The sequence below is a fragment of the Brachionichthys hirsutus genome, chromosome 20 (genome assembly GCF_040956055.1).
Source record: "Brachionichthys hirsutus isolate HB-005 chromosome 20, CSIRO-AGI_Bhir_v1, whole genome shotgun sequence".
NCBI classification, from domain to species: Eukaryota; Metazoa; Chordata; class Actinopteri; order Lophiiformes; family Brachionichthyidae; genus Brachionichthys; species Brachionichthys hirsutus.
Genome location: NC_090916.1, coordinates 2,175,720 through 2,318,715, shown reverse-complemented (window position 1 = coordinate 2,318,715; position 142,996 = coordinate 2,175,720). Strand labels below are relative to the sequence as shown.

Sequence of the window (142,996 nt, the reverse complement as noted above, 5' to 3'; positions counted from 1 at the left end):
TTCTGAAGTAATTATTTTTTTCTTCTTCTAGTATTTTAGGAAAATCCACAGGGAAGTTTTGTTTAATCCTGCAATTAAACGCTTGAAAACACCTTCTGGCAAACAGATAAGGGTGAACACGTCACGTCCTTGTACCGCCACTCATTCCAACCCACTCAGGAGTGCTGTTGATGTGGTTACTAGCCTTCGGCTGCTACATGTTAGCCACTTCACTTTATTTCTTTAAAATCTTGGTCTTCATATGTCATTTTGTTTTTCTCTTCACTTGCTAGTTGAGGCCATCTCCTGGTCTTCAGGAGGAAGAAAATGTTTCTCGTTCAGAGTTAGTTGCTTCTTTTCCCTTTTCTTTTCCATCTCATCGGTGGATTTTATTTATTATCCATAGAATCTGCTCTGGTGTGCCGGCATATTGTGGCGCTCTGATGTCACGGAGGTGAAGACTGTTCACTTTGCATCTGGGTCTGAAGGGTTGCTGATCTGCTGAATAAAGCCCTTTTCAGAAGGCAGGGGACAACGTGTCATTGAGTGTCTGCATAAATGGGAAACTGCAACGTCCACGATGTCCACACTCCAGACAAATGTTGTCCAAGCTAAGGCTAAACTCATTTAGCATTATTTTTTATTTATTAGCACTCAGTGGTGTTTTGTCGGCAGACTGTGTGCAAATAAAGAACAGGAAAAGGCTGTCAGCGATTCTCGTTGTGACTCGTCCATCTAATCGCTTCGTAAAACTACGAGGGATTGTTTTTCAGCAACTGATTCTTTTCACTTTCAGTGTTTCCTGCTGTTTAGGCTACAAAATGCAGCTTTAACTGTTTTAAAAGCTCACCTGCATTTGGGAAGAACAGAGAATAAGGAATCTTCCAGTCCTTCGCTCACTCATCCTCATGAAATTCAGTTGAAAACCACATCTGGTCTTTTGCACTTCTCCTCCCCACAGGCCTCTGTATTCCAGTAAACCTTCGAGTTGGATAATGAAGATACTGGCACGTGTGGCAGAGAGAGAGAGAAAGTGACAGAACAACAGCGACAACATAAAGAGGTTTTGTCCTGAAATTATCCAATTAAAACAGACGTAGCGATTTGGAAGGCCAGAGGTTAACTTCCATTTCCTGGTTTAGGACACGAGCAACGATGGCGTACAACTATTCCCTCTGAGACATCAGCGTAGTGTACGGTAGGTTTGTGGCCACACATTAGTAACGTGCACCAACACAATGGAAACACACACAAACACACACACGCCCACAGTACTGGCCCGGTTAGTGCTGGTCTCCTCATGCGGAGTCTAGACAGGAAGCTCCTCCATGCCAGATGAAGGATTTTCTCCCTCACACACATCACACACACACAAACCGTTACACAATTTCTCTCAGTATGTCCGAATGTATCGTGTGCTTGGGTGTATGTCAGACGGTGCGAGAGAGAGAGAGAGAGAGAGAGAGGCGGTAAATAGTTGGTGACGGGGCCTGTGCACACACAGATTTTTCCCAAAATTACAACTCGCTGAATTGATGCGTTTGAGGCGCAGTGTGAAAAGTTCAACTCGTCCTTCTCGGGTACGGCGGCGCGCTGCATCCTGTAGTGCTCGGCGAAATTAAATCGAGCCCCTACTGTTCTCATCTGCTCACCTGTAGCCCCTGCCAGGCCCGGCCGTGACCTTTTGAACCCACACAGATGGATCTGCATAATAAGACATGGGCCCACATGGCTAAGTGCCATCTTTAGACATGTTTGATAGGTGGCTACAGCGCTGGGAAAGTCCGCGTTCTTCCTGTATTGGAATGCTAATACGTTGACCTTTCTGAACAGGTGAAGGCGCGTGTCATTCTGTGTGATTCTGTATTTCTCTGTGCGGGTTTGACTGAGCCTTTAACTGTAATGTCAGTGTGTGCTTTAGTGTCTTAAACCTTTGTCTCTGTGCGTCGTTGGCTTGAGGCCAGTGACCTCTGTGCCCCGAGTGCAGCAGGCCGGACTGCACTATTCCGTCTCGATGCATGAATATGCATCGCCTCCTGGCTTGTTAGACAAGGCAACATAGATGTGGACTATTAAGAGCGGAACCTTTTTTTATAAAGATGTAATCAAACACCTAGCCTCCGAAAGAAAGTTACATTTCCATTGGAATTACAAAAAAAGGGATAAAGCAATATTTCTTGGGAAAATTCTTCTATTTGAATTCGATTTTCTGTTTTCCTTTCAAACCTTTTGATGACCCTGAGCTTAGCCCGAGTGTGTGTGTTGACATAACTTTTATTTTTTTCATCAGCAGTTATTTGACTTTGACTTCAATTCACACAGATGTGAAAAATCTCTCTGTAATTTCAACAGTCTCTAAATAAGAAAAAAAAAAAAAAATTAAATAGTGTTTTTCCTCCGAACCTGAACCTCTTCAACTCAGAAGATCCTTTGGTGAAAAATCTGTCTGCATTCCGGTGAGTCAAAGTTATCACAAGGGAATGTAAATGTCGGGTCCATTATCTCAGGTTTAAGGTGGTCTTCTCAGAGGGTGGTCGTCTCCACCCAAGTCCTTCTGTTGGACACCGCCTGAATATATGAGCATATTTACACCTTGTCTTAGCGGATATATGACATGCAGTACGCGCACTAGCCACTACTGCATTAATGGCATATTTCATCCTCTTCTTGGGTCAGTCTGAGAAATGCCTCTTCATTTCCCACATGAGCGGTTTCCTTATCATCCAGGCTCCCTCTCGCCTGACCCAGGCGCTGAGTTAAAGTCGATAAAACACCCAAATATTCTGTTAAACACGGGCGGCCACTGCCATGTGGCCGCACCCTGCAATGCCTCCTGGGTAATTATGGTAATAACTCAGCCGTCAGAGGCGAGGCCAGAGGCCCTAGGATGGCGAGGTTGGACCGGAGAGTCTGAGGCGGGAGTGGTGGCGGAGGAAATGGGGGCGATGGGGTGGGGGGGGGGTCAAGGTGAAGCCGGCGGGGCTCTCGTGCACATTGCTATCCCATAAACACTTGCTGTCACATCAGAGGCCGGTGGATGTATGTGGACATTCCCTCTGATCTGGCCTCCTCAACGATCAAGATGCTGATGAGGGATGATGACAAGTGTTTGATCGGGGCGGTTATTTGTGCGGCCTTGACAGGCCAGTGCTGGTCGTGTGTCGTCGGTGGGAAGGTCGGAATGTTCCTCTGTTTGGGCTGTCGGAGCTACGGATAACTAAACGTGAGACGTTTTGCTGCCAGAGTAAATACTGATGTGGGTTTCAAAGGAAGATTGGGCAGTCCACCATGTTGTTGTTTCTCTGTTCATTGAGATGGTCAGAAGTAAAAACATAAAAAAAACCAGAGGACAAAATGTTCCAGTGGAATCAGATCCATTACGGGTAGAGCGGCCCCAGAGGCGGAGGTGTACACCATCACTTTCAGGAATTAAAATCGACTTCTTTGTGCTCGCTGTATTGTCTGACTGCTTGCATGCTCTGACAGCCGTCTCCTGTATGATGAATATCTGAGAAAGAAACAGGATGGGCTGTTTTCACCTTCAGCTTCGAACGATGATTCAAATGTAATGCGAACACAATCATCTATAATTCATATGCAGCTTGTACGGTAGTTTCTATACCAACGCTGAGGGTTTCATGGCTAAATATCATTTTATACACATCTTATTCCTTTGTAACAAAAATCTTTGGCTGTTATTTCATCTCAAATTATCTTATTTTGAAAGGTATGGGAGGCCTGAAATCGAAACGTTGCTCTTACGAAGTAAAAGCACTCATTGACTCTGTTTGTGGTGCTGATGTTGCTGCAGCATGTGTGGCCCAAACCTTTCTAACATGACCTATATTTAGGTTCAAAGTTCTGCTAGATGAACAGTGACAGAAACAATATATTCTGGGCGGGGCAGGGGGGGGGGGGTGCACAGGAAAATGTTACTGCCATTCTGGCTACTTCAGCACTTCTTCCTTTCCTTCAACCTTAAATTTCCCCTTCTTGTGGTACTCCTTCACCCCCCCCCCCCCAAGCCAGGGCTTTGTCTAGGTCATAGCAGTCCTTCTGCGTAGAAATATCCTCTCTACAGAATAAATTTGATAGGAAGTGGAGTAAAGTGACAAGTGCAATAATTTCCAGTGACACACATCTTCATTCAGACCCGAGTTTAATGTAAAAGTGACCAGTGCCAGGGCTATTATCACAGGCATCCAGATGTCGGGGGAAATGAGAGAGCTGCGTTCAGGGAAAGTGTGAGTGAAAGTCTAACGCCACACTGCAATGGATAACTAGAGAGCGCCAGGGAGCTCTCCAGTTAAGTTATTCTGAAGCCGAGGCATATTAGCGCTGATAGATATGATCTCAGTCTTAATTTGTGCCACAGATAATCATTGCCGGCTTTTTTGCGTCATGAGCCAAGCCTTATCGCTTATAATTCCCTGCTTCCTGGCTTTATCGAACCCTTGTTCTTGGTCGCATGCCTCCACGCTAAACTGATTTCGCCCTCTGCCGCCCTGCGCTTCATTGGGACTCCTGACCTGCAAACAACTATAAATATTTATTTGCGTCGGCTTGTCTAAAAATAACTGTATTACAATGAAGTGTCCTGGACGAAGGCCAGGAGAGTCGTGCAGTAGTCAGCATTCAGGGTCCGGCCTCCGTGTCCGGAGAGAGTTAGGGCGGTGTCAAGAGGCAGACATATTGATAGCGTTGTGGTCAACAGAAAAAAAGGAGTCACTTAGCCGGAAATCCTTTGGGTCCGGGGATGTATTTCTGGAACACGCCGATGGAAACATGGAGCAGTTTGGAGCGAGGCGCAGTGGGTCTCCACTGACATCCATAAACATTGCCTCCGTTCTTTTTAAGGTGGTGAGAGCCTTCTATTCTAGATGAAAGTATTGATTCTAAAGTTACAAATATTATGAAATGCGTGAATGTCCATTCAATTAAATTGTATTTATTTAGCACAAGATCATAACAGAAAGTTATCTGAAGGCACTTTACGGGTTTAGCAGGGAAAGACAGAACCCAACTTGACCCACAGGAGCAAGCACAGCACTTTGGAGATGGAGGCAAGGAAAAACTTCCTTTTATTAGGCAGAAACCTTGGACAGAACCTAAGGCTCATGGTGGGTGGCCATCTGTCTTGACCGGCTGGGTTGAGAAGGAGAAAGACGGAGAGACAATGACAGAGAGGGAGAGACAAGGTCAGGTGGGAGGAGAGTCAAAAGCAAAGGGATGGACAGAGAGTGATAGAGAGACAAAAACAATGTCCATGCGTTGACAAAATGAACTGGACACCCCCCACTGCATATTGATGTTATAGCAGGTTAAATATAGTGGCTGAGTAGAAGATTTATACACGGTAGTCATCATGTGATGGTAGAGGACAAATATAAATGGTGTTCGTATAAGAATTTCTGAAAAGGCACAATCACCACTATGTTTAATTTGTGTAAAGGGTCGTGAACAGATCCAAACAGAAAGACCGCATTTCAGAGTGACCTAAAGCATCCCGTTGAATAGACACAAAATAAGAAGAGATATAGTCCTCTTGAAAAAAAAAAAAGTATCATGTTGCATCGCTGAGCGCTAATACAGGATGCAAGAGGTGAACGATCCAGTGTGCTCGTCTCTGAGGCAAACTGATCCTGACTCAGATCTGTGGCGGATTATTCTACAGTCTTCGTTTTGTCTCCGTTCTTCGTATCAATGCAATGACCGTCAATATCAGACTGTCTGCCGGTCTGCTTCCGTATGAGACACAAGTCTCACTCGCGCCGCAACTTGTGCCTCTCCTCCCTAATCCCTCCTTCACCCCAGAATGCAATAAATGTCCGGCCATCATTTATTTTAATTCACTCCCCTCTTGCACAGATGAAATGGATTTGTAACCTTGTAGGACAAGGACGTGCATGCCGTCTGCCGTCAGTTGCTGAGTTATTCTCTATTCTTCTAGCATAGCGAAAGAGAGAGAGAGAAGAGGCCCAATGATGAAGAGAAATGGTCTGGCATGCAAATTTCTGGCTGCCACGTCCAATCAGGAGGCTCGGTGGAGATTGTCACCATACAAACTCTGGACAGGTTTAACGAGGCTGAGAGAGAAACTTTAAAAAGACAGCAACAATGGTGGAGGGAAGGAGTCTGGGGAAGAAAACGTGATTTATTTGCCAAATCAAAGGCAAATAAATGAGTGGATTAGGGCAGGTATAATGAGAGAGAGTGTTTAGGGGCGAGCTAATTGGACATGACCAAGAAGGGGAATGCAAAGAGCAGGCAGAGATGGGATTGGGTGGTGTGTGTCATCCAGCTGCCAGTAGTTCAACTCGGCGTGGACGTAAAACGGTGAAGTTGTGCATCCGCAGTGAATGATTGGTTGTTCTGTGGGTCTTAATTTACCGGTAAAGCAATGAGTATAATAAATAAACAATGAGAACTTTCCACAAGTGGATTTTCCATTCTACATTCTGGACAGAAGTTAATGAGCACAGATATTCAGACATCCACTTTGTGAACACAAGTAACAATGACGTATCTGATTTCTGCTTGTTCTGATTTTGATTGGCGATAAGAGAAGAAAGATGTCACACATTTATGCAAAGAACCGTCCCCGTCTCCGTAAGAGAAAGCAGCATCCAGTGATGCGACTCCCACTAGAGGGTAGTATTAAACTACAGGCAGCGTTTCTCTTTGCCGTCTGCATCCATCGGCCGCTCTCTGTCTGCATGGCTCAGCCAAGTTTCACTCTTCTCCTCCGTGAGTTCCTTATTGCTTCAGCTCAAAGGTGTTGTCATGCCGAATTGCTGAGTCTAAATGATTCTAAGAAACGGGAGAACCTCAATATATCACCTCACCTTATTTCCCTTTCCATGACGATAATTATAAACTGTTCATAAAGTCTTTTTTGTGTGTGTGCGTCATTAATTCTCTAACATGAACTTGCAGCATTAAACGCTGTGGCGCTCTATTGCAGCAGATTTGTGGCTTGAAATGATGCAGCTAAATTGTGGTGACACTTCAAACATTTTTAGAGGTATAAAATAATATTCCAGTCACCACCTGCTGCTGCGGTTTGAACATTTGAGCATTTCTCGATGCAATCTGATCAGTGGACAAAGTGGAGATTGCCATCCCGTGCAAAATAATACACTCTCTGATTTGATTACTTCTGTCTTCTAAAACCTAAGTTATTCAAGAGGCTTCTGAATGCCATTCAACATTTGATATCCATATATAAAGCTTATTTAATTATCCTTTCGGTGCTTATCATTCTAAGGCCAGCGCTTTCTTTTCTTTTCTTTTCGCTGAATGCAGATCTGTCGGTGATGACATCTCCTTTGTGTCCACTGAAGTCCTTGGAAATGCTCTCTGTCGCTCTCTCTCTCTGCCTCTGTCTCTCGCGCGCTCTCATTTCATGAGTGCAGCGGAATACACGTTTGAAATGGGTTAGGACACAAATGGGATTAATGCTTGCAGGACATCTTCCGAAGCGTTTCCACCTGTAATGTTGTTTGTAGATTCACCAAATGAGACATCCCTGCAGGAGCGACCGTCTTCCCGCGCGGATCTAACGAGAGGAGGCCTGCAGTGTGACCCTCCCGATGCTGCGCGTACGTTCTGACTCCAATTTGGGCAGGATGTACCATATCGGGGGGGGAAAGAACATGGAATATGTGATTACACAGTTGCCAAATGTAAGGGAATCTCGTTTGTTTTGTCGGCTGTTTCTTTCGCTCAGGGCTGGCGAGTCCAAGTAAATAGGATGCAGATGTGAATGAGGGAGAGCGGTCAATCTGAGAGTGTATTCTGACTTTGAAAACCTCAAACTCGTGTTAACTGTAAAAGGGATGAACAGCTTTGTAAAACACAAAAAACGGCATTCGTAACTTTTATACAAGACGTTATTCAGCACATGCATTTATCGAAAGAGTCAGGGATTCTTTTCCGTGCTGTTCAAAAATACACCACGCTCCAAATACCACTTTAAATTCTAAAAACTGCTCTTGGAGAGTGTGGACTGTGGCCACGATGCAGGATCATGATGTAAAACTTCCACTGAAGGGAAAGACGCTCCTAACGAAGACGAATGACTGATATCGAGTGCCGGCATGACAAACGAGGGCTGGAGTGTTGCAAGAGTTTTATGACGGCCCCTCGGGCCCTTATCTCACATAACCCCTGACCCCTTGACCCTTTAAACCACAAGGGTGATTACAAGTGGGCTGAGCACTGGAATAACTACTAGTGCTACTGAATAGAGTACACAACACACTGTGGTGGAGCCAGCATAGAATTAAGATAGACGTGTAGTACTGTAAAAATATATATACATATATATTTATTTACAGTATTTGTTTCATTGGTCATTCATCGGCCAGAAAAAAAAATCTTTATCTGCAGATCAACGCCTGAGAACTTCCAGCAGGACAGTGGGTGGGCCGGAGCTGTTCAGTACTGCAGCACCTGCTGCTGCCGACACCCCGACCGGTCAGCGGAGTGATGGGCAGAGGTCTCACTCACCGCGCCTGTCATGTAAGCGACGACGATATCCGTTCCCCGTGGGACGGATAACTGTGTGACACGGCGTTCTTCACCGCATGCTGTGACGGCGGCGGCAGCACTGAACGTTAAAACCCGGGGGCAGGTCGTAGCTTATCGAACGCCGCTGAGGTGAAGGAGCCGTTGGGTCAAGAAGAGTAGAAATATTACGGTTTAATTTTTTTCTTCATTTTCTGGGTACATTTTAAGATCAATTAAATAAATGTAAATAAATTGTATTGACTTTAGCCCGGATTATTATTATTTTGCTAGTTTTGGGTGAGGACGGGTAAGTAGCATACCCGCGCTCTCCTGCAGATGCGAGCTGAGCCGGCTACTGGAGACATTTTCCGCAGTCTCAGATTAGTACAGTGGTCCCGGGGGGGTCTTGCTCATCCCTCCATTTTCTAAATTGACAGCTGGAGAAACTCTATTCCGCTGGACATGATAAACGACACAGGGCGTCGGAGGAGCGTGTCGAAGGAGAGAGATAGGAGTGATAAATGGGGGAGGTTGGGAGGAATCAGGGCAGATGAAAGTTGTTGGGCACTGAGAAATGACTGGCAGCTCATTATGAGAATCTGCACACTGAATATGGACATGCACTAATGGTGAGGGCTTGAATTGTCTGACTGGGTTTGCCTCAGCCGATGAGGGTACCAAACGGCAAAAAGGTTCTGATAGTAGAAGCTGTGTTTGATGAACCTGCGTTCGCTGTTTGTTAATGCCAGATTTCTTTTGTCTATTTATATAAATTACATAATTATTTTTTTTGTCAGAGCTGATAAAGTGTTAATGTTTTGCTATACTGATAAATATTCTGTTTTAGGCAGATATTAATATTCAGTTATTGCTTGTCAATCTGACGGTTTTCAAATTTTGTCAGATACTTTTAGACAACTTGACATCGCCAAAGTTTGTCCATTTTTTTTCCATCTTACTCTCTACAGTGTAAGCCCTTTGCCATTTACATTTATAGCATGTACAAAGTCATCAATCAGGACATTGGAAAGCTCAAGGAAACCCTTGAGCTTCCGACTTGGCATTGTTTTATCGGGTATTTTCCCTCAGTACTCTCCCCAGCTTCTTGCAACCTTACTCAATTTAGTTGTGTTAGCCCCCAATGGCCATAGTGCTGATTTTGAATAAGTGCGCAGGGCAAAAGGGGTCAGCTGCAATTCCAGCCGCAGTTAAACTGGTCTATTCTAATGTGTGATCTGAGGTGACTTTGACTTTTGATTAATGACAGTTCTCCAAAGGACATATCACCAGGAAAACTTTCCACAGAAAAAAAAAAATAAAAAATCACTTCCAGTAAAAGAAGAAAACATCTGTATCTTGCATACAGAGTTCGGCACGGACTGACTGCATTCAATGTGAAATAATACCCAGGTGCCGTTACAGGAGGCAAATACTGAAAGTGTTTGTTATTAAAATATTTGTACTTCGTGGGCCCCCAAAGGGCCACTATGCCTTTCTCACTTATGCATATTTCCATTATACTGACATCAAGCAAACAGAGAAATGCGGCTGCTGCCTCTCTGCTGTTCTCTTTCCTTCTCTCTCAAGTGCTTCTCTCACAGGCTGTGAAAACAGCAGCCCGAGGGAGCGTTCATATCCCATGAGCCCTTGGGGCTGAAGGCCCGAGGACATGCTGTGGGGGATGTATTGACGGGTGCTGTGTTAGAGAAAAAGATCTCAATATGATTACTATAGTCAAATGTAAAGAGGATACGTTGAGGGGAATTGGCCCATTTGGGATTTTAGCAAAAAAGATTTAGCGATAAAGAGAAATATACTATAAATAAATGGATGTGTTTGACTGATGATGAAACTTGAAAGTATCTCAAAACAATAGAGCATTATGAATCCTTCCTGCATCATGCTTTTATGTTATTAATTGGAGGCGATCACACGACCGGCACCATTATCTGAAAACAAGTAGCGATGACGAGACTGTGGTCAGCGTGTGGAGAACAATCTTCAACATAACAACCAGCGTCCTGTGGCTAAAACCGGCACTGTGCAATCAGTCACTTCTCCTTATTTCTCTTTCGGCTTGTCCCCTGAGGGGTCGCCACAGAAAATCAACCTTCTCCACTTAACCCCGTCAACTTTGCATCGCCCTCCTGAACACCAGCCACTCTCATGTCCTCCCTCACTACGGCCATGTATCTTCTCCTAGTCGACTATCGATCTCATCAAACACTACTGATGGATATAAAGTTATGAGCACATGACATTTCAGATATCTTTCCTGTAAAAAAAAAAAAAGATTATGGAAAAGATAAGGAATACTTTGTGGTACTATTCCATGCTAGAAAAGCACTCGCAGAGCGCAGACCTTCGCCGAGTAGCTCATTCCCCCCCCTAATTGGATCTACACCGTCCACATGGTGATCTGGATCATCATTAAAATGTTCTAAATTGTTCTTGCTATCTTAATACACCAACCATGAACAACAGGTGGTGAATCTGTAAATGGGGTTTTTCAATGATGTAACACCCCCGCCGACTTCATTCTGGATCCGATCATGATGACATTCAGTGGTGAGATGGAGACCCACCCCCTTCATGACTGTGTCAAATCCCATAAACGTCGGTCAATAATCAACAGAAATATTGAGGAATAAACGTTGAAGCTCCATTAACTGTAATGTTACTGAAACTGATCCGTAATCCAGGATCTCTTCTGGATCATCATCCGTTCCTGGTAACATTCCCAACACTTCCTGAAAATGTCATCAAGATCCGTCCAGAACGTTTTGAGTTATCTTGCTAACAGACGGACGGACAGACAGACAAACACCGGCGATGACAGAATCCCCGTCTCGGCGGAGGTAATATTATAGGTGTGCGCTGGCGACGCGTTCAGGGTGTGCCCAGCCTCTCAACCATAGCAAGCCGGGAGCGGCTGCAGCAACTCCTGTGAGGAGGGAAAATGGATGGATGGATATTCTACGACTATTATTATCGATATTACTACACTGACGCTTCGTTTCAGGGAAGTGTTATTCAGGAATCAAGAGATTTAAGGTTACCAAAATATTTTAAGAGTGGAATAAGAGCTTTGCTGCTCCCGCTGTTCATTGTGTGACAAAGGTCTCCGTGTCCGTACTCTCCTGCATGATCTTATCTGTCAGCCAATTTAACTGAGAGGCCTTTTGGGGGGGTGACAATGAGGATGTAGGGGAGGAAGGAGAGACACACACACACACCTTTAATTCACACTGACCTTTGCAGCCTACCCACAATGCCTGTTTTCATATTTGATAGTGAAATCGATATCCTTGCTGGCAGAGAACAACCTTCATGAAGAATTAAAGCAACAAAGTGTTGGTATCAGTTAATCGTTTTTTCCAGACCACTAACACCAAAGTACTCTGGTATTACTGATAAATAAATGGAAATAGATTCGTCTACAGGTGCTTTACCCGCCTTGCTTGTCGTGGGTGATGCTGGAGTCTATCCCGCCTGACAACGGGCGAGAGGCGGGGTACATCCCGGATGAGTTGCCAGCGCATTGTTGGGTCACATGAAAGACAAACAAATACTCATGTACACGCTCACACCTGCAGACACTTTGGTGGGATCAATTCACCTAAGCTGCATGTTTTTGGAGGTGGTAGGAAGCCGGAGAACCCGGAGAGAACCCACGCAGACACGGGGAGAACATACAAACTCTGGACAGAACGGATTCGAACCCGGAACCTCCTTGCTGTGAAGGCGACAGCGGCACTGACTAGATGAGTGAGCTACTCACTGCCTATTAAATTACTAAATTAGCATCAGCTGATACCAATTATAGAACTTTGGTATTGAATACTTGGATTTGTTTTGAAAGACTTTCCTAAATAACATGCAGCTTTTCTTTATTTACTCTATTTTGACTTTCTGTGCCAAATTTCCTTGTCGGCCGTAAACAGAAACAAATCGATCTGCATTATGCTCAAGTGACGGATTAGTTCGGCTTCAGTGGACGTCGGTGATTTCAAAACAATCACGTTGCCCACTCGCGGTCCGCTATACAGCAGAAGCCAGCCCAAACCGTGTAACGGTTATTTTTCAGAGTGTGGCCGTTGATCCAAGGTCAAGCCGCATGGACAGGCCTCTCATGCAGGTCTGCAGGCCATTCTGAGCAGATGTTGGCACAGCCAGCTGGACACGGCGACCTTGAGTAAATCTCAAAGGAGGCTTCTTTGGCAGTGTGGGGCAATGGAGACCCAGCGCAGCAGGGTATTAGCCATGTCTGACTTTATGTGTGTGTGTGTGTGTGTGCTAAAAACCAGCATTGTGTGCCATTCAAGCTTCAGTGAAAAGCCACCAGTGAATCAATCACATGCCCGGCGTATCACCGCACTAAATGAAATTCAATGGACTGATTGAGTGAGTGATGGATGATTCACATACATACAGCCAGAATTAAGTGATGGAGAAACGCTCACAAGGAGAGTGGAGGAGGTGAGGGTTGGTTAGACCTCTGAGCGGTGTGTGTGTGTGTGTGTGTGTGCGCTCACACATGTTGCTCTGTGAGAGTCTCTCTCTGTGTGTGTGTGCGTTAGAAAGAAATGTAGATGTAGAGTGTTTAGACTCGGAAGGCTGAGCGCTCAGAGGAGCGGCTGTGTTCGTACCCCACATCTGCCATCCCAGAGAGCAGCAGAATGTGTGTGTGTGTGTGTGTGTGTGTGTGTGTGTGTATGCATTTACTTGTGTGTGCCCAAGAGTGTGTGTGGTCACCATCTGGGCAGAACATCAGGGGCATGCCTGGCCTGCACGGTGAGCCAGTCCACTTTTAATCTGCCCGGCGCCCTCTCCCCACCGAGGAAGGTCAACTCCTCGGCAAGGACAGCACTGTCACCCCGTAACACCAACAGTGGGGGGGGGGGGGGGTCGGCGCTGGCTATCCATAATAGATGGCAGCTGGGTTTTAGTGCACGTCTTCACTTTGCCTGGGGCAGCGGCATTAGCCCATCTTTCATTCCCACTCCTCCGCCGCGCTAATGTGCTGCGTTAATGCCTGTGTGAATCCGGAGGAGTGCTCAGTCGCGTGTCTCCCCTGTAGCGGCCGAGCGCTCGCGTCATTGCCAAGATAGGACAGAAGGTGTTGCAACAAAGGAAAACGTTCATCTGGAGGCATCACACAGCACAAACACTAGAAATCAACCTTCATGCATTAAGAGTTGACAACAAATAGCTAGAGAACGTGGATAGGATGAGGGTCAAAATCTATTAACTGTCTGTATGTGGATTTTTTTTGTTGCAATCCTGCTTATTTATTTTTATTTATTTTTAAATAATAAAAACAGCCCCACAAATACTCTTTCGGACCACGATGCTTACTTCAAACCTGCCGTCACCGGCTCTGACCTGAAGAGGCCGTCCGGCCGGCCCATCGAGCATGCATGCCTTCCAACCACATGCTTTTTTTTTTTCCTTCTCTTCCCTCCAACTTGTCAGAGAGACCAAAACCATTTTAAATGCAAATGACCTAAATAAGATTAGCGAGGTAGGCAATCCGCTTCCTGTTAATTATCACACGCAGTAGTCAATTAACAACGCTAACGATGGGACACTTATTGAGCTTTAACCCAATTTACCACAGCTAAGAGCCGGATGGACACAGTTGCAAGGGGTAACTTAAGGTGGGATCTGGAGTGGAGTGAGGGGGCCGGGGGGGGCACGTCTTTATTGAGCTCCATCCACATTAGAGAGGCACAGAGGTTACACACGCAGTTCAGTCCTTTATGAAACTGACAACAAAGATAAACTCCTCATTTGGTCATTTGTCTGCCTGCCCTGTTCTCCCCACCATGTGAGGTTGGGCACCATATGGGCAGAAGGAGGAGTGTTGCTCTTTTTTTAGGGGGGGGGGGTAATTAGACTGCCCAGGATGCATTTGCAGAGATGCTACAGTTAACAGCATTAGCCGTGGCGGGGGCGAAGGCGTGCTCCGATTTAACAGTTGTCACTAGACCTTGGCTCTGAGAGGCATGGGTGACTGACAGGTCGAGGCGAGGCCTCATTTGTGCGTCTGGGTGTGTGCGCGCGCACGTGTTACGTGTGAACGTGCACAGAGACGTGTGCCGACTGCACGGATGTGACAAAAGTACGAGGAGAATTAAATATACGGCTTTTTGTCACCGCTGCTTTTGTCATTCTCTAACCTTGTCAATGAGGAACTACAGAAGCTCCACTTCTCAGCACATGCATGATAATAAACCAGGAAATAAAACAAAGTTTGAATTTGAAGTTTCCAAATGTTCGCGCTGCACCTCTGCATCAGGAGCAAATGCCAGTCCCTCAGTGGAAAACTATTATGGCCTGTTATAATGCTATAGCATTTTCTCAGTTGTACAGCTTAGTTAGATCTTGATTTTGAGCGTTTGGCTATCCTCCCCCATCAGTTGCGTCGTCTTCCCTGGGCGGCGTTATTGCACTGGAGATAAGAGGTTTTGGTCTGGAACAGGACACGGTGTCTTCAATATAAAAATTTGCACGCTTGTTCGGAATTAAACTTTTACTGAAGTACATTAAATACTCTTCTTTTGACAGAAATGCAACAATTCTGGTGCCCAGTTCTAAATGAAAGTAGTGAATTTTGCTAAATTTGAATGGCATTTCATTTGGGCAATGCTCATAGGGCATATTGGAGCATAAAAAAAAACCTAAATTAATCCTTTTTCTCTCTTTGAACACTCAAAAGCTGCTGAAACTGCTCCTTAATTCTCTTGTGCATTTTCCCCATTCTGTGGAATAGTGATTTTCACCAGTATCGGGCGAGTCCACTGTATGAACGTTAAGGTTCTCACTGTGTCCAAGTGATGATATTCCGCCACGTCGATCAGACAGTCGCTCTCTGAAATGAAACATCAGCCCTGCTGACATAAATCATCATCACGCCCCGGTCCTGCCCATCCACTTTCATCTGTGTAACCAGAGCTCTGCGTGTCAGCAGGAAGAGTATTGGTTAGAACGGCCTATTGATCATTGATCTGGCGCCATCGATCTAAACCGTTCCCTCCCCCCTCTCCCTGTGGGAGGCTGTAATTTGTTGCTGTGCAGAGGGACTCCTGTTCCTCCTTTGATTTCAATATCCCAGTGGAATATTCACGTAAGCTCAGATAATTAGAATAAATGTGAGTTTGTGGCCATTTATCCGTGTTTGATTTATCACCTTTAATCAATATTTTTTGACTTTATCACCTTGTAATGCCAGATAAATTTTCGGGGGGGTTTTCTGAGTGTGATTTAAAGTCAAGATTGCTAGGTAAAACCGTAACATGCTGAACAACCTTTACTTTGAATTTGTAAATAATGAACTGATAAAAAATCTTTTTTTTTTAACATGTAGTCAGTCACTATAATTTACTTTAATTTCTTTCCCAAGCAATTATTATTGTTATGCACTAAAAAGATGTTGTTTCGTTAATAATCTATGCATTTTAATTGGTAAGTAATTTAGTTATTCTGGAAGAAATTGTTCCAAAATTTAATTCAGAGTTCAGTCATGATCTTTTTATCAGTTGCACAAATGGCCAACGGTAAAAGCTGCAGCTCAATATACACGTAATTTACAAACTACAAGGCAGGTAATCAATGGGTATAAAAGAGTATGAAATATACATTACAGGAACTGCGCTATAGAGCTGACCACGGACTTTGATAAATAGTCACGGCGTTTATTTTTGTCATTATTGATTATTCCATCCAGAGAGTTCAACCGGAACCATCCGTCTTCTCTTCTCCTTTTCACTTGGTCTTCTTCTGAAAGCTGATTTATGATCTATCGGGTCAGATGAGCAGCTGGTGGTTAAAAAACACCTCGGAAATGAGAGGAAGAAAAAAAAATATTTGAAGTAAAAGAGCCTCTAATGTGATTTTAAAAAAGTGTCTTGCCTTGATTGAAATTTAGTTTTGTCTGGGTTCTGCGTAAAATTTGAGCACTCAGACAGATTGCTGTGTTTTATTTGCCTGGATTAATGTGATATTTCACTCCAGCTCGCCACACATGCCCCATGTTTCATCCTTTCCTCTTCTAGTTGGCTGATTTATTGCTTAAAATGTTAAGGGCCTGACTGAAGCATAAATATAAGAATGTCTAAAAATGGTCTTGGTCACTATAAGACTCTTCTTTGTTCTTACATTTTTTTTTTATTTTAGTTCAGCCCTTTCCAAGTTCAGGCGTTCCTGACTTGCACACGGCCCCACGCGTGTCTATGCCTCATCATTAGACTAACAAAATGCGCCGTGGCTCCTGATTGAGTGTGCCACTCTGGCCTCCGATGTTTATTAATACCACAACACTGCACCTCGTACCTCACGTTCATCAGTCACCTGCTAAGAGAGGTGGAATTGAAAAGCAGTCCTTGTTTTTGCTGGAACCTGGATCACAGTCATTTATTGCGCCACGCGACAGGGTGGCCCCTCTGCTTGTCCTTCACCCCCCCCCCCCCCCCCCCCCCCCCCCCACATGCAACGCTCGTGCCCATTAGATCCAAAAGTGTATTGTTTTGTGACACACGGCGGTGCTCACGTGAGACACGACTATTAACAAAAGGCAGGTTTAGCATCTTCAATATACCTTCTTGCAGTTCTAATTGTTTTTCCTTTAACTTCAAATTATGTCCATTCTCGCATATTCCAATTTTCCAATTTCTTTCTATCTTTCTTTTTTTTTTGGGAAGCTGAATCCTCGAGTAAAAGACTGAAGGATTTGCATTTCATTTCATTTCATGCATATTTTTAATCAGGTCTGTCTGAGTCTGCCCAGCGTTCCCATCTACGTGGAGCGAGGTTCTCATCGACTGAGTGGTGCAGCTCTGGGCTCGGCTAAGTGATGGCTGCATGTGACAAATTGTCCTGAACCACATTGCTAGCACTTCTCCCAGACAGACCGTCCATCCCTCTTTCATCTCTTCCTGAGTGAACGTGAGGGCTCACCCAGTGGTACAAGACAAATAACACTTGTGCAAGGCCATCACTCTCTGCAGCAACAAGGCAGCTTACCTTTCAGTAGACTGTAGTCCATTAGCAGGCATCAACTCGGCTTCCTTTCCTTTCCTGACCAGAACCCGTGTGTGAGGCATAAGAAACATCTCTGTTTGCGTGACGCGTGTTTTATATTCTAAATGCACCACGCTATTTTCAAATGTTGCCATTTCTGGGGTTTTTCTCTTTTTTTACTTTTTTTTGCACTGATGTTTTGTTAGTTCCTTGCTTTGTCACAAATTTGATGATTTTGATGAACTTTTAGTCAAAAAAAAAGAAATGAGACCTTAAAACCAAGAATTATGAGACAGTGTATTACATTTCAATCATCATCATTCTGATGAAGGGACCAGTAAACCATAGACCACTTTTACACACTCTGAATTATCAAACTGTGAGCAGCTGCAGTGCGTGATTGTATAAATGCTGACTGGTCGACCTCTAGTCCTGTTCCCTGGCAGGTTCATCCTCAGCATCCTTCTACCGATATAGTCCCTGTCTGTCCTCTGGACATGTCTGCCGCAGGATAACGCGGCAGACATAAACGCATGGGCCCGATTTATCCCACGTTTTGGTCAGCATGAATGTAAATTGGGTGAAAACTGAGTTCAACATTTTGAATTTTCAGAAATTATCCTTGAACAATGTGTAGAAAGAGACTCTTTTTTTTGCCTGAACTGGAACAAGGCGTAAATGGGCTGCTTGTGTTAAGGTGTAGGACTCCGCTACCTGCCTATTTCTCAGGAGGATGTTGGTGTGAATATGCTTGAATGAAAGAGGAGCTTCGGCTGCCTCTAGACTCATGATTCGTTAACTTCACAGGCGCTCTTGGGGAATCCTGAGGCCACGCTCCCCCTGCCGCCGCCCCGGGCAATTATGCTCTTTTGAAATGCTAATGTTTGGCATGTACATTTGTTTGAGTGTGTGTGTGTGTGTGTGTGCATGGCTGGGATATACATGCAGGTTTGTGCATGCCGCCATGCACGTCTGTGCTTGTGCGTGCGTGTGTCCCCGTAACTTATCTTAAAAGCTCCTAAATCCACAGCCCCCCCCTCCCCGCCCCCCCGGTGCAGCGCCAGTCAAATACAATAACATCTGAAAGGCCTGCTACCTTGTGCTCAATCGGCCCATAGATGGGACCCTCCAAAACGCAGAGCCGACAAAGAACATACCTTCAATTAGCCAAACGATTAACATTTTAGAGGAAGTCTGTGTTTGGGTCCCCCGGGCTCTCTGCACTCCCCCGCCAGTCTCCTTTTCATATTCAAATGCTCTACATAAAAGTTTGCCATATCTAATCCTAAAAATGGGTCTTTTGCTATTTTGTAAGGGGATATTGCCTGAAGTTTTTACAGGCGGCATAATTGCCAGGTTATGGAAGAAGGCGCAGCATTTATGTACGACGCTCTCCGTGGGCCATAAGCGCTTGTCAGAACTCGGAGAACTTAGAAGCAGCATAAAGCCGTACGATGTTGTCTTTTCTAATTTAGTCGCCGATTAGTCGATTGTACCCACCTGTCAGTGAAAGGAGCCCCTTTTCTGGGTGTATCCTCAACGCCTGAGTGGATCTGTGGACATTATCATACTTGTGCTGCAGTTCAGTCATCTCCATAAGAGACGCCACTATTGATTTGTTGCCTTTTTTTCTGTCTGACATGTCGGTTGAGGGCAGGTAGGGGTTGCCCGCCCGCCCGCCTTGATAACGGGGTGTGACGGGGAATAGAATGGGATTTGTGTGGTGGCTGTAAACCTTGCATGAACTTGGCACCACGCAACCCTTTGCCGTTACGACTGGAGGACGCCTCCTTGAGGTCGGGTGAAGGGAATTTCACCCAAATATGCCATGTTCATGATGCGCAGAGCTGCTTTTGAAAATGGATAAAGGAATTACCGATGAATCATTAACGTTTTCACTGGAGTTGAAATGTGAGACGAGATAAATTCAGAGCATTCTAAGTGACTTTAGACATTCGCTCAGTCGAAGTAAACGCCCTCTGAAATGCTGAAATCATTCAAAGCATTTTTATTCCATCCTGAGATTATTGCCATCATCGCGTGTGCGTGTGTGTTTATGTTTATGTATTATCATTATTCCTAAATAATAAATTGTTTCCTCGAGTAAGTCAGTTTCTTCAAATAAATTCAAAAGCTCAAACAGAATTCTTCTGCAGAAAGAGAAACTTTCCTGTTATTTTTTTCCAGATGAATCCATTTGTGGAGAAATAAAAGTTTAATGACCTTGATGAAATTGGTACGATAACAAATTCACAGTAAAAAAAAAACCACTTAAACACTTTATATTGTTAATTCTACTCAGAACACATTATTGTGCATGTTTAAATTATTTGACAAAATAAACTTTAAGTATTTTAAAACATTCAGACCCCACAAACTGTTGGTGTTTAAATAACTCAACGACATTCTCCTTTGAGGTCTGTCAGGTTTTTTCTTTTTGTTAATGGACAGAATCAGAAGTGTGGCAGACATCAGACGGGAAAACGGGTGCAAAGTGATTGAAATTCGTCGGATGCTGCGTTGTCTCACTCACTCCAAAAGTCAAATGAGGGGGGGGGAGCTGTGGTAAATTGCTCTGTAAATGTGGCTTCTGAAACCAATACTGTTTTCTTTGCTTTGCTAATTATTAATTACCCATCTCCATGCATATGTGTTTATTCTTAATTGCATTTGATGGATGAGTGGCAGCTTTGACACCTCATTAGACCAGATTAATTGAACGACACAATATTTATGTCTCGCCAATGACCAGTTATCCTACCATCTATCATTGAGATGATCTCGCTGATTGAAAACCACTGGTCCGTGTAATACTAATTATTTGGAATTAGAATAGAATTTATTGCTTCTTGTGGCGTTTTCCTGTGATGACGGCAAATTGGAAACATTAAATGCATAACGAGGGAGAAAATTAGAGGAAGACACAATCATGGAATTAATGGGGGTGAATGTCGGGGAAGGGGGGGGGGGGCGCGTAAAACAAACGAGGTGTGCCTTATACAGTAGACCCACGTCTCTCCGCTGCAAAACAGTCGTAGACGCAGACAGCCATGTTTTCTTGAGCTGAAAGCCAATGCCCACAGGATGCCTATTTAGAAGAAGCCCCCCCTCCCCCCCCCACACGTTTAACTAAACCTGTATATTCTCCAGCTCCCCCGTCCCCTCTCTTCCAAACATGCTTCTGCAGAATTCCTCCATCCATATTCTTTTCATTTTATTAAAAAAGTTGACTGAGCGCTGGAAAAACATTTCCACTGAACTTCATATAACCCTCCTCTAACTTCTGCAAAGCTTTGCCCCTCGTGGGAGGAGCACAAACCCAAATCCAGCATTTGAGCTCACAGAGAAGCAACAAGGCCCAGAAGAGTGGAGCTTTTACTATCATACACTACAGTATAGGAAAGCCTCAAGGAACACACTTTCTTTCCCAGGTAGCGGGAACTTCCTCAAGCTTACCCCCCCCCCTCACAACTTTTCAAGTTTCCAACACCATTAGCCGACTCCCTCGTGGTCTTGAAAGCGGCAGCGCTGATTGAATTAAGCCGTTTCCTTCTTTGAGACGTTTTGACAAGCTTTCTTTCACAGACGTCAGTCAAAGCCGGAACCGCACAGCCCACATACCAATATGTTCTTACGACGCCTGCAAACAGAAGCTACAAATACAAGCTGGGAGAAAATCTGCTGACCAACTTCACTCACCGGCATACAGAGCAGACACTCTCTGAAGCGGATGTAGATTGTCATTTACGCCATAGTATTTTAATCAATTTAACTGGCTTTATTTATTTTATTTTTATTTTTAGATATACTTGGCTCGAAATGCTCTTTCTAGTTTTAAAAATAGGACAAATTGTATTTTGGAAGCAACTAGGGAGAAGTTTAATCTCATTGAATGGAGCCAAAGCCAGACGTTTAGCTCCCACTATACAGAATACAAGATTATACCAGCCTGATATAGCCACTTCCACCACCCGTTTATTTTTATCCTCTATTAAGGCAGCGATATCCTTAAAGGCTGCCAAAATTATCCTGTAAAACTGCTGACTGGGAAATATGAAAGGTTCCAGGCGGTGCTAGTAAGCAATCTGCGCGCTTGGTGGAGCAATGTGACTGCTGTGCTTGCTATACCAACAGGGGTGACCCCGGTTGGAGGGAGAGGTGAGACTAAATGAAAGTCATCCCTGGATCTTTCGGGAGGGGGGAGCCAAGTCTGGAAACCGAGGCTCTCTTCAAAATGAGATTTAGTGCCAATGAAGGCTGATTTGCATAAATGTTTGTTTTTAGAATTGTATTCATCAGCAGTGTGTAAACAGGCTCTTGCGGTTTCGAATCCACTGCACATTTCTCGTCCTCGCTCACTTCCCATACGCGCTTGATTCTTTCCAGTGTTTACGTAGCTATTTAAATTATGCGCTGAAATATTGGCTTTTTTGTTGTTGTTTTTTAGAAGCTAAATTTTGTCAATTATTTCACAAGTTTGCTAAAAACATTACTGCACCTACCTGAACAGATTTGAGTGTTCATTCCTCGCTGTTTCATCTTCGCAGGCTGCAAATGAATTTTCCCTTCTGAAACAGTGAAACTCTTTTATTATCTTTCTGCGCTTGTCGGGGTATCAAGTCGTCCACTGCGCTTGATGCTCCTCAGCCTGGATGCATTCGGCATCCTGGAGACATCGTCCTCACAAAGCGCTAGAACAGTTGTGAGGCCCCTTTTTTGTTTTTGTTTTGCCAGCTGCTTTATTACAATGAACTTGAGAGAAACGTATTGATCCCGCCTGTGGCTGGCAATGACGAGGCCTGGCCACGCTTTGGAGGTGACTCCGTTCAGACCTGCTTCTGAGTCACTGAGGACCCGGCTGGTGTCATGGAGCTGTTTAAAATTAGAGAATGGCGGTGCAATTGATTTTGTTTATCTGATGGGATTGGACTCTGAGTCTTTGCTTGGAACCTCAGTCATGGCCTGCGCTGGCTAGAAAAATGTCTTTGAGATAATGTATGCCATTTGGCGATTGCATTTAACCAAAGTGTCTTACCATGATGGAGTAGACTTTATAATGAGCAGCTGCAACACTAGAATACACAACCACACCAATGCAAGAAGACAGAAATGTTGGAGTGTAAAAAAGTGCGTACTTGTTTAAAGTTATATTAAAAAGAGCAAATATTCACAATATTTATTTCACACCAAGCTTCGTCTGTGCAGAAATCCCTGCATCCCTGCGTGAGTTCAGCTCTCATCCGAGACGCGTGGCTCCAGCTACGAGTCTCTGATTAACACCACTGGTTGTTTTAACTGTCTTCTGCTAAATTAGAAATTAAGAGGGAAGAGATGGAGGCTAATAGCATTTATTAACCCAGCGTGAACGGGCAGTGGGGGGGGGGAAGCCACGGTCCTCCACCGGGCCCATCTCTTCCTGGAGGCTCAGCCAGTGAGCCCCAGAGAGGAAGGCAGAACAACAACTAATGCACCCGGCTGATTGCTGCAGCCCCGTGGCGAGAGTAATTATCCCTCTCCACACTCCTCCAGCGCACGAGCCAAACGAGTGTGTGGCCGCGAGAGGGAAACGTGCAACGGACAGATCTGAAGGATGCAGGCTCTTTTTGGCATTTCATGTTAGTAGCTGGTCAAAGACGCAATATTGTTTGGGGGGGGGGGTGTTTTACATTTCTATTTTTTATCTCTGTATAGTTGTTCTTCAGGGGGATCAGACATTTTTAAAGTTTGCTATTTAAATCATATTTCTTAATGCATTTACAAATCAGCAATTATTAAAGTGAGAGCTTATTCCAAGGATGGTAATGGCCAGAAATAAAATATGCATCATGAACAACAGCGTCATAAAATCAGTGTAAAGTAGGAAGAAGATATATGTATGTGTATATATATATATGTGTGTAAATATATTAAATTTAGTAAAACAAATAATAATGTTCTGAAGTAAATTAATTTGACAAACTCTACCTTTGAAATAAGAGCCTAGATTTAAATCTATAATTGATAACTGATAAAATATCTCTTAATTGCTTTTAGGGTATTTCCTCTCCTCACATGGCCTGTACAATTTAATTGATTTGTGTTTTTGTTAATTTCATTGTCGTTTGATCGATTGGACAGAAGAGTAAATTTCACTCTAAATTCAAGCTTCCTCTGTCCTCCAGCCTGCAGACGGTAAAGCAGCAATTTTAAATAAATAAACATTTGTTAACTATATAGAAAATGTTGAATTCAATATGTTGTTTAAAAGTCGGGGTGCGTTTTTGTGCACAACTTGCGGAATTCGTTTAAGAAGCAACTCCCAGTTTAGGTTCCTGCTGAGCCGTGTCACAGAGGTCATGAGGTCAGGCTTGAAGAGTCAAGTGAAGAATGTAATTACATGCAGCCTGCGTGACAGGGTGTCAATGCAATAAGTAATTACTATCTATCAACTGTAACTATTGGTTCTTTTTCAATTCTAGAAACGAGCTGTTGATTTGCAGATCTCAGACATTTGAGATGATTATTATTCAGGGTTTATGTTTTTTGGGTTTTTTTAGCTCATGCTTGTCCACATTTTTTTGACTCCAAGAAGAAAAACCGAGTCACGTTTCTACTCGTCTGTTTTCAATTAGATGAAGGCCATATTCCAGCACTGCGAGGCAGCGAAGATCACTGAGTGAAAAACAGAAAAGGAGCGCTAAGCTGTGATGAGAAGTCTCCCTGTGTCGGTGCCAGGATCACCGTGATCCGCTCCGGGGACACATTCTGTCGGGGAGCTCAAAATCTGTTTTGCTTAAATACAGATTTAATGATTGGATTTCTGTTATTTCATTTGGTGATAGCTTGATGCTGGGATTACAGACTGGCGGGGGGGGCGCCCAATGGATTTCCTGTCAAATGCCATGAAGCCAGGTGTTCCACTTGCCGTGTGACTTCGGGCTGGCGGAGATGAAGGGAGGAGAAGGACGTTCAAAAGCGGCCACCTCGAAAACGTGGCAACACGAGAGCTGGGCTGGAAGATGACCCTGAGAATGATTTACCAGGGCTAAAAGAAATCAACCGTGATAGAAAAGTCTCTTTTGGGTTTTGACAAAATCTCTCAAATAAAATCGTCCGCTTTATCTCCATATGATGTTGTATAGCTGCCATTTAAAAGAACATATGCACATTGATTTGATTATTTACGTCTCGTCTATATTACCTTCATGTGAAATCATACATGCATATCTTTTAATGTGAACATTACTCCGGGTCCTTTTCTTCTCTCTCTTCCTCATTAAAAACATAAACATATCCCCTCTATTGATTATGTCTGGATGTCTTAATCAGATGAGCGGGAATATCCTGGTTTTCCTCCTCAGGAGAGTGAATTAAATACCAAAAATATTGATCAAAAATGTAATTGAAAATGCACATCTTTAAAAAAAACAAAGAAAGAACAGCCGCCCTTTGCTCCTGTGACTCTGATACGGACTGACATGAAAGGAAAAACGTTAAAATTAGTAATTTGCTTTTATTTAAAAGACTGCTGGGGAACTGAGTCTGTCCCGAGGCTTCTGGCGACACAGCAACACTGTGATCAATAAGGGCGTTTGATGGGTTTTGCATCGATCAGGAAAATGTGGGTTGATGAAGTGGGCTGGAGGGGGGGGGGCTTCCTCCGACTGCTGCCACATTACACGGACGTGGCAAAGATCCACTCAAACTTGTCTGTCATCGTTAATCTGGGGGTCATTATCGCTCCCGGCTTCTCACATCCGGCCTCTTTCGGGATTGATGGATGCCCTCTCTTTGCAATGTGATTGGTGAGACGCTGTGGGGAGCAGCTGTCATTCCTTCAGAGCAGGCCGAGCAGTGGGAAGGAAGGAGAGAGTGACGGGAACAGTTTAGCTCTGAGATCTAACAAACCGGTTTAAGCGGCTCTCAGTGAGCCTTGTGTTGCTGCTGCTGCTTGTCAATTACTATCAGCTTCCAGTCTGCAGATGTAAACACAAGCTCCAAAGCAGCAACTCCTCCTCTCTGTGGGCCGTCTTTCTCTTTCCAGGGGGGGGGGGGGGGGGGGTCTCCTGTGTTGTATTCCCTTGTGAATGAGTGGACACTGCCCATCAACCCGGCCCCTCTCTAAAGTCCTTCATCGCCATTGGCTGCTCTCGGGACATCCCTCCTCAACGCGACCAATGGCAGCTGCTCCATATGCAGCAAACCACTCCTTCCTGCTCTTCAAGAGCCCCTGTGTCATCAATGGAGAATCATTCCCCTCACTGACTTACTCAGCCTGAGTGCGCTCTCACCACTGTTACTCTCCATCCATCTTTTATTATCTCTCTCTCTCTCTCTCTCTCTCCATCATCACTGTCCTGACTTTCCTTATTTCTCCTCCCATCCACACGTGCTTCATTTTCCTCATATCGGCTCTTCCTCATCTCTTTTCTTCTCTTCCTCTCTCCACACTGAGTGTGCAGCACCTGTGCTGACTGGAGTTTGTTGGGCTGAGGCAGGAGGTTTTTCTTGTGTGTGTGTTAAGCAGGGGAGGGAGGGGAGACAACACCCAGGAACACCTGACCAACATTTCAGCAAGATATGTGGAGACATAGGAACTGATCTCCTCCAGCTGTTTGTTTTTCTCTTTTTAATTGCAACACCTGGAATGCTTAACGTGGACTGATGGATGTTTCTGAACTGTGCATCCCCGACCCTCTCTGCTACCACAACCAGTAGGTGCATCTTTTCCCACATCGTATCCCCTTCTTTGTTTTCAGAATCTCCTTTACTTATTTATGTCTACTCTTAGCAAAAAGGAAACTACAACACGAGAGGGGTTCTCTTTGAAAATCATTTGTTGGCAAAAAAAGACATCGTTGCATAAAGTATTTTTAAAACCTAGGGAGTTCCTCAGCTCTGCCTTGTCGTACGGGACAGCAGGGCGGTACGGGACAGCAGGGCGGTACGGCAGCGGTGTCGGAGGCGCTGCAGCGGTGCAGCCCACAGGGAGTCCAGGTCGGGCGCTTGCCCTGAAGCAGAATAAACTGGCCGTACTGCCACCCAGTGTGTGTGTCTGTGTGTGTGTGTGTGTGTGTTCTTGAGAGGTAGACAAGAGCATATTGGACTTTCTGCATGTTTGAGTAAAGCCTTCATTACTTTAAAAATCACTTAAAAGTGATTTGCTGGTGGCAAAATGTTTAAATTTGATAGAAATTGAGTTTTCTTTTTGATTACTGAAAAGGACGCCTTTAAAAAGATTTAACTATTCAGAAAATGAGAACTACAAAGCAAACTTTAATCTCATATAGGAGCATAAATTGTTCGTATTTTTTTTAGTGCATTTTTATACCGAGTCGGTGCGCCTGGACGAGAAGCATCTGCTCCGCTGTGGATGGTAAAGTTTTAACCAGCTCAGCACTTTTTACATGACGGCAGTTGTGAAAAAGTTTGAGACAATATTTATGAATAAAAACTGCATGCCCTCTGACATATTTAACACGTATAGATATAGATTTTTTTCTCTCATTTCGCTCAATCTAAAGATGTATCTGTGTTAAAACCAAAAAAAGGTTTAAAACACAAATTAGTCTGTGTCCGTTTGCAGGAAATAGAAACACTTTTCGCTCATAAGAAAGTGCATTTTATTCATTCTGACAGAACTTGCTTTTTCTTGCACCGTTAGAAATATGCATCTTGCTGAGTATTATCTTCTTTGTATAGATTTTTATTGCCATAAAAAATTGTGCTCCCCTCAAAGAGTCTAAGATTGTCAGCAGTGACTCCGTTGCAGTGAAATGTGCAGCACATGATAAGAATTAACAGTCATTTATTGCTTGCAATTAAAAACAACATATACATTAATTTGCCAGTAAGATAGTGGGAGAAGTTAAAACGGGAGTGTTTGTCACTGTTGTTTTGATACAAATAATTATTTCAAATAGTGTGTTTAAGCTCAATATCGTACACACAATATATTCCTGTGCAGACTGAAATGTGGAATTTTATTTTTGCACGGTCATCAACTTCCAGAATCTACATTTTATTCACATGCCATAAAAATGCTTTCTGTGAGATATTTGTAAACCTGTGTATTTACTTTGCATATGTACATGCATCAAAACCTGTGTTTGTGTTGTGAGTCAGGAGCTGGGTACACCCATCACATGTGTGCGTGCATGTACACGTGTGTGTATACTGCCTGTAAATGCACACTTGACACAAAATGCCAGTAATTTGGGTCATTTATCTTGCTACAGTTGGTGGTTTATTTAATATTTAAAGAAACAAAACTGTGACTCCCTGAGAAAATATTAATCTAACATGTACTGTATATAGACAATACATGATACCATAATCAACTGCAATAGAGTCCAGTACCTTTAAGTTTGTAGATTTTAGGGTCACATAAACTGGACCTATCTTGGTTTGTCTTTGTCCTCTAGTAATGGTGAAAAGCACCAAACAGTACTTCTGGCCCAAAGCCCGTCCGACCGACCCAAGGTTCCAGGACGAGACTCATGAGTCAAAGATGATTTATTTCCAAAGGTTTCCTCCTGGGGAAAAAAGTTATATTACTTTTAAAACTAATTGTATGCATGTATAAATCCTATGTTCCTCATTTATTTATTTAGAATTTAATGAATCTTTATATAATATCCACATGATGTCAATTTCTTTGACAGCTATAGTAAACATTTTATTTAATTTGTACCAAAATCCAAATAACCTGTAGCCAAAAGTGTAGCTTTAATAGTCAAAACTTGTATAGAGTCCATTGAACTGTGCGACGTGATAAAAATCTGCCTTGAGCATCCTATTATATCATTTGATTTGAAATTCAGGATATAACTATTCGACAAATAATATTTTCTATCTTTATTATAACTCTACATAATTTCCCTCTTCCTTACATGCGTAAAAAATAAGCATTTTTTTATTATTATTATTATTATTACTCTATAGTTTCAGTAGAAATATGACACTTTACATGAATACATCATTTACACTAAAAGTTTATTTAAAATGTTCAATTTATAAAAATGAAAAAAAATCGAATCCATTATTGTCTCTTTCCATTTGGTGTCTCCACAGGTGTCATTCAAGCAGACCAACCACGCACACACACACACACACACACAATCATAGACACATACTCACACATTTGTGTGCAAATATGGATGAGACCAAAGAATCCCACACTGACCTGGGGTCTAATTTTAGCAGCGTCGTATCATGGAAACACCTGACTGTGTCTGTTAGGAGGAAAGCGTCAGCGTATCACGCATTGCATCTCATTTCATTGCACAAGTATTTACATGCATCAGAGAAACATTTCTGTCTGTCATTAATATCTAAATAATCAAATAACAACACCACGTTCTAAACATTTATACTTCATCCCTCGTTATCACACGGCTTCAACTACAGAGAAGCGTTCAAATGAATTGACGACGCAAACTTTATGTTGCATCAGTTTTTCTTGACAAATTGAAACATTAAATCAACAAATATAGAATTGTGTAGTAAATGGAAGGACGTTGTCACGATTCAATATTAAATCTTTCATAAATATTGCAACTTTCTCAGTCGCATACATCCCGGGGCTTCTGACTGATCTACAATGTAAAGTTTATTTTTATCCTGACGCTGCCATCGTATAAAAGCCAAAGCAAATCGTGGTGTTAGTGTCACATTGTGTCCACCACACAGTATTTGGAGACTTCTAAGCTGACTTATCCGACGCTGCTGCTCCTGCTGCTGCTGCTGCTAAATTCTTCCAGTGCATTTTTATGCATGTCAGAAAGTGAATTATAACATTCAAATACCTGTGAAATACAATCCGAGCCTTCCACTCCAGTGAGAGGATGAAGTCAGTGCTGCTGCATAGTTCATCTCTGATAGCTGGTGTTGAGGGGGGGGCAGGCAAACAAAACTCTGAGTCAGCTGATGGATGGAGGGAGCAGGTGGTGGGAAGGTGCGCTGTCGGTTCTACTTCCTTCCGGCTTTCCTTTTCTGGACAGGTTTGAGTTTCACTGTACTTCCTGTTAACCAGGTGTTTAATATTGGTGATGCAGAAGGTGCAGCCCGGCTCCATGGCGCGGCTGTGAGACGGCGTGGCGGGTGGATAACTTTATTACACATCGTGACCTCGACTTTGGTGTAAATATATCCTTTCGGCGGCCCGTCAAGGACTCCGATTCACCAGATTCAGATGGCCGCTCTTTCGTAGCTGCTATTCGGTCAGAGCATGTCGTGTGTTCAAGCTGAACGCAAGCATCGGAGAGGACCTCGTAAGAATGAGTTTGTTTTATTGATCAAATGAAATTAACACACGCACAGACGCCGAAGAAGCAGCACATCTAATCAGGGTCGGCCGGCATGTTTAATTTAATGGGCCTCGTCGTGGCTTCAGAGGTCTCACGTTGTGAACTTAATTCCTCTTCGGCGCGTTCATTTGCATTGTGTCAATTGACCGGAGCGCTTTACTGTATCAGCTTGAGCCTCACTTGAAATTCAGCCCGTGACCTAATACCATTAGGCAAATGCAAAGTTGTGTCATTTACACATTTGGATTGAAAATAAAAAAAGAAGGGATGGAGAGTAAGAGAGAGGGAGAGAGAAAGAGAAAAGCCAATTTGCCCCGGACACGACTCTGCCTGTGATTATCAGTGGACGTTATTACTGTGGCGAAGCAGACGTTTGAAGGTTATGTTTCTGGGCAGTAATTGAAATGCAAAATAACATTAGGATCGATGGCCATCTCTGTTTATTTATGAAATCAATATTGTAACTGTCCCTCATGAATCCCCCTCTGATTTCCAATGACTGCTTAAGCCTCCGTTCGTTTATTCCTTCTCCCCCCATAACCTCCTTCTTCTGTCTTTTTAGAAGGCTGTTAGGGGTGTGTTTGACTTTGCAGGGACAGCAATTTCCTGGAGGTGGTGGACTTGTATGTAGATGGGGGGGGGGGGGGTACTCCAGGTAAGGAGACATCATCCATGAGGGAAATCTATGCAATCTCTCCTTGTGTCCGTGTCATTGAGGAGGCCATATCCTGGGAGTTGTGTCTGTGTGTGTCTGTGTGTGTCTGCGTGTTTGTGTGTGTGTCAGACAGACAAGCAGAAGCTAAGCATTAGTACAGTGGAATAATTTACTAACTTGTTCGACTGTAGAAACTTCAGAATGTAGAATGTTTATTATGTGGCACGGTGGAGTAGCGGTTAGCGCTGCTGCCTCACATCAAGAAGTTACCGGGTAGGAATCCTATCTGTGTGGAGTTTGTGCATTCTCCCCGTGGCCGTGTGGGTTTTCTCCGGTTTCCTCCAAAAACATCCAATTTAGGTCAATTGATTGCTCTAAATTGTCCGTTGTGTGTGTGTGTGTGTGCGTGTGTGCATGCGTGAGCTGTTGTCTGTCTTTCTGTGTGGCCCCTCAATGCTCTGGCGACGCATTCGGGGTGTACCCCACCTCTTGCCCATAGCAAGCTGTGATTGGCTCCAGAAACTCCCGTGGCGGAAAAGCGGAAGAAAATGGCTGGATGTTTATTCTTAGTCATTTTAGTCAATTAATATTCATTCGTCACGCTGGGGAACAAATAAATAGTCTGGGCTCCACTTACAATCAGCCGTTTCACCCTTATCCCGTTGGCTCCATGGTATTACAGGAGGGGGGGGCGCTTCGTTGAGAATAACTCGAAAGCAAAACCCCTTAAACTTTGGCTTTAAAAATTATTCTATACATATTTTTCTTATATCTAGGGGTTGATTTTAAATTAATGATCGCAAAACTGCACTGTGTGATAAAAAGAAACGCTTTGTCGGTTACAAACAAGATGCTACAGTGGTCTCACTGACGCGCGTCACAAAGACAGAACAACCGATTAAGTGATTAATAAACAAGCAAACAATAATTGCAGATCATTGCATTGAAAAATATCTGCATCTGGAGCATCCCGGAGCTTCACACAAAACGCACGCTGTTGTTCTAAAGATTCGGTTTGCTAAAACTGAACATCAAAAAGGTCAAATAAAAGAAGTGAACATCCGAACAAAATTAATTAACAAGAAACACCTACACTACGGCAGGAATCGTGTTGAGCGAAGCAACGGCAGCAGTCCAGTGTATCTGAGTAACCAGACGCGTTTTGATCTGTGTAGATGCTAATATTGCACCGTGGTAGAATGAGTACAATATATATAACCTGATGGGTATTAAGACTAATTTTATACGTAATGTTCAAGTTAATGACTGAGAGGTTCCGATCTGCGTGTTTTTGCACAAACCGAAGCTGCAAGGTTTGAGCCGACGATAGAAACACGCAGGACATTTCAATAAACTAAACTCGACAACAGACCTCCGAATGTGCAAAGAAATGTATTTTGATGAATGCATTCGCTCCATAAACCCATATATAACTGTTATCAGCGCCATATGAATCATGCGGCCAGATTTTTAAACGACCTTCATTTGTGCATGTTGTTGCTGCTTGCTTAACACTTTGGGGCGACACACGCTACCGCATTTTCCCGCTCGCATTACCATTCATTTCCCGGACAACTCGGCTGCGGACTAACAGTGTAATCTATGTGTCAGGCAGGAAGGGGCCCTCAGTTTAAAGCTGATAGAGTTTGCCCCCAAACAAGGACAGCCTATCATAGAAAGATTAATGAACTAATTTCATGCATGGCTCCTTGCCTCTGTCCTTCTGCGCTTCCGCGTTTGACTGTGTGTTCAGCACGGTGATTTACGCCGTGTTGCTCGCTACGAGCCTAACCCCAGGATTAACAATAATATTTCCCCTCAGTTGGAAAAGATATAGTAAAAAAAAAAAAACGATACGATTTTCAACCCTTCCCTTGTTCAGGACAGCGAGAGGTCATCGCGATGAACGGAAGAAGGGATGTGCATTTCATGCTTTAAAGGTGGGATGGGTTTAGGTGCAGGGAAGCAGGAGATCTGCAACACAGAAAGGATGTCAAAAGACACACACACACACACACATGCATGCTTGCACAAATACGTACGATTTTCACCCACACTGGTAGAACAATGGTCGCTGAGCGGGTCAGGTCAGTCGTTTGAGCATCATCCGTTGTCTGCTCGGTCTGTACAATTTTTCTGGGCGGCAGCACACACACACCTCTTAAGATACGAGGTGTGTGTGTGTGTGCGTGTGTGTCCGTGTGTGTGTGCGTGTGCGTTTGCGTATTGCAACGGAAAGCAGGCAAGGCTCAGAAGTGACAAGCTGCACATAATTTTTTGTGGGACATTTTATAATAAGAAGGGGAAACCAAATGATCAAACTATGAATCTGTGGCGTAAATTGGTGGCTCGTGCCATTATTTTGTTTCAACAGATTTGAAGGGACCCATTAGATATTTCCATTCAAGCTAACCAAAAAAAAAAAAAGCCCATCTCCCCAGCGTTGCTGTGCTAAGTGTGGAATGAACTACTTTTTACATATGCCACAATGTGCTATTCCATAGGGAATCCCCTATCGGGCTGGCATGATGTATTAACTGTTACCTCACCGCTCTCTCTCTCTCTCCGGTTTCCTCGGATGGGAGAAAATATACCTCCCGGTTTCACTATAGGTGCTTGTTGAGTGTCGCTCAAGATTCAGATCAAGAGCTCTGTGAATCTTTTATAAACCGCAAAAGCCTCCGATTGGAGGCTAACACAATCCGGTATCGCGCCGTCTCTCACTATGTTAACAGTCCTGACTGATTAAAAATGCATAAGGAATGTCTGGGACCCGTAAGAGGAGGGGTTGTTTTTTTCCATGCCTCATCTGCAACAGGAAGGAAAGCAGAGGATCAATAGATCTGATCTCGGGCCGGAGGTAGAACGCTATCTCCTCCTCCCTCCACCCACTCGTTAGCAGTTAAAGGTGAGGTTTCATGTTGTTGGGGCCCTGACGACTTCATGGCTTTTATAAACGCTCATGCAAAGAGGCAGCAGAGGCTAAAATACTTTCCAATCCACAACCCCAAATCTGGAAACGGGGGCGGCCCCTGGGAGCAAAGGGGAACGGTTCAGAGGAATCTGGTCACTGTTAACATCCTGCTACATTCTTCATGTCTCGCCGCCGTTCTCACCCAATATTTAAAATGCACAACCGTGCAGGGCTGAAGTTGCGTCAGTCTTTTTTTTACGAAAGGATCCGCCTGCTAGCAGGACAACGTGGACCAGTCGTGGTCATGAAGGTTCTTTCTCTGAAATACAACTCAAAGTTGTTGTTTTTTTAGTAATGTCTGCAGAAATGCCAGAAGAGTCCTCACGGACCCTTTTATTTACGATCACATCTGATCGTAATAAGTGGGATCTGGCAGTTGGGAGCCTAACGTCTGGTGCATTGGCAAGATCCAGACTAGGTCCAGAGAAAATATATAGTTTAATGAATGAATAGTTGACTCTAACCATAAAAACGAGAATCAAGCTCAGGTCATCAGCCTGAGAGCCAGTCGCTGTACCCAGTATGTCAAACTGACTCAGATTATGACTAGAAATATCTTTATTATGTTTTTTTTAAATTTAATTCTCCTCATTAACTGTCAGGAAAAACTCCCAAATAGTAATTTAAAAGGGAAATAAAGGTAAAAAAAAAAAAAAAAGACATCCGACTGAAAGACTCGACGCACAGCATTTCCACAGATCGTGTTTGTGCACAAATAACATTTTCACTTTCCATTTCCTTTTTCTAAATACGATCGCAATCCCAGGTCAGTTCCTCCTTCTCAGCTCCTCCATCCTCTCAATGGAGCCGCCGTAACCCGGCACCGTCCTTTGGCAAACTGACCGGGACTATTGATCGGATCGTGTATTACCCATGATCCCCCATATGCTGAGTGTAACACCTCTCTCTGTCCATTAACAGCCTTCTGAAGTTTCGTCCATTCATTTGTTCCTGTGGCAGCCGACCAGTCGTGGGCAGTGTTTGTGAAATGTGTGGCTGAATCTGTTGACGTGGTTATTAGTTACCCTTTTGCCTGAAAGAAATAAGTTACTGTAGTATATCACCTCGCAATCCAGCAGATAGATGGTTGCATCTGCAACGTCATCCATCAAACTCCGACCACCGCGCTCCATCACAGCTGATGAATCTCTCAGAGCAGCCAAGAGATCATGGAGAGTTAGTCCTGTCAGACTTTCTGTTATTAATATTGTTGTTTTCTCATGTACATTAATTTGCATTTAAAACAGTGTGTCCCCACAAAGTTCGGGTTCTGTATTTGTATTTGATTCACAGAAGAATCCGACTGCCTTGTTTCTCTTTGGCACCAAATCCCGACTGTTGCTCTCGCTCTGTGTCCTTCTGCAGGTTTCTAACCAGAATGCCCTCTGAGGACCGGCGCCTACCTTCCAGCTGCGGTTCTTACGTCAAAACCGAGCCTTCCAGTCCTTCCTCCTCGCTAGTGGACACCGGCAGTCACCACAGTCCCAGTTGCAACTCGGACGCCAGCGGCGGCTACATCAACATTAACAGCAGCAGCAGACATTCACACGCCCTGGACTCTCCTCCGATGTTCAACCCGGGCATGCTGGGAGGTGGGGCCGCCTGCCTGCGCCGCTACGAGGAGTGCTCCGGCAGCGTGGCGGACGACTCCCCGATCAAGTGCGAGTACATGCTCAATGCCATTCCCAAGAGGGTGTGCCTGGTGTGCGGCGACATCGCTTCAGGGTACCACTACGGGGTAGCCTCCTGTGAAGCCTGCAAAGCCTTTTTCAAAAGGACAATACAAGGTATTCTCACTTCTCCTGACAATCACTAGTGTGCAATGATTGTGTTTCCTGTAAATGTCCAGGTGGGGGTTAGCTCCAATCCAAGAGTTCGGTGCCCCCCTCATGTCTTTAGGATTTTCTGTCAGTAACATTCTGTTAGAAAGTCGTCAGTGAGGCCTTGGAAAGTTAAATGATTTCAGTGTAAACCGCCTCGTCTTCCATTTACTTTTTTTTTTTTTTTCTGTTTCTGCTGTTCGAGTTGATACAGTAACTTACTGGCAGTGATCACGTTGTTGCCTGTTAACAAGAGATGTTCTTACTGGGCAGCAGCACAGAAGCTCTTTATTGAATTGGAAGGTTTAACTTGTCCAGAAACGGGAATAAACGCGATCGTCTCCAACGACATGTGACAAAAAGGCCGTGTGGAGGCACAAAATCGCACAAAGAAACCGAATGCAACACAGGAATATTTTCTCATTTCTCAAGTCTGGTCAGAGGATTCCAGATGTTGCATATAGGAATGTTGTAGGTCCCATTCGGAAAGTATGAAAGGACAATCTAATCTTGATATCAAGCTAACTGTGACACTTGCGCATCTTGGCTACAGTTCATGTATAATTAGGAGTCTTTCATCGGTTGCACGCGTCCCAATCTGACCGGCGGGTGTTGTTCATGTGTGACTTTGTTTGTCCTGCACAGATCTGCCCCTCCCCTCTTCCTCTTCCTCATTCTCCCCTTCGTGGAGGACAGGCCCATAATGAACCTAATCTGTCCGTCAGTCGTCCCGAGCCACGGGACGTTCAGTCAATAACAATCATTGTCGGGTGACTGTAATTAAGAGCCAGGCATTTCATTGGGAGAAAGTAAAGAAAAGCAGGGTGGGAGGTGCAGATCTGTTCTTTGCCCCTGGGCCCCTCCATCCTGCACTCAAGGGAAAGTAGACAGGGGGTAATTAGAAGCTCAGGCACGTGCTATCAGAGGCAGTAACACAGGAAGCAGGAGAGGGAGACGTTGAGGAGTCGTCCAAATAAAAGGCAGAGGGACAAGGAACAGGGAATGTGGTCGTTCTCTGAAAGGAGCAGCCAATTTAATGGAATGGTAATCAAGAAGTGGGGGGGGGGGGGTTCCCGGCCTTGGAAAAGGAGGACAAGGAGAGGTCCGGCTTGAGTGGGGATGAGTGCGTGGATAATAGCATGGCACAACAATATATCAAAATTTAGAGGAAAAATAAGAGAGGTTAAGGAAGGATATTAGAGTGGTTGAAATGTCCTTTGAAAAATAAATGTGGACACAAGAGCTGATTATCTAAGAGGGTGTGCCTACAGTGAGCTTTTAGAAGTCGGCCATTTAAGAGCCAGTAATGCCTCCCACACATATTCAAAAAAAACGAACTAGTTGTTTTATCCAACATGTGAACTCAACATCAAAATGTCCAGCATCCTTCAGACACGTTGTTTTTTTACATTTCGGGCCCTTATGGATCATCATTATTAACGTGCACAGTGACAGCCGTACACGAGTGTTACACGACTGTTACACACGTTACACCGCAGTGCATTGTGGTTGTGTTGACAGGACTCGTTCACTACATAAATGAACGATTTTCACACTCGAATTCAGACATTAAACACAGAACTCAAATGAAGGCCGCGACGGCGTGAATACAGACGGACTTGGGGCACAGCCATGTTGTTGTTGCTCAAAACTGCAAACAGCAGATCATCAAATTTCTAAAGGAGGATATAGAAGCTAAAAAGAAACACTTGAGTTCACAAAAAACAAATGTTTCTCTTTTTGTGATTTTATTTTTCTTTGGCATCTCGGAGAAACAAAATAATGCAACACCTCGTATTTTAGGAGACATGTATTAAACACTGCATAATAACTGTAAGCAATATGCACTATATATAGTACATACTGTATCCCATTAGTCGTTTACGGTATACAGCATGTACCTCGATGCACATACGCACTTGCTCTGTACTTTCCGTCTGCTAATGCCACTCAGTTGAAAGGACTTCGCCCACCCTGAAACCAGCAGCCGTCTCTGCCAACATCCTGGCATGGTGCCCCAAGCCCCTCGCAGCGCATGTGACCCCGCTGGCAACGTCGATGCCAAGGATCCTGACTAATGTTGGCACCTTCTCCTTGACCAACACTGTGTTGTGTGTGTTGGGGAGGGGGGGGGGGGCAGCTCTGGCAGGTCTGCAACAGACAACACCTGGTTTGCTGTTTTTAGGCACCATTAATACGTCTCTGGACTTAAGAGACATCGTTTCAACATCCAATCGAGGGATTTTGATCCTCGGGTAAGAGGATTCTGGAGGTCACGTCAACTTTTGAAGTGACGGTGTAATGATCTAGAAAATGCTGTTAACCACGACTTTTTGAGGCGGCGGTTTCATAAGATTCTCTTTTTTAACTACAATTGTTAAATTGCATAGGAGATTCTTTGACAGTGGGCCAACAACCACGGAGACAGACTGGAACAATGCATCAAGCGTTGCATCATGACATGGGAGCCTTAGACTGGAGAGCTCTCGGTCATTACTGGGGAGCATTATGCAGAGTGCCGGGGGTGCGCATCCATCTCTTAGCCCTTGTGTTGTTGAGGGAGGACTGGAAGGGGTCGCGGCGAGCGTTTGCAGAGAGGACGCTCTGCATTAATGAAGCTAATTTATCTATGATCCAAAAAGGGTGGGGGGCGGGGGGGACTCTGGGGCGGGGAGGCGCTTTTTACATGTCCCATCAAAATGCCACTAAACCCTCCTCTCCTTCGGGAGTGTCACACAGGGTCACCTTGGGACAGGTGTGTCTCTGTGTCTTTCTCTGCTTCCTGTTCTTCCTTTTCTGATTCGATTCTCTGCCGCCTCCCCTCATTTTGAAGCTAATGCTTTGCTTTTAGGGAATTAACCACACAAAAAAACAAAAACACTTTTCTTCTCATCCTCATCAGGAAGCATCGAGTACAGCTGTCCAGCCACCAACGAATGTGAGATCACCAAGAGGAGACGCAAGTCGTGCCAAGCCTGCCGCTTCATGAAATGTCTTAAAGTTGGCATGTTGAAAGAAGGTGAGGAACGAGTTCCAATGTGTCCAGTTTCGTTTATTCGTTGTTGCAATTTCAAATTGGAGACGGAAACATTGACCAGATATTTCTTGCGTCGGCTCAGTCCCCAGAGCAGATCGTCCACGTCTGAGGAGCCGCACGTATGAACTGGTTTAGGCCATTTCCCGAGCAACCCTCCACATTTATGAAGGATTGAGACGAGCGATTAAGAATGCACTTGTCTCACTTACTTTGGCAAAATGATTGCAGAAGATGAAATGATCAGGAGACAACAGTTCTACCTTTGTGAAGGTGAAATTAGCAAATAAAAGATGATATACATTTAAATTTCGGTCCACAAAACGGGTGCCTTGGAAACCTGGAGGACATTTTTTCACTCTTCTGTGATGTTTCATCTATTTAATCGATAATTGAAATTGCCTGCCATCATTGCGCCTGGAGAGAAAAACCTAACGGGATTTATACGTCTCAACAAATTCAAGTAAACCGGGAACATGGCGATCATAATGAAAAGGCAGCTTATTTTCATTCTTCTTAAAGATTTGTTTTCTTTTGATTTGAATAATAACTCCGTCATTGTCAAAAGGTCTTTCGATTTTAAAGCGTGTTACATTTGTTTGATCCTGAGTCCTGAAGAGTTGATGAATAAAAAGTCTTTGACTTGAAGCAAACAAATACTGTTTACATTTTCGGGGTTTGCACTGTATGTTGTAAGGGAGAAAGTCACGGGTCCATTCCCCTGTAGAGGTTCAGAGGAAATATCCACTCTATTGTATTGGGCCTGTGAATCGGGAACGTTGACTCCAAAGCCCACTGAACTGCTCCGTGATTACATATTGAAGGTCGTGGTTGGGGGGGGGGGGGACGCCGGTGACCTCCCTCCTCACATCACAGAGATGCTCAACATTTAACTGAGGCGGGTGCAAAAGGCTGAGCCGGGTAATCGTACTCTTAAAAATCTCCCCCATGACTTCCCTCTCCCCTGGGCTCCATGGTGTCCCTCCCCCTCCCCCTTTCTCTGTCTGTACGTCTCCAGTCCCCTCTCTTGGCTGGCGTATTGATCCACTAAAATGCTTTCCGAACATTCCACCTCACTTCCTGCATGTGTTGCTTCTCCTCCAGGGACCTTTGGCAATACAGAGGGGAAGTCTCTGCAATAGATTTTTACTTTTACTTGTTTAAGGGAAGCAGGTCTTTTACTCTATTACCTAATGTTGTATTGGGACTTCCCTGCACATTTTTAAATTATCTTTGCACAAACAGACCTCCATACTTTTATGTTGTGACAATATGAACAAAATCCTATAAAATAATACCTCCTCCGTCTGTTAGTGAGAAAATTCTGGACGGACCTCTGTGAAATTTTCAGGAAATTTTGGGAATGTTATCAGGAAGTTAGTTGCATGGACAGGAACAAATACAAATGTGTCCCTTTTTTGTGCAGTTTAAGCTGCAGCACCTTTGATTCCAGGCCAATCTTTCAATACACAAACCGTATGTAAACAGGCAACGCAACAACAATGCTATAACTATTTCAACATACTGATGATGATGCAATGATGAACAATAGAAGAGAGAGTATTATCTACAAACTAATATACATTTTTTAATGTATATTTCGGCCTTCCTGAGGGACATCGTGAGTAAAGGTGTTGATTATGTCAGATAGAGGGAACACAGCTTACTTTAAATTTACCATGCCAACACTTAATCTAGACGTGAGCGGTTTCATAGAACTGTTGCACAAAATTTAAAAACAAAATCCCAGTTATCCCAGTTTGGGATAACCCCAACCAGCAGGTTGCGATCTGCAGCTCAGCTCTGATGCTACAGCATATAGCCTCACGTAAAAAGGAGCATCTAAAGGTTTATAGGCTCAACCTTGTTTGCTCATCTGAGAACAATGAGTCATCCGTTACACTATTAATACATGTGACCACGCTAGTTGTCTTCATCCTGGCCCAGCGAGGCTTTGACTCTCAGCCAGATCAAACAGCATTGCCCAGATATAAGCTGAAACTATTAGTGCATGCTTAGAGGGGGGGGGTTGTCCACCACTGCAGGGTCCACCACCTGCTAGTCCTAGGATGCAGCATCACGGCCAACCTGACAGCTTGACGTAATGGCATTGAATAAAAGCAAAAAATATTTTTAATTGTGCTGTAGGGCAGTGTCTTACTGGCTTGGGGGGGGGGGGGCAATAGAAAAGGATCTCAGCGTACTACAAATGCAGATTTAATGTCTCCTAATCTGAAGCTGCAGAAAATGTTAACGTTCATTTCTAAATTCTTTGTGTATCCTTTGAATTACACCCACCCCCACCCCATCGATCACAGCCTCCCACAGTCATGTTTTACTGGTGACGGTGCTGCAGCATCATCAGGAATCCCTCTCACAGCAGAAGATGTCGAGAGAACTTATGAGATCAGTCATTCCAAAACTGTCTTAATGTCTCCACGAGGAGCCTCTAAGCTTCGCTCTGAGCGAGCCATTCTGAATTATAAAGCGCCAGCTGCTGCAGTTACGGGCCAGCGGCGTCGGTGGGAAGCCCCTCCTCCACAAAACACCTGCCACCAATCAGCTGACTCCCAGTTCTCACAGCGCTTTGGGTGCCTTCAGACATGTTTGGACTCCGGCGTGGTACCCAAATAAGTCTTTTGACTTATCTTTCGGTTTCTATGCGGGGAAATTCATTTTGCATCTTGTGTCTGAGAGGAAAATCAGAGACTCCGGGGGGGGGGAAAGAAAATGGCAGGTTTCTTTCCGGATCCAGCTTTATGGCGTGCCTCAGCGGGAGCGAGTGCATGAGCATAACACTTGCTGGATTTGGTTTTAGAGCTCAGTGTTTCTTTGGTGTATTTTTTCCTTAAGGGGATTTTCTGACTCTGCAATAATGTTGTGGATGAATACAAGCTGCCAGACTATTTTGGCAACCTACACCGCTGTCTCGCGCTCGCCCGACCACAGATAGCGATCAGCAGTCTTTCCTGAGCGAACGTGGCTAACAGGGTAACGTTACAACCTGACTTTCCTCCAGCCACATGCACAAAAGACTAGTTCAGCCATATCCAATATCACAGATCATCAGGTCCCCTTTCCAATCAATAAGCTCCGATCAGAAACCAATCATTGCATTGGGATGACGTCATCAACGGAACGACACGCTAAGAAGTTGACAAAATATGTATTAAAGTGTGAAAAGAATGCCCTCTGACCCCCTTTGCTTCTTGAGTTTGGTTTGTAGGACAAAAAGAGGGGCGAGCGCTCATGCATGGGGCCTCGTTCGCTTTTCAGGGCGTCGGATGTAGTTGGGAGACGACATGCGGAGAGTTGCCGCCCACCCACGGGCTCTCACTGTCTGGCAGGTGACAGATCAGACACGGAGGCTAACACGTGTTTCTCAGAAGAAAGGGATTTAGCAAAGCCCTGACCTCCTCACAACCCTCCAGCACACACAGACGTTGGCACACAAACTCTCGCATCCATGTCCACATGTGCCAAATGTATAGCGGAGCCACGCGGAATTAGAGTTTGAGGTACATGTGTTCGCCTCTTTGTCCCAACCACTCCAAAACAACAAAAGTGTGAGCGAAGACCACGAATCAAACGCTCCACGTCCCTGAATTGAACCGACTGTTTCAGATGTTTCTATTACAGGTGTGTCTGTGGTCAGTGCGGCTCAGTAATGCACAGTAATTGTGGACATCTGGGTGGGACACCATCAGCATACCCCCCCCCCCCCCATTCTGCCATGCATGAATTTTCCCCTTTTCTCCAACCCAGAATGTGTGCAGCCAAATAAAAGCTATACGATGCCCTTAGGTCCTTAGACGTATCTCAATAAAGGCAAGATCCCTGTTCCTTGTAAAGGGTGGAACTGTGTGGGGGAGCCGGGGGGGGGGGGGGGGGGGGGCACACTGCATCCCTCTGATTTTTCCCTGCTAAATTTGGGAGCTCCTAATCTCCCTTTGGCAGCATTAGCCGGCCAGCCAATTCTGACACATTCTCTAGAAAGAAGCGCCTCTGACAGGTGAGGGGCCGAAAATAGTTGTGCACACACTCACACACACACACACACACACACGCACACGCACATACAGCAACACGCACTCCTAATGCACACCATATGAGCCACATTCATATCCATGTGATGGAATCTGTTCTCCTTGGAGTATGTTCATTTGGCTTCTTTCATATATTTTTTTTATTCTGTATTATTTGTATAATTTTTTTCTTACTTTTTAAATTCTTGTTTGTTTGTTTCTCATTCTCATTATTCTCATAATAAATCAAATGTGGAAAGATGTAATGAATTCCAACATTAATGTTCATGTTGGTGTGACATCATCAAACCTAATCTCCTGGCTGTGAACCTGCGTGTTGATACAATGATCATTTTGTTTATGTGATCAGAAGGGAAAATTGTCATCTACCCATTTAAAGGATATGTGGACTCAAATAAAAATGTAATGCATCAAATAATAATATATATAATATAATAATAAAGCCCACATCATGAATTCACACAGCAGTCGATACATGAAGACGAGCCCAGCCTCTTCGATCAGGCGTCTACTTTGAGTCTGCACAAGTCGATAAAGATATTGAATATTGGGGTCGGGTGGCCAAAAAGACTGGTCCGATGCAAACATGCCTCATGGTCTTTCATAGTCTTTAGACACACACACACACGCACGCACACATGCACACGCACGCACACTGCCAGGATTAACTGTCAGCCAGTATCTTTGTGTCTCAGGCCATCCCTCTCATAGTCATAAGTTATGAGCATACTGTAGTGCACGCTATGATCTTACTGAGCTCATAACATTCAACCCCCCCTGCGTTCATATTTTGGCTGCCATGCTTTATGAAGGGCCAGCAACCATAAAATAGTGAACTGGATACTTTAAAGATGATCTGAGCACCCGCCTGGTCCTCGTGTCATTGGCTCCCTCAACACCAAGACACAAGCCGAACCCAATTGTGTTAATATAGAGGCTGCTGCGGTTCTGGGACGGAGGTGTGGAATGTGGTGCTGACGATGACACAACCCCCCCCCCCCCCCCCCCCCCAAAGGGCCTCATCCAGCTGTCTTGTTGTGGCCAGATTCTCAGTACTGTTCCATATCACATGGGGAGGAGATAATCCTGCACTGGTCGGAGAGGAGAGGAGATGAGAGGCAAAAGCAAAAACCTGATTCATTCAGTCAAAAAGCAGCAGCTCCTTACATCCTATTCTCCTACAGTCCCTTTCTTCAGTGTTGTTGTCTCTCCCCCCCGCCTGTCATTGTTTCTGCCCTCCAGCTTTGAGTCTCTGCTGTAAACTGAAACTGGCTCGTGCTGAGCTCTTAATTCTTGTCAGTGTCGATTAATTATAGGCCAGTTGGATGTTCCAGTTCAAACGGCTCCCGCGGATCTTGGAATGCTAGCTCTGGCTGTTTGGTCACTTGTCGCCGGTTGCAGATGCATGACCCTGAATCAGAGAAAAGTGTGTGTGTGTGTGTGTGTGTGTGTGTGTGTGTGTGTGTGTGTGTGTGTGTGTGCGGTGTGCCGTTTTCTGTCGGTTTACAGGTTCATTGAATTTAGAGTATACACCTGTGTTTCTGCAGTACTCAAGCTTATTGTTCTTATTAGGCCCATGTGTGCCATTAGACGGAGAGGAGCTACTGAATTGATTTAATATCTGGAGAACAGGCACAGCCTCGTGAAGCACAATTTGTAATTTTAAATTTACTTTTAAGCAAGACTAATGGTGAGAACGACATCTGAAGCGCCATCTATCGTAAAACGAGCTCCTAGCTGCCTAACTAACTAATTAAACCTGCGTCCACATGTGTTCAAAGAACAAGGAGTCTATTTGCAAAGCCTTATTGATTTACTTTAAGGCGTACAAATGGAAAGCTGTGTTAGGAGAGGGGCTCTCGATTTAGCTTCAATCTGCCAGGCAGAGAATGATCTCGCTGTGTTTGCTGGGAAGAATCCGCTCCCTCTGGGCGCGGCTGGGTAATTAGGTTAGTGGATAGTCGGTGTCAGGAAATTGAAAGGCCATCCTAATCGGATTCTTTTGTTTCCAGGGGAATCAAAGGAATTTATACGAGTCACTGGGAAATCTCACATGACTCAATTCCACTTGACCATGAAAATCTGTTTGCTCTTTCCTCAATGCTCGGACAACGTTTGACATGAGACTGTAAATACGGTGCATGAGATGTGACCATCGCCTCTGTCCGTGCAGACGGCATTCAAGATAATCCCTGATATGTCTGTTTGTATACTAACAAGATTCTTCCTCTAATCGTAAACTCTTCATTTATAAGGTTTGAAACATTCTAAATCGACTCGGTATTCATTTATGGTATATACGCGTGAATTAGTGAATTAATTTGCTCACCAGAGAAAAACGTTATTGAGCCAAAAATGCCTATACGGCATGATAAACAAAAAGAACAATAAGTGCCCGGGAGCGGTTTATATAACTCATCAAGCCGGGCTGCGATCATTAGCAGCAGTTGCAACGTACGATTTCTTGTCATCCTGCTGAGTAAGTCGCAGTGTCTCTGGGTCAGCGCGTGTGATCCTGTGTGCAGGTGTGCGTCTGGACCGGGTGAGGGGGGGGAGACAGAAGTACAAACGGAGGTTGGACGCAGAAAGCAGCGCCTACCTCGGCCTCACCCTCCCTCCTCCAGCCAAAAAACCACGTGAGTCACACTTTGCCCTTTTCACTTCTCACTTTCATCTGATTCAGCGGAGTTCTGAATAAAACAATGGATCCATCCGCCATTCGTCTTTTTTCCTCTCATCGTTACTTCCATCCTTCCCTCCTGTCAGTGACGAAGATAGTTTCCCATCTGTTGGTGGTCGAGCCAGAGAAGATCTATGCCATGCCTGACCCCACCATGCCCGACGGCGACATCAAGGCGCTGACCACGCTGTGTGACCTGGCTGACCGCGAGCTGGTCGTCATCATCGGCTGGGCGAAACACATCCCAGGTAGAGAGACCCGACTACACACATATATAGACGCTGCTATATACTGTATATATATACTGTGTGTGTGTACACTAAACAAAAATGTAAACGCCCCATGTCGGACTTTTGAGTTGTTAGGGTCATGCCTAAAATCAATCACAATTCATTTTGCTATTGAATAATCTTCAGATCACAGTCCATTACATCTCGATATTGGCATGTGAAAAGAAGCACCAGTCCTTCCACCATGGTGGGGCTCAGGTTGACGAATCAGTATATTGTGTGTCCAACATTTGCTTATCTCAAAGCAACGCCTCTCCTTCGCGTGGAGCGGATGAGGCTATTGGACACGAACTCTCAAACGTCCCATCGTCTGATAGTGGGCAGCAACCGCTCTGGTGGACATTCCTGCTTCCAGCGTGCCTATTGGCACGTTCCCGCATGACCGATGTCATGAGCAAATGCTCACAGGCAGTGGGGGACTCAAATCTGGGACACTAATCAAGAAAAATATCCATTTTGTACAAGTAAAAGACGGTATACGCTCACAATAGTTCACATGGGGCATTTATATATTTTTTCAGTGTATATATATGTATATGTAGTTCACTGACTGTGCACAGTATACAGACACACATTTTTGTCATGCCCACGGGATAATTAACATCTGCTGCTCATCTGCACCGAAGGGAGAAGCCAGTCCCATATTCTAAATATCTAATCAATAAAGAGCAGCTGAAACTTTTGATTTGACTGGGGTAGAGTCTGGGGGGGGGGGAGATCCGCCCCAGTGTCAATATATTCCATTTCAATCCCAGACTTAAAGTAGGTAAACCTCCTACTCTGAGAGACCACACATGCAGGAGGGCTTGTGTGGAATTGATTTATTTAGGGAGGAACTGATGGATTTCCATGGTCCTTGTTAACGTATTCTTAAATAAGCCTCATTGCAAAAAGTCCTTTTTTGTTTCCTCAATTGAAACAAACAGCGTGTTTTTAAAAGAAGCACAGAATGAACAGACAGATGTTTCTCAGCACACATCTGGCCAATTTGTCTACATTCAGTATATTTATAGCAGCGCAAAATACATTTATTACTTATTTAACTCAATCAATTAAATGTTCAGCGGAATTTATTGGAGCCGAATCTGACTGCATTTTTTATTTTATTTTTTTTGTCCCACAGTTATCACTGCTCTGTCGCAGGTCGACAACAATGCAGCCCGTAATGTCTGTCCTACCTGTGGACTAAATCATTGGCTCAATGCTAACTGCCGCTAAGCTCCGTGCCCCGTCCAGGGTTAGCCTTAATCACTGATCCCACGTCAGATTTATGTTGGACACTTTAATTAATGCGTCTTTGAGTCATTAAAGCTGTGTTGGCCCCAAATCTGCCCAGAGACCTCAGATGATTGACTTTGGGGGGGGGGCTGACTCGGAGTTCTGGCTTTGGAGGGATGCTGGCTCACAAGGTGGGGGTTTAAGCAATGGGACAAAAGTCACCAAGAGGACCTGGCGCGATGGCAGATAGAGTGCCAACAATCAAATCCTTCAATTTATGAGGTGCAAAAATAAATTACAGACATTTACAGTCTTTGTTTCTATAAATCCAGACCCAACAGAGTTATTAAAGGGACACGTGACACTCTGAGGACATTTTTTACCTGGGGGGTCAGGGTGTCACCAAGTAACGATTAAGACAAAAGGGGTCCCTACAGTTTAACAGTCCACTCCCCCCATTACACTCATAGCCCAGTGAGCAAATGGCCTTAACGATGAGGTAATAAGATTCATTACTGCCGATCGCTCCATTAATGTAAAAAGTCCTTCAACATTGGCACGCGGAGACGGAGAAGGAAAGACGAAGCGTCGGCTTGCTTTCCTGTGACACGTTGTCATTTTAGAGGCTTGCGTGAAATACCTCGACTCGGCTCGACTTATTTTAAGTTTGCCTTCAAGAGCAAAGCGAGTTTAAATATGCGAGCTGATGACTGCATTGATCGCCTGGTGTAGCTGCTGACATGTAAGTACACACAAACAGTGTAGATTCATGTTCCAGGCAGCGTTCAAACGCCCTCTGCTATTTAACGCTCACTCAGATGAGCGCTTTATTCTCTTTCCTCTCTTTTTCCTCTCACTCACACAGACTCTCCACCATCTTTCACGCCTTCCTTCATCTCCATTTCCCCCGACTCTCCTGTCCTGCTCCTCCTGCTCATATAGGACCCTCTCGGCTCATTATTACCTCTGTCTTTTTATTAGGCCCATTAGGGCTCTTAGGAGGCCTGTAATGATACTAAATGAATAGAGAGTGAACTGCTGTCTGTTTTAGACCCAGCTCTCAGTGACAGCTTCAAGCTTCACTGCCAGCCGCTCAGTTTCTTCATTGGGCAGAAGAGGCATTCAATTATCACTTCTGTGATCTGTACCTGTGCTGTACTGTTGCAGAGCCAGAGTGCTTTTCCTGAAAACAACCACTAAATTCTATCTGATATTGAGGATGTGGCGCCTTATAGGAATACATTCATGTTATAATATTTGAGCATGCGGTCGACTCGTTCAGAACGACTATGGGGATCTTGCGTGTCGGCTTGATGTCCTGCTTATAATGTATTTTAACCCCAGGCATAAAACTTTAGCTGAGGTTCAGAGACGTTAAAATAAACACGCTACAAGCAAATTTTAAATATGTATTGCAATGTTTTGCAAGAATCAAATATGGACTGAGCTTGGAATTGAGACATCAAGTCATTTGTGCAGAAAGCAAAGTGCTGTTTCTGTATGCCTTGATAGAAGTGCAGGCATTGCTGTCTTTCTACAGAACAGCTGATGAGGGTTCATTTTCCTCTTTGCACTGGAAACCTGGAAAAAAAGGTGCTCTACATTCATGCTTTTTGTTTTCACAAGGGGATAAAATGAGAGAGCTACACGCAGACGTTCCCCAGTTTGCTCAGCGTTCTGTCATGTTTGGTCAAACGCCACCAAGTGAGTGGGATGACATATTGATATTTCATCAGGGTGGGGGGGGGGGGGGGGGCGGGCGCTCAACTCAGTCACCCCAGGGCGGTGCACCTGAAGCTCTGGGGTGACCCCAGGGAGACGGAAGTGATTTCACTGCCTCAGTAAATTGAGTGGAAAGAGAAAAAGGCACATCTACTGGGGAAAAGAAAGGATGATTAGGAAAAGGAGAGCGCTGAAGAGGATGACAGTCCTTCAAAAGATGTCAAAGGGGGGGGGGGGGGGGGGCATAGCAGAGATTCTGTTGCCCTGAGCATTAGACTGATGTGGGTTTTGGGTTTTTTTAAACACTCATAATAAGAATTATTTTAGGATAGTGATTGGTTTATTTTTCAAACTCTCATTAGCTTTTTAGGAATATTTTAAAAGCGATGTAAATAAATGCTACAACATTAAAGGGCCTCGTTTTCTATGTAGATAGAAAGTAATTAATTATTCCTACAGTATCAACATTTAGCGATTCTGCAGCCCCCCCCCCCCCCAGTAATCGTGTACCGGATGTCCTCCATCAGCTGCCTGTTTGTCAGATCTGAGGCTCGGATCGATGCCCCTTTCGCATTTGGTGGACTGATTACAATCTACTAATCAATGACACCCCCTGTACTCTTTTCTCACTCTGTCTCTCTCTCTCTCTCACTCGCTCTCTCTCTCTCCGTCATCCCACTATTTGCTTGATAAGAAGGATTGGACCTCTTTTAAGTCAAACTGCCCCATCCATGCAGCCTCAGATTTAGGTAAGCAGAGCGGTGGGTTGAAGGCCCTGGTCAATTCCCCCCAATCACCTTCCTATTCACTATAGACTGCTGAAAGGTATTGTGGCAGTAGAGTCTCTTTCAGATGTCCGTCTCCTTGATGGGGGGGGGGGGGGGGGGGTGTAATTACCAGACAAGAGAGTTGATAGGACGACCTCCAGATCACGGGGCTTTAATCAGGTGGAACATTTGTGTTTGTGTTTAGTCTTGAATTGAAAGTGTAATGGCATAATAAAGCAATTCAATTGATTTTGAATTCCAATACTTTTGTTTATGGCTGACAAAAAAACGCAGTAATAAATGGTAACAAATATTATCCACGGCGACAAACTCTTCTGCCTTGAGGTGCCGTGGAAATGAAAGTAGTTGCAAAAAAGTAGTTTATCACTTTAAAGACAACAATTTATTGGAAAAGATTCATTTCCGTGCACAAAAGAGTCGAATCTGCATTACAATGCGGCGCCTCTACGTTAACGTGGACATCGGCGTGTTGCGACAGACGGTCGCCACCAAGCAGAAATAACGCTTGAGTGTCTGACTCCATTTTAATTAAAGCCCATCAGTTTAGTCTCTTTTGAAATCCGGAGTTAATGTGTTACAAAGGAAGAGTCCATTTTTGTATTCTCTCTTGTTTACAGTGAGGAGATTGTTCGGTTTATTAAGGGAGACGAGTCTCATACTCCTGCCTGTCGGCTGCTGATGGTTGAAGGAGGCTCGTGTTTCAAAGGCCTCTGCACTTGACTGATTTATGTTCTTGCTTTAAGCCACCGCGTACCGTCATCGGCCTCTTTTTCCTGTCGGGCTTGTCCGGGGATTATGCGGCGTTACATACGATACGCAGACCATAAAACACACCGAGGTCTGTCGATTACCGTGCAGCGAGGTTAATGGGACGATGTCGTGGATTTTGTCACGTATACATCTATTTAAAACTCTTTTTTTTTTTTTTATTCTGCAGGATTTTCCACTCTGTCGCTGGCAGACCAGATGAGTTTGCTGCAAAGCGCCTGGATGGAGATTCTAGTGTTAAGTATCGTCTTTCGCTCCCTGCCCTGCGAGGACGAGATTGTGTACGCGGAGGACTACGTAGTGGACGAGGAGCAGGCGAGGATCTCCGGCCTGCTGGACCTGCACGTCGCCATCCTGCCCTTGGTGCGACGCTACAAGAAGCTACGCATGGAGAAGGAGGAGTTTGTCTCGCTCAAAGCCATCGCCCTTGCAAACTCAGGTATAGTTTCTCCTTGGTCTGAGCTCACACAAAGCAGGTAAACGTTCTCAAATCAAACCAAACCTTATTTCAAAGACGATGTCGGGAAGAGCTTTTTGTTCTCTGTAATTTTCTGTAATTACATGGCATCAAAAAAAAAGCTGCAAAGAGATAATACAGAATATCAATCTTGAGGACCTTTTTAACAATGTGAAGATCATTATTAAAAGTGGCAAATAATTAACATTCATAATACAAAATTAGTCTCTGCACAGAAAAGTCTGAGGCTTTGATCACTTTGGTATTAGAAGAATTATGTATGGAAAGGTTCCATCCGGAACTTTATATTTATATATTTTTTTATCGTATTTATATTTTTGCAGTGAATAAACAGAGATGCTGTGAACTTGAAAGGAAGGAAGGTGCATCTCGATGCTGAATCTGACATGAATCCAGATAGTTGGCATTTAATTAAAGTAAACAAAGAAATAAAGCAGAAACATGTCAAGTCGTTGTCTGTATCTGGCGAGCCGATCATTCCACGGTGAGGGATGCCTGATAAGAGGGGACAAAAAGGTCAGAGGCGGCTTTCATTTAAACACTCCCAAATGTGTGTGCATTTCTGTTTAAGTGTGTGTGTGTGTGCGTGCGCGCGTGTCACAACGCGCTCTCATTCTCTCCATCTCCATAACAGTAGCTGCCAGCGTGCCACAGCCGAGGGAGATATATTTAGCATTTCATTAGGAAAACAGGGGCTGTCAATAAAATGTGTTAAGTGGAGTGGAATGAGCGTTGGGGAGCGACGGGCCTCGTTTGTTCCAATGTGAAGATGCTGCGCCCATATCGACAGTTTGCCTTTCATGAGGCCGGGCCTGCCCCCCCCCCCCCACTAATCAATGCCTGTTAGGACTCTTTTCTCCTGCCTGACTGAAAAATGAAAAATGCTGAGCCCAGAGCTTTAGAGAGAGAGAGAGAGAGAGAGGTGAATCTGAGAGGACTGGAGGGAATGCTGGAGGAGCTGATGGAAAGACAGCGGCGTTTAAAGGTAAGGGAGAGTTGTGAGAGAGGAAAGCAGGGGATGAGGGAATGGCTGGCAGAGGCCGAGAGGGCAGCCTCGGCCCGTTTGAACGCCGTCTCGGGGAGCTTCGGGCTCCAGGGGTCCTTTGGGGGTGACAGCTGTGGAAATTCATGGCCATTGATTTTGTAATTAGCGGAGTATCGACGGGATTGACGCCATGCTGCTGACGGATTACATGGAAATTGTTTCTTCAAAGTTAGTTTTGCATTCTGCGCCTAACCTCCTTCAACACACACACACACAAGCACACACACACACACACAGCCAAACGAGGATCAGATCAGCATTAACATGAAGGTTTCAAATGAACACATGTGCGGTCCACATAGCCTAGTTAATTTCCCAAGATAGAAACGCAATTTACACAGAAGGCGAGTGGTAAAAGAGACTTAATCAGTCAGTTAGGAACATAATTAGCCTTGTACTTTCCTTTTTTTCTGCCTCATTTACATGTTTGTACATGGTCTTACTTCACTCGACGACTTTCACGGCCCAAGCCGATCTAATTCGCTCCCACACTTCAATCAGCCGCCAAATGTGGCTCAGCTTTAGCGGTGCGGCGTGTTTAGGAAGAAGCGAGTCCACCGCCTTCCGTTAGCGACACCCAGGTGAACGGCTCCCCATTCAATTAGAATGCCGACCTGAATCCGCAATTTGTCATCTCATAGTTTCCTCTATCAGTTAACGGGCGGCGGATGCGACTCATCCACAGATGAGACCTGATGCCGCGAGATTGTGCAGCGGAATTGGCTGAAAGCGAATCGCTGCTTGTGCATTAAAACACTCCGCTTGTCCTTTGGAGGACAAGCATTTGTCCCCCCCCCCCGAGTTGTAGACGTACACATAGAGAGCAGTTTTTAATAAGTCTCAACTGGTTTTATTTTAGAGACTATACATAAGGGGGCCAACTGCTCTTTCTTATGGAAATGAAGGCCATCTGCTGCCATCATTCCGCTGAACGATATCCTGGTAATGCAACCATCTGAATTCATTAGCGGGGGGGGGGGGGGGGGGGATGTGGTCGCATGATACCAAAAGAAATGAATCTTTTTCCTGACCCACCATATATTCATACAGACTTCCAGTGCCTCTCTCTCTCTCCCTGGAGTCCTGGCCACGCACGGGCATTTATTTAAGGAGCGTCATTAACCATTAACAAGAGAAAACCTCTCTCTGAGATTACACGAGTGCAAGGACAGACTGAAGAATTCAAAGCTGCACCAAACCAAACAAGCAGATGCAGATTTTACATTCTGCGCATCAGTAGAAAATGTTTACCTTTTTTAATTGTATCCATCTGTCATTGAATTCGTCATTTTAAAATGGGTGTGTGATCGCTCTCTCTCCCATTCCTGCCCACCTTCTCGCTCCAGACTCCATGCACATAGAGAACATTGAGGCTGTCCAGAGGCTTCAAGATTCCCTCCATGAGGCTCTGCAAGACTTTGAGGGCTCCCAGCATCCAGAGGACCCTCGACGGGCGGGCAAGCTGCTAATGACCCTGCCTCTCCTCCGTCAGACAGCCACCAAGGCCGTGCAGCACTTCTACGGGATCAAAATGCAGGGCAAAGTCCCCATGCACAAACTGTTCCTGGAGATGCTGGAGGCCAAGGCTTGACACAAGGGCCTGACATTGGACAGACGGCTACATCACCCAATGGGAGGCGAGGGACAGTCCATAAAAAAATAAAAATAAAGGTGGTGTGCCAATTGGAAGTTAAAGGATGAACACTTTTAAATTGTAAGAAACCTAAAAATAAACAAACAAAATACTTGAGATGGTTAAAAGTGTGAAGGTGAACCTGACCTGACTGACATGGGATCGTGATGATGTATATGATGTGGTGTACAGAGATCAGGCAACGGGGGGGTCTTGTCATACCCAGCGACCCAATGCTCTATATCACCTGAAGCTTCTTATTTTGATCGACAAATGAAAGCGTGTGACTATAAATGTCCAGGAGAACTGAGCGGCTACGTAGCCACATTTACCTGTTGCTTTCTTTCATTATTTTCACATTTCAGTTGTTAAGACAATAGTCTCTAACTGGTCTGCATATAATATGTGTACTGTATATTGTGTGAAATTGCACTTGGCCAGGGAAGGGGGGGTGTGGGTGGGGTGGGGGGGGAGGGGGGGTGTTGTAAGGCATGTTCTTATATTTGTCCATCAAAGAACGAGATACCTACCGTGGGTTTGTGAGATCCTTCATTTCCTTGTACTATATTTACCTCGTCGCAGCTTTGTCACATCAGCGGTATCTCGGCGCTGACAGAAGGACAATGGCTGGCCAGGGATCATAAATCACCAAATGTTTGCACTAAGCATCTCTGAATAACGTGGCAATAATGGGTATCGTGCTCGTATGGCTCTGTCTGGTAGCTTCTGAGTGTCGGCCAGTGGTTTCTACTCGTAGCGACTAGATCTCCTCTCTGTGGCGGTGCCACGCAATACTGGCAATGGAGCAAACTGTGAAAAGTAGGCCTGCATTATAAGCTACATCCTGTCCTGGGGGGGGATTTTTAGCATCAACTGTACAGTACGACTTCTGGAAATACAGCAGCGAGGGCTATGCAATATAACGCAATTGGATCTGAAGGCCCTATGACGATGTTTGAGTCGATGGTTTGCGATGCCTCCGAATCCGATTGCATTATACTGCGTAGGCTTGACTGCGTGTGTCCCCTTTGGTTTAGCTTTCGTTCTCGAGCAAGTGTCACTATATTGTCCGTGTTCGTCCCGCATCCAATCGCGTTCTGTTTGTGTTTGTGTTTGCATGTGTGTGTGTGTTACCGAAGCCAGTGTGTTCGCCTCACGCATCCAAACAACCAAATCCTTAAAAAGACCTCATGAACATGGTGCGATCACGATAGCTGCTGCGTGTGAAGAGACATCACGGTCCACCCAAGTTGTGTCTAAGCCTACAGGAATGGCCAATAGGGATCTTTTCCCATGCAACTAGTGCAGCTAACGCTCAACAGACATCCATGAGATCCAGCTGAACATCAAGAGTGTTCGCATTTTGTCTTTCCTGGCCATTCAAAAACGAAGAGGGCGGCTTTTTAAAAATGGTTTGACAGATTACATCTTTAATATGAGCGTGCAACAAAATAATGACACTTGTGTTTCTAAAGTTTCACTTCACACTCTGAGGTGAAACTCGTCAACAGCAATGACGGATTCCTCTGTGTTGTTGTTGTTGTTGTTGTTTTGGTCATCGTTAAGGAAAGCTTCTGATCATTCAGTTCATTTCTACAAACACTGACGCTGTGATGTGCCCAGACTAAATCTGTGTGGTCCATCACTGATTAGATACTTTAATAGTATTGTAAAGCACTTGCCAAACTATTCAAAGAAAGAAATCTGACTAATGTGATCTGTTTATCAACAATCATCCATTCGTAGGATTGAATTAGATTAGAATCAGATTATGCCCATCGGTGAAGAGTTGAACAGCTTTTTTAGGTGTTTATTAGCTTCTGCCCTGAAGAGAAATAAACGTAGAGCCAAGCCACCAGGAATAGACGCTGTTGATTCACTGTAATGTACTGCATAGATAATTAGAACCCAACACTGTAGAGACTACGTTTCCCATGATGCCGCTCCCTAAATATATATAACCAGTTCATCCATCCCCAGTTGAGGTGAGGGACATAAAGTAAAGTCTTCCAACACGTTTCTGATGTGCTCACGTAGTTTTCACTGATCCTGTAATTCTGACTTTGAAACAAGATAAAACTCTTTTTTTGTAGAGTCAACTGAAACAAATCTAATATCTATGAAACTACTGTCAGGAAGTTCTATCTTTCATACTACGATGTCAAAGCATTTCTATAGGTTCCATCACCTCATCTTGTGCTGCCGGTCTGAGCATACCCCCCTGCAAAAAAACATTTACAAATGTCTGCCCTCTCTCTGACCAGATCCTTCTCATACAACCTCTGATGAATGATGGCAGATAAAAGTATTTATTCTTAGAGTTCTAAAACTATCCCGCTGCGTCTTCGTGGGGTGGAGCATCAGACTGACATTTAGTTGTGCATGCTATTCATTGCTGCACGCTGAAAATGCATATTTCACATTTCCTGCAGCTGCTGTGCATTGATATAACTATGATCATTTCTTTAAGTAGCCGGTTTAATGGATTTCTCATGGTGTTGGCGACCCACCTGTAAAGCTATATAATACAAATCATTGTGTTGAGTCAAGTGTTGCCGTATTTGGGTAAAAGGTGGAATATTTTTACATTTTCTGTGTCTCTCAACGCTTCTCGTTTTTTGGTTAGCACCCCCAGCAGGACGTGCGGTGGTGAAGTGGCGGAGTGGTGTCGACTATACCTCGGTTAATATTTTTTTTAAATTACACAGGGTTTGGAAGCGGGCCATTGGTTCCTCCTGGGAATCAGTGGCACAGAAATCAAGTGACATCACTGACTGGGTATTATTTTAAAAAAATGTAGATGAACCTGCTGCAATTGGGGAGCACATTCCTTGGAGGAGAAAGCTGCTCATTCGTTGCTCCATTTGCAGGCTTAGCTCCGTGCTCACGAAGATGACGAGATTTACATAAGACACGGAGGAGCCTCCTTGGCCAGTTCTATGAAGGACCCTGCTAGCTGTATGTAGCGTAGACGTGTGATTACCCAGGAGGTTTTCGCACCTCAAAACGAATGTGTTAGCGATTGTAATATATGAACCAAGTTGAAACAGAGCTGTAGTTCACTTTAATTATAAATTGACCCGGTGCTCGGAAAAAGACGGAGCAACTCTGCACACACACACACACACACACACATCCACAAACCTAGGGGATGAAATGTGAACTATTAGAGATGAGAAAAAAAGCCAACCGGAGCTGGATTTCATTGGATGGTTGTTGTGTGGCATTTTAATGTGTTTTGTTTGTTGTGTTCATGCCTATTGTGTAAATATATGCTTTTTTGGGGGGGTGAGTCAGATCTAACAATGCACTGAATGTACAGTGATAATAAAATCAAATGGTTTATGTAAACACTGGCAATGATTTCCTTAAGTATGTTCAAATCAAGAAACATTGGAACAAAAGAACGAAAAGAAAACACCAAATGATAAAACAATTATTTTAGCGACAAGATTAACTCAACGCAACATTTGATAATGTTGAATAATGAAAACCATCAGTTTTATTTTACCTGAATGTGACGGTGTTTGTAATAATAATTATTATTTACAACACAGTTTTACTTAATAGATAAAATTGCATGAAACAATCCTTTCTTGAAGAATTAGCACTGAAATTATTACTTATTATTTATTATTCTCAACATAGACTTTATTCGCTTTACTCCATTACATGTTCAGAATATGCACAGAGATGCAGAAAGCCGGAATAGATTGAAGTTGGTCTACCAAAATTAGTGTTTCATGTAACGCAATTCTATTTTTTATGAAATGCTTTGATATCCAGAACAGACTGCAGTCAATCAGCACGTCTGACCGCGTGTCCATGTGTGCACTTTACGCCAAACAAGACATCGCCTCGGGGTGTAACGGGCATCTCCCGCCCCGGCTGTCAGTCGGTTAGCCGTCTACACAGCGTCCCGTTTGACCTTGCGTTTAGCAACAACACGGGCTTGAATGCACATCTGACACGCGCTCCCTTCCTTTGTGGTGCAATCCTGTGGAAGTCATTTCATTTACTGGGCTTTCAACTTCAGCCAATATGGAGGTTCGGGGAGAGAGTCTGCGTTTAATCAGCCCTGCCACAAACCGTTCGGCTAAACAAAGTCAACTGTGAGGACCAATGAAAGGATCGCTCAACAGGAGATTGAATTCAACATATAAATGTTTTTATTTTATTATTATTATTCTCTTGGCCACTCCATCTTATTGCTGGAAACAACAGCTGTATTAAATTGTAGCTTGGTCTGCACAGTATTGTCAGCATTATCAGTATGTATAAAATAACCAGTCACACTGAGGGACCGCTGACAAATAACTATACTAAGCTCCTCATAGTGACTCTTTATCCTGTGAACCTTAAAGTTCCTCCCCCCCCCCTTTACATGCTTGTCTGTTGTGACGCAGAACCTTTGACCCCCCCCCGTGCTGCCTCAACCGGTCAGGGATGTTCACACTTTGACTCTGCTGAGGCTTATTCAGCACAGCTGAGGGGAGACTCCTCAGAGAAAAGGCTGTAAAGTGTCAGTCACGGTTTTGTCTTCGACAATGCAGCCTGCAGGTGAGAGTGAGAGAAGGAGATGGCGAACCATCAATATGTTCCCTGTGCAAAGTGAAGAAGGTCATGATTTATGGCTCGTGGCTACAGAGTACATACATGCTGAATCTACCCCCCCCCCCTCTCTGTCTCCTGGCTCAAGGACAGGTAAGGGTGCCTTTCTCTGCAGCTCATCCCCCCCCCCCCCCCTACACCCCCACCATGAAGTCTGTGGCACTTAGCGACAGACAGGAGAGAAAGGCTGGTGTTCTTTCAAAATGAATTGAGCGCCATCTATAGGTTGGCGGTGTGACGGTGCCTCCGTCATCCAGAGTACAGGGAAGAAACAATCAGATGTGCATCAGAGTGGTGCGCCCCCCCCCCCCCCCCCCGGCTACCTGAGCTTCTCCTCATCCACGTGCTTCTTTTCATGTTTCATCACCTCATCAGTCACGTCCGTCTCTCGGTCTCCTTTTACTCGAGGACAGAGAGAGGACAGCTGTGGGTTTTCAGAGGCCTCTGAACAGCTGCAAACCCCACACGGCATTGCATCTGTTCAAGTCTCAGCATTACGGCTTGTACCGCAGCTACAGCGAGTTATAGTACGGTTCATAGCGGGGTTCTCCCTGGTACTACCCTATTAACCAGTGAGCAGATGGAAATTACATGGGAGGTTGTTCAGTCTGGAAATGGACCTGCAGACAACTTGCTTTCTCGCTCAGCTTTCTGGGAAAATTTAAATAAGGGCTACATGAGAGAAATCCGGGCTTGTCTGTAATTTAATTCAATGTTGACACAGTGAATACCCAAAGTGTTCCCTGAATCTTAAAAATTCTTATTTATTTGGATGATTTATTGTATCTGGATGATGTCGTTACTTTGCCTTTGGACAGAGACAGACGTAGCAAATGGAGTCCGCATTAGCATTTGACCTCCCCGCATTATGCTTTGTTTACTTGCCTCTCCTCACCTCTATATATATTCTCAGACAAAATCGGCCTTTCACAGAAGACTCTGGCTGTGACACAGTTCTGTTACTGGGCAGTATAGGTAAGTACCACATTTGCATTTGCAAGATTTCTCAAAGAACTTGAGCATGCAGACACAAAGATTGGGAGGGGGGGCTGCTCTGCTCCTCGGGGACGAAGCCACTCCCAGACACTGTTGTCTACGCTCTCTGGAGTCCTGACAGCTGCTGAAATCCCCAGAGATGAGGAAAAGAAGTAGGAACAAAAGTTACAGTAAAGAGTCACAGACACAAGGGAGGAGGCTTGTACTGAATGTTGTTCTGCACTAATTGCTTATGGACCAAACAATGTAAAAAATTCCTGCCAAAAAAACATTGATTTTTTTCCATTTCAATTTCTATTCCGGCTTCACCGATGACAATAATCTCAGATCGTACTTCAATATGGATCCTTAAAAAATAGTTTCAGCATTTTTAAGGTTTCCAGAACTAATTTCAGAAGAATGCACATTAACAATCACCCATAATAATACTACTACTAATAATAATAATAATAATAATAATTGGGTTTGTGTTTATGTACGCACGGCAAACCATACCAGGAAAAGGAAAAACGCTCAGTTTAAGGTATTAGTGAAGTCAAGCAAAATGAAAACATGAAATGAAATGAAAAACATTTTTGATGGAAAGATAAAGAATAATTACCACTGTAATTATATGCTCTGTGCAATATTAGAATTTCCACATTTCACATCAAGCAGGTCATGCATCCTGTGTTTGCAAAGTTATAAGCAAGAAGTCATGAAAAACATTTGCAAAAATACTCACACACACACACACACACGCCCATATTACCAGACCGTGGGGTGTGGCGGTGTGTGCTGTAGTTAATTGCACAATGAGAAACTGTTCTCTAATTTATTTTTTGCCTGTCCTGAACAAGAGTGATCATGAAGCCCCACTCATCTCACAGAACACAATTTTCATATTTAATGAGCATGACTCCAATACAATTACAGTAATTAGTCAAATCTCACTCGTGGCCAATGGAGCTCGCCGCCATTATTAGCGGCTCTTATTAATGATGTTGCACATGTGGCGCTCATAGGGTAATTGAGGGCACGTGTGAGTCTGGGAACCGGGGTGCTGGGGATTGGAAGCTAGTTAAAGGTGTTAGCATTGTTTCCATCCATTCTGGGCCTTATGTTAACGGAGGTCTGCTTGATATTAACTTTGAGATTGAGCTATTGACTTAGTCTCATCTTTGACCACAGTGGGTTTTTACCTTGAAAGGGATGACTTCCTTTCTAGGACAGGTCCGGCTTGAATGGACGCTTCAGTTTGTTGCACCATCAGCTGACCTCGCTGTTTGTATTTCACTTGCATGCGTCATTTCATATTAGTTCATGTTATGGACGGGAGCGAGCCCATTTACTGTGACCTATGACACTGCAGTCTCTGACATTTTCAGGGTTTCTTCTTCTTCTACGGAGGTGTGTGTCTGCTGCAGTAGCAGCACGTCAGCCGAATGTGAATCGCATCGCATGTATGCCGTCTTTGCATCGGTAGATGACGTGATGTAGATTTAAATTTGAAATATTATGGATTACTTTGGGGGTTGCAGCACGGTGGCGCTGTGGTAAGCGCTGTTGCCTCACAGCAAGAAGGTCACAGGTTTGAATCCAACTTGCGGCCTCAGTCTGCATGTTCTCCCCGTGCCTGTGTGGGTTCTCTGGCTTCTCTCTCCGGGTTCTCCGGCTTCGTCCCACCACCAAAAACATGCCGTTTCTGCGAACTGGCTCCAATAAATTGCCCATAGGTGTGAGTGAGTGAGTGTGTGAATGATTGCCTGTCTCTGTGTGGTCCTTCTCCGGGTTGTAAGCCCCGCCTCTCACCCGTAGACTTCTGGGATAGGCTCCAGCACTACCCACGCACGACCCGGTAACGGACAAAGCGGTTTTAGAAGATGAATTACCTTCGCTGCTTTTTAGATATTGCTCATGTTTGTAATAGAGGTAGAACCACCACAGAAGGCAACACACACACACACACACACACACACTGGTTTATGTTGTTCCATGTGAATCATTTAGGTCAAGACTGATGTTTATAAAGACACAATTACTCTAATCAAAGAAAAGTGACTTAACGGCCTGTTATCCAATCAAGGGCAGTGTCACCGCTGAGTTAATGAGTGTGACGCTGCAACATAATTAGCGGAACACAGTTGAATTAGACAGCAGCAGCGGCGCCGCTTTGGTGTTTTTATGATTAAACGTGGAGAAAAGGCAACAATTAAGCCTGATCTTTGAAATCCCAGTCTCATTCAAGTCAGAGAGGGCGTGCATTGTTTTGGGGGAAGGGCTCTGGAGATGAGGCTGCGGTTGTTGGAAAGTTTGAAATGCAGTCCAAAGACAAGAGCTTTAAGTGAGAGAGGTCATGGGGGGGGGGGATTCAGGGACAGACTCACACACAGCTACTGTGGGTGCCATGTCTGTCACAGGGAAAGAAAACTCAAGAAGTTGACTAAACCGTCAACCTGGAGCCAGCAAAAGATGATAGAAATACAGTGTATCATGTAAAAAGATCAGGTGATACGTTGTTAATAAAGACAATCAGATCTTGTGTAACAAAATAATGTTTTTTTCAACACTGAACTGCCGTTTTTTTGCTTGTCTTTGACCAACACCATTTTTAAATGCACATAATTGAAAGGGCTTTGTAACTATTGGATTTTAGTGTCCCTTACTTCTTCATTCTCAAATTGTCAACCCTTGTGACAGCACTCACACTTGTGCAAATTAGAATTTTGATCACCCTTAGCTGTACTTTGTGTTTCGAGGTAACTCCTAACACAACGTTGTCCACGACTCATCTGCTCTAACGGCAACGGGCTGCTGGGAAGCATCGCAGTCTGGCTGCAGCCTGCAGGAGGGCAGCCCTTATTAGTGATGTGCTAATGTGACATTAATTGCTTTTTACTTTTTCACACCATTAAGAGGCTGCTATCTGTTTCAATAGCCTGGCCAGATGGTTTATCTGCGCCGCACTGGCAATGGTGTATCTAATGGGCTGGAGCGCAAAGCATTAAAATAACGACAGCAACAGGCAATCGCAAAAAGAAAAAATGCCCATGAGTGACCAGCGAGCGTGGACATAGAGAGAGCACCCGCCACGCTGTGAAAAGCAGGACGCGGAGAACAAGAGCTGCTCTCTGAGATCTTTAATTTGACCAAATCTGAAAAGGAATGACAACGAAAGGCTTATTCCGCGGCCCTCAAATGCGTCACGTTAGTTTGTGTGGCACAGCTTTTAAGCTTTCGCTGAGCAGGAATGACGAGCGTTCCTTCAAAGTATTGGCAGCAAATTGACTAAATGCTGAAAGTGAGGCTGCCGTATTGAGCAGTAAAGCCGAGACTGGGGTCAAATGCAAAATAAGAGGAAGCCGGTGCTGGAGACACCCAGGGGGGGCCTTATTCCCTCCATCTTCTGTCCTCACTCTCCTGTCCACATCCCCAACACATCCCCGCGACCCTGATGCCAAACCTCGATGACCTAGGCCAAGATCAATAGCGACGCTTAAAGTGGATGGACTGTGTAAATAGAGATGATAGATCCTGCCGATGAGGACGCCTTGACCACTGATGGCCTCTGACTGGTGCTGTAGCATTTGATCATTGATGACTGTCCATATCTTTGCTGCTGAGAGAAGTGTGGTCTGTCAGTGGGACATCAGTACCATGAAGCATGTTGGGCTGGATCAAATGTGAGCGGTCAGTTTTTAGATGATTCTCTGTGTGTGCAGTCGAGGATCAGTAAAATTAAAGGCAAATTATTTGAAGCCCCAAATGCAGAATTCCCTTTGTCAAATGCTTATTTGCAATTAACAATATATATATATATATTTGGTGTTTGATGTCAAACTAGGGCATGTGCAGCAGTATGGTATTCTGGGATTTACAGCTGTAAATGATGATGATTATTATTATTGTTATTATTATTATTATTAATTATTGAATATTTTCTGTCTTTAAAGTTGTAGCGTTTTTAATGTGTGGGATAAGAAATCCATTTTGCAATCTGTATGCAATCCTTCACGGATGCCAAATTAACGACTGTTTTTCACCATAATATACATCAGGTTGGAATTCGAATAAAGACCAGAAGGCATGCATTTTTAAAAGTGATTTATCATAAATAAAACATTTTCTGCATTTTTGAAGGCTTATATTACCATATCTCAGGCATCAGCTTTTTGTGCAGTCATCTTCTTTGCAGCAGTTTTAATGGACCATGTGCATGATTATTTATGTCGTTTACAGCTTCTCGTTCGGTTGCCATAACATTTTCTGGGTCCGTCCCCTGGCAAACAGCCTCTGACCTCCAGGTGAGTTCTTAATGCAAATAAGGCTCCAAAATTGGACTTTGAAATAGGAGCATTTGCATTATCCTGCTAATTTGATACTTTCTTCTTCCGTGTCAAAAATATATCCTAAAATTACCCTTGATGGAACTCAGCCACCAGAGCAGATATAACATAGATTATGATGGTTAGGAAATGGACCATAAACATCCCATATGCTGATTTTATGTTCATCCCCAAAAGACTCAAGTGACATCACTTGAGGCAGTTCAATCATATTTTTCACAGTTTTATCCAGCTGGGATTTTTACTACCTGACCTGTTAACAGGTTTTGTTGTGTAAATTCAAGTCATGGGGTAAATATGATTGAATCCGAATAGGTGTGTGAAATACAGCGTGTATAGATTGAGTGGAAGAAGCGGCATCGTACTTCTCATAAGTACGAGCAAGATTTATATGTTTTTTGACTGCGGAATCCAACTTATTTTACACTTTTATATAAAGTACACACATGCTGATAGCGTCTAAGTTTAATATTTCTTCCGTGAAAACAAAATCATTACTCACCTGCATGCATATCCAGCATTATGGTTCGTAAATGCAGCGTGTGTTGGTCATAATTCTGCTTATCTCACCTGGCTGACAGCTCACATCTTAGTATATAAACCAGCCCATTACTGCCGGTGTAAGTTATATGCAACAACACAATCGGTTGAACTTGTGGCTGGCCAGCTGCTCATATTAATCAAACTCCTCCCTACTTTCCATTGCGACACAAAGCAAATAGTCATAAATGCTCTTATCAGCCATTCTAATAGTCCGGATGTTGCCATCAGATTCATGGTGGCATAAACTATTACATTTCATCTTTATCACGTCCAGCAATCACCTCTCTTTCATGAGCATCGTTTATAACCACTGGACAGCTTTGTTGCGTAATGAAATTCAAAACAGCCTATCGGCTCCTGGGATCTCTCACTCGGTTTACTTATATTTACATATATTTATGTGTTTTTTTGTTTTTCTACAACAAGTGAAAAGGGGCATGATGAATGTATGGCTGCAGTCCCACGGGGACTTGTGGCTCTCTGCAGAACTGATCTGGTCGAGCTTCGCTATAAAGTGTGGAGAGTCCTGGCCGCTGCAGCGTTTTATTACAGTGGAGCCTCTTTATCATCTCAACATTTTACCCTGATAAAAGGCTTTATTTCAGAGTAATGTAAGGATGACATTAATGTACCAGCATCTTGAAAAATAGACTCTTACAGAGCATGTATCTGTCATTTGTTTTAATCACAGAATACTGCAAGATTCTTACACGTTTCCACTTTCACAGTAAAAATCCCCAATAACCTGTTTCACAAAAATTAATCACGGTCAAGTCTGAGGGAGATTTTTAGACCACTGCTTTGTATACGCTCCCCTCTAATATGGAGCACTTTGATTAATCAATTAATATTCCTTTCTCAAGGTCTTTTTTATAAACCTCGTCATTAATAAAAGCAGACATTCAATTAGCAGCCAAATCTTGATTGCCAATTTTGTCATAACAGCCCACCTTTCTATGCTTTTTTCTTTTCTTTCTCTTTGGCTTCGTTATAGTTGAGAGTAGGGTGTGTGTGTGTGAGTGTGTGTGGGTAGGAAGAGTTAACTCATTTCATTAATCTAATTGTCATCACTTTCAACCATCCCACTAATAAGTACAAATTAATATGATTAATCAATTTGACGACATAAACTCATTCAATTACAGTTTTTCCAAAGGCAAGTGGGTGTGTTGGGGGTGATAGGGAGGCGCGGCGAGTGAAGGGAGGTGGGCAGTCGAGCAGCTTGCTTCTGCAGGGAAACCAGCCCACAAAATTGAAGTCAAGTCAGGCAATTAGTCATTGTGAATGATGAATAAATGGTGATGAATTGGGGAGAGCACTTCTTTGATATAGGGGAAATAACCCGATTATAAGCCACAGATCATTGTTTATTCTTGTGTTTTGAACAATGCGTGTTTCTGCATTTTATCCATGGAGCAGAAGGGCTAATTATTAGAGGAGGCCAATGTGCATATTTACCTCCTCCGAGGTGAGGCGGAGGTTATGTAATCGTCGTTCTGTCCGTCCGTTACCAAGATAACTAAAAAGGTTCTGGACCGATCTCGATGACATTTTCAGGAAATGTTGGGAATGTTACCAGGAACAGTTGATTACATTTTGGTGGTGATCCAGAAGAGATACTGGATTCTGGATCACTTAGAATTTTTCTGTAACATTGCTGTCAAAGGAGCTTGGAAATGTGTTCCTCAATATCTCGGTTGATTATTGACCAATGTTCATGGAATTTGATACAGACTTGTAGGGTGGGGATCTCTATCTTACCACCGGATTTCATCTGGATCGGATCCAGAATGACATTAGAAAAAAATATTTAATTTTAACATTGAAAACTCCATTTATGGATTCAAATAACTGTTCATAATACACATCAAGGTCGATTCACTTTTGCTTTTCATGGTTGGTGTATATAGATACATTTTAGAACCTTTTGATGATGATCCAGATCACCATGTGGAGGGTGTAAATAATTATGAGGGCAATGAGCTGCTTGGCGGAGGTCGGCATTCTCTGAGTTTTTTAGTTGTCCTTTCACTGGAAAGAAATTGTTCCTTCTCTGACAATAAAACCAGTGGAGTTGCAGCTGTATAAAATCATATAATATCCCACTGTTGAGCGAATTTGCCATAAAGTCCGTAAAGGTGTTGCTTGGGCATTAATGGCTCTGTTCTATAATAAGAAGCAACAGGCAGCTAAAATGAAGGCAGCACTCGTTTTATTACTGCCGCACTTTTCTGACTGGGAAATGTCATGACTTCTTCTTTTTTTTTAAAGGCAATGATTTAAATAATTTTCCATTTGAGTTTCTTACATCTTGTTCTCATTTGAATTAGGCTCCTAAAAATTTCGAATAGTGAGAACTGCCGTGGGTTAATGTTTCTCGACTGGATTTACTCAGAGCAGCTCTGCTGGGATTTTATTTGTACATTTCAGATCTACGATGCCGACAGGGAGATGTGCTGGCACGGCACTTTGGGTGATGCCTTTTAATGCACTTTATCTAATCAGCGCAGCATCACCCTTATTCAAACCAGTGTCTGCCCGAGCATGTTGTTTGAGTCTTATATTGGGAATAGTTTAATACAGACACTGTCTCTAATTTGTGAAGTGAGGTATTATAGAGGAGACTATTAGATTGAAGTTCGATTGGTGTACAGAGGCTTGGATGCTGACAGTCAAGAGAAGGCTTTCAAATGTCATACCAATTAATCCATCCGGCCATCAAACAATATTCTGGAAAACAAAGTCAGGGGGAGGCGATCAATCTGCATCACTTTTCTCCTCACCGGGTTATGGGAAAATTGATTTGTCAAACAAAGCATTTTGGAAGCGGTGCATGGACTTGTTCAGGATCCATTAGCCTCCATTGAGCATTTTGTTTCACATAGGATTTTCATCACAGAGAAAATGCAATGTCCTCAATACAGTGAGCTACAGCTTTACGATGTCTGCTTTCTTTGTTCTCGCTCAAGAAAGCTTTAGGAAGTGCTGATGAAAACAAAACGGGGGCTAACTTCTGAAGCGTCTGAAAATATCAGACCGTTTTATATTCTCTCATTTATTCCTCAAAATGATGATAAAGAAATGCTGCTCGTTGTATTGTTATTAAAACACTTGGAATCTCTCATCAGGTCCAATTTATGCAAATAGCATCAGATATAAGCGCTTGGGCCAACCTGCCGTCCGATGCAGATGCAGCATGGATGCTCTACGCTGCATCATGAGTTCCGGGTGCAGTGTATTGTTCCGAGACGTAACTGTATCACATTGTGCCCGTCATGCTGTTTAAGAGGGGAGAAAGCTTCCTCTGTGGGAGTTCTCCCAGCTCCGTCCCCTGATAATGTGTCTCTCCCTAAAGGCTAGGCTTCTGTGACCTTGTCTGATTCATCGAGGGTGTCTTAAGCGAAAGAACTGAATCCTGAATGGGCCATTTCCCCTCTTTTAACACCCCTTTAATGTCATCAGTGAAATATGAAGTCATTAGGCGATATTAAAACACTGCTGACAAACTAATTAACGGGAGACATTAAACAGGACGGGCTTGATTAATCCGCTTTAACGATTCTTTTTAAGTGGTTCTGGTCAAAATTAATACAGATTTACTGGTGATCTTAAGAAAAAAATACTCTTATGTGTATCAGACATCAAGGGCAACCTAAAGTCACTGGTCTTTACCTCCCACTGCTGTCCTCCCCACCCTTTCTTGTTGCTAAACACAGCCTGAACTCACAAAATCGGTCGCAATGTCTGACTGCTGTATGAACACGTTCTACGGGGTCACTAGTATCACTATTTATTTTTAATTTATCAACACGCATGTAAGTTACTTTAATCAGAACAGTTATTTTCATGAACGTGGGTTGTTTTTTATTACTTCAAATAGAAGTCTGAAACCTATATTCAAAAGAAATATTTTAGAGCTAAAAACTATTAGAAGGCAAAACTTTAATTTGATTTTATTTATTTTTGTTGTTGTTTCATCTGAGCCACACTCACTTCTTCGTTGTCTGTTGTTGTAGTTTTAATTATTATTATCATTATTATTATTATTATTATTATTATTATTATTATGTATTTATTTTACAGCCATTGAGTTCCTTATGAGGTACAAATGTCATTGTGGACATCTCCCTCTAGTGGTAGAAACACAGATCAGCCGAACAGCTCCTCGAGGTGGATTCTCTGTGAAATAAATATTTTAAGACAGAAGACAACTGATTTTGTGAATAATGTATTGTATTTCACCAAATGACACATCCGTTTTATCATTTATCATCCATGTGTTATAATTGTTGTTGACCTTATATCGAAAACAACACAATGCTGTTTGCAACAACAACAACAATTCTAAAAAATGAACAAATTAATTAATTGCCTGACTTGTCTACGGCACTTTCAGCTTGTCCCGTGAGTGTTCGCCACAGCAACTCAACATTCTCCACTTCACCCTGTCCTTTGCATCGTCCTCCCCAACACCAGCCAATCTCTACATTTTCAGATTTAAACCGATAATGTATGAAAATTAATTTTAAATTAAAGGTAACTATGCTGAAAGTTGTTAGGACCCTGATTTCACTTCTAATATCAGCATGATTACAAGAATAATCCTTGAAAATCTTTGCATGCAGTCACAATATTGGAAAGACAATTCCTGATGGAATGACATCATCATTTTTAATGGCAGGAGGCAATTTAGCTCAACTATACTTGGGACCGATGAGAGCAAGAAATGTCTAATCCTCTAGGATAAACTCTAATAGTACCAGTCCTCATCACTAATACTTATGATATTAGAAAGATAGATAGATAGATAGATAGATAGATAGATAGATAGATAGATAGATAGATAGATAGATAGCTAGCTTTGTCTGTCTTTGGCTTTTCAAGAGTTGCTAATAGATAAATATCTGAGAAACAGAAACAAGAACTGGCACTATTTAATTATTCTATACATTTCTATTCAACGTAATTAATGAACACATATTACACCTTTGATTGATTTACAAACGCTTTAGTCGGAAGCGCTCGTTGACGACACGATTGCGTCATCAGCATGCGCCCGAAGTGTGTATCAGCTGCTGAATGCCATCGTCAGATAGACACATATTTATTTTTGTCCGTCTGTTTTGAGGCGGGTTTATCATAGTCTTTCTTTAGCACGAGCTGACCCGACCGGGAATATCGATCATTAAGGTAGGCCGACGTCAGCTGATCGATGCCCAGTACGTGAACACAAAGGCCGGGTGCGCCCATCCTTTGCAGCAATGTACCCATCCTGGGGGCATTTCGGCGGACCCGAGTCTGGGCCCCGGAAGCAGCATCCTGTTGGGGGCAACGCAGGGCCGGTAGCAGGGTTCGGTGGCCTGGAGGCCTCGCCCAGCGCGTCGCTGTTCTCCAGCCTGCAGGAGCAACACCTGCAGCAGATGCAGCAGCTGCAGATGCTGCATCAGAAACAGCTCCAGTCTGTGCTGCACCATGCTAATCATGCTAATGCTTTCGGTGATGGGCAACTGGTTGGGTATCCGGGGACATCGTGGCATCCAGAAGGACCGGGACATTCAGAGAGCAGCGTTGGACCTCCTCGTCCTCCATCGATGGGTCCTCCTGCTCCTCAGCAGGGTCACCCACAGACTGCTCGTCCCCTCCCACCTCCAAAGCAACCCACTGAACCTCAACCGGTTCCTCATCCTCCGGTGCCCCCGTCATCAAAGCCACCAGAGAGCAGCGGCTCTCAGGCAAGAGAGGACCCCCATCATCACCATCATCATCATCCTCATCATCATCGCAAGCACACATCCACGGAAGAAGACGAAAAAACATCACCTTTGCAGGTAATGTCTTTCCGTTATTACTTAAGGCTGACAATTTCACAATATTTAGACATTCTTTGTTTTATGTTGGTCTGAAATTATACTCTGTCAACAAGTGTGGTGGATTGTATATATATATATATATAAACAATCATTATTCATTATGATGGATACTTTTGAGATTATTAATTATTCTGCCTTTGGCAATTTCGTGCATGTAGTGATCGTTCTTTAAATACTTAGCAGTGCCTCTCACCTAATCCCCTCAGAATGACCTGCTTTTTTTTTAATCTATGATTTTAGTAAATTTAATGAATTCATATGTTTTTCAATCATAGTATGAATATTTCCACTTTCTAATTGGTGTTATTTCTAGCAGCATTTTTGATTTCTCATAACTTTGCATGAAAGTTTTATGGATGAAAAATAGCAATAGCAATCCAGAGCCAAAATTGTTGGGAGGGGGTGGGGGTTCAATATTTTCAGTGGAATATGTTAAAACAATATGAAATTGTTATTATTAGCGTTGATCGTGTTAATGTGTGACTTCAAGGAGAAAAGTCAAATAAGGTTTTGAAAGAAATGTTCCTTTTGCACAGTGTCTGACAGACGTTCATTGTGTCGCCCAGGATAAACAGCAGCTTTGGTACAAACAGCATCTTCAGAATCTACAGCGGTTAAAGCAAGAGAAAGCCAAACAGAAGCAAAACGAGGGCGATCGTCCGGTGCCGCCGCCACGCCCAGAGAATGCGCTGCCTCCTCCATCAGAACCACCAAAAGGTGTACCTCCTCCACCCACATCAAAAGAAAAGCCCCCGGGACCACCTCCTAAAGAATCCAAGGTCTTACAGTGGTATTTTGTAATCAATTTGAACCGGAACGCTGTTTCTTAAACACGGTGTTCTCTTTCTAGGGAGAGCTGTGCAATCCCCTCAAGAGATGTCACTAAAGTCAGCCTTGTTGGGTCTGGTTTTGTTTTAGCCTGTTCAAGGCAGAAATGCTGCACTTTCACTTATTCAGGCCTGACATTGTGCTTAATGAAATGATGGACAAATTACATATCTCTGTGAACGTGAGGTGGAAAGGCAGGACGGGACAGAGTTTTATCATCTCTCCCATAACAAGCTACCCCGGATTCTGCCAAACAAATGTCTTTGTAAATTACGTAGATGTGTTTTTGCTCCTATCTTGCTTTGTCCGTGTTCACAGCCTGAGGTCCCGCAAGACCCAGAAGAAGCTTCCCGCCTCCAGCGGTTACAGGCCGCAGCAGCACAGTGGCAGCAAGTGCAGCAGCAGAGAGCCGGATTACAATACCAAGCTCTCATGCAGCAACATGAAAAACTCCAGCAGATCCTGGAACAGTACCGGCAGCTTATTGAGCAGCCTGCAAACCTACAGGTAAGCAAACAGTGGTTTGACAGCTACTGCCTGTTTGATCATTTTACCTGTTCATAACATGAACTGCAGCATTTTGGAAGCCCATAAGTTTAATTTGTTCCACCTGTATATTACTGAACCCAAAATAAACTGCAGATATTCCCACAATTTGTCCTTTCTTGCAGTCACTGTCGGCGGAAATGCAGCTGAAGCACTATGAAATGCAGCTGCAGCTGTTCAAGCCTATATTCCGAGACTGGGAGCACTCGTTCATCCTGTGGCATCAGCAGTTCCAGACCTATCCTCACAAAGACCAATTGCAGGACTATGCGCTCCAGTGGAAACAATGGCAGGAGCAAATGAACACCACCAATGCCCACCTACAGGAAAGGGTCGCTACTCTCACGGCCATGGTGCCCTTTGCCTCAAGCAAGTGCAATAGCGGGGTTATGGGGCAGTATGGCCAAAACCCTGGACAAGATATGCAAATGCAGCAACAGCCAGTAAAACCAGATCTGCAGCAGTCACCTGTTAGTGCCGCTCCCAGATCTCAAGGTCCAAGGCCACATTCAGAGGCACCTGCAGGACCCCCTGTTAGAGGAGTTTGCCCCGCTGGAACGGTGACACCCCCAGGTCCTCCCGCTGTTCAGCCATCAACGTTCAACAGTTTCAGAGGTCCACGGTCAGTTGGGATTATTCCCGCCTACTATTAATGCGCTTATTTCTGTCCTTATGAAAATTGTACATTCAATAATCGGTTGTCATAAGAAAGACATTTAATTACATTGGTTATTTTCATTCAAGTAGAAATTTTATATCACACTGTCATGATTTAGCTCAAAAATAATTGCTTATTGTATTTCTAAATCTTAAAAATAGTATTTTCTTAATTGTTCTTTTCTCCCACTTGCCACAGTGTAAACTCTAGATTTGATCAGCCACAACCAAGTGTTGATGGCCCCACGAAGCTCGACCTACCTCGGCATCGTTTCGATGCCCCCCCTCAATTTGATCAACAAAGGCAATGCTTCGTTGGGCCCCCCAGGTTTGACCAACCAAAAGTCCTGCAGCGATCTCAGTTTAAGCAACCCCAATGGCACCCTGGCCCCCCACCTTCTTTTCAGCATTCGCCTCTGCACCAGCAAGGTCCCCAACCTGAATCAAAACCACCTCTTACACAAGCTGCCAGTGCTGATTCTAAGAGTAATGATTCCAAGACTCAAGAAAGAAAACCTTCTGGGCAGCCACAGGCTGAAAAAGAAAAGACTCGATTAGAACCAGCTAAAAATGCCAATGCTGAAGACATGACCGATGACAACTTGCTTGGAACCGAAGGCTTTTTTGTTCCAAATGCCCCCATCCCTCAAACACAGACAAAGCCTGAGGAACCCGATGAAAAGAATGCTTCCAACAACAGTGAAAAACCCAAAGCTGACAACAGTAAACATTCTGTTACTACCACATCGACTGTGGGGTCCAACAAATCCGCTGTACAAAATATACTAAGAGAAGATGGACCATTGACAAACAGCAAACCAGCACCGATCCCAGCGGCCCCTGGAATCCAACAGGGCAAACAGTCTTCTGGCCAAATCCAACCAAGACTAGATCATCCACAAACATGTAGGGGACGAGGCCAGCCATCGTTACCTGTTCAATTTCGTGGACGAGGGCGTGGCCAGAGTGTCAGTGGCGAGTTAACAGAACGAAATACTGTATCACTTGACGAGAAGATGGGAGAAACATCTTATGATTGCATACCATCTGAGGAAGATATGGAGACGCCAGAAGAACAGGAACAGTCTCACTGGCAAGAACCTTCATATGAAGAGTTTGGTGATGAGGAATCAGAGATGCCCCCTGAAGACATGTGGATGCCAGAGGAACATTACTTCCAAACAGAGGAAGAGTATTATGGTGAGCCTAGAGGTGGGCCTCCTATGGGTAGAGGAGGGCCATCATTCATGAGAGGAGGCCCACCAAGAGGGAGAGGCGGTCCTGCAGTGGGAAGAGGGGGTCTACCTTTGGGTAGAGGAGGATTGCCTGTGGTTAGGGGAGGCCAACAAATGGGAAGTGGTGGACCACCGTTAGGTAGGGGAGGTCCATATATGGGAAGAGGAGGACCTCCTATGGGTAGAGGTGGGCCAACAGCAGGTAGGGGTAGAGGAGGTATGTTTATGGGTAGAGGAGGTCCAACTATGGGAAGAGGAGGACCAGCTCCCGTGGGAAGAGAAGAGCCATCAGACTGGGAGGAACCCGACTCAGTAGAGTACTCTGAGGAATTGGACACTTATTGGGGAGAAAGGGGACCCCCAATGAGAGGCATGAGACCCCCATTTCCACCTAGTCGGGGGCGTCCCCCACGTGGTCATCCTGATTACATGCGCCGAAGACGAGGACAACCCGTACGCCCAGCTCAATGGCCAGGAGATTGTGGCCCATTCGGCCGTGAAATGGACTGTGGCGATCCTGAAATAGATCCAACAATCCACCCCATGTACCATGGACATGACCCCGGTTATCAGATGCATCCTGGTGCAGGAAGAGGAAGACGCTTTGCGCCATCTTTTCATCCTGAAGTGGAGGAGGAGTCATATGATGAAGGACTGGAGAGAGAATGGGAGTGGCAACCGCCACATGCCAGAGGTTATCCTCTGCCTCCACATGAAATGGCAGATGCAGGCAGAATGAGGAGGAGACCTTTCGGTCGAGGAATGGGTAGAGGCATGTTGCGGACGGGTCCAACACATGAAGAACTTGAACAGGAATATAATGAGGATTACGTTGAGGACTACTGTCATGGGGAAGATGGATATGGCTGGCGGCCACCACAGGACTATCCTGATGACCATTTGAATGAGGCCAAGTACCATGGTGCTGAACGGGACAGAGAGTATGCCTCTCTTGAGAGGAGCTGTCCACCAGCAGAGCCTTACAGAGACGGTCACTGGCTGGATGAAAGAGACAGAGGTCATCCATATCCACACGATGAACATGGCAGAGGAAGAGGAGAGCTTAGAATCCACGACTACGGGAATGAGCCGGGATACCAGCCTTCCCCTTCAGAATGGGAAAGGTCGTCAAGACTTCCTGCTTTACCAGAGAGAAGGTATCCTGATGACTTTGAAAATCGCAGAACTCATTTTGAAGAGCATGGGGAACAACTTCATTTGGATAGACTTCCAAATGTACCTCCTGCTGCACCTGTCCCCAACTTGCCAGAGAGCTCAGTTGACAGCGAACCAGAAGGAACGGGCAGGGAAAACGTGCTCGCACTCTCCCAACATCAGCATGAGATTATCTTGAAAGCTGCTCAGGAGCTGAAATTTATAAGGTATTTCCTTGTCCTTCACCATTCATGATCTATATGTCATGTTTACACATGCATGTTTTATTGTTTAGTGTTTCGCTAATATAGTGCTATTTTACTTTATATATTTTGTTGAGCCTGAATTCTGCTGTTTTGGGTTTACAGGGAATTGAAGGAGGCGAAGACACCTGGTTCCGATCCTCATCCTGCAGCAACTAACACCCTGCCAGAGCTTCCTGCTGGTCTCCTAGGCCTGGAGATCCCACCAGATATTAGAAATGTTCTAAAGGTAATTTACACTTTCACGTATTAATTAATTTGTGAGTAAGGGGTGTGTCTCTCTGTGAACGTCAAGCTTTTGAAAGTGAGTTGTTGGATGCTTGAAACACTATTTACCATACATTTACAGACATTTCCAGTAAGTATATTTTATTGATCTGTAATATGAAATCTTTCATTCACAGGGAATGACTGCTGCTGCACAGACATCTTTAACTGAGGCTTTGAGTTTGGATACCAGATCTGCTGCCACAGGCTACAAGGCAACTCTCCCTGCTGCACCTACTCCTACGGTGATTCCAAAGACAGTGGACTATGGACATGGACACGGTAGAAGCAGCAAAGAATAGCACATTTATAAGGGATGAAAAGCCTTAAGATTCATAATTTTGGTATCGTTCAATGTTTCAGAGCCTGGAGCAACTGTTGAGCAGACCCCTTATGGTGAAAGGATTATTTTGAGGCCTGACCCAATGCATTCAAACAGAGGCTATGAAAAAGGTGAGTTACTGTCTGTAAAGATTCCAGAGTCTTCCTCTTTTTGAAATGTTCTAAGAATGTTATTTGACTTCTATGTGCCTTTGTCCTAGAACATCTTGGATCCAGAGATCCCTACAGAAGAGACCCATACTTTGAAAAGAGATCGGACCATTTTCTGGACCGGCGGGAGTACAGTCGAGAAAGAGAATTATACCGGGAGATGCTTCCGTCTGAATATGAAAGAGAAAGATTTGACAGGGAGCGTTACCCCCCAAGAGAGAGAGACGGAAGGTAATTCACTGATTCTGATTTCGTTTTGTGTGCGAAAGCGTGCTGGCTTAGAGCATATGTAATATTCCTTTCTATTTGTCTGTTTTTGATTCAAGCACTCAGTCAAATATTGATGACAGGTACTGTATAACATTGCCATTGGCTATACTTGTGTGACTGTTTTCAAAGCCTCTGTTTAATAAATTAGGTTTTTAAAATGTTCTCTTCTGTGTAGATCTCCACTGGAACCTCCATTACACTCGGGGTACAGAGAGCGAGACCGGAACCTTCGAGATAAGGAGCGAAGAGGCAGTCGGGATCGAGATGAACATTATGGTAGTGGATCTGAGCGCTACGGCCACAACGCCTCACCTTATTGTAAGTTCAGTCCCATCTGTTAATAACCGGATATACACCTGTGTAACACAACTAAGTCAGAAGTCTCAGTTGCTAAAAATGTTCTTTGTTGAATGATGATAGTCAGTATTAAAAACACTGGACATTCAATAAAGTATAACAGAGAAAATGCCTTTCATATAAATTCTTGAACTGCAAACGTTTCAGTGGACAGAAGAAGTCATCCAGAGGACCGAGGGCCTCCCAATGCCCCGCTCCTCCCACCTCCACCTCAGCCACCCCCACGAGTTGAGAAGAAGCCTGAAATCAAGAATATCGATGATATCCTCAAACCACCAGGAAGATTATCTCGACCAGAAAGGGTACATCGTTACCTACCATTACTGAACCATTTTTTTGAATTTAGCATTTCAGTAGATAGCCAAAAATATGTGTTTTGTTTTGTCTACGTGTTTTACATTACACAAGTTGCTTGCCTTTTACCTTTTAGAAGTATTTGAGACATACAACCCCAGGCAAAGAATTATGGAATCATCTGTCTTGGAGGATGCACATTTGGTTGTTTTCCAGTGGTCCCATTAAATTTTGAGAGTGATCCAAAATAATCGGAATTTTCTCATTTACTTATAATGGAGGCTATAATATTGAGTACTAGTACCATCGATCGCTTCGTCTACAGCCTGCACACCTTGCGGGTCACGGAATATTGAGTACCGGTACTAATAAAATATATATCTTGACAGATTGTCGTGATAATGAGAGGGCTTCCAGGAAGTGGAAAAAGTCACGTTGCAAAGCTCATACGGGTGAGTGGATTCAAACCATTCAATCATAATGTGATATTATTATAATGCAAACTTTAACAACAATATACAACTGTACTCTGAGCTTGTTTGTAGCTCCTTCCCTAAAATATTTTGACATCAATAAATGATGTATTGATATATATAGTATATAATATTTACTCACAAAGCAATTAGAAAGAGAGACACTTTGCTTTTACCTGATATTCAATTAGGATAAGGAAGTGGATTGTGGTGGCGCCCCTCCAAGAGTTCTTGTTCTGGATGACTATTTCATGACAGAGGTGGATAAAGTTCAGAAAGATCCAGACACAGGGCGAGGGGTCAAAACCAAGGTGAGCCTGAATAAAATGTATCCGGACCAAACTGGTGCTTTCCACAAGATGCATGGAATCATAAATCTAATTTGTCTTCGATGAGCAGCATCAAATCATATTTCAGTTTTTGTGGTTGACATTCTGAACCTTTAAATACATAAGGCGTGTCTTCCAGGTTCTGGAATACGAGTATGAGCCAGAGATGGAGGATACCTACCGGAGCAGCATGCTTAAAACGTTTAAGAAGACTTTAGATGACGGCTTTTTCCCCTTCATCATTTTGGATACCATTAATGACAAGGTTAAACATTTTGACCAGTTTTGGAGTGCAGCTAAAACAAAAGGCTTTGAGGTGAGTTTTGTTCAAGGAGAAAAATAAATACATTTCTTTACTCGTTCTTCTCTACTAATCATTTTTTATCCCATTTGTTTTTTTTCTTCAAGGTGTACGTGGCTGAAATCACCGCAGACACTCAAACTTGTGCAAAGAGAAATGTCCATGGGCGCACACTTAAGGATATATTGAAGGTGTGTAAGATCAGTTGGCTTTCAGATACATGATGTGAGAGTGAAGATAGCCAACGCTCATACAGAACACATGAAAGTCATCCTGGTGAATTGTGTTGACAGATGTCCAACAACTGGGAGGCTTCGCCACGTCACATGGTGCGCTTGGATATCCGATCTCTGCTTCAGGATGCAGCCATTGAAGAGGTCTGGTTTTATTAATCAACACTCATAGCATTAAAGGTATTCATCGGTCCATGAGCCAAAATAATCCGAGTATGTTATTAGGTTGAAATGGAAGACTTCAATCCCGATGACGAGCCCAAGGAACCCAAGGGAGACCAGGAAGAAGAGAGTGATCTGGTAGGACACAGTTTCAATTTATAGACGTAGATTTCAGCACTATTTCCAATTATTGTTACTCCCAACCACCGCATAACTTGTATCCAGTAAGTTAATATTAGACATGTGATTTTTTTGTGGCTTTGTTGATCAGGTTAATTTTACCGGTAATCAAACAGAATTGAAAAAATGGGTACGTTTATTGAACGTTCTAACAGCATTTGCGTGCCTCCATTTTATTCAGCCAAATGTAATAATGAAATTGACAATGAAAAACAGGAAATATTTTAGAGCAATGGGGAGACAATCAATTATTGCTTTCAATCTTTCCTAAAGTGAAGCAGCATTGCGTTATTCAGTCAAGAAGCAACTGCAGTTTTGTTAAACTTCAAATCATTTAATCTTAAATGTATGTGGTTGATCATGCACCACCTTCGAGATAAGTGTGAGCATTGTGAAAGAGATTGAATGTGTAAGTCCTGGATTTATGTCATTTTAAACTTTTATCAAAGAATCTAAAGAATGGTTTAAAGAATTTAAAACAGAGTACACTTGGAAAAAGAAAATACTTAGCAGTGCCTCATTTATATATAACCTTTTTAATGTTATTTAGCCCAATTAACTGCTCATTAATTATTAGTTGTAAATCATTACAAAATTCTACAATTTAAAATAAGACAACTGATTGTGCTAATACAAAGTTCCCATTTATGGGAAATTATTTCCAGTGGCTTTTATGATCAGGCACTTAAGTGTTATGTTGGCTCAGATTTTGATTTATTTTCACTTCTGTTGTACGAATAATCTAGTGAAATATAAAGAAACTAGAGAAACGTTAAATTGTTAATAATAATTCATAAAATTTCATTGTGAAAACCTGACTCATTGAAAATGCCTGTCCAAGCATGCAGCTAAAAAAAGGGACCATATCGGGTCGTACCTGCACATTCATGTCCAAACATACATAGCAGGATGTTGAGGAGAGGACGATGCAAAGGTGAAGTGGAGAAAGTTGATTTTCTGGACCAACCCCTCAAGGGACAAGCCAAAAGAAGAGGACCCATAAAAATACATATCAATAGGATTTAAGGTTGACACATTTTTGGATTCACACAAAATACTTACAGATCACAAATATTGCACAGACATCATAGTGTCTACAAACAGATAGTGGTTTACATCAATCTTTTCTTATCCTGGTTTTGTACAGAACTACTCGATCCAAAGTCATCTGTCTGTGTCTGTCCACTGAATAAAACATATTCCTGTCAGTTGCTCTTTTTTGGTTGCTATGTACCATTTAAACAACTGACAAGGGAAGCAAAATAGCACTGATTATCTATTCATATGAGTATCATTCATTATTTACCAAATGCTCCCTCTCATGCCCTATTCTTGCAACTAAGATGGTGTTGTGTTATCCTATCTCTCTTGTACCGCTGTTTTAATTTGCCACACTCTGCTTGGTAGTTGGACGATGTCCAATTTGTGTTTGTCACCCGTGAATACGTCTAACGGGGATTTTATGTTTCACTGAATTTCACTTTGATGTTTGTCTATGCAAAATGTAATAAGAGCATGCAGTAGCTGCTCCCTCTTAGCACAATCTGGGTGTCTAGCATTAATGCACTTATTCTTTCCATCATACCATCATAATTACTATTTTGTGTTTCATACATGCAGCAAATGGAGCCTATTTGTCTCTTTAAACATAGTTTTTCTAACTTGTTGCAAACTTCTTTTTTTTTTTTTAATGCCTCATAAGACTTCCTGTCAGGAAAACATTAATGTCCCAGCAACCTAAAAAAAGGTTTATTCAGAGGAAGCAATCGTCAATGCAAACCAACAATTTATTACATTTTGACCAGGATTGTATCCGAGTTAATGAAAACCAGTCAGAATAACAGAATAATCGTAAATAAAGCAGTAATAGAATGTCTTAAATAAATGTGTAAGTATTATTGTATTCTAGAACACACATCTCTCTGTAGTTGTTTTAATTGTAGGTTTTGTCCATATAACATGCCCCTCGTTCTCATCAAGTTCCATGAAAATCCACGAAGCCGTTTTTCTTTCAGGTTAAAGGCAGACGTTGCACTCGGCTCGATTCTAAGAGTATTGGATCACTAACTATTGACTAACCAGCTTAGTAGCACCAGTTCACATTGGCAGCAGAGGAATAGTAAGGAAAAACTGAAGCTTAGTTAATGCAAGTATTTCCGGTACGACACACTGAATTCCTCGTGATGTAAAATATGTCACACGGCAACGGCATGGTTTGAACACTGAACTGCTTGTCTTGGTGTTTTATCTTCTTAGGTAAACAATAAAATAAGGAAGGTGTTGTTCACTTTTGCATGCAGCGAACAACAATGGAGTCTTTAATGTACACAGTAGTTCCTCTTCACGTGCAACATCAAGACATTTACATGCAAATGTTATATGTGTTAACAAGTTTAGTCCTTTTTTTTCCTCCTCATCCGTCTGTTGCTTTGGTTTTCTACCAGTAAGCGAGTGTCCCCCTCCTCAGCCAGCCTGTTCTCTCTCGCCCTCTTGTCCCTGTATCACCCTGATGTTTAACCACTGCAGTGTGTCTTTGTATAATGTAGGCCTACATTCCAAAAAGCAAGTGGGAGATGGACACATCTGAGGCAAAGCTCGGTAGGTATTCTATTATATTAGTTTTTTATTATATTATGAGAGATGCCCCCAGTTTGACTCTTGCTGTACAGTATGTGATCATGTCTTGTGGCTCTGTATGTATTTTCTGTAATTATATTATCCATGCGATGTCTGAGAAAAGGAATCATCTCATCATTTGTCACGGCCTGAAAACAATGTCAGACATTTACAGTGTTTTTAAAATAAAATCATCTTCAGATACGATGAGGCAAGTTTGTTAGCACAATTTGTACAGAAGGAAAATATAAAGTGCTTTAAAGTGGCAAAGAGATACAATCGGTACTCTCGGCTTGTCCCGTGAGGGGTCGCCACAGCAACCCAACCTTCTCCACTTCACTCTGTCCTTTGCATCGTCCTCCCCAACACCAGCCACTCTCATGTCCTCCCTCACTACGTCCATGTATCTTCTCCTGGGTCGACCTCTAGCCCTGTTCCCTGGCAGTTCCGTCCTCAGCATCCTTCTACCGATATAGTCCCCGTCTCTCCTCTGGACGTGTCCAAACCATCAAAGTCTGGTCTCTCTGACCTTGTCTCCAAAATGTCTAACCCTCACTGACCCTCTTATTGTCTCATTTATAATCCTATCCAACCTGGTCTCTCCCAAGGAGAACCTCAGCATCGTCATCTCCTCCACTTCTAGCTCCGCCTCCTGTCTTTTCCTCAGAGCCACTGTCTCTAATCCGTCCATCATGGCTGTCCTCACCACTGTCTTGTAGACATTTCCCTTTATTCTCGCTGACACTCTCCTATCACCTAGTTTCACAGACTAGGAATTTTTTGGTGCAATTGTGCAGCATATAACAGGTAAGGTAATGACAATAATAAAATGCAAAGTACAGCGATATGCTACATTTCCTGTTGGTGATATTTTAGCCCGGTCAGTCCCCAGGTCTCAACCCCATAAATAACATGTTGGCACACTGCAAGGTCAAACTTGGGGGAAGTAATTCTGGGTGCAGTGACTGATTGTGGGAAGCAGTCAAAGATAAATGGAACAGCATGAATGTGGCACGCTGTAAAAGGTTGTCAGACAGCCTGACCAGAAAAATTGTAGCGAAGCTACCTTACCTTCAAAAAAATACCCTGTACAAAGACAATGCATTCGATATTGCATAGCATGTTGATTATTGCACTTTTATATGAGACATCTTAAAGGATATGAGAAAAGTTAAAACTTTTTGAGAGTCCAGAGTTGACTTTAAAATAAATTTTCCATCCATCCAGACAAGTTGGACGGTCTAGGGAGCAGCGGGAAGAGGAAGCGGGAAGACCCGGGAGGCCTGGATGACTTCCTCCAGCTGCCAGACGACTACGCCTCACGCATGTCTGAACCGGGGAAGAAAAGGGTAAATGGTCACGCTGTACTACGGTTGTTGTTGCTGGTCTCATTGTGTGTGTGTGTGTGTGTGTGTGTGTGTGCGTGTGTGTGTGTGAGGGGGGGTGCAATTGAGGCATCAATAAAACACTGAATGTAACAATCTAGGTAGGGGGGTCTGTCCCAGTTGGAAAACACACAATGTATTCTATTAGAGTAATTTAGTGTTGGATAATACGCCTTATTGGCTTTGCTTCTGTCCGTCCATTCCCTGCTTGTAGTACAAGCCTGCTCTTTTCGTTTAGGTCCGATGGGCTGATCTTGAAGAGCAGAAGGAAGCAGATCGAAAGCGCGCTATCGGTTTTGTGATGGGTCAAACGGACTGGGAGAGAATAACGGATGAGAGCGGCCAGCTGGCACAAAGAGCTCTCAACCGAACCAAATATTTCTAAGAAGATTATCATCCTCCGTTTGTCCCTTCATTGAAAGGTGTGTTCCTTTTTTTTTTTGCATGATGTTGTGAAGGTGGTTGCTGAGGCTTATCATCTTGAGCTATAAATGATAAGAAATACGGAATGTGTGTTTTATTGAATGGTATCCAATTGCTTATATTTGGAATACTTGATCTAAAGTATTGTCTTATTGCATGCCCTTAATTGAAATACTTTCTGTTAATCATGTCTCATCATTCGTCAGCGAGCCAAATAGTTGGAAAATGATTTGTCTTACATATCATAGTTTAAGTACATGAAATAAGTGTAATTAAAATGCTCTGAATAATTCAAACATAACGTCATTAAGGTTTGCGGGGACAACAAATATACACTGATGAATAGGACCCTTAATGACCACTGTGATGCAGACACGGTTTAACAGTACGTTACTCCACGTGAAAGAATTTTGCTGTAATCAAAATGAATGTGATTGATTATATTAAATGTGTTTATAGGGTGGAAAACGTTACCCAGATATCACAGAGTGATCTTTAATTGATTGATCTCAGTAATCATCACTAATCTCTGTTTTCCTTTCTGCAGGTGTCCAGAATGTGAAATTGCTGAAGCTCATCTGAAACATGTTAATGTGATCAGCAAGAGTTATCAAATTCTTAGTCCTTTACTTTTCAAGGATGCAGGATATCTTGTTTTTAATATGTTCTATTCATGCACCCATACATTTGTAGTTTAGTATTCCGTGCTTCTTCTGGTTTTGTGTGTTTTGTCGCTGTATTTCTTGCTGTTTTATACTCGTCATACTTTCTTTACTGTAGTCGTGTAGTGTTGTTTCTTAGCTGAAGCATACCGGACTTACATGGAAAATAAAGTTACATACAAAAGAGTCTTTCTTGAGTTGTTGTTATTTTGTTGTTGTTGTTTCAACAGATGCCCTGGGTGTATTTTCTTAATTTGAATGCATTGGGGCTGAACCTAAAGCATTTATAGTAACAATTCAAGATGACAGCAGCTCATCATGACCAAAAATACTGAAATGTTTCTGAACTTCTATATTTTTTTCCCAGCAAATTTTAACCGTAAAAAAATATTATTTTTTTACAAATGTGGCCGATCCCATAGTCAACTCACCAGTACAAAGTGATCACAAATACACATTAGAGTGGAACGTAATTACCCATGATGTGTGCTTTGAGTGAGTGTGCTTTCATTTTTACAGTATATGTTATCTCAATGAGTTCCATTTTCTCATGCTGACAAATGGTTTCTTTTGCATTGAAGATGAGGCCACTTGTCAAGCAAGTGCACTGATATTTATACATCCACAGTATGGTAGTGAAGTGGCACATTTCGACAGCAATAAAATGGCAAGGGTCGACGAGGCTGACGCTGTGCGTTAAAGGTGGGGTTTTTGCTTCAGTCTTCTTCTGAGCTAACCTCTTTTCCTGTATACACTTCTGCACTTCCTGGTTCCACCACCAGGTCTCTTTATCCCCTTTCCTTCCAGAAGACACGCCCAGTACTCTCCTACCTTTCTTCCTGATCACCTTAGCTGTTGTATTCCAGTCTTCAGGACGCTGAGGATCACTTGTTTTTTGTTGTGTTAAAATTGCTACTGCTAAAAAAAAGTGCTCAAACAAAATAAAAATAAAAGAAAGAAAAGCCTCTCTTGCTCACCCGAAGCCTCTCTCACCTCTTACCTGAAAGCCACACAACAGTCTTCATTCTTTAGTCTCCACCACTTTGTGCTCTGTTCCGCTTTAATCCTCTTCATCTTCTTCACCACTAGTCATCTTACGCACCACCAGCCTATGCTGGCTGGCTACACCCTCTCCTACCACGACCTTCCAGTCACCAACCTCCTTTAAACTGCTCAGTCTACACGAGATCTAGTCCACCTGTGTGCTCCGCCCTCCACTCTTGTAGGTCACCCCTCGTCTCTTCTGAAAATAAGTGTCAACTACTGCCATTTCCATCCTTTTGGCAAAATCCACCACCGTCTGTCCTTCTAGGTTCCTGTCCTGAATACCAAACTTGCCCATCACGTCTTCATCTCCTCTATTTCCTTCACCAACCATCGACCATTGAGGTCTGCTCCAATCACGACTCTCTCGCTGCTAGGGATGCTCAGTCTATCTGACACCAGAACACTCTGCACCAACTCTTCCTTCAAGATAACGCCTCCTCCATTCCTCTTTCCATCTCCTCCGTTATAAAACAACTTAAATCCTGCTCTTAAGCTTCCAGCATTGCTTGCTTCCCAACTGGTCTCCTGGACACACAACACATCAACCTTTCTCCTCATCATCATGTCCACCAGCTCTCTAGCTTTTCCCGTCAACGTCCCAACATTCAGATTCCCTACTCTGTCTTAAGCTCTTCCATTTCCTCTTCTCTCGCTGCTGATGCACCTGTTTTTCTCCTCTTCGTCTCTGAACGTGTGAAACAAAAATGTTCCAGAATTTCCACTCAAGAAATCAGAATTTTCAACAACTGAAGACCAAGCAACAATCATCATTTATCAGCAAACACACAGAACCAGTGATGAAGACCATGTTTGAATTGAAAGCCATCCACGGCATAGTGAGCGACCCTTCATGGCAAATGTCACAGAGTGGAAGAATATTTTATTCATAGCATTGTTAAGATGATAAATATAACTTAAGTTCTCATAGATTTTGTTTCATTTCCATTTTATTTGTCCTGTACATACATTATTTCAATTACTTATGAACGCATAACTTGTTTTTGTGTGATGCAGACCTTATTTTATACGTACTAAAGAAATATGTCTCGGAAAAAAACTGCTCTCGGTTTTCCTTTGTCTTGCAGACATTTAAAAATAAAAGTTTCACCATCATAAAAATAATGTGTCATTGCCATGTAATATTGCTTTAGTCAGGTCAAGATGACATCTAATGTCTTTGTCTTTGACTCCTCTTTGTTTATGATTAGTACTTTACAATTTTGTATGTACTCTAGGTAGGACATAAGTAAGGTAGAATTACTTTTGAATTGTGTTTCAACAGAATCATAAAAAATTACTTTTGAATTGTGTTTCAACAGAATCATAAAAAAAAAATATGGTACCCTTCAATTAATGTCATTGCACAACCTTTTGAGGCAACCACTGCAATCAAACCATTTCTGTAACTGTCAATGAGACTTCTTCCCCGGTCAATAGACCACCCACATTGTCGGTCTTCCCTGAAAACTGTTAGAGGGCCTTTTAAGCTGTTATTAAATTTAAATATATGAAATAGTCGTGTGGGGTTTTTTTTTCTTTTCATTTAACCTATATATGAATGCATAAATATATTTGACAGCTAAATTAAACATTTATTGTAGTTGAAGTTTATTGTAAAGAAACTAGAAAAATTAGTACTCTTTTTAACAATTTGAGGTTTGAAGTAATTGCAGATATATCTGGAATGAGTTTGCAATGTTTGTCATTCTATATAAGGGAACAGAATGGATTTCTTACATATCTTTTGTAATTTAAAATGATGGGGGGGGATTATAAATTCACATTTCCATTCGTAGAACAGACTTCAGTGGCCTACAGGGTGTACTGCTACCTGTCTTTCTTTTTGTTCCATTTAGCATGCATGTTGTGTTTGCATGCTTAATACAGTCAGTAGTTTGCTCAGCAGCATTGATTATGTTTAAAATCATTAGATATAAATATATAAATTAAGTTTCTGTCTGCTCCTGCTCTGTCTCTCTCCCTCTCTTTGTTTTGGACTCTTCTCCTACCTGTCCTCGTCTCTGTCTCTCCCTCTATGTCTTTCTACCTCTATCTCTCTCTTTCTCAACCCAACCAGTCAAGACAGATGGCCGCCCACTATGAGTCTTAGGTTCTGTCTAAGGTTTCTCCCTAATAAGAGGAAGTTTTTACTCGCTTCCACTGCCAAAGTTCTTGCTCTTGTGGGACAAGTTGGGTTCTGTCTTTCCCTGCAGGTCTCTCCCTGCTACACCTGTAAAGTGCCTTGAAATAACTTTCTGTTATGATCTGGCACTATATAAATAACAATTGAATTGAATTAATTTATCTGTCAGACTAAAAACTGATGTATCACTGAAATAACAAAAAAGTACCAAACCCGTTTGCTACAACATTGACAGTGATCATGCTTAGTTAAAGCTTTTACAGTGCAGTTAGACAGTTGGTGTCATTAAATGTATTTAACAAGAAGAAACTCAACATTTTCTTAAAAAACATTTTCCTTACTATATTTAACATACCATACAGGACAAACACGTAGATTTCCATTTTCATCTAAATCAACGCATTAATAAAAAAAAAATAAGCCAGTGGTTAATTCGATGATTTATAAAGAATCAACAAATATTCCTATTAACTTCTGTTGAAGACTATTTTATATAAATATCCCAGCTTCAGCTAAATGCAGTGACTTGGTCTATCAACCTAAATGTGGGAATCTGATAATGACTCTTAAAAGTTGTCATTTTCTCCCCACAGCTGGACCCCTTCATGTCGGCCCTTCCTTATTTGAGTGCATTTCCCATCTGGATGTAGTAAAACGCCTTGATTTTACTGAAACACTTCAACCGATAGTGAAACAGGTAAGTAAGGAGAAGATGAAAATCTCAGCTTTGTAATTAAGTCGTCTTCGTGTACAACAGAAGTTGTCCATTTAAAAATATGTAATGTATTCATATCACTGTGGTGCCATTTAAAGTTTCAAGCATGAGATCATAAACTTGACACATTTTTAAACATTTCAGACAACATTTCTACTTGCGTAAAAAAAAGGGGGGGGTTCTAATGATTGCTTTTTTTCTGCAATCGTGGACTGCAACTTGTTGAATTCTGTAAGGTGTTAAATGTTGTTTAATTCCTGACTCTTTAGGGTCCACAAATATAAAAGAAAAGTCTGAATCCTGTAATGCTGCCTAACTCCTTCAATTGGATTTTGCTCACAAATAAAGTTTGCCATATGTCTGATATTTTCTACTATGGCAGGCTTTATATACGGTTCATTGTCAAAGACCCACTCCTGATGGCTTGAACAACCTTTTGCCTTTTTCGTGAAGGAATGTTAACTATCTCTGTTAGCTTGAGTTCCAGCTGGCTGAAAACAGCTGTAATAACCTCTGATCGCCAGCATTTAAATGTTCTTTCTGTCTGTGTGAAGTTCTACAAGCACCTGACACATTTACTTTAAATACATGACAAAATTAATTATTGTATTTTTTTTTTTATCCAACAAAAACATTTCGTTTTTATATCTTATTTTATTTTTAATCAAGTTTATCATTAATACTGTATTCCTTCATATATTTTTTTCCGACTAGGGTGGCCGGATATGGGCAGCCGCAACGCGCAACGTCATGACGTCATCAATGAGTTCCATGCGTGGCCTACAACTTTAGGTGGCGTTGCTGTTTCTTCACGGATTTGTTTTGTTTTGTTTGCTAGACTTTCGCGCGGCTAGTTTCTGTTTATAACTGATATTTTTACAGAGTGATGTTTACGATGTTTCTTTGACGCAGCTGCCCCCGGCGGCAACTTAAAATGGAACCTTTACAGCTGGTTGTGTCCAGCGTTAGCCATTAGCTTATAGAGCCGCTCGGGCTGTTCGTGGACACGGGCCGCGCACACCGACTAGAGCCTTTTGAGAATGTATCCGTCCTGGGGAAATTCGGGGGGCGCACAGCCGCAAAACCACGGAGGGCCCCGCATGCAGTTCGGCAGTGTCCCCGCCGGCCAGGCAGGAGGAGGGTTCGGCACTTTCGAGCCCCCGTCCAACACCTCCCTGTTCTCCAGCCTGCAGGAGCAACACCGCCAGCAGATGCAGCAGCTGCAGATGCTGCATCAGAAACAGCTACAATCCGTGCTGCACCATGGTAATCATGCTAATGCGTTCGGTGCTGGACATTCAGGTGGGTATCCGGGGACATCGTGGCGCCCAGAAGGACCGGGACACGCACACCTTCAACACGGTCACGCACAACAACAACAACAACAACAACAACAACAGCCTCCACCTCCAAAGCAACCCAGCGAGTCTCAGCCTCCAGAGCCCCCCTCATCAAAGCCGCCAGAGAGCAGCGATGCGCAGCCTAAAGACGACAAACCATCTCCTTTGCCGGTATTTTTTGCATTTTGCACACTAACAAATGAGCAAAACAAGCAAGGAGAAACATACAGACAGGAACAGCACAATTAAATCTTGGCTCATTCATTGAAATAAAGAAAAAAAGCTCACGTATCCAAAGGGAGCAGATCAAGACATGTGCGACTTTCATTAAATAAATATTTGTTTTGGTGTGCCTGTTGCAAAATATTGATTGGTTTGAGCTGTGGTTCACTTTAATTTTTATTGTAATAGCAGTTGTCCCAGATAAAATGTTTATGGGTGCGCTACAACACGGCAAATGTTGTGTCTGATAATGTCTTCTTAACTGTTTACATCAGGAGCAACAGCAACTTTGGTACAAGCATCATCTTCAGAATTTGCAGAAGTTAAAGCAAGAGAAAGCCCAGGAGAATCAGAAAGATGGCGCTGGTCTTGTGCCGCCGCCACCAACCCCTGAACAAGCGGTTCCTCCTCCTCCTTCGGAGACACCGAAAGGCATCCCTCCTCCGCCCCCTCCGAAAGAGGAGCCCCCAGCACCACCGCCACCTCCGGCGGACGCAAAGGTAAAAATTCAAACTCGACTTCATCCTAATCATTTGGTGCCATTGAGATAGTTTTGGTTCAGATAGGAAAAAAGTGGTATAATAAAGGCTTTCTGGCTTCAGAGAGCGTTGCGTGAAATCTGTTTAACTTGAATAAGTTGGCAGTTTTTCCTTTTATTAACTGTCAGGCAGTCCAGGTGAAAGTCAGAGACACATTTCAGATTTTGTCCTCTTAATTACACAAGTACTATGCAAGTGTACATAGTATGTTCACTATCAAATTTGATTCCATTGTTTTCCTTGACACCAATGATTGCTAAAACCCCAGAGTACAAAAAGTATTCTATGTACAGCCCTCTTTATGTATGGGAAAAGACGGTTTGTTTCAGATTATCTTTACTGCTGGTATTGTAAACTACCTTTTTTCCTTAATAAAATTCAGTTCTTGATTGAAGTTCAGTTCAAATGTTTTATGAGGTTACAACACACAGTAACTGACAGCCATGAGAATACTCCATGTGAATTCAAAAGTGGTACATATGTGTGATGTGTTGAGCTTCTTGTTCGGAGGCAGGTTGTGCTTTTTTCTAACTAAATTGATCAAACATTTGTCTAAAATTTAGATTGTAGGGATGCTATAATATGTATTATGTTAACATAAACACAAATAAATAGTATTTTCTCTTTGCTATTATAGAGTCATCGGGCAGTAAATAATTTTCTTTAATAGAAAAGAAAAATAATTTATTCTGATTATAAAAGTTTGGCTGATTTTAGTTTATTCATTTAGATGCAAAAATAATAACTAAATAGTACTTGTTTTATATTTTTGAACCACCCAGAGCCCAGATATGTACTTCCCTTTAAACTTAACATTTACAGGGGGTCATCGACTTACGACGACAATTGGTTCCGAGGCTTTTGTCGTATGCCGACTCGGTCATAAGTCGCCCCGTGTTAAATTACTGTAAGTATATTATGCTGCGTCATGATACGAAAAATATTCCAATGGAAAGAGACCACTACCTCCCGGAAGACATCATGGTTGAGACCGCAGAAACATATGCACACTCGATACGCTTGCTTGCTTTCTGGTGTCGTAAAAACATGCTAAACAGACCAAAAATCAACAGCCGAGTTCGGTGGAACAGACGCGTAGGTTGTAACTCGACGACCCCCTCTACTCATCTTTTTAAATACAGGGTTTGTTTTGTTCTATGCAAAAACACTCATCATTGTTGTATATAACAGACAGCAGAAGTATATTTATGGTACAGCGGGTTGGCGACTTAAGACCTATGCGACTTGCGACAGTAGGACTTTACGACCGCACTCGGTCGGTGTTTTTACAACACAACGGACGGAAAGCGAGCACACATGTACCGAATAATGACCAAATCACTCGCAGCTTTACCGCTCGGAGCGCTCCTCCATCTAGCGTCAACATCTGGCTGGCTCGTATCTTGGAATGCGCATATGTCGAGGTATTATTGTACCGTTCTGCCAAAAACTTTCCTTCAATTAGAATTCTATGTTTCTCTTCAATACTGCCTGGTCTGCACAGCCTGAGGTCCCACAAAACCCAGAAGAAGCTGCCCGTCTCCAGCAGTTACAGGCTGCAGCAGCACAGTGGCAGCAAGTTCAACAGCAGAGAGCAGGATTACAATACCAAGCTCTCATGCAGCAACATGAAAAACTTCAGCAAATACTGGAAAAATACCACCAGCTTATTCAACCACCTGCAAACCTACAGGTAAGTTGAGATAATTTCAACTGAAAATAAGTCAAAAGAAAGCTGAGAGGATCTTACCCTTTCAGTAAATTGTGTTCTACCTGCAAAATACTTTAATCAAAATCAACAGCATATTTTCCCCAACGTCTTTATCACAGTCATTGTCCACTGAAATGCAACTGAAGCACTATGAAATGCAGCTGCAGCAGTTCTTACCTTTATTCCAAGAATGGCATCACTCGTTCATCCTGTGGCATCAGCAGTTCCAGACCTATCATCACAAAGACCAATTGCAGGACTATGCGCTCCAGTGGAAACAATGGCTGGAGCAAATGAACACCACCAATGCCCACCTTCAGGAAAGGGTCGCTACTCTCACTGCCATGGTGCCCTTTGCCTCTAACCATTATAAACCTGGTATTGTGGGACAGTATGGCCAAAACCCTGGACAAGACGTGCAAATCCCGCAACAGCCTGTAAAACCAGATCTGCAGCAGTCACCTGTCACTTCGGGTCCCAGACCTGAAGTTCCACGGCCAGATGGCTTTGGGCCACATTCAGAATCTCCTGCCGGACCCCCTGTTAGAGGAGTTGGCCCCGCTGGTACAGCTGGACCCCCAGATGGAGCGATTGGTGCTGCTCCAACAATCGATCCCCCTTTGAGAGGGGCTGGACCCGCTGGAATAGTCAGACCCCCTGGCCCTCCCACTGGCCAGTCACCAAGGTTCAACAACATCCGAGGTCAATGGTCAGTTTATTTTTCTATGTTATAAAAAAAACATTAATTCAGCGTTGACAAGCTTTTATTATTAACTAATACTCAGTATTTAAATTTTACAATGAATTAATGTATTGCTTGATAGGTAAGTGAATATAAACAACTTGTCTGAACAATAATATTTTCTTGCAATTTATACTGTACTGCTTGTAGGGGAAACGCCTCAAGATTTGATCAGCCACAGCAACGCTTTGATGTCCCCCCAAGGTTCAACCAACCACAGCAGCGCTTTGATAGGCCTGTACGCTTTGAACAACCAAGACAACCTTTTGATGGTGCCCCAAGATTTGACCAGACACGGCAACGTTTTGATGCTCCCCCGAGATTTGACCAGACCCGGCAACGTTTTGATGCTCCCCCGAGATTTGACCAGACACGGCAACGTTTTGATGCTCCCCCCAGATTTGACCAGACACGGCAACGTTTTGATGCTCCCCCGAGATTTGACCAGACACAGCAACGTTTTGATGCTCCCCAAAGATTTGACCAGACACAGCGACCTTTTGATGTTCCCCCCAGATTTGACAAACCACAGTTTGGTCAGCAGTCTCAGTTTCAGCATCAACTAAGGCACCCTAGCCCAACTGTTCCCCAGCAGCTACAACAACCTGGTCCCCAACTTGATGCAAAACTTGCCACTAATCGACCCAGTATTGATTCTGAGACAAGTGATTCTAAAACTCCAGGAAAATCAGCTGAGCAGCCACAGTCTGAAAGAGAAAAGGGTGACTCAAAACCAAAAAAGAACAATGCTGAAGACATGATGGATGACAACTTGCTTGGAACTGAAGGTTTTTTTGTTGCAAATGCCCCCATTCCTCAGACATTAAAAACGGACAAAAAACCCGCAGAGCCTGGTGACAAGAATGCTTCTAACAATGAAAAACCCAAAGCTGATAACAGTAAACCTTCTGTTACTACCACATCGACTGTGGGGTCCAAACATACTACTGTACAAGATCTGCCAAAGGCAGCTGGACCGTTGACAAAGAACAAACCACTGATTCCAGCAATCCCTGGAATCCAAAAGGAGATACAAGTTTCTGGCCAAATCCAGTCAAGACCAGATCCTCCACAATCTGGAATTGGATGTGGCCAGCCATCATTTCCTGTTGAATTTCATGGAAGAGGGCGTGGCCAGATGGTCTGTGGAGAGTTTACGGAACCAAATACTGTATCACTTGGAGAAAATATGGGAGAAACATCTTATGATTGCATACCATCTGAGGAAGATATGGAGACGCCAGAAGAACAGGAACAGTCTCACTGGCAAGAACCTTCATATGAAGAGTTTGGTGATGAGGAATCAGAGATGCCCCCTGAAGACATGTGGATGCCAGAGGAACATTACTTCCAAACAGAGGAAGAGTATTATGAAGAGCCAAGAGGTGGGCCTCCTATGGGTAGAGGAGGGCCATCATTCATGAGAGGAGGCCCGCCTATGGGTAGAGGTGGACCTTTTATGGGTAGAGGTGGACAGCCGATGGGTAGAGGTGGACCTTTTATGGGTAGAGGTGGACCGTTTATGGGTAGAGGTGGACCGTTTATGGGTAGAGGTGGACCGTTTATGGGCAGAGGTGGACCGCCTATGAGAAGAGGTGGACCGCCTATGAGAAGAGGGGGAACTCCAATGGGTAGAGGGGGACCTCCAATGGGTAGAGGGGGACCGCCTTTCATGGGGAGAGGGGGACCGGAGTCAGAGTACTCGGAGGATGTGGACCCTTATTGGGGAGAGAGGAGACCTCCAATGAGAGGCATGAGACCCCCATTTCCACCTGGCCGAGGGCGTCCCCCTCGTGGTCATCCTAATTACATGCACCCAGTACATGGACAGCCCCCAGATGCACAACATTGGCCAATTGATCATGAGACATTGGGCCATAACTTGGAGAGTGATTACACCGAAATGGAGCCAGCACATGACTCTCGTGGCTATCTGATGGATCATGATGCGGCAAGAGGGAAGCATCGTGTGCCACGATCTCATCAAGACTTGAAGGATGTAGTGGAAGAGCCGTATGATGAAGGAATGGAGGGAGAATTAGATTGGCAAACACCACATGGCAGAGGTCGCCCTCTGCATCCACATGAGATGGATTCCGGAGGAGTGAAGCGGAGACCTTCGGGTCGGATAATGGCTAGAGGCATGATGCGGCCAGGTCCACCGCATGGGGACTATGAAGTGGAATCCAATGAGGGTTATGTTAAGGATTACGGTCATCGAAAAGAAGGGCATCACTGGCGGCATCCTGATGGCCATTTGAATGAGGCCAAGTACCATGGTGCTGAACGGGACAGAGAGTATGCCTCTCTTGAGAGGAGCTGTCCACCAGCAGAGCCTTACAGAGACGGTCACTGGCTGGATGAAAGAGACAGAGGTCATCCATATCCACATGATGAACATGACAGAGGAAGAGGAGAGCTTAGAATCCACGACTACAGGAGTGAGCCAGGATACCAGCCTTCCCCTTCAGAATGGGAAAGGTCGTCAAGACTTCCTGCTTTACCAGAAAGAAGGTATCCTGATGACTTTGAAAATCGCAGAACTCATTTTGAAGAGCATGGGGAACAACTTCATTTGCATAGACTTCCAAATGTACCTCCTGCTGCACCTGTCACCAACTTGCCAGAGAGCTCAGTTGACAGCGAACCAGAAGGAACGGGCAGGGAAAACGTGCTCGCACTCTCCCAACATCAGCATGAGATTATCTTGAAAGCTGCTCAGGAGCTGAAATTTATAAGGTATTTCCTTGTCCTTCACCATCCATGATCTATATGTCATGTTTACACATGCATGTTTTATTGCTTAGTGTTTTGCTAATATAGTGCTATTTTACTTTATATATTTTGTTGAGCCTGAATTCTGCTGTTTTGGGTTTACAGGGAATTGAAGGAGGCGAAGACACCTGGTACTGATCCTCATCCTGCTGCAACTAACACCCTGCCAGAGCTTCCTGCTGGTCTCCTAGGCCTGGAGATCCCACCAGATATCAGAAATGTTCTAAAGGTAATTTACGCTTTCACGTATTAATTTGTGAGTAAGGGGTGTGTCTCTCTGTGAACGTCAAGCTTTTGAAAGTGAGTTGTTGGATGCTTGGAACACTATTTACCATACATTTACAGACATTTCCAGTAAGTATATTTTATTGATCTGTTATATGAAATCTTTCATTCACAGGGAATGACTGCTGCTGCACAGACATCTTTAACTGAGGCTTTGAGTTTGGATACCAGATCTGCTGCCACAGGCTACAAGTCAACTCTCCCTGCTGCACCTACTCCTACGGTGATTCCAAAGACGGTGGACTATGGACATGGACACGGTAGAAGCAGCAAAGAATAGCACATTTATAAGGGATGGAAAGCCTTAAGATTCATAATTTTGGTATTGTTCAATGTTTCAGAGCCTGGAGCAACTGTTGAGCAGACCCCTTATGGTGAAAGGATTATTTTGAGGCCTGACCCAATGCATTCAAACAGAGGCTATGAAAAAGGTGAGTTACTGTCTGTAAAGATTCCAGAGTCTTCCTCTTTTTGAAATGTTCTAAGCAATGTTATTTGACTTCTATGTGCCTTTGTCCTAGAACATCTTGGATCCAGAGATCCCTACAGAAGAGACCCATACTTTGAAAAGAGATCGGACCATTTTCTGGACCGGCGGGAGTACAGTCGAGAAAGAGAATTATACCGGGAGATGCTTCCGTCTGAATATGAAAGAGAAAGATTTGACAGGGAGCGTTACCCCCCAAGAGAGAGAGACGGAAGGTAATTTACTGATTCTGATTTCGTTTTGTGTGCGAAAGCGTGCTGGCTTAGAGCATATGTAATATTCCTTTCTATTTGTCTGTTTTTGATTCAAGCACTCAGTCAAATATGGATGACAGGTACTGTATAACATTGCCATTGGCTATACTTGTGTGACTGTTTTCAAAGCCTCTGTTTAATAAATTAGGTTTTTAAAATGTTCTCTTCTGTGTAGATCTCCTCTGGAACCTCCATTACATTCGGGGTACAGAGAGCGAGACCGGAACCTTCGAGATAAGGAGCGAAGAGGCAGTCGGGATCGAGATGAACATTATGGAAGGCCTGGCAATGACAGACCTCCATATGAGCGTGATGGACTCGACCGTAGTGGATCTGAGCGCTACGGCCACAGCGCCTCACCTTATTGTAAGTTCAGTCCGCTACGTTTTCCCCCACGCTTTGAACCCTCCGCCTTTAACTAAAAATGCTGCCAATACATTCGTCCTCTTCACATCAGACCAATGAAATTATCAAACAGGTCACAGTGGACCAATGATACTACTCAAATTTTGAAATGTCACTGCCTGCTCTGACGCATGTCGCATGTGTGATCTGCGTTTACATTCAGAACTAGCATGGGTGTCTTCAAAACTGCGTTGGCGTTAACTGTCCAGGCACCTTTTGTCTATTTGTGGAGTTTATATTCTAAAACGAATGTCCCTGGCACCATGTTTCATGTTTTGCGAAAGTGACGACGAGAGAGGGAGCGTTCTGATTGGATGGGATTTGGGGAACTACTGCCGCTGAATGCTTCGGTATGCTTATGAATGTGTTTAACAACGCACTTATGCGATTAGGTCTGGATGGAAAAAAAATACATTTAACGAGGTTGTGTGGATTTAAAAAAAACAATTCTAAGTGGGGGGGGGGGGGTATTCGGTTTTCAAACAACAACCCAGCTTTGTGTGAACATGGCCTGTGTCATATGGGTTGCAATGGGGTTTAAGGCTAAATCAGTATTTTGGTAGACGGTTGATATTTTGCGTGTCCTTTTACCTGGTTTCATTTCGTTTGAGGTGAAATGCGTTTGTCTTTGTCAGAAACAGGTATAATCTAGTGTATTTGTACTTCCAGTAGTGACTTCGTTTAGATATACTGTTTGGAATGGAACTGTTTTGAGTTTGTGGGAGTAACACAAACAAGCACCAATCTCAATTGTTCTCTGTAACCCTACCCTTCTTTTGGATTGCTTCTTGCCTTTTGACTTGCTATGAGGGGTGTTGGTTGAAATCTTTATCCAGTAAATGGTTATACCGTTTGTCACATTATTTAGTTGATAAGTTCCGTTATGGGTAAGTAATTATCACAGACATTTATGCATTGGCAAAAGAATATAGCCTGCAGTTCCCACAGCAGTTCAGCAGCACATTTCTTTTTTGGCTGAAAATGAAACTACATGCTTGATTTGATCACGCTCCTTTTGAAAACGTGGAAGTATTAGTCGTCGTCAATCTTGTTATTACTGCCATTTTCTGCTAGTGACAAAATTGACTTAATATTAAACAAGCAAAAATAACACGATCTGCTTGCAAATAATGTGTTGTCCAAATCCGCAGGAGAATTGCGTGGAAATGTTCTCGATTTTGCTTTACAACAACCCAATTACATTATTTTGCGTGTATGGATCTTCTCCTCCGACCTCCAACACACACCCCACCCTCTTGTGGAGTCTACGTCTGATAACAAGGGCTAGAGGGGTGCTCGGGCTAGGGGGGTGAAATGTTATTGGGCCCAAATCGTGCAGCCATAGTTGAAATAAATGTGCAAGGTTGAGAAATTACAATATTTAGATTAATATTTGAACTGCAAATAATTTTGCACAGTGGACAGAAGAAGTTATCCAGAGGACCGAGGACCTCCCTCTGCTCCAACCCTCCCGCCTGCACCTCAGCCACCCCCACGAGTTGAGAAGAAGCCTGAAATCAAGAATATCGATGATATCCTCAAACCACCAGGAAGATTAGCTCGGCCAGAAAGGGTACATCATTACCTCCGCCAAGGAGATTGTGTTTTTGATGACGTTTGTCTGTTTCTTTTGTTCGTTAGCAGGATCACAGAAAAAACACAAGGTACCATTTCAGTACCTTTTAACAGCTGTGGATGACAAACGCTGTATGGGTTTAAACAAATACAACCATTGAACCATTTTTTTGAATTTAGTATTTCAGTAGATAGCCAAAAATATGTGTTTTGTTTTGTCTACGTGTTTTACATTACACAAGTTGCTTGCCTTTTACCTTTTAGAAGTATTTGAGACATACAACCCCAGGCAAAGAATTATGGAATCACCTGTCTTGGAGGATGCACATTTGGTTGTTTTCCAGTGGTCGCACACAAAGTTATTTGTATTTTATTCAGTACTCACTTTATATATCTTGACAGATTGTCGTGATAATGAGAGGGCTTCCAGGAAGTGGAAAAAGCCACGTTGCAAAGCTCATACGGGTGAGTGGATTCAAACCATTCAATCATAATAAGTCAAACCTAAACCATTTAAAACAGAAATGCTTTTCAGTTCTACGTCTCATTACCTGTTCTGAAAAGAAATGTGATCAATAAAAGCTTTGCTTTTACCTGATATTCAATTAGGATAAGGAAGTGGATTGTGGTGGCGCCCCTCCAAGAGTTCTTGTTCTGGATGACTATTTCATGACAGAGGTGGATAAAGTTCAGAAAGATCCAGACACAGGGCGAGGGGTCAAAACCAAGGTGAGCCTGATTAAAATGTATCCGGACCAAACTGGTGCTTTCCACAAGATGCATGGAATCATAAATCTAATTTGTCTTCGATGAGCAGCATCAAATCATATTTCAGTTTTTCTGGTTGACATTCTGAACCTTTAAATACATAAGGCGTGTCTTCCAGGTTCTGGAATACGAGTATGAGCCAGAGATGGAGGATACCTACCGGAGCAGCATGCTTAAAACGTTTAAGAAGACTTTAGATGACGGCTTTTTCCCCTTCATCATTTTGGATACCATTAATGACAAGGTTAAACATTTTGACCAGTTTTGGAGTGCAGCTAAAACAAAAGGCTTTGAGGTGAGTTTAGTTCAAGGAGAAAAATAAATACATTTCTCTACTCGTTCTTCTCTACTAATAATTTTTTATCCCATTTGGTTTTTTTTCTTCAAGGTGTACGTGGCTGAAATCACCGCAGACACTCAAACTTGTGCAAAGAGAAATGTCCATGGGCGCACACTTAAGGATATATTGAAGGTCTGTAAGATCAGTTGGCTTTCAGATACATGATGTGAGAGTGAAGTCAGCCAACGCTCATACAGAACACATGAAAGTCATCCTGGTGAATTGTGTTGACAGATGTCCAACAACTGGGAGGCTTCGCCACGTCACATGGTGCGCTTGGATATCCGATCTCTGCTTCAGGATGCAGCCATTGAAGAGGTCTGGTTTTGTTAATCAACACTCATAGCATTAAAGGTATTCATCGGTCCATGAGCCAAAATAATCCGAGTATGTTATTAGGTAGAAATGGAAGACTTCAATCCCGATGACGAGCCCAAGGAACCCAAGGGAGACGAGGAAGAAGAGAGTGATCTGGTAGGACAGACAGTTTCAATTTATAGACGTGGATTTCAGCATCTTTTCCTCCCATTTTTAGCCGTGGTTACCACAAATAAAACGCTTATCCAGTGACGCGTTATTAGCCGTTCTGTTTTAATGTACAGTTGAGTTTTAATCAATTAAAATCAACAAAATACGGGAAGTGTAAAAAAGGAATTTGATTTACTTCATTGATTTACTACAGAGGGAGCAAAACAAAAAAAATTGGTGCGAAATGAAGATGCTCAAAATACTGTTTTAATTCAGTCTTAAAATGCTGTTATATCAGCAGCACTTCATCAACCAATGAATCAGCTTCAAGACGTCCTCCTTCGGTTTGTCCTTGTTTTAGCCCAAACTGAGAACAGTCTCATTGTTGTTCGAGTGCAATGGTACGGCGAAAGGTGCCCGGACTTGCGTGAGACTGGACCATTATGCTGAAGTCTTCTTTCTTTCACAGTAGCACATTTAAATGACTTCTCACATGGTCGTCCTTAAGCATATCTTCAAAGATATCTTGTACAAAATGTTTTTATTGCAAGCGTGCAAAACTTTACGATGAAATGACCAAAACCTTCAATGATTCACAATAAAATTCTCAGACTTAAGTGGCATTTATTTATCTGCTGTATACATTTTACAATGAGATAAATATTTCCTCTAATAGCAACGAAAACGCTTGGCAAACGCATTCATTCTCAGATATTTGTTTTTCTTGTACGAAGTGTCGTCTTCCTTTTAAGTTGTTTATTAAGATTGTAAATGTTTCAAAACGTTACTTTTGTAATTCATGGAATTTTCCCCTTTATCAAATATTAAAACAGAACTGTAGCATAAATTTCATGATTTTGTTCATGGTAATCTTTTTCATAAGAAAAAGGAAGGAAAACATTAGGTTGTGTGAACAAACGTCTAACCGCAACTCTGAATCAGATTTAAGTGCCTGTGATGGATGCTTCCTATAATTTTGTATAAGATGATGTGAAATCGATGACGGCTCTTTATTTTAGTGATTAACCAAAATTGAATTGAAGCATTGCCTAAATCTTTGCAGCTCTTCTCTGCCGACCAAGTTCAAGAGTGAATTTCAGTTTATAAATTAAGCTGCAACAATTTAACTTTTCTCTTTCACCCTCTAAACGGAACATGTTTTTTTCTTGTGTACCAAAACAAACTTTTCAACAAACGGTGATGTGCTTGCAATTTACAGTATTGTATGGCTCATGTAGAAACGGTTAAGCTCTCTTATGCATGCACAAAGAAGCTAGAAGAGAAACTGAAGGCATATGTCACTAGATTAAATGTCTCAGATTCAATGTGCAGAGCAAACACTGCATCAAATTGCTGTAACTGTGGCCACGTCTAACAGCGATGGATCGTTTTACTCTGAGGTGCTCCTCTGCACCGTTTGTGCGGATGGAGCATGCAGCAGCTGCTAACTGGACACAGTTATTCATGTCTTCTATGTGCATAGATGATCCAAACATACCAGGAAATCTGTGGGCATTTAAAACAAGGTGCCTCCTTTCTTCGGTTTGGCTCATCAGCCTTTGATTTGTTTGTCAAATTCTAGATTTTAATCTGAGTAGATGCTGTTCAAAGACACTTTTCAGTGCATCTTCATAGTCCGTGCTTTGGTTTTGGTCCCATGTGATTTGTATTCAACGTAAACATGCCAAATAAAGTATTAATTTTCAGTCTTAAAGTTTCTAGAATGCAACGTCACCCTTATTGCTGTTTGTCAATCTATTCCTGGTTAGACCTCCTTTCAGGACTGAGTGGACATTTACCGGTGGAGCGTCACTGACCTATCTGCGACTCGCTAATGTCCCCAGTGAGCTTCACTCATCTGACTCTTGAGCGGAAGTCTAATCAGGAAGAATGAGATATGAAAGTTGAGGAAAGTGATCAAATAAACAAAAACAAACATCAGAAATTGTAAAATGCAGGTCCTGACCTGCCTGTTGTTGTATTTGATATTACTTTGAGACAACTGTGAGCAGAAGATGTGTTCTGCTTGGAGATCATTAAAAACATTTGTTTTATACTCGGGTTTCCACAAAAAAGAGAGAAAACAAAGGTTTACAACGACATGGTTTTTATTCACCGTTTATAAAATATATTCAAACAGTAAGAGCCACATTGTTGTTGGATTTGTTGGCATATTTAAAATAAATTCTAGTGATGAATCGCCATGGCGACCGCTTTTTTGAAAACAATGGAGAAACCGAAATAGGTTTTGAATGAAGAATCTTGAGTTAACATAAATATAAAGAGTCTCGAACTGAGCGAGGATCCCATTAGGTTTTCTACAGATTTTCAAACAAGAAGTGTTTATCTTTTTACAACATATTCTACAGTGACCGAGTTTCCAGAACCTGTCCGTTTTCTGTTTGTCTTTGTCTTTGTTTAAAAAGCTGCTGAAGACTTGGGATGTATAAAGTATCTATCTATGTTTAACTATCTTAAAATTGTATATGAAAATGTTTTTATATTCTCACTCGAGAGCAGATTAGAGGTCTGTTGAATTATTTTTGTACGAAAGGTAATTTGGCTTTGAATTGTTGTTCTCTCACAGCAGTGATTTTTATACGGGGCAAATAACTGGCTTTTAACTCTTTCAATGCCATCAGCGTATATCTAAACCCAACCCTGACATTCAATTCTGCCTCTCGTCAATGGCCAATAACTCCGGAACAGAAAAATGGTAGGAACATTTTTCCTGATGAAAAGAAGAGACCGTGATCTTTCATTTGGTAGGTTCGGTGTTTGCATAGTCACAGCAAAGCATATTCTGTGGGGCTTGAAAAAGGGGGCAAAATGAGCAACAACCGGGGGCAGTCCGCATATAGCTGAGCTGAAAATGGCTGGCACTGAAAGAGTTAATTTAAGTCGAAGAGTGTGCTTCAACTTTCTGCATCAAGACATTTGCATTCCGTTGTTCAGTGGCTGTTAAACACGTCTTCTCCTTTCATCCAACCTCTCCTCTCTCTCTGCCTCTCCTCCCTCCATCACTTGTTTAACCATGGCAGTGTTTCTTTGTATAATGTAGGGCTACATTCCAAAAAGCAAATGGGAGATGGACACGTCTGAGGCAAAGCTCGGTAGGTCTATTTTGTTGTCTATTGAGTGGGTTTACTGCCCCATGTTGTCTCTATTTATATTCAAGGTGTTTAAAAATGCAGCAACCTTTATTAGAAGAAAAAAAATTCCAAGTGAATGAAAATTACGTCCCGGAATTTCAGTGCCTTGATTTTCTTTTTGATTTTTTTTTGTTTTATCAATAACAAAAACAGAAGAAAATGAATATCAAATATGTAAGCACTGGCCGGTGACACAACGGGAGTGTGTAACGTTGTACACAACCAGTACTCAGTTTGTCCCCATCTGCAGTGATTCATTCCTTGTAGTCCTTGTAGTGGTGCAGAACTCCAAAAATGCCTACAAAATGTCAATGGCACAATCAGAATCAGAATCACAAGGGGAATTTATCAAATTTGAGGTTCTCTGTGCAAGAAAGGAAAAAGACTAAAAAGTCACATGAAAAATAGGCCAGCGTAGGTGGAAATGTACAAATGTACATCGATACAAATATAAAACACGTACACTATATATCCAAGATGGCTTCCTGTCATCCTCTCTGGAAGTTATTCTTCTTAATTTACATCCGCCAATGCAGAGGTAACTCAAAAGGTTAGGGGCGGATGTGTATGAAATATCCAGGAAATGTTGGGAGTGTGACCAGGAACAGATGTTTACATTTTAGTGATGATCAGAATCCAGATCATGTGGATGTGTAAATCTAAAGCAGAGTAAAAGCTGCAGTTATGCCACAGTGAATTGAAAACTCTCGCATGTTTCCAGAGAATGATTCAGTACATTAAAAAGGCTATAAAAGCTGGAAAATACCATGAAACAAGCAGGAGCAACTGGCAGAGGCTGCATTCACCGTAAAAACGAATCCCCTTGTTGTTGCCTCTGTATTTTTGCTGGTGTTATTTCCTCCTTTTTTTGGGGGGGGGGGGGGGTAAATTAGTTTTAAACAGAGTCATCATTTGTGATTAGTTGGGTAAAGGCAGCATGTCTCTTTCTGTAAAACCTTTCATTCTCTAGTCAAGGGTGACCAAAGGTCTGAAGTTGACAGTGATCCAAACCCTTCTCTACATGCAGATGTGCAACCAGTTGGGTTTCCTTAATTTGGCCGGAACGTTTCTGTTAAATCCCTTGAGCGTAAAGTTTTATCTAACAAAGTACATCAGTGACTCTGTTCATTCATTCCATCTGTTGGCAAGTTCCATTGAACTTTGTGTTGGAATTTAAGGATGACTTCAATTTAAACTGTCAATTTCTATATTCATTTATATGTATTCGTATAAAGTGTGAAAATGCTCAAATGAGGAAAAGCATCGGGAATTCATGAAGGCTGCTTTTCACATTGAAAAGAGTGAGGTTAAAGCTTTATGAGAGTCCAGAGTCAACATTGAGACGAATCTTCCGTCCATCCAGACAAGTTGGACGGTCTAGGGAGCAGCGGGAAGAGGAAGCGGGAAGACCCGGGAGGCCTGGATGACTTCCTCCAGCTGCCAGACGACTACGCCTCACGCATGTCTGAGCCGGGGAAGAAAAGGGTAAATGGACTTCCTCTGTTCTGTTGGTTAATATATGCCTGATTCTTTTTAAATATCGCGATGGAGAAGGAGCGCAGTCCTGGAAATATGCTTTATCTGGGTACTGAAAGGACAGGTTCCTGATCAAAGATAACCCCCCCCCCAGGTTCTTGGCAGTGGTGCTGGTGGACACTGAGATGCCATCACGTTCAACTACTTCCATTAGAACAAACATTTCTGAGCTGTTTTGACCAAGAACCAGTTCTTCAGTTTTATTTAGGTTTTGGTGTTTTGTTTTGCTTTTGCCAGCGATGCATCAATAAAACACTGAATGCAACAATCTAGGTAGGGGGGGTCTGTCCCAGTTGGAAAACACATAATGTATTCTATTAGAGTAATTTAGTGTTGGATAATACGCCTTATTGGCTTTGCTTCTGTCCGTCCATTCCCTGCTTGTAGTACAAGCCTGCTCTTTTCGTTTAGGTCCGATGGGCTGATCTTGAAGAGCAGAAGGAAGCGGATCGAAAGCGCGCTATCGGTTTTGTGATGGGTCAAACGGACTGGGAGAGAATAACGGATGAGAGCGGCCAGCTGGCACAAAGAGCTCTCAACCGAACCAAATATTTCTAAGAAGACTATCATCCTCCTTTTGCCCCTTCATTGAAAGGTACGTCCCCTTCTTTGATAGATGAATAATTGATTGATCCCAAGGTAAACTTTGAGGAGTCAGTCTTTCAGACTCGGTAAAAGACAGCAGCAGAAATGTTACTGACGGTAAGACGGTTTCAAACATTACAGATCAAAAGTAAAGAAATGTCTGTTCTGCTGATTAAGTAAGAGTACTGTAGTGAAGTACTCTTAATGGCTTTATGAGGTATGCCATTTACCAAATAAGTATTTTACTCAATTAATCTTTATCCAGTCTTATTATTTAGCAAGCCATTTATTCCAAAGAGTACCGGTAGACGTTTTCAAAAATATTTGGATGAGCGAAAATTTACCCTAAAGGGTAAAACTGACTTTTTACTTTTACCCCCCATCATTGCTTCAGCATGAACAGTTCAGCTAGAATAATATTCCCCTATTGCCATTCCTGCATTTGATTATAAAAAAAAAAAAACCTTCATTGACCTCTGCAATACAAACACAGCAGTGTGGCTCAAAAGTTTAGGTTATTTGAATAAACCTGAATTTGCACATTTTATATTTATTATAAAAAAATAATTTATCTGACGTGTCATGCGCTGAACTTTGGTTTTATCTCTATCATAAATGCTTTTGTTGGTGAAATGATGAGGGGAGGTTTTCTTTTCCGCAGGTGTCCAGAATATGAAAAGACAGACGCTTGAGATTCATCAGTGATGGCTTGACCAGTAGTTATCAGGATTATGGTTCTCTAACTTTTACGGATGCTGTATTTTTTTTTCTTACTTTTAAACATTCTAGCGACTCGCAGATTAATTTCTAGTTTATTATTCTGTCATGTATTCAGTGAACTCCTCGTACTTTCTGTACAGTATTTCTGTATCCGTTTCTCAAACCACACATACATGAGAAAATACAATAAAAGGTTCCCAAAGTTACATGTTCGAGTCTTTTACGTATCGACAAGAAGCCTGTTGTGTGGTACGACTTTATCTTGTGTAATGTTTGAAGCAGACTCTGCCCAAACTCTTAAAGCGCCCGTTGGTCTTTAAAGATAACGAATCAGGACTTTCATCTTGTGTTTCTAATGTACCGATATACAAAATTCCACTTAAATGTATTTTGGCATTGCAAAATTCAGTAAACGTGGTACTTTGTTCCTTTGTTTGTTTCATATAAATTACACTACCAAGTCGCTGTACTTTGGAGTGTCTTTTTTATTTTTTTTACTCCAGTAATTTTAACAAGCGATATTTGTCTCTTTTTTGGGATTAACGTATCGTCTGAACTGGTTTTTGACAGAAATCTATCTTTCATGGTAACTCGAACGATGAGAATCGTCTCCTTCCCGAAAGCTCGCCGAGGGTTTTCTGGGTTAAACGAGTGGATGTTGTTACTTAGTTTGACAGTGTTGAGTGACGTGAGAACAAAACCATCGTGTTTGTGCTGTGAAAACGTGCTCATTGGTCCAAACACCTGGAGTTTGCTCACAAAACACATCTGAGTAATGACGGAACTCACTCCATGGGCTCTTTAATAATTTAGTGCTTTTACATTTTACAACAAGCAATGACAACGGGACAGTTTACACAACAATCACAATCAATGTTTTTCATTGGCGCATTTAGTTACTAAACATACACATCGATATTCCAATAAGTGTGTATCGGTAGTCGAAGCTCATAACCTCCGCCGAGGCGAGGCAGGGCGGAGGTTGTGTGTCTGTCTGTCTGACTGTTGGCAAGATGACTCAAAAAGGTCTTGATGGATCTTGATGAAATGTTGGGAATATTAACAGGAACAAATGATTATGTTCCAGAAGAGATCGTGGATTCTGGATCACTTTGAAATGTTTAACTTTGCAGTCAATGGATTTGGAGTTTGTTCCTCCGTATCTCAGTTAATTATTGACCAATGTTTATGGAATTTGACACAGTCATGTAGGGTGGGGGCCTCTAGCTCTCCACTGAATTTAATCTGGATCAGATCCAGAATGGATTCAGCACAAACATATTTTCAGATTGAAAACCCCATTTACGGATTCAAAAATTAGTTAAAAATACGAAAATATAAGAAATCTGACATCTGCGTTTTCAACAACAAAAACCAAACAAGGATTGGGAATTCTCACCAAAAAAGGAGCCACAAGAAAAAGACTGTTGGATTTGGACAACCAATCGCAGCTTCTCAGTTCAGAGACAATGGATGGATCTTCATTGTGAGTATGGAAGATAGACGGCAACGGAACAGTGCCAGTTACCAAATGGAGTTTGAGATTATACATGTGAAAGTCCAATAATTGATCACTCTTTGTATCTTAAATGTGTGCGCATAATTCAAGAGTAATAAAGCATGAAACATTTGAATGTGGTGTGGACAGTGTTTTATGCTTATTAAAGAAAAATGTTCAAAACCATTTTTGTCTGCTTTCTTTCTACCTCGACATTTCACAGATGTCAACGCTGCACAAACATACAAAATATGGTTTTGTTATATAACGTTGGTGATATAGCAAAATGCATATAGCAGTAAAGGATGTCCTGCGTTGCACAAAGATGTTTTCTAGAGAAGGTGCGAGTAAATCCGCGTTGTGTCTCAACGACTGCAGCACGTCACGTCTTCTGCTCTCCTCTCATCCAAACGGATGATTCCTTAATTCATCGGGTACGTCACTGTCCAGTTTACAGATCACCTTGTAGATTGCTTTTTTCCACGACGGATGATAATCCTTGCCCGCTGAAATGGCAAAGTAAAATTCTCTCAATGTGATCTCTGCAACTTCCAGGAATCTCTCGGGTACCTGTGAATCCGCAGGAGATGAAAGATAATTACAGAGATCTTTGACAAAATATTGTGTACAGACAACACAATTAAAGGGGGCATATTGTGTGTGTGGGGGGGGGGGGGGTCTAATATTTTGGTGGTTTTGGGTCATTACCAACCCAAAAACTGCTAAATTAGACCATCCAGTCACTCCTGCGTGGTTTGCGTAGTTCTGTGATCAAGTATTGAAACATGTTTGGCAGCACACACACACACACCCCCCCCCCCCCCCCCCTTGTGACGTCACATCGGGGGCTCGTTCACGAGATGCGTGCACTCCACACGTCCACACGAGTCGAAGAAGAGCAGAGTGGATTAAGTTTATTTTTGTTGGTAATGTTTTTTGTCTGTGCTATAAAAAAAGTTACATCACCGGTTGCCATGGTAGCGCGCCGCTGTGAATTTAATTTCAGTTTCATTTTCAGAGGTTTCTAGCACAGCGGTTTGAGACAGGAAAGAGGAACGCTGTCCTGCAGCACCTGTTTGATATTTTGACCCAAGACTGTAAAATATATTTTATATAAGTGTGTATAATATGTGACCTTTAAGATGATCAGGATCAGACCTAACAAATCAAGGTAAGTAATGTCAAAGGTTTATCCTGATGGCTCATATTCTCAAAAGTTACCTGCATCTAGATCTAATGTGAATACAGCCGTACTCTGATGAATGAAATGTTTCTGCAACAAAATCGTGCACTGCATGAAGTCTTCCTCTGGGTTAGTGTTACTGAGCCGATATTCAGCCACTGCTGGCTGACACGTTTTCACACACTAACACCATTTGTATTTTTTTAATCCATACGGCCGATGATCCGATCCATGTTTTCTAGTTTGAAGGTCACTTTGCAATCTACTGCCATAAATATCCAGGTACACAAGCATGTACTGTGTATCTGTGGTTTAGCTGGTATGTTTTGACAGTTCAGACCTTTAGACGTTTGAATAGTTGCCTATTTCTGTCTGTTGGTAACAACTCAAAAGGTTCTGGCCGGATCGAGAACAGATGATTACATTTTGTTGATCGTGTATTGTGAATCACTTAATTTTTTGATAACTTTTGCAGTAAATGGAGCTTCAAAATTACTTCCTCAATATCGGTTGATTATTGACCATGTAGAGTGGGGGGCTAAGATCTCTCCACTGAATTTCATCCGGATTGCAGATTGTTGGAAAAATGTGGGCGACACTTGAGTTTCGGCCTACGGCACATTGAGTATTAGAGCTAGAGATTCCTAGCAAGCGTCGTCTTATAGCTGAGTAAATTCCACATCGGGGCAGGTCAGCGGATTTGTTCCAACTTTAATATCTGAGGAAAAAGATCCAGTTGAATTCGGGGTAAATTTTCACAACAAAACAATTTTGTTTTTTGACCCTTTAATAATATCTCTCTTTTCACCTCCACAAAGGAGGTTCTGTTCCTGCTGGTCTTTACCAAAACACTGTGGAATTAGTAGTGGGCAAACGGATTTGTTGTATCTTCTATAGATCCAGAAGAATCCACAATTACTGAACGTGTGCTTTTTATGAATAAATTCTGAACTAAGAATGATATCAATGTGAATCCAGTTGCTAAAGTTTTGTTTTCATGATTAAGGAATCTAAAAAAGAAAAGAAAAGAAATTCAGGACTTAACGGTCAAATAATTCTAATCCCCCCCCCCCCCCCCCCCCCCTAGTCCCTGCTCTTTAAAGGGTTAACACCTACATGTTAAAAAGAGATTGTTTTGAACTAAAAGCATTTCTCCATTCCATCAAACATGCAACTGGATTTTTTTTTTTTTTTTTTTTATGGAGTTTTAGCAGAAAATAAATGTAACTACCTATTTGCTCTAAACGTCTGAACTCTTACTGGTTTATTCAAAAACATTCATTATTCAAAATAACTATAGCATTAGGAGTTATTTGATATTTGCTGCTGGGATGAAAAATGAGTGATGTAAGATTTTGAAATCGGTTGTACATTTATTCCTGTGTTGGATCAAAACGTTTAATTAGACCATGCTAATCCTGCAGACATCAAAGTTACACATATTGATTTGCATTATTGTACATTTAAAATAAAAATGCATGTCACATTAATTCCAGATTAAATGAAATTGACCTCATGTCAAGGCCACATTTTTATAGTCAGTCTGCAGTTATTCATAATCTCTGTCATCAGGAAATGATAAGTAGCTGTAATTTATTTAGCAATAAATCCTCATTTAAGAAGCGTTAAATGGCAGCATCTCACGCCTTTGAACATTTCTCACTGTTGTATTATTGTTCAGTTTAAATTAGATATGATCAAAGATTAGCATCTTTGACTGGGTGAACATATTCCTGTTAATACCAAGCCCTCCTCATGCACGGCCTTTTCACAAATATTCAAATCAAATAAGGGCTCTTAAAACGGACAGTATCTTGATGAAACAAGACGTCATAATGCTGAGCAAAAAAAATTTAAGTGACTTAGTTCATTTGTTGGAAATGCTTACATTTCTTTTTTTTAGAATTACGATTCATGTGCTTGTATTTAAAAAAAAAAATAGAAGCAGTTATTAAATTTATCCTGTTATCATTCCTACAAAATAATCTACAGTCACAAATTAGAGCACCGATGCAGGCACCTGGGGAAATGGTTTTGTGTATATTATGAAATATAAAATACAATATGCATAAAAACTAAATTATGTTCAAATGAAATTAATAAAAACTGGCAAATATTTAACTAATATCTCAGGATATTAGTTAAAGATGTCTTTTTATTATTATTATTATTATTATGAGCAGCAGTGTCTGGTCCGTTACCTGGAAGTCGTTGGCTTTGTCGTAGTGCGTGCTGAGAGCTCTGAACAGCTGTGACTGTCTCCCCACAGTCAGACCTCTGACATCGGGCGTTCCCACGACGACGGCGCGTCGGGCAGACTTCTCCATCTGGATGTAGAAGAACTCCCTGAAGTTGCTGAACCACTTGATGAGCTGAGAAGTGATGCAACGCGTGAACTGAAGGTGAGCCCAGAGAGGAAAGGGTAAGTTGACGGGATCCTGCTGCGTGAACTTGTTTGGATTTATGTCCAGGACGAGCTACGAAGTGCTGCTGCAGCGCACATTTCAAAATACGGAGCTAATAAACACATAAACATTGCACTTTGCATTGTTCATCATCTTGTGTTTTTAATGCTGATGTAAATGTGTTCATCCTGATCTGACTGCTTGCTTACAATAATGTATTTTTGGAAAATAAAAGTATCAGAATGAAATGAACTTGTTTGAAACCGAGTCTTTTTTTTCTGTGGTTGTATAAACTGGAGCCTTAGAATCGCTAAAAGAATGCAGCAAATTATTAAAAAAAAGCTAATTATTTTCAGACTTCTGGTTTAGTTTAAACTCAAGAATTATGCATCATGTATCTTGTGATGAGGGGGGGGGGGGGGGGGGTTGTAGGTCTATTTTTACAATAGAAATGTGTAAATATTGTCAACTCAAATACACAACTGAGTGTTTTGTCACCTGGACGTCGTGGAAGTACCTCTTCAGGACCGCTGAGCTTGGGTAGCGTGTATAGAAGAACATGAGCTTCGCTCTCTTCAGATGGTTTGTGGTCAGACTCTCCTAAATGTACAAGTCTTAAGGGGAAAACAAATCCTGCACACGGACATTCTCATTGTTATCTCATGTTTCTACAGGAAGTATTGCTACCAGTATTTAAGGGCAGCTGCCCCAGAAGCTGCAATAAAGAGGGATGTATGGGATCGCTGGTTTGGCTTAAGGCAAGCAAAATATCAAGTCAAAATATGATGCTTCATTGAATTTAAAGAAAAAGGATACATTCAGCATGGACAGGTTGCTCCTCACCAGTCTGTCAGACTCGGCCTTGACGCGAGGGAGACGCGGGTCTTGTAAAAGTATGGGATCCGCTAACGCAGTACGAGTGTGTGGGCTTCTGACGGATCTGGGTTTGTCCTTTGATCTCACTTGGACTAAATTCCAACGTGTGTCCAACGTCGCTCGCTCGTCTTCCGAGCGTCTGAGGGCACGGTGAGAAGCGGCGCTGCGATTCTCTGACTGCTCTCCAGGCGGACGGGACTCGTGGCCGAACAGGGTCCGGGGTTCGGGTGGACGGCGACCTCTCAATCTGGACTGGGGGTTGGGCCTCTCCACGAGGTCCGGTTGAGGTTTTTGACCCTCTGCCGTCCCACAGGACACGTCTACGTCGTGATCGGGGCAAGCTGATGAATGAAAAGGCATGCCGGGCTCCGTGCCCTCCTCTCGATGTGGAAACGCCTGGAGAAGTGGCATGCTCTTTAGAATGGAGTCGACGCCGTCGGCAACGACCCTGGACAGCTCGCACTTTAAAACGTCCGCCATTAGCTTCATCTGCTCCGGTTTGGAGTGAAAGTTCTTCATCAACGTCCCCTTCTTCAGTCCAATTCTGGCGGAGCCGGTCTCCGCCTGGCACGAATCTTTCCCTGCGTCCGGAGTATTGTTCCAGTTGGGATTGTGCTGTTGGTTGCCTCTCCCTGTCGTGTCGGTTACTCGATCCCCACGCCTGAAACTCGTTCTGAGCTTTCTGAGGCGCTTCTGCTGACTCTCTCTCTGGGCTCTTGTCGTCTGGCTGAGACCTGGAGAGCCAGATCCACGGCTGTCCTGTCCCGGAGCGAGTCCTTGAATGATCTGGTTGGTCTCCTGATGCTGCTTTATTGCATCTGTGTTGTTCACGTCAGGAGAGATGGTCATGCATCTGATGATGTTCTCTACTCTGGCCCGCTTTGCCTGATGGTCGCTGTGTGGGTTCCGGTCAGGTTGACTGTAAGAAGCGGATCCAGGCGACGCCTGACGCGGCCTTCTGAAGAAATGCTCGGAGTCTCTGGTCAAAGTGCTGCAATCTGCATTTTGGGACATCTTTGTGTCTTCGGTGTCTTTGTAAAAAGTCACAGAAGCATCCACTTCATCTGAATTTGACAGCATGAGGTCCGGATGGAAGAGCTGCTCTGCGGGGTGAGTACGTACCTCAAAACCTCGATGCTCGTGCTGCTTGAAGTTAAAAAGAGAGAAGAGAAAACAAAATTAGCATTAAAGGTTGAGTTAAGAGAGTGAAACCTGACACTGCAGTCATAACGCATTATAATACTCGGAGCCCACCTGTGTGAACGGATCCGAGGGGGGCTGCACCTCAGCAGCTTGCAAGAAGTGACTCCGTTCCTTGTACTGGTCTAGATAAGAACCCTTCTACAAACCAGGGGGGGTGTGGTCTCATATGCCAACCAATCACATCCCTCCTCCACGCACGCACACACACAATAGCATTAAATATTTCCTTTGAATATGACAGGCCGCTGTTCATTTCACCGCGTCGATTACATTTCAGATATTTCGTGATATAGTTGTGAAGTTACACCACGTAATACAAGCACATAATATATTTGAGTTTATAATGTGGTAGAATGTAAAGAAGAAAACTTAATTCTTCACTTCCTTTCCACATTCTCTCCATCACTCTGCACTACTGACCCAGAAGCAGCGGCTGCAGCCCCTCCATCGCCGCCACCGCCCTCACCTCCGGCTTCGGCACCCTCTACCATGCCTCCAGCGCCATCACAGCCTCTCCATGCCGAACCTGGTGTGTTTCTCACACACACGCACACACACAAGTCTAACTTGTGATATACTTACTTATTTGCTGCATCTAAATGGGTCTCCACAAGCGTTATGCATCTCATTGCCACATTCTGACCTTCCCTCTTCCTCTAGTTCCTGCTTTCAAGCCCACGGCTCCGGCACCAGCTCCTCCAACGACAGGAGAGAGAGCAGAGGTACGTGAATCACGTTTCACGCATGCGTTTGGCTGAGAACTTTATCAGATCCCTTAAGAGGCGCTGAAATTCAAAGAGCAACAGGTAACATGCAGTGAGCTGCAGCGGCTTGGGGGGGGGGGGGGGTCATCATCATCGCATTCTCTGCAGACGGACTCGTTCGATGCGTTTTTATAGCACCGGATCCGAACAGAAAGTTATCTCGAGACACTTTACAAGGTTGAGCAGTGAAAGACGGAACCCAACCCAAAGAGCAAGCACTTTGGAGACGGAGGCGAGGAAAAACGTCCCTTTAACAGGCAGAACCCTTGAACAGAACCCAAGACTGGCCATCTGTCTGGACCGGCTGGGTTGAGAAGGACAGAGACAATGGCAGATAGGAGGGGAGTCCAAAACAAAGAGAGGGAGATATTTACTGACTTATAACTCGGTGAATAGAACCCTGATGCAGCCTTGAAGTGCTCGGGTCTTTCCGGGCTACAGCCGGCCGCATGACTTCCCCCCCCCCCCTGCTTGTTAGCTGGTGCTCCTGAGCCACTTTTTCCACAATGGGGCAAAAGCAGCGCTCAATAAAATTACTTCAAGATGTTCTCAAAGTTCACGTAGACGTGAAAGAATGCCGTGATTTGCTGATTCGAGCAGCAATCTGGAAAACAGAATCTGATGAGCCTGTTGTCTTGACGCGGTCGTCTTGTCCTGGATTTTTATTCTTATTTTTCACCTTTAAACATAAAATACATCGAAAGTGTTTGCGCTGTTCTTTTTCTTCTTTAACGCGAGTCCGGCAATGATTTACTGGAGCTGAAACGATGGTCATTTTTCTGCCTGTTAAATTTGTATAGTGGAAAAAAAACAAAAAAACATTTTCCTCCTTCCATACTGTCAAATTTTCACTTGTCCTGCTTCGGTTTGTTTTACGTGACCAGAGTAATTCATCTTTGATTTGATGCTTTGTTGCATTTCACCCTCTCACAACGAACTTTGACAACTCCAAGACGCTTTGCTTCCAAATTCTCTGCTGCGGGTAAATTCTTATCTTCAAAGCCTCATTCGCCGGCGCCGGCGACGGCTCGGCCCTCGAGAAGCTCCAGATAATGGGATCATCTCTCACAAAGTCTTAAGGGTCGATCATCCCTGTCTCCCACTTCACAAAGCAGGCGGGCTCAAGTGTGTGCAGCTGCGTGTGCCCCCCCCCCCCCCATCAGTGTTTCTGTTTACTTTCACAATCACAGGAGACAATGGGTCCTAATACATGTCTTTGTTTCTCTGCCAGCTCCTACACGAATGTCTGAACAACAGTTTGGAGGGGAAAAACACACAGAATGCATTATGACAACACACACACACGAAAACTCAAACATTAGATTACCATGAGAAATACTCGAGGCTCCTACTTGGACTGAATACAGATGCAAGGCGTCCTCTAATTTCATTATTTACTTCTTTTACTGCTCAAGATGCCATTAGCATCTTTCAAAGATCATGCTAATTGGCGGTGCAGAGAAATCTGAAGGATTTGTCGGCAGGTTTTTTTTTTTTGTCTGGCCTCCAGAATTTGGCTAAATTTGGGGATTTTTTAATTGAGCTGCTCAATAAGACGTTTCAGATTAAAGGTGGCCTGGAAATCAGCAGCTAGCTATTCATTTTCATTGAAGCAACATCAGAGAGATAATTTACCTAAATTATTCTGGAGGGGGGGGTCTGTCTATTAAATAGATAATTATATCAGTGTCATCACATAAAGACTTTTAATCTAATTGAAAATAGGTTTTGCATTTAAGATTGTACTAATACTTTCAAATACCACAGTTGCACACAATAAATAAAAGGCTAACAGTTTGAAGCTAACTGTTTCCTGTCAGACTCCTGACATTGAAGGACGTGTCCCAGCAGAGAGGGCGGAGTTAGAGTCTAATTAGTTATGCGTGGTTAATACTGTCACTACTGAAAGAGGTTTTTAAATTCTGTTAAAGTGGAGTTTTTACATTATTCACACAACTATGGGCAATTTGCTGCAACCAGTCGGCCTAGTTTGCATGTTTTTGGTGGTGCGAGGCAGCCGGGAAACCCCAGAGAGAACCCACGCAGTCCTAGGATTTGAACCTGCAACCTTTTTGCTGCGAGGCTCCAGCGCTGAGTTTACAAGGAAACTGTTCGCCCGTCTTAAATCGAAAGCGCACTCGGCTACAGTCCACATATTGATAATAAGAAATGCTTAATGTTCAAAGTGTGTGAGGCCACGATTCCGCCGCTGTCAGGTGTCTTCTCTGGTTGTCCTTTGGACAACTTTAAGACGGGCGCTAATGGAAAAGAGTGAATCGGTGAGTGATGAAGATCAGCCGTGCTGAAAAGTCCTTCTCTGACGTCCGTGGGGAGACCAGAACATGCATTCACTGACATGCGTGTCATGTGCAGAGGTGAAGGTCGCACCTTTGCCGGCCTGTGGCCACGCCTGGAGCCACGCCTGGAGCCACGCCTGGAGCCACGCCTGGAGCCACGCCTGGAGCCACGCCTGGAGCCACGCCTGGAGCCACGCCTGGAGCCATGCCTGGAGCCACGCCTGGAGCCACGCCTGGAGCCACGCCGACACTGTTTTATAACACGCCTTGGAACAATTCATCAGAGCACGCCTTGGTGATCCTTCCCTTCAGGCTCTGCATCAGTTAAAGTGCATATTCATGTGCGCCGCTTCCCTTGCAGGCCGTTTCATTCACAGCTGACCAACGTGCTGAAACGGCCAGCTTGCATCTGGCCCCATTCTTTTTCTCCCCCTCGGGCCTTTGATATGGGTGCCAGCTCTCCTTTTCTTCCTCCTCTCATCTCTGTGGTCATACCAGAAGATTTTTTTTTGGATGGAGAGAATGAGGCGGGGGGGCCTGGAGGAGGAGATGGGGGGGGGGGGGGCAGCATTCACAGCTGACGGTGCTCGTGTGGGTGGAGCTGGTTGGTGTCAGAGGGTCGGAGGTCAGAGGAAGGGGTGATGAGAGGCAGTCTCTGAAGCTGCTACCTGTCATTGGTCTCCAGAACTATTCGTGATGTCATTTCCTCTTCCTTACGCAAGCAGGTAGCTGCAGAATACGCAAAATAAAGTGGGATTGTTGTGTTCTATATAATAACCAACTCAAATAAACGTAAATATTTCTGCTCTGTTCTCTCTCTTGTCCCCGTCTTAGTGATGCTGTAACGGCTCTGTGTCTCTGACGACTGAGCAAAGTCCATTGATTCGTCTTCGCTCAGGCCAGACCATCATCATCGTCCTGTCTTCAGCCATTTATCTGAGGTACGGCCTGCGGGTTAAGCGTGATGCAAAACAGTCAAATGTATATCGTGTTTAATACCAACACACCTTCGAGAGAATGGCAATTAGAGCAATCATGAGGTTCACGTCAGACTGACCTGAACGATCTGGAGGGCAGATGAGTTCCTGGTGACGGAGCTCGTGATGCCGTAGATGAAGATGCTGAGGTTCTCCTTGGGAGAGACCAGGTTGGACAGGATTATAAATGAGACAATAAGAGGGACGGTGAAGGCTAGATGTTTTGGAGACAAGATCAGAGAGACCAGACTTTGATGGTTTGGACATGTCCAGAGGACAGACAGGGACTATATCGGTAGAAGGATGCTGAGGATGGACCTGCCAGGGAACAGGACTAGAGGTCGACCCAGGAGAAGATACATGGACGTAGTGAGGGAGGACATGAGAGTGGCTGGTGTTGGGGAGGACGATGCAAAGGACAGGGTGAAGTGGAAATAGTTGATTTGCTGTGGCGACCGCTCACGGGACAAGCCAGAAGAGAAAGTAGAAGAAGAAGAGAAAGGGGAAAGAAATTGAATTTGTTTTGAAACTGCAGGAATGTTGAATGAGGTCAAACTGACATTAACAAATGAACTTTTATTTTTTCCGTGATTGGATTCAGTGTCGAGGGAAACCTGCAGCGCAGTAAGAGATGTAATAATATGCAACGTCTGTATTATGCCATGTTTTACATCAGTACTTGGAAAAAATATGTCTAGTGTATTGTGAGATCATTAACTCAAACGCCTGCAGTTCACAAATGCCCCCACTAGATGGGGCTGTTGCCGCAGTCTGGTACAGTCCAGCTGTAGCAGCATCTGCTGCAGATCGAGGCCTGTTCCTTTGGTTTAGAATCAATGTATTTTGTTGTGAACACTTTATAAATCATTAATATGATGCAATAACTCATTACGTATTACTTGCTGAATAGCGAGCCCCCGTTTATCTTAATTTATCCATTCTTAAATTTATACTCATTTTATGACCTTCTGCTGATATTAAGCACCTTCCAAAACCTATACCATATATTTATATTTATTTATCATGACCATTTCCAGATTATAAACTGTAGTAACCCATAATTTAGAACTCCCTGTATTGTGACGAGACTCCAAAAATAATCTTCCTACGTTTATTAGTTTTATCTCTATTTTTAGATTCCTGGTGGTGGTGCTGAGATCGAGGGCCCCGCCCTACATGACTGTCGAATTCCATAAACATCGATCAGTAATCAAGCGAGATATTGGGGAACACATTTTGAAGCTCCAATGTTACCGGAACATTCAAAGTGATCCAGGATTCTCTTCTGGATCATCACCAAAATGTAATTAAATATCTGATGAAGCTGAAGCTTTTTTTACTCCATTCGATTATCGAATGTAATTGTAATAAACCCAATATTTATCGCCATTAATCGTTTACTTTTACTCTTCCTCCTTCAGTTTGACTCCTCCTGTAATTACATAAATGATTATAAGGTTACATCTACTAAAAACGTGTCCAAACAGGCTGCCTAAACATGGTGGCATGACATTTGTCGCTCGACGCTTCTCCCGTCACGACTTTGATGAATAATCCAAAAAACTTCAGATGCACTTCAAAGAGGAGAAAGTGGCGTTGAACACCTGACGGAGACAAGTCAGGGTCTTCTAGTTAGAAAATAAACTTTAATCTATTCAGAGTACCAGAGTCAGACGAAGCAGACGCGGGTCCAGAACAGGCGTTTAGAATCCTGCTCAGCTGAAAAGAGTTCTGCTCGTTCTCACAGCGCAACATTTACAGACGCAGACGGAGAGACAGAAGACGAATCACTTCAGGTGATTAACAAGCATTTCATATGTTTGTGGCTACAAAGCAGTAAAAAACAACAATCAAACAATCAAACAGTCCAATAAAAAACAACAACGGTGTAAACATTCGTGTATTATTATGTGCTTTATATGACGCCAGCGTCACCACAAATCGGATCAACCGGTAAACCGCCATCGTCGAGGCAGCGTGTAGAAATCAACATGAAGGGACAACAAACACACACAGCTGTACTCAGTCTGGTGTACTTGTATCGAGTATTGTATACTAAAAACTCTGCACCTGTGTAGTTCGACTGCGATGCAAAGATGTGTGCAGAATATTGAGGCTCTGCACGCCACACAAGCGACGCGGGGCTTGCGTAACCGAGCACCTTGTGGTTTCCAAGTCACACTCTGCCGTTTCCATTGGTCCCTTAGTGTAGAGATTGTTGCAGCAACAACGAGGCACAGTGGGTGTCAACAACAACAACAACAACAACAGCAACACTCAATGCGGTCCTCTGATCGACAGAGCTCATCTTGTAGCGGAACCGAGCCGCGTGGCCTCGGGTCTTTGGACAGAGTCCCCAAAAGCGTTTCGGGTCGGGGCTCAAGTGCTCGTTCAGAAATGCGTCGTTCGTTGTGGCGGTCGTCTCGTCTTCGGGGGAGGCGGGGCCTCTGGTCTCCCGGGTTTCACTTGGCGTCGGCGGCGAGCTGCTCCAGCAGGGGGTTGGCTTCGCCCTCGGGTGTCTTCACGCTGTCAGTCCTCACGATGCAGGTGGGCCGGTGGAGATTCAGCATCACCATTAGCTGCTGCCTCTCCAGACGGAGCTCCTCGATCTGGGCCTTCAGCTCGGAGTTCACCGTCTCCAGGCGCTCAGATTCCTGGGCAGACACTCGGAATTATTATCGATACTTATTATTTGTAGTATTAAAACTAAAGGCCGGTGGCTTTTAGGCTAGCTCTGACTCGAGCTGAATCAGCTGTTCAGGTTCCGTCTGATCCGATCTGCTCCTGCTCGTCATCGGTTCGCGGCGCCGAGTCGTGGACTCACCCTCTGAAGGAAGTCGGTCCGTTCCTTCTTCTTGTTTCGGCACCGTGCTGCTGCGACCTTGTTTTTCTCGCGCCTGCGTTTCCTCCTGTCCTCGTCTTCGTCCATCTGAGAACACAATGCATTGTTGGTGAGCAACATGCAGCGCAAGAAACCCAGGTGAACACCGAGGTGAACGAAATAAACCACTAGAGGGGGCAAATCCCAAACTACAACATCTTCCTTGCTTGGATGGATGCAGCGACGCCTTTGAACAGAAGCATGTTGTTTCATGAAGGCACAGCCCGCCGTCACAACGCGTTCATTAATAACAATCTTTGAGCGGCTGGCAGGAGGATATAAAACCGCTTGAAAGTCGTTATGCAGCATTTTCATCTCCGCAATGTTGTAATTTGCTGCAGTGACTGTAAATCGGAACAACATGCATGTGACGCCGAGTCCGGAGTCTGCATTGATGACATTTCCAGGAAGTGTAAACCCTGCTTGGATAAATTCTTGGAATTGAATCGTCTTTCTACTCGTTTTGTTCTGCGCCGTTTCATCTTTACCTCCGCCTTGATGGCCAACGGCCTTTTCCCCAGCCGGCTCAGGAAATGCAGCGGGGACAGCATGGCGCCCAGCTGACGGAGGTCGGCCATCTTGAGTTGATCGGTGAGCGTAGTGGCCGAGATGCCCGCCAGCGGGCCCAGGCTGGGCAGGGAGCCCGCTGCCAGCGAAGGGTCAGGTATCTGTCCCGGCATCATGTCCGGCCCGGCCGCCACCGCCGCTACGGAGAGGCACAAAGCGGGAAGGAGAGGGAATGGTGAGGCATTGTGGTTCCAGATTATTATTCCCTACAGATTGTGCTCTGTAGACATTGTTCTCCTCTCCGACGCTAAACAGCCACACCTCTGTGTCACGATCACGATGTCGACGTGATGTTTTGTGGCGCCGCTACTCAAGGAACTGCCTTCTGTCACGAGCGAAGGGAAGCCAGGAAACTCTTTGGCGAGACAGGGGGGGGGGGGGGAGCGGGGGCTACACGAGTGCGTCTCACGAATCACGTAGCGAGAACCCAAAAGGGTATCGAAAGTATTCATGTCAAAACAGCCACCACTTGTGCATTCCACCTCCGGCCTCTTGTGGTAATTTTGGGTAGTTTGGGGGGGGGGGGGGGGGGCTGACCGCAGCACTTTTTAATGTAATCAGAGAGAAATGAGAGACTTGTGCTTTCCCAGAGGAAGCGGCTCGAGAATTAAGACGTCTCTCTAATTACTGTAAGACCGAGACTCGGAAAACTCCTGATGGTAAAATAAAACAAATGTTAGACGGGAATGGCGTAACGCGAGTCCGTCCACGGCACCCCCCCCCCATCCTCGCAGCGTTCAGTACGCGTGTAGAGTAATACACACCTAAAGTCCGAAGTACCTGGGAGCTAATAGAGGCGTAGCGCGGGCGAATATTCAGCAGCCGTTTCACATTTTCTGGAGATGAAATTTCGACACCGAACAGAGAGCGGATCAAAAGGATCAAACAAAAGCCGCGCCCATGACGGACACAACCGAGCAACCGATGCTGTGGCATGCTGACGGAATCTCAGTGAGGATTAGCAGCTGAACGCAAAGCTACAAAGGTCACGTAGATATATATAAACCCCTGACTTCTACATTTAGAGCTTATTTCACATTTTCCTCCTGAAGCTAAACCTCTACAGGTTGGCCCCCGAATGGAACAAAGTCCCCCTCAGATGGAACCCGACAAAGAGCCACATTGTGAGGCTCTGAGGAAACAGCTGACTCCGCTGGCGGGTGGACTAGCTGACAGGCTAACTGCATTATAAATTAAAGCAAGTTTTCATTTCTTTGCTGCTGGGGGTGAAAGACTTGCTCTATTACAAAAGCTCGAGAGGAGGGCTCGAAGAAAAACAAAGTTATGTAACTTCGTTCTAACAAACCCCACCCTGCTCCGGGGCTGCTCCCGAAATGTTTTTACAGTCGGACTGGAGCTTTGTGGAAACAAATCAGACCCCTATTAGGAAGAGGAAATAACTTACTTACTTCCCTGCAATTGAATATTATAAATAAATCTGCCACCGAAAATGACAAATGTCGCGTCTTCTTGACTAAGACATTCTACTAAGGAGCTCAGACGTCACATCTCTTCCAGTTCATCTCCACCTTTGACCTCTTCCTTAGGCCTGCATGATTCCTTTGCTCCAAGGACACGTGAGTGCGTGGAGCCGGAGTCCAATGAGGCATTTTATTCTTTAAATCCCAACTGCACCCTCCTTTCCTCCCTCTCTCTCTCTCTCTCTCTCTCTCTCTCTCTATCCCGCTGCATGTATACTCCCATTTACGCTGCACTTGGCAGCAGCCTGTTGTTTTTGCTGGACAGGAAAGGAACACGACAGCCCTGGTAAAAATCTCTCCCCTCGCTCTCTCGGGCTCGCAGGAGCCGTGCCAAAGACTTCTCTTTCTGCAGGGAGGCTGTCTCAGAACAAGGCAAACCATATGGCAGCTAATCCAGGGACCAAATAGCTGGACAACAGTCCGACTCTGTGGGTTGAAGTGACTGAACCACCGCATTTATTACAAAGCCTTTGACGAGGTATTTATTCAATCGGGTAGACTTTCAGACTCCACGTCTCTCATCAGATCTGGAATGTCTCTCTGCATCTCTGATTCTTTAACTAAATCCACCCAGAAATCCCCTCAACATAAATTAGGCGTATGCCACGGGTTGTTTTTTTTTTTTACTTACATTGCACAATCATGACAAATGTCTGTGCTGGAATTCATAAACTGAGAGAATCACTTTCAAATCCAAAATGAAGTTTCATATCCAAGCTGGCCAGACACTCGGGGAGAGTTTACAGACTCGTTTTTTGTTCCATCCTGGACACGATTCATTTATTTAAACTGACTAATATATGATTGTAGAAACAGTCATATTCTATTTCTTTTAGATTGGCTTGCATAAATTACATTGTAATGCAATCCTGCTCAGACATTGTGAGGAAAGCCCCCATTCCTTGCTATGGCTTGCTGAAGCATGCAGCAGAGGCCAGACCTTACCACAAACACACACACACACACACACACACACACACGTAGAAACACACGTTCAGTACATTGACACACATGTTTGTCTGCATGGTTTTTGCCAGCGGCCTCCAAAACAAAAAGGTGAAGAAGCAAGACGCCTATCAATTATGAGACATACGATTCCAGACACTTTATTGCGTGTTGCAAACTCAAACACACTGCAGACTACAACCAACAGCACACATCAAAGAAATCAGAAAAGGGTGTTTTTATCTTCTTCTTTTTTATGCCAGCAGCGGCCAGCAGTCAGGAATTCGTGGTCAGCGTTTGATGACGCAACGCAGTCGAGCAGGGAGAAACCGGTTCCACGGCTTTTACGGTCCATACTAGCCTCAAACAAAAGACGGCTCCCGGTACACAAGCCAGCGCCGCCGCTTCTCCAGGCTAACTGAGAGGAGGCGAGCTGACGCCGAGGCCGGGGAGCGGAGACGTCGTGTATTAGTTATAAGATACTGGACGGTTCTGGCTCGGGCTGCCGCCCAAACTAACCCAAAAGCATGCGAGCCTGCAGATAGCCGCGGTGTGTTTGGGGGATTCTGTAACGTGTAAGGAGTCGGCGTGTCCCGTGCGTATTTACTCCGTCTGTCTTCAGCCTGGCAAACGTGTCCGTTTCCGGACTCATTCCTGAAAGCAATTAGCAGCACTGAGGAATTCAGACCCTTGCCAATAGCCAGCGGCACGACTGGAGGCCCCGTTATTCTCATCCTCTATAGGTAATGAACGGGGGGGGGGGGTCGGGGGGGTCGTAGATGCTTTTCAATTATTATTTTTTTTAATCCGGTCACCCTTACCAGTGCAGATATTTTCCTGACCGAGCCATACAAGCACATTTTTGTGCTGCCAGACAAACCCCACCTCCGAGTGCGGGATCACTGCATTCCGGGAAAGAGGTGCAAACGTTCCAAGATCGTCTGACCGCTTCATTCCAGCATACTTTATTGAAGCTCTCGCGAACAGTTCCTGCAGCTCTGCGCTAACAGGAGCAGGGAAAACGAACAATGAGAACGGAGACTCAGGCCAAGGCACGCTCTCTCAATCTCTGGCCAAGGTCTCGCCGATCATCATTACCGTCTGCCTGTTGAGTTACAGTCTTTCGCAATCCTCTGAGGAAACCGGGGAATTTGGCATCAACTCTCCTCCAGTAGAGGACAGTCCAAATATACAGCACCAACATTCCTCTAAACTGCTGTAAGAGGAAAGAGCCGCTACCCTTCCAATCGAGCTAAGACTCACGGATGACAGCGCGTTGATGTGGAGTTCTCTGGGGAGATGATCTATTATTTCAGAGTTCGTATCATGTTCGGGCTAACCAGCTATGTATCCCGTGACGATAACTTCCTAAAGCGATCCCGTACAAACACGAACATTAAACCGCACGAGATGTTCAATGAGGAGGAGGAGACCCTGCAGCAGGGATCTACCGTCCTGATTTCGCCGCGCATTTACAGTTTGGATGTCTCAACAGTATAAGTACACTGCAGCAAAGTGCATGCAGAGGTCGTCATTTTGTTCATAATAGAATCACGCAAGACAGGAGGGCGTTTAATGATTGGATCTTAAGAATGAAAAATATTCCAGGCAAAGCGAAACAAAAACAAAAGAAAACCACCTGCAGATGGAGGAAGGTGTGAGAGACCGCGGCTGCCTCGGTTCAGGCGTTACCATGTTACCGTTGGCCGTTTTCCTGCCGTTCAAGCAGTCACACATCTATATTTTGCATCTGGGTGGTCCGGTTGAAATATTATGTTACTATTTCCCCCCCGCATTGTAAGTCAGGATCAGACTTTGGCTCGGCTCAGACACGGATTAAATGAATCAGAACGCATTTAAAGTCTATTTCAGATATATGGAGTTTACGTCCATGACGAGCACGAGGCAATCCCGAACAAGTCATTGACTAACCCCGTCAGGAAAAATCCAATGCAAGTCCTCATTTTGAAGCAATCGCCACTGTTGGGTAACATGTGGTTTTCGCCTGAATGCTGTTTCATACTTGGTTCTCTAATATTTCCTCATCGATCTGCCCCAACTAAGGCAGACACTTGCTGTGATTCGTCCATAAAGCCTTTTGTCTCTCCTGAAGGCTGCAGATCAAAGGACAATGAGAGAAAACTGGATTCCAGTCCAAAAGAAACGCAGGAAATATGGATAAAAGAAGAAGAAGTCCTTTTAGAAACGAGCATTAAATAAATCTCTCCTCTCGTTTACACATCCAGTCTGTCCCGACTCCCGACGCACTGCTTTTACCGACCACGTGCGTTCCATCTGCTCTCCTGCCTTCAGCATCATTCATCCTAGCCGCTGCTTAGTTGCCTCGCTCACCTGCGATGCGTTCGGTCTCTATTTAATGCACTTGCGTTCAGCGATGATCCGGAAGGCATCTCAACTGAAAATAAACCCTGCGCGCCCACGCCCAGCCCCCGAGCCGATGGGGCTCAGGGGCTGCTCGTCGGCTCGCCAGGCCTTCCCCACTAATCCACGGCAGTGTCCCATTTATGCGGAAACCATCCTACGGATGTGCCCAGGCAGGCGCTGGGCTGTTTGAACCCATGCAACACACGCTTTGTCACTAAGACACAAGCAAACACAGATGAAGACACAAAGGCAACGCAGGGCATGCACCTCTCTGATCACGACACGTGCACACCGTCCACCCAAATTCATTGTATGACCCGTTCCCCGGCTGACCTTTACCCTTTATGCCAAGAGGCACAGATAGCTGCATGTCCGTCTGTCCTATATACGGTCACTGTGACGTGTAAACATTTCCAAAGATACTTAAATGTACAAGAGGGTGATATTATCTTCACGAGAGCTAAGAGGAAACAAATAAATACTGATCAAAAGGAAGTGTCATACGTCGAGTCAACGTGGATCGTATGCAAATAACTGGACGACCCGAACGCACACAAATAAGTTTCCTTCATGCGGGCGCAGAAAATGAAACGACTTCTCACGCTAAGCAAGTTCTCTGCAAATGAAACAATTTCAAAACCATCCCGATGCAAAAACATTAAGCGAAAGTGAAAAGAAAAAAAAAAAACTATCCCGTAACTGCCCGTTAATCTAGATTACATGCCAAGCTGAAAGCGTTCTTCTTTGTCCCAAGTCCAACCTCGCCACCAAAGTCCGTAGAAATGATTTATGGAATTATTGTGTTATCTTGCTACCTAACAAACGGAAAAATAAATAAAACACAACCTCTGTTTTCTTGCATAACGGTAGGCCAAAGCAAAGATGAGAAATGTGAGCCCCAAATCATCTCGGGTTGCCCAACCGTCCCTTGAAATATGGAACCGTCCCTTATTTTTTACGCGCGTCACGTATTGGATCGATAAGGGACGTCTTTCGTTCCGTATTCCCGTGAACGTTTTCTTCCCTCCTTATAACGGCCCCACATCGTGTTAAATGCCGTCCTCATTCATTTGATTGGTTAAGCGCCTGGCTTTCGGCCTATCAGTGCCAAAGGGGGGCTTGTCGAAGAACCTCCGCCTCTCGCGGTTCTGTCGACAAGCTCGCCTTTCGGTCTGTCGAGGCCAGATGTGCGACAGCAGGCAGGAGAAGAACATTCCCGCACCGCCAGGTCCAGAGCGGAGCAGACATTTTCTCCAGTAGAAGGAAGCTCAGCTGCCAGAATGGTTTCAGCATTGTTGATTTAGGCACTGGTTTCAAATCCCAATCCGGGGGGGAACGGGGCACCAGACCAGGCCTCGGGCCCCGCTACCCCTGCTCCATCCACTCCCGGAGTGGGATTTGAACCCAGTGCCTCCGACCCAAAGTCACCAAAACTACGCCACCGTGTCGGTGAGGAAACTCGAGGCATTACCTGTGAAATAATAAGCTGCCATGTCAGACCACAGCCGCTAGCGTTAGCGTGTTGCTACGTTGTACTGTGTTGTGCCTTTTCCTTATGTGCTATGTGGAGTAGATGTGTGAGCGCTCGGTCGCCAGCCCCGCCTCCGACCCGGTGCCAGGCCCCGCCTCCTGACAGGCCGCTGCGTTGGATTGGTGGTTTGTTGTGTTTTTCTGTTGCTGGTTTACGAGCTGTGTATTTTGTGCGTTTAAAATAAAACCGCTTGCGTTTGTCATACTCTCCTTCACGTTACGTCTCGGCTGATCCGTTAAAAGTGCCGGTGTCTTTTCATCCTCAACATAAAGGCCTCGGTGGGGTCGTGGATAGCACGCTTGACTCTACCTGCGTCCTTCGCGCTTCATTTACGTCACGCGATTCAAGGAGGAGCGGCTCTACCACGAAAAGCCTTTAATTTAATGCAAAGGGACAAATACTTACGAAAAGCCTTTAATTTAATGCAAAGGGAGAAATACTTACTCAGAGAGGACTTACGAGTCGTCTTCTGTCAATGATGCAACGGTGTTTGGACGCTGTGGGGAGATAAAGAAAACTCATCATACAAGAAGTATTAGTATATATATATAAATATATACTAATATTTCTATATACTAATATATATACATACATTCTATATACTAATATATATACATACATTCTATATACTAATATATATACATACATTCTATATACTAATATATATACATACTATCAATAAATGAGGTTAATCTGGTAAAATAATAATTTAAAAAATCAGAGATTTTGTATTTATGGACAGAATAATTACTTCTTATAAATAATTATGTATTTGGTGCAAATACAATTATCCGTATGAACCAAAGGAGAATAATTTCTAAAATAAAATCTGGTGTTTTACGTGTGAAACTTCGATGTGAAATTATTATAACTATAACTATAAATCCGTGAAGTTTTCAGCACCGGAGCCGCTTAGCTAGCAGCTGCGGTGCGGCGCGGTGCGGTGCGGCGCGGCGCGGTGCGGTGCGGTGCGGGGCGGTGCGGTGCGGGGCGGTGGAAACCCCGCAGCGCGTGGCCTGCGCGGCGTTACATAACTGTCTTCACACGGCTAACCGACACTTCTCCGTTTAGCAACACCGAAATGAAGACCCCCGGGATGGGAATAGCTTCGACTCGAGCTCCGGTTGTCGCTTTGGCTAAAGGGTCCGAAAATAGCGACGGTCGCTACAACAGCAGCAACAACAACAGCGGCAGGAGCCCGGAAAACTTTAAAACTATTAAAACCTCACATCCCACCACCACTGCGGGAAAAACCCACGTCGTCCTTTATCTATTTTTATTTTTATTACACTTATAAAAACAAATGTTCGCGTGTTGAATCTTTACAATGCGGGTCACGTAAAGTGCAGAAGGCGCAACTACGTTTAAGGACGTAGGACAAGATTAGCCTACGATCAGCGCACAAAGGTAAAACCATGGCAACGTAGGTCGGCGCGCGCGCGCTTACCTGTTGTGCGTCCGAATCCGCAGTACTCGCGGGTCCGCGTGGGAGTGGGGCGTCGGTTCGGGGACTCGCTGGCGTCGTTGCGTCAGCCCGTTTAAGTACTCATCTTGTCTGAGAAATGCTCCGGAATGCGGAACTGCGGCTCCACACGTAAGCGTGGATGAAAATAATGTCGGCGCGTTCGTTAGCTCCGCCCCCTAGCAACCGGAAAACACACGAGCCGGAGGAAAGTTTCGGCCGACCGGCAGACAGACATACAGACAGACGCGGGAGAAACACAAAATAAGCGGCCCGATCGATTGAGTAATCGTAAACACGCGTGGACTCTGTGGGAGCCGCGGGTGTTTTTAGTGCGTGACGAAAAGGCGGGGTGAGAAAAGTGACAGAAATGAACTGTGTCGGTGGCGCAATACGTGACGTCATAATCAGTCAATTAAAAACAGCGGATGTGGCAAAAAATAAATAAAAAAACATCTAATTACACATTCTGCAGAGCTGCTTTTGTCACAAGTCACAGGGGGTTGGATTCATGTTTCTCAGTGGCTTTATAGTGGTTTCATAATGCGGTTTATTTGTGCCTGTTGCTTTAGCAGGTGTGAAATCAAATGTTACTTCCTTTAATCTGGCTTTAAAAGAGCTATGAATCGACTTTTAACATCAAATCGCATTGGGAGCCTTTCTGATGAAAGTTCCAAAAAATTCCAGAAACGTGGAAACTAAATGTTTCCTCCAATATTGCTTCCCTCTGGTGTGAATGGCTGTAACTGCAATCCTATTCTCATAAATGTGAAATGTGTGGTTTTCATTTCTGATATCTATTCTAATATCCTTTGCACCTTTTACCGCATGTCAGGTTTTTATTGTCTCAGCTATATGCGAGTCAGCCGGGTCGCTATCTCGCCCGTTCCACCTCGAACAAAATGGTTTAATGGAGTCTCCCTAAAATACCCCCACTCTGTTCCTTTTTTTTTTTTAGATTCTAATTTGGTTCTGCAGTGATTTATATCTCGCATCTGATGGGGAGGTCGGGGGGGTGACATGCGTCACAGTCTCTCCAACACAGATGACAAATTTTGAGAGGAGACATTTGGGGTTAATAAAGCAGAAATGAATCAACGAGTTGGCAGATTTCACAAAGCAGGGGGAGTACTGCAGGATAGCGTTAGTGCAGGCGGTTCTGAGGGTTCCCCTTTGCAGGTGTAGACTTTCAGCTGAATTGCTCTTTGCCTGCAGGAAGGCAGCCAGAGATGTCACTCGGTACTAGAACACACATGGTCCGAGCCCTTTGGGTCCTGTAAACATTTAAAAGGGAAACATCCCTGCCAAGAATATAGAAGGATAGGCCGCAAATATACACCACTTTGAATACGCACATCATTTGTCTAATATTACACAAAGTTCTAGAAGCCATATTGTGACAGAAAATCAAGGTTTGGATGTTCTAAAATCATATGCATATAGCACACGTACTAATTTCTGCACTAAATCAATATGTATTCATGTCTGTTCCAACCTTTAGAAGACATTGCATTCAATCATAACTCTGCGTGCGCTTTATAATGGCTGCCAAAATGATGAATGGAGGTGGAATATGCAGCTTGTGGTTTTGGCAACGTTGCCAAACTCATAGGGTTCTTTCTGTGTGGGTGTCAAAGGGAATAAACAAGCCTCTGCATAATCAATCAATGTCCTGTCTCTGTAGAGATATTCAGAATAACATGTATAGGCCTACATGTATTTGCAATAAGATTCAATATTCAAGGTGGCGTAGTGGTGTAGTGGTTAGCGCTGTGGCCTCGCAGCAAGAAGGTACCCGTGTCCGCGTGGGTTGTTTTCCGAGTTCTCTGGTTTCCTCCCGCCTCCATAAACATGCAATTTGTGTGAATTGATTACTTTAAATTGTCTGTCGTGTTTGGTGTGTGTGTGTGTGTGTGTGTGCGTGAATGGTTGTGTGTCTTTGTGTCTTCCAGCGATGCGCTGGCGATGCATTCGGGGTGTGCCCCGCCTCTCACCCATAGCAAGCAGGGATAAGCTCCAGCAACGCCCGTCACCCGCAAAGAAGAAGCAAAAGGATTCAATGTTCACATCCCTGATTTGTAAATGAGATGCAAACAGGTCAGTCCTATTTTGACATTTTGCTCAAAAGGTTAACATGAATCTAATCAATAGTATAGTATCAATAGTTGAAATATTTTGCCATATTATTATCCAAAGCCACATCTTTGGGAATTACCCAGCAAGCCAGACACAATCCTGACTCATCATGCACCGCACGGCAGACACTACAGACTCAAGTTATTTTTGCCATGTCCCTTTTAAGTTGCTTGCTTGCTTCCTTTTTTTTTTTGTTGTTGTTGGAAGCAAATGTAGCTCATGTCAAAACATGTCTAGTACAATGTGCATCCTATTAAAAACGGTTTTACAGTATTCCAGTCATGCACATTTGGAAACAGTGTCTTACTACAGAATGATGAGAATAATAGAAGTGACTTTTTAACGAGCATCTCGCAGGCACTGCTCTGATAAATGCATAAGAGGCCATGATCAATACGCTTTTAGTGCCTCAACTGGAACATTGAATTTCTCTAATGAATTTCTACTTTTTGATCGGCATGGCTGTGCCATTGCAGACTCTGATACGCTCTGTTCGCAGGAATCAGGTTTGTCACGTTGTGCACCGATGGCGTGCTGGTTCTGACTTTACATCTGACTCTTCTTCATTTCCGTCACCTTCTCACAGCAACAGATGCCAGTGTGGAACTCCTCTTCCTCCCCACGCTGAGCTTTATCTGCCTTGCGGATCACAGGTGTTGCCGGCGCCTATCCCAGCTGACTACAGGTGAGAGGCGGGATACACCCCGGATGTGTCGCCGATGCATCACGGGCCTAAATGATACATTTGTCTCTGCAAAGAAACTAAAGAACTTTATCAACACCAGGGCTAATTTATTGGTTCAGCAGTCATTAAAATAAAAAACAGAGTAAAACAGAATAAATCACATTTATTATATTATTGGAAAAGATAAGGTGTCGTTTGGGTTCCTGTACCAATACACACTGCCTTTGGAAATGTTGCAACTTTATTCGTGTCTCACTTCACAATGATTGTTAGAGGACGCCGGCTTCCAAAGTATGACGGGCATGGCATGGATCTATCGCTGTAAATATAGCACTTCCTCGGAAATATCACAGCATCTCGTAAAGGAACGGTCAGGAGGTGCACGAGGATGAGATAGCCATGAAGGAAACAGTGAGACGGCAACAAATAACAGAACGATAGGGATTCATAAACAGGCAATGTGAGACATGGTGGTAAAGCTGAAAGATTACTGTAGCTCGAAGGAGGCTGTTCTTCAAACATCTGCATGGTTTGTTTTTACTTAGCCAGGTCAGTGAAAACAAATGATTCATATTCTATAAATGACATCTACATATTAAACCAACATTACCAGTCTATAATAATGCACATAACCACACATATTCCTTTAACCAAGCAAAATTGACTTGACAGGAACGCCTCATAAAAGACACACAGACATGTCGGAGATGAAAAGTCAGATTCAAATGATAAATGATGTTTTTAGCATCTTCTTATGCTTCACACGGTTAAAGTGCCAGCAGCCTGGCTATTCTACCTTAAAGCTCCTGCACATCCCCACACACGAGCACTCTGGGAACTCAGACATCTGTTCAGGTTGAGATCAGACAAGAACATGAGATCATCATGATGACGTACTAAAACAAATGTGTAAATAAAAAGTTCCAACAGGTGTTACAAATGTAAGAGGGGACTGAGTTGTTCAATCAGAGGTCTAAAACGGCCTGGCACACAGTCCTGTAAAGTAGTTGTAAAGAAATGTGCTTATAATTAAGTTAATTTTCTACTTTGACCTCATTACACTTCAGAAACAATTACTGAATGATTTCATTTCTTATTCGCCACATTCGTTAATTTATGAGTCACAGTGAAAATTCAGCATACACTACAAATATTTAGTTTAATTATGAATGTTGTAGTTCAAATGAACTCCTCATTTACGACCTGCATGTTCAAAATAATCTATCTTTAATTAAAAACAAATAATATCATACATTTCACTGAACTGGAAGTAATTCTGCATAATGTCGTTTAATTTGGGTAGGTTTAGTGAAGTTTCATACTAATACTTGTACTTTTACTTAAAGTACATTTAAAATCAGACCTATAATTTGTATTATTACTGCAATACTGTCCATTGTTGTGTAATAGTATTGTCATCTTTCCTCTTTGGCCTCAGTGCCATCCTTTAACTCGGTTGTTTGCTGCTGGAGGACCTTCAGCCTCTACCGCCACCTACTGGTGAGAACAAAGTACTGCGTCTAAAGCAGGAACACGGCAGACGTGTAAAAGCGTTCAACAATGTTTTTGACATGCGTCACTAAATGAATCTTTGCGTTTAGTGCGTCCACCGCGGCGTTATTGCTGCCTCTAACATTATTTACCCGCTGAAGACCGAAACCAAAACAGGCTGTGGTCGTTCCGAGAAAGGCTTTGGCATCGTTAAAGCACTTAAGAGGCTAATTATCATGCACAAAATGGCTCCTCCGCGATAGATGGGAGGGTTTCGCCTGTTTACGCTCCACAACACTCGACATTTTTCCGGTAACGTCCTCCGGCTCAGAAATATGACACCCGTCGCCATGGAGGCAAAACAACTGCAGTTACCCAAACATGGTCAGACGGAAGTGAAACGAAATGGCAGTTGCGTGTTGACGTCACGCGGAGCACGCGTTGTGCTGCTGTGGAATCGGATTCCCGTCACCGTGACAACAAGCGGAGCCGAGGGAGGAGCTGCGAATAAGAAATGAAGCTCCCGGTATTTGTGGCTCCTTCCCGTTTTAAACACGACCCCGTCCCAGGTGCTTCTTTATGCAACGATGAGTCCCAAAATAGGCGCGCTGACATCTCGATGAATCGATGTGAAGCCGAAGCAGTCTGAACGCGTTAATCCATTTCAGTGGTCCTAAAAACGCTGCAACGTGAGCTGTAGTTATATTGGGTGGGTTTTAAGGTTTATATTTCAGAGTTCTTGTCGGCCGCCATAATCAATAGTGAACTTGAGGAAATAATCTCAAGGGTCCATTTAGTCGCTGTTCAGAAGCTTTTAATATTAAACCAGATAATAATGCAGAGAAGTGGTAAAAATAATAATAAACATTTCACAACAAGGTTCATAACGAGCTGGGAGTAATGAAAGATGGGGCCTATACTCAGTTGTCATGGAAATATGTTTAAATTTCCTTTTTGTGAGCAATGTCGCCTTATCCGTGTTGAATATAAAACAAAACACCCCCAAATAGAAAACACCTCACCACTAAATCAGTTCGGTTAGAAGTTGTCCTGGATCATTGAAGCATATTAGATGAGCGCTATAATCAATTGTGACACTTTCACAAACCTAAAACTGCCCGGGAAATAAAATTGGGGTATCTGAGCTATATAACTATATATATAGCTATATAAGGAAGATCAGGTGATCATACTGAAAGCTGCCCATTGATAAAAACCATGTCAGGAAACAAATTAAAAGTCAAACTCGTGTCCCTGACGGAATGACCACAGCAGGAACGGTGTGGTTGCCGTTTACTTTATTTACCAGTTAGAGCCTTCCGTTTTCTTTGCATCCGATCATTTTGAATAAGTGAAAAAATAATCTGTGCCATAAAATACATTTGATAAAATACATGACATTTGACACGTGGGAGAAAGTGACATCTCACAGCACATCAGAAACCCTGTTATCATCAACAAACATTCGCTATTGAGCATGACTTCACACAACATTTAGGGCTTTGAGAAGCACAAGATACGGTCTTAGATTACATCTGACTTGTGTTTGCATGCATTTTTTCCATTTTCTTTTGTTATCAATAAAATAATGTAATTGCACCAGTAGTATGGAAGAAGTCGACCCTGCCACTGTCACATCTACACAACCTTTTAATATTTAGGTTTGCACAGCATCAATACTCAAAGATAACATTATTTGAGACAGAGATCTTGATGGCTGGTTAGAACACAGCTACAGTGTTTGCATTCACAAGGCCAGAAGTGTCGGCGAGTCCAGGTTATCGTTCATCATCTCAGGCGCGCCAAGGCCACCTCTGAGGCTCTCGAACCCCTCGGTCAAGGAGTCAACCTCAGGGTAATTAAAGGGGAACGCTGTGCGGTAATCGCCGCAAGTGGGGCTCGAGGTCGGGAGCGGCGAGCTCAAGGATTCAAGGTCGTTTGCCACAGACTTGTACAGTGTCTCCCAGTCTGACAGGCAGAACGGCCCGCTCCGGTCTATGTCAGGTACGGACGCGGCCATCTCCAGGCCGGGCACCAGGTCATCCAGGTCATCTCCGTCTAAGTCTCCCAGAGCCTCCTCTCCTGCCCTCGAACACAAGAAGATGTTGGAGTTCCCCAAGATGGCGGCAGCAGGAATGCACGGAGCGCCGTCCACGTCGTGGCCAATCGCTGCGCTGCTCTGTGTGGATTTACTCTCCTCCAAGATGGACAGCAGCTCGAGGGAGGAGGGCGAATCCTGCAGCATCGCGTTATCATCATCATCACCATCACCATCATCATCACCACATTCGTGGTCGCGGTCAGCGTCTTTCACGGAGAGATTGCAGCACGGCTTGTGAGCTTCCAGGAGCTGCTCCAGTCTGTCCCTCTCTTTCAGCAGGTCGTCTATCGCCGTCTGGAGGGCAGACTTCTTGTCTTCAAGCGTGTCAGTCTCCTGATGCGAGGAAAGCCGAAACGAAACGATGACGCGTGCTCCAGGCGTGTTATTTTATTATATATAACCGCAGCCGTACTTACAGCTTGCAGAGTGTCGATCAGCTCCCTCCGTCTGTTACGACACTTTGCTGCAGCGATTTTATTCCTCTCCCTCCTGATTCTCCTCCTTTCCTCCTCCTCTTTGGAAGGCTGAAATCAGAGTTGACCGTAATGTCCAGTGCATATTCCATATCAGCCTAAATTTATATATATATATATATAGTCTGTTTACTGCCGTGTATATGGAGAATGCTGATCCGCTCGGTGCAGACACGGTCGGTTTAAGCTTCAGGGTGCTGCAAAACGAGCACGCTCAAAAATCCCGTGAACGCGCATCCGGACGTCCACATTCATGTCCAGAGTGCAGGATAGTCGTTATCATAAAGGTAATTTACTCCCTGCGCCAATTAGACAATAAACCAATTCCATTAAACTCTGCTTGAGATCAATTATGTGCGCAGATGTCCAGGCTAATGTTGCACTAACAGTAAATAATAATAATAATAATAATAATAATAAAAACAGTTCCTTCCAATATAGGTCGCAAATATCGCGATAACTCGTTTTTTTTTTTAGAAGTCTATTCTCTCTGAACTGATTTGATTCCGCCTTCCAAACAGCTCTACCTTTTTCTTCACTCCTTTGTTGCTGCGGGGCTTCGTGTTCTTCGACTCGGTCTCTGCACGGCCGGGAGACGAAGGGACAGATGTGACGCCTGTCGGATGCGCCGCGCACCTTGGATCCGGCGAGGTCGGGACGCAGGAGTCCGCTGCGCCGATCTCAGTCTCCTGGAATAAACCACAGCGCATGCAGAGACATGCATGCCAGACACGAATCTGTGTCTAATCCGATTAGAAAAAGGAGCCACGGTCGTGCATGCTGACCTTTAGATGTGCACGGCACGTTGGGCATGCTGCCCAAAAGACTAAATCAGTACCGCACGGGATATTAAACCGTCCTTATCATCTATATCCATCTTCATCAGTAAAAAATATATATAAAAGGTTTCGACCAAAACATAAACCACATTATAGATCATCTTTTTTTTAATCATTTTCAGTACATGATACCAATCCTGTTGTTAGAATAAAAGAGAAAATATGTCTAGATGTTCCTCCGATGTGAACATATTTATTATATTAGTATTATTTTAGTCTCTTCCCATTAAACGCACTAAACATCATGCAGATCCGATTGTGCGTGTTATTTATGAACGCTCGTCTACCTGGGAGCTGCCCACTGATGAAGGCGAGCCAGGAGGACGCTGGCTGCACCCGGGGGTGTCCCCGCCAGGCGATGCTGATGTGCTGCAGCTGGACGACGAGTCAAACTCCGAGTTTGAATCGGGATGCATGTTCGTGTCTAAAAAAAAAAATGCCGCAATAAAAGATAGATAAATCTAATAGAGGTAGAAAATGACGCACAAACGCCTTTCTATAGGTGCATATATATATGGTAACTGAGCAGATAGTGAAGGGACCCGCCTTTTATAGTGAGCTGGAATTTTATGAATGAAATCTGTGTGGCGAGACCGAACCATTTTCAGAGGGGGGGGGGTTAACATGAAAACAAAATGTGCGGTCGGTTTTCAATTTAACCGTTACATTAATCAATTGCCTGACCACCATAGCAACAGCCGTATTAAAGTCATCCCCCCCCCCCCCCCCGCACGCGTATCAATAAACATCAAACAAATGTTAAGTGACGCCCCCTGCTTGGGAGAGTCGCCCCCATCGCCATGAATGAAACACGTCATTTCACGTATGCAGCATCTGCATCATCATAAATGGAGTTTATGTCACAGAACGGTTCCTGCAGGAGGAGACGATAACAGAAGACACAGATCAGATTGATTGATCAGTGTGCATAGAAGCCGCAACAATTGATCAATATTGTTAAAAACCATTGATCTAAAGCGCATGCGCGCATTTCACACCGACTGGTTATTTATGCGCTCTTGAATGAGCTGTCACGCACGCGTATGTGCGTCTCTCAGAGCTCCAGCAACAGAATCTTCGCTGGAGTAAAGCAGCCAATCGCCAAGTGGACGTGTCGAGCCATATATGGTATTTCCGCTGATACGCGGCGCGCCGTGGCGCACAGGGAGCGCGCATGCAGACGGACGCGTGGATGTATGAAGGCCCACGCGTTAACTGTCACGAAAGAAAGTGAAACATGCTCCTCGTGACTCGACGGTGACATTTAGTACCTGAACGCGTCACGAGTATAAACACGCCCCCCCCCCCCCCCCCTGCACGACACCTGGCCTGTTTAACTGTCCTAAATGAAATGAAATTAATGAAATGAAATCTTTATTGTTGTCATTGAGCATGCATGTTGCGCAGCACACGCACACACACACACACACACATATATGCATATGCAAATAACGATATTGATCGACTTTCTCATGTCAATCATTAAAACGCACAATAAGTGTATACTTATCAGCCGTGATGTAACTTAGTGGGATATATGAAGGTGTAAGCTCCTGTAAGGGATCGATTGTATTTGTAATTGACCCCATCGCTTCAGTGAGAGCGATAGATGAACGGCGGGGGCCTCCTTTCAGCTCGAAGGGGCTGCGCTCCTGCTTCCCGGTAGTCACAGCCCCATCTGGCTCTATTTACCGGCACGTCATGCGGTGGTCGGCTGAAAGGGAGGGGGGGGGGTCAGAGGTCGGACACAAGCGCAGACACCCCTCTAACTTGTTTTCAGTGAAGTATCTCGTGCGTGAATGTGCACAAATCGGCGGAGTCTATTTTTAGACTCTGTGACATCATCTTTAAAAGTTCATGTAAATTACGAACACCACCTGCGCTGGTGTGAAAACGTCACTGCTGCAGTATAAAAGTGTTTTAATAATAAAAAAAATAATAATATGACAACGTAGAGCTCGGATTGAGATAACTCCATGAATAATTAAAAATGAGAGAAAATTAAATCAATAAGAGAATATAACCGTCGACCAATTAAATGAAAGTTATTTGACTGTCAAACGACGCCTAATTGATCTGGTATGTTTTTCTTAAATTATTATTATGGTGCACACTGGCGTCACGAATTCTTTGATGAACAATACAAACGATCGTTGTAACTATGCAAAATACCGACGTCACTGACGTGAAGGGGTGGAGTGTTGCTATGGCAACCTGGAATGTTGAACAAAACACGAAAGGCACGAAACCCTTTAGCCTACATTGATAACGCTAATATTTACACTTAATACATTAATTTAATTTAATCCTTATATATTCTATTCTCCTTTTAGCAACAGTCGAGTCTTTGGCTTGTACTGCTCTGGTCAAAGGCCATTCGGAATTTTGGCTTTGCTCGATTCTAATTTATAACTTTTTATAAATACTAAATCAACAAGATATAAAACATTAAAATGCCACTGACACAAGTGAAAGTGGCGGGGGGGGGGGGTTCTTTGTTCTCATTCTACTGGCCTCCTTTCCCATTATCAGCTAGTTAACAGAAAAAAAAATGCATTATATAAATTATATAATATAATTGTATTAGGGTGTTCACATTAATGGAAATACACTGAAAAGCACTAACTATCCAACTAATAAAAAAAGCAAAATAAAGTCTGCTCGACAGAAGTAACCCATCGTGTAAGAATTCCCTCTCTGTCTTTGGGGAACTCCTTTTTTACAGAGGTGAGCACACTGCTGTGGAAAAGTACATAGAGAGAATCAGTTGGCAGCTTGATGTGCAACTGCACACGCCCTCGCTTGGATTGTTCACAAAAGGTACAAGCCTTACCTGAGGGCTTGACGCATATTGCGTCTATCCCAACGTGTACTTATGGTGTTGACATGTTTACATCGGATAGTTTCAGATTTCATGAAAATAAGTAACGCCTGCGAATTCGCAAAGTTCTTTGAATATCATATAAGCTCAGCCTGCATTTTTCACCTCAGTCTTATCTATATTTTATTTCTGCTTTTTTTTTTCACGAGTCCTGTATGCACCACCTGTCAAAAAATATCATTGATTTAAATGATCCGAAGAAAGTCAATCAGTCATCATCATGTGTATTTCAATAAGAATGACTCGGTTATGTCTATTTAATCCCAACACAAAGCATTGCATTTAAAGATGAATTATATTTCAGTTGTTTGTTGGCCAACTAGTGATATTTGTATAGAAATAAAAACATTTCACCACTTTCTTGTATCCTTTAAACAGGCTTGTGATTAGGGTATAGGCTAAATGAAAAACACGATGTGTTGGGGACGATGTGCAAATAGAAAAACCAACAACATTTTCTTCTTTCTATATTCTTCAGATATAGTCATCAAGATCTCAGTGAATGCAGGTCGAAGCCAACATTGAAACAGGTTCATTCACACACCAGGCCACTCACAAGACACCTAAAAGACACAAGCACATGACATTCATGAGACAATTTGCAAACTCACAGTCGGATTTATTTTCCACATTGTGGATAATAGAAAAATGTAAACACCCCTAATAAGTATAGAGTGTATCTGTAATATATTGGACTGGCTAATTTAACCAAAGTCCCAAATGGAGATAACCACACAGCCACATGATTTATGTGTAAAGTCTTGATTGATATCTTCTTGTATTGGGAATGAATGAATGAATGAATGAATATTATTTTCGAACATGTATAAAATATAAAGATAACAAAACACAGCAAGTAGTTTGAAAAAGGAGTAGGAGGAAGTGGAACACCCCTTTCTAACTATTAGTATTACTATTACCGGAGTAAGTTGTATAAGTTTATGGGACTATTAAAATGGCCGGTGTTAAAAATACTCCACCAAGTTTGTTTGATTAACTTCGCAAATTTACATTGTAAACGGACTTTTGGTGCCCTTTGGTTTGTATTCTGTTCTTTTCGCCGACTATCAGTCTTCAGTCCGCACAGCAGCCTCTATGTTTGTTGTCTTACGTAAAGGCGCGTCGCTGTCGGCCAATCTCGGACGGTCTATTTCCCAGCAGGCTCCGCCCCTTTCACAGGATGACCCATATATGGAAAATGACGAAGTGGGGATCCCGTTACTGGAACGTTCCATTAACAACCATTGATTTACGTTGCGTTTTAAGACTGAACATAACGAAATGGCACCGTACATTCGTAATTCCTGTGTTTTAAACGACATTTAAAGCAATAGTTGGCCTCGTTGCCGCGTTGTCATGCCGCTGTTGTAGTGTTTTTCTCCTCGCGGCTCCGGGCAGGGAGCCCCGCCCACTCCTACGTCATCCTGTCTATATAAAGTCTCCGAGCCGCCAGAGTTGGCAGTCAAACTTTCAGCGCAACGAGAGGAGAGACAGCGAGAACCACAGATCCCAGGATCCTGCTCTGAAGCTTATTCCGTTCTTTGACTTTCGAGGATCTTACCGACTTGCTTTTTTTTGAAGGGGGGGTAAAGATGATGTTTACCGCTTTCAACACGGAGGGCGACTCGTCCTCCCGCTGCAGCACCGCGTCACCGTCGGTGGACAACCTGACGTATTACGCGTCGCCGGCGGAATCTTACTCGAGCATGAGTTCGCCTCAGTCTCAGGTACGTTCAGTCACATACTTCCATTTCTGTATTTTGTTGCGGAAATATAAAAGATGATTATTATTTTAGATTTAAGTAAATTATTCTAAAGAAACGCACATTTCTGAATATGCGCTGCAACAAAAATAGTTCAGTGCCTGCACCGAACGCGAGGCGAGCTTCGTTCATTCACCTGGAAACTCCTCAGAGCGACTGTAAACGTCACCGCTGACATCACAGGGATATTTTTAAACCACACCGGTTTTTAGTTTGGTTTTTATACCTGAATGAGTACCAGATGAACTGACCATCCTTTTGCTTCATCACCCACAGGACTTCTCTGACCTGACAGCATCGTGTGCCTCCTTCGTCCCCTCCGTCACAGCCATTTCAACAAGCCCCGACTTGCAGTGGATGGTTCAGCCTCTGATCTCTTCGGTGGCCCCGTCTCACAAAGCTCCTCCATACAGGCCCAGTCCTGCTTACTCGAGACCAGCCATGAGGTCTGCAGCATCAAAGGCCCACAACTCTATCAAGAGGGGCAGGGCGGAACAGGTGATTATTAGCAGACTTCTGTTGCGCAACGCGTCGTAACGTTTGTGCTACGGTGCACCAATTATCACAGCGCTGAAGACTTACCTTTTCTTCTCTTCTTTTATCGCGTGCAGTCGACACCCGAGGAGGACGACAAGAAAAGAGTTCGCAGAGAGCGGAACAAGCAGGCTGCAGCGAAATGTCGCAACAGAAGAAGAGAGCTCACGGACACTCTGCAGGCTGTAAGTGTGCCACGGAAGTCACCATCATTCCTCAGTTTCTGTTTCTCGCCGCTGTTAATGGCAGCGTAATCAAACAGTCACGTTAAAGCCTCCGTCTCTGCCTTGCAGGAAACCGACGAGCTGGAGGATGAAAAGTCCAACCTGCAAAACGATATTGCGAAACTCCTGAAGGAGAGAGAGAGGCTCGAGTTTATTCTGGCTGCTCACCAACCCGTCTGCAAAATCCCCTCAGACCTGGACACGGACTTCCCGTTGGTCTCCGTGCCTCCCTGCCTCGCCACCGAGGCGTCCTCTCGGCGACAGACTACAGCTCAAGATGCATCCTCCAATGCTTCCCCTCCACCAACATTTACCTCGACTTCAAACTCCATCTTCTCCACCGCTACATCCAACGGCGTGGTCAAGATGACGGACCTGGACACCTCTGTCCTCGAGGAGTCTCTGGATCTGCTCACGAAGACGGAGACGGAGACAGTGCGGTCGGTGCCTGAGGTCGACCTGTCCAACTCCATCTACACAACTCAGGATTGGGAGCCCCTTCACACTCCGCTCTGTAATAGTGACTTTGAGCGCCTGTGCATGCCCGTGGCGACCTCCTCACCCGCCTGCACCACCTTCACGTCTTCTTTCATGTTCACCTTCCCAGAGGCGGAGACCTTCCCCACTTGTGGCATTGCCCACAGGAGAGGAAGCAACAGCAATGACCATTCCTCTGATTCGCTCAGCTCTCCCACGCTGCTAGCCCTTTGAAGACCCATCCAAAAACATCAAACTTCCTATCAAGCACATTCTCTTCATGTATTCGATAGATGTGCAGATCACAGGGCTACGGAATGGACTTGTACCAGAAAGAAAAAGAAAATAACTGTATGATTTTATTTGCCTTTGTCTATACTTGCCTATTACACCGATGTAGCAAGTTAAAAAGCATGTTTTAACTAATTCCACCTCGTTGTTTTATCATGATTCTACTGGTGCTAGATAATAAAGCCTGTATTCGTGTCGATGTACGTTCAGAGCAATAGTTATTATTGATCCAGTTTGTATTCTGGTTGGTGGAACGTGAGCGTAATTGTGAACTTTGTGTGAAACTTAAAACATGAATGTGCTCGTCTTAACCGTGGTCTGGGTGATCTATCTCCATATGGAAAGTTTTCTGTGAAAACATTGGTGGTTTTAATTTATGAAACTGAAATGTATTTATTTTTACAAAAAAGAGTAAAAATGAATGTTGTTTGCAAGTTATGTAAATAAAACATAGTAATATTTAAATTCAGTAATTTGCCTGTTTTTCACTTGCACTCCGTTGACATGAGATATATTTTTGTTTTCTCCGCGGAATCTAACAGTCAATTTAAAAATTCCATATAAGTTATAGCTCTATTATTTTTTTTCCTTCACCTCCAACTGGTTTTATTTATTGTTCAGTCTGTTGCCAAGGCTCACCTTACGTCAGAGCTCCTACGTCAGTGCGTTCGTTCCATTTTTTGTTTGCACATGAAAGCGTGGCGCAATGACGTCGACTTCCGGAATCGACTCCTCGACAGATCTTCCCTTTGGGCGGCCGAGCGGAGGGAGGACGGGCTCGGTGAAGCACGTTTGATCCGTAAAGTCGCTGTATAACTCTATTTTAAATATATACTTAAATATATATATATATATTTTGCAGTGTCGCTTCGCCAGTCGGTCGTACGAACATCCGGAAGTCCTTATTTAGTCGAGTCGTTGCGCGATAACAGCTGCACGCTTATTATGCAAGAGAACGAGCAAGAGGATCCGAAAGAAAAACGCGGAACACGATCTACGTCTCGATGAGCTCCGTTCCGCCCGGACGAGTTACTGCGTGACGCAGGAAAGACGCTGGACTGGGAGACCTGCGTTGTGCAAATGATCTGGGAAATGGAGGCAGCAAATCAAATTCGTATCTCTGCAACGTTCTTGATGTCAATACTTAGATAACAGAGAGATTATATGTTCTATTTGAATTTATAGCACAATAAACGTTAATATGCCTTTATTATTTTCATGTTATGTATTTTTTTTAAACATTCTTGAAGAAATGACAGAAAGAGTCCAAGACGATGTGAGAGGGATGGGGTGGTAAAATCTTGTATCCAAACTATTACCCACAGTAAATCCTATTTGGGGTCTATTCTGTTGGATGGAAATACTTTGTAGTCCTGCTGTCAGACCAACAAACAAATGGACGGTGATGTAAACATCACCTCTCAGGAGCACAAGCCAAGCAGCTCGTTCCCCTCCTAACTGGATTTACACCGTCCACATGGTGATCTGGATCATCATCAAAAGGCTCTAAAATGTTCTTGCTGTCTTTATACACCAACCATGAAAAATGAAAAGTAGTTGGTGTGTGTTTGTAACTGATTATTGAATCTGTAAATGTGATTTTCAATGTAAAAATAAAATATTTTTTACTGACTTTATTCTGGAACCGATCCGGATGAAATTCAGTGGTGGGATAGAGGCCCCCACCGACTGTGCCAAATCCCATCAACATGACAAGTTATTTTAAATGATTATTTTATCACTTGTCAGTTTCTAGAAACCATGGAAATTCACAATGAATCAAGCCTCGAGCTGAGTTGTTGCAATGGTTGACAATATTGCCTCACTGTTTAGGCAGCACTCGATTGCTACAGAGGTCATAAAAACTTTGATGCCCTTCCCTTTTACAAGTCATTAGTTCACCTTGCTTGTTCATTTTACAATATATGTCATCACACATAGTAGGCGGATTGCTTCATGCCGTTTCACAGGAAATGCATGACGTGAGGAGGACCTCCATAGAACGTGAACGAAGCCACTCCGGTTTAGGAGCCTTTCCGCCGTGCACACCCCCCGTTCGTGCAACGCGGCCCGGAACTCAGCAACTTGTGTTCCGCTTCCCGAACGGGCACAGGGCTATCCCTTCAAAGTACAAAATAGCACAAATCAAAAGGCTGAATACTTAAAGTTGCAGAAGTACAACGCTACTTCTTGTTAGTAATACATTTAGAAATGCTTCTCGTGAAATGCCTTTTTTCTTTTTTCACACGCATTGTGATGCTGTATAACAGCTGAATTCTGACTGCATCTGTTTTCCCTTGCAAATTAACAGGACCGCTTTTCCCTCTGTGTGTGTGTGTGTGTGACCGCACGGCGCCTAATAATTCATAGCTATTAATATCTCTTCTGCAGCACCGGGGAGTTGGGGCAGCGGCA

At 43.6% G+C, this 142,996-nt stretch overlaps 7 protein-coding genes across 8 annotated transcripts; 4 read left to right on the top strand and 3 right to left on the bottom strand.

The window, feature by feature from the left end:
- The first annotated feature begins 26,154 nt into the window (after window positions 1–26,154).
- On the top strand, window positions 26,155–52,907 carry esrrgb (estrogen-related receptor gamma b). Of its 2 annotated transcripts, XM_068753432.1 has the most exons (10): window positions 26,155–26,204; window positions 26,375–26,395; window positions 27,980–27,993; window positions 29,447–29,492; window positions 34,805–35,214; window positions 38,150–38,266; window positions 44,853–44,963; window positions 45,094–45,255; window positions 49,963–50,232; window positions 52,663–52,907. In XM_068753432.1, the coding sequence occupies exons 1-10, from the start codon at window positions 26,155–26,157 to the stop codon at window positions 52,905–52,907; spliced, it is 1,446 nt and encodes a 481-aa protein (XP_068609533.1). The 2 variants fall into 2 exon arrangements, with proteins under 2 accessions (XP_068609533.1, XP_068609534.1); XM_068753433.1 differs by lacking the exons at window positions 26,375–26,395; window positions 27,980–27,993; window positions 29,447–29,492 and having other exon boundaries at window positions 34,793–35,214.
- Window positions 52,908–68,685: 15,778 nt separating this feature from the next.
- Window positions 68,686–82,489, top strand: LOC137909584 (YLP motif-containing protein 1-like). Its single transcript, XM_068754048.1, has 22 exons — window positions 68,686–69,252; window positions 69,861–70,073; window positions 70,441–70,629; window positions 70,794–71,290; window positions 71,525–73,942; window positions 74,084–74,207; window positions 74,383–74,527; window positions 74,609–74,698; window positions 74,788–74,968; window positions 75,064–75,087; window positions 75,183–75,325; window positions 75,512–75,666; window positions 76,048–76,110; window positions 76,323–76,442; window positions 76,600–76,776; window positions 76,869–76,952; window positions 77,055–77,138; window positions 77,220–77,294; window positions 79,883–79,934; window positions 81,180–81,301; window positions 81,576–81,759; window positions 82,308–82,489. Exons 1-21 carry the CDS (start codon window positions 68,686–68,688, stop codon window positions 81,720–81,722), a joined length of 5,670 nt encoding a protein of 1,889 aa, XP_068610149.1. The 3' UTR covers window positions 81,723–81,759; window positions 82,308–82,489.
- Window positions 82,490–87,367: 4,878 nt separating this feature from the next.
- LOC137909187 (YLP motif-containing protein 1-like) lies at window positions 87,368–104,428 on the top strand. Its single transcript, XM_068753618.1, has 23 exons — window positions 87,368–87,838; window positions 88,165–88,389; window positions 89,933–90,121; window positions 90,259–90,848; window positions 91,032–91,193; window positions 91,389–93,620; window positions 93,762–93,885; window positions 94,057–94,201; window positions 94,283–94,372; window positions 94,463–94,643; window positions 94,739–94,762; window positions 94,858–95,048; window positions 96,506–96,660; window positions 97,065–97,127; window positions 97,272–97,391; window positions 97,549–97,725; window positions 97,819–97,902; window positions 98,005–98,088; window positions 98,170–98,244; window positions 101,300–101,351; window positions 102,754–102,875; window positions 103,338–103,521; window positions 104,173–104,428. The coding sequence occupies exons 1-22, from the start codon at window positions 87,368–87,370 to the stop codon at window positions 103,482–103,484; spliced, it is 5,703 nt and encodes a 1,900-aa protein (XP_068609719.1). The 3' UTR covers window positions 103,485–103,521; window positions 104,173–104,428.
- Window positions 104,429–106,131: 1,703 nt separating this feature from the next.
- Window positions 106,132–114,950, bottom strand: LOC137909582 (prospero homeobox protein 2-like). Its single transcript, XM_068754046.1, has 6 exons — window positions 114,840–114,950; window positions 114,549–114,690; window positions 110,134–111,296; window positions 109,816–109,917; window positions 109,114–109,308; window positions 106,132–106,299 (listed from the first exon to the last, which is right to left on the bottom strand). Exons 1-6 carry the CDS (start codon window positions 114,948–114,950, stop codon window positions 106,132–106,134), a joined length of 1,881 nt encoding a protein of 626 aa, XP_068610147.1.
- Window positions 114,951–117,033: 2,083 nt separating this feature from the next.
- On the bottom strand, window positions 117,034–126,723 carry jdp2b (Jun dimerization protein 2b). Its single transcript, XM_068753825.1, has 5 exons — window positions 126,672–126,723; window positions 125,669–125,721; window positions 118,804–119,021; window positions 118,259–118,363; window positions 117,034–118,088 (listed from the first exon to the last, which is right to left on the bottom strand). The coding sequence occupies exons 3-5, from the start codon at window positions 118,996–118,998 to the stop codon at window positions 117,897–117,899; spliced, it is 492 nt and encodes a 163-aa protein (XP_068609926.1). The 5' UTR covers window positions 118,999–119,021; window positions 125,669–125,721; window positions 126,672–126,723; the 3' UTR covers window positions 117,034–117,896.
- Window positions 126,724–132,745: 6,022 nt separating this feature from the next.
- Window positions 132,746–134,827, bottom strand: LOC137909476 (protein c-Fos-like). Its single transcript, XM_068753937.1, has 4 exons — window positions 134,699–134,827; window positions 134,100–134,261; window positions 133,516–133,623; window positions 132,746–133,432 (listed from the first exon to the last, which is right to left on the bottom strand). Exons 1-4 carry the CDS (start codon window positions 134,825–134,827, stop codon window positions 132,746–132,748), a joined length of 1,086 nt encoding a protein of 361 aa, XP_068610038.1.
- Window positions 134,828–138,770: 3,943 nt separating this feature from the next.
- On the top strand, window positions 138,771–141,050 carry fosab (v-fos FBJ murine osteosarcoma viral oncogene homolog Ab). The gene is made up of 4 exons (XM_068753419.1): window positions 138,771–139,019; window positions 139,332–139,553; window positions 139,667–139,774; window positions 139,883–141,050. The coding sequence occupies exons 1-4, from the start codon at window positions 138,885–138,887 to the stop codon at window positions 140,522–140,524; spliced, it is 1,107 nt and encodes a 368-aa protein (XP_068609520.1). The 5' UTR covers window positions 138,771–138,884; the 3' UTR covers window positions 140,525–141,050.
- Window positions 141,051–142,996: the final 1,946 nt, after the last annotated feature.

What these genes read in the sequence shown, in the direction of transcription:
- LOC137909584 (XM_068754048.1), top strand. Translation starts at nt 68,686, where the DNA reads ATGTACCCATCCTGGGGGCATTTCGGCGGACCCGAGTCTGGGCCCCGG. An exon ending in AAACAGAGGCTATGAAAAAG is followed by an intron (nt 74,699 to 74,787) that starts GTGAGTTACTGT and finishes CCTTTGTCCTAG; the next exon opens with AACATCTTGGATCCAGAGAT. An exon ending in GGCGAGGGGTCAAAACCAAG is followed by an intron (nt 76,443 to 76,599) that starts GTGAGCCTGAAT and finishes CGTGTCTTCCAG; the next exon opens with GTTCTGGAATACGAGTATGA.
- esrrgb (XM_068753432.1), top strand. Translation starts at nt 26,155, where the DNA reads ATGGATGTTTCTGAACTGTGCATCCCCGACCCTCTCTGCTACCACAAC. An exon ending in TTTCAAAAGGACAATACAAG is followed by an intron (nt 35,215 to 38,149) that starts GTATTCTCACTT and finishes CATCCTCATCAG; the next exon opens with GAAGCATCGAGTACAGCTGT. An exon ending in CATCGCCCTTGCAAACTCAG is followed by an intron (nt 50,233 to 52,662) that starts GTATAGTTTCTC and finishes TTCTCGCTCCAG; the next exon opens with ACTCCATGCACATAGAGAAC.
- fosab (XM_068753419.1), top strand. Translation starts at nt 138,885, where the DNA reads ATGATGTTTACCGCTTTCAACACGGAGGGCGACTCGTCCTCCCGCTGC. An exon ending in TGAGTTCGCCTCAGTCTCAG is followed by an intron (nt 139,020 to 139,331) that starts GTACGTTCAGTC and finishes CATCACCCACAG; the next exon opens with GACTTCTCTGACCTGACAGC. An exon ending in AGAGGGGCAGGGCGGAACAG is followed by an intron (nt 139,554 to 139,666) that starts GTGATTATTAGC and finishes TATCGCGTGCAG; the next exon opens with TCGACACCCGAGGAGGACGA.
- jdp2b (XM_068753825.1), bottom strand. Translation starts at nt 118,998, where the DNA reads ATGATGCCGGGACAGATACCTGACCCTTCGCTGGCAGCGGGCTCCCTG. An exon ending in CGTTGGCCATCAAGGCGGAG is followed by an intron (nt 118,364 to 118,803) that starts GTAAAGATGAAA and finishes TTGTGTTCTCAG; the next exon opens with ATGGACGAAGACGAGGACAG. An exon ending in GGACCGACTTCCTTCAGAGG is followed by an intron (nt 118,089 to 118,258) that starts GTGAGTCCACGA and finishes GTGTCTGCCCAG; the next exon opens with GAATCTGAGCGCCTGGAGAC.
- LOC137909476 (XM_068753937.1), bottom strand. Translation starts at nt 134,827, where the DNA reads ATGCATCCCGATTCAAACTCGGAGTTTGACTCGTCGTCCAGCTGCAGC. An exon ending in ACAAAGGAGTGAAGAAAAAG is followed by an intron (nt 133,624 to 134,099) that starts GTAGAGCTGTTT and finishes CTCTGATTTCAG; the next exon opens with CCTTCCAAAGAGGAGGAGGA. An exon ending in TGATCGACACTCTGCAAGCT is followed by an intron (nt 133,433 to 133,515) that starts GTAAGTACGGCT and finishes TCCTCGCATCAG; the next exon opens with GAGACTGACACGCTTGAAGA.
- LOC137909582 (XM_068754046.1), bottom strand. Translation starts at nt 114,950, where the DNA reads ATGACCACAGAGATGAGAGGAGGAAGAAAAGGAGAGCTGGCACCCATA. An exon ending in CTGGCCGTTTCAGCACGTTG is followed by an intron (nt 114,691 to 114,839) that starts GTCAGCTGTGAA and finishes GCGTGGCTCCAG; the next exon opens with GCGTGGCTCCAGGCGTGGCT. An exon ending in GCAACCTGTCCATGCTGAAT is followed by an intron (nt 109,918 to 110,133) that starts GTATCCTTTTTC and finishes TTGTACATTTAG; the next exon opens with GAGAGTCTGACCACAAACCA.
- LOC137909187 (XM_068753618.1), top strand. Translation starts at nt 87,368, where the DNA reads ATGTATCCGTCCTGGGGAAATTCGGGGGGCGCACAGCCGCAAAACCAC. An exon ending in CACCTCCGGCGGACGCAAAG is followed by an intron (nt 88,390 to 89,932) that starts GTAAAAATTCAA and finishes TGGTCTGCACAG; the next exon opens with CCTGAGGTCCCACAAAACCC. An exon ending in GGCGAGGGGTCAAAACCAAG is followed by an intron (nt 97,392 to 97,548) that starts GTGAGCCTGATT and finishes CGTGTCTTCCAG; the next exon opens with GTTCTGGAATACGAGTATGA.